Raw genomic sequence first — 141,613 nt, 5'->3', positions numbered from 1 at the left:
CGGCCTCGCTCACTAGCGGAGGAAACATTTCACCACCAATCACGCTGTACTTGAGTTTTCCGTCTTTGAGCATTCTGAGACCAGTTGTTCGCTCGATTGAATCTCCGTACACATGTGACAAGTCAACCTAAAGAAATTGAAGAAAAAAACACATGGACAAAAGTAAAACATGAGTTTTGTTCAAGAACAATAAACTCCTTCCACAGGTTGGGTGCAGAAGTAATTTCTAGGTAATAAATAAGAGGTACCATTTAATGTCATTGTGTACTGTAAAGCGAAATACCATACAGCAGTGGTTCCCAACCTATGGGTCGCGACCCAAAGTTGGGTCGCCTGAACATTCTGTTGGGTCGCTTGTTTTAGTGACAATTACAGCATCTACTTTTTGACGCCTCGTAGCGTTACTTTTATATTACCCAGGGCTTTAAATTGTTGCCCAATAATAACTTCATCACAACTTATCGTGATAATAGTTAAAACTGTTTGTGACGTCATAAAGTGATGTGTTAGCTCACAGTAGAGCGTTGTCTGGCAAATAATGCATCGATTCAGCTCCAAGTTCGGAATAAATGGAAATGTTTGGTCGTAAAAACAACAGCGTTTGTTCGTTATAAGGTTGTTGATTTGCTAAACTGGCGTAGTAATTTTCAAAAAACTTTCCTATCTTACAGACAAAAATATAAATAAAATAGCATATTCATGGGTCGCGAGAAACCACAAAACTAAATTTTGGTAAGTATTTGGGTCGCGTTAAAAAAAGGTTGGGAACCACTGCCATACAGTGTGCGCATCCAAGGTAGCATATTTTTTTGCTGCTTTACAAGCTCAAAAGACTGCAATGTCAATAGAAGACAATATTTCCTGAACACAACCGCTTCCTGGAAATCATTCACAAGAAATGAAACCAGAGTTTGTGGAACAATGAGGTTATCAATAGTGGAGTGTGTTGACGTAAAGCACAAGATATGAATCATATTGCCGGTGTATGACTAAAATAACTACGTCACAATTAGAGAAATGAAACGTTGTACACTTAGTTTCGTCTTACTGCTGAACCAAAGCGTTCTAAACAAATTGCCTAAGCTGCTGTTTTTTTCTTCTTGGGGTACCGTAAAATACTTTCGAAACTTTTTACCTCAAAAAGTACTTGAAATGCTTACCCCGTGGTTGCCATCTTGATGGGGCATACCTGCGGGAAATTTCGTCTTAAAAAACTGATGAGTAAAATGTTGGGCGAAGAGAGGAAACAGAACGTTCGTTCTCGCACTGCAAGGCTCGAATTTGTCGCGAGCAAACAGCTTTTTGGCAACGATTAAAGGATCGGGCAGCACTTTGGGACCTATAAAACAACAACAAAACATAATTTAAGAAACCACATACAATCCGACACATTTTCTGTCTCAGCACCAATTGAAATAATATTTTGTTGATAGATTGTATGTCTACTTTCGTTAAACTTAAAGTACGACAGTTAATTCAAATTGCCTGTTGAAAAATACATGTCTAGGATACAGCCTGCAGAAACAAAATGAAATTTTTGTATCTATTTAACAATATTAACCTTGGGTGCTCTACAGAAATCGAATTGCCCATTGGGGCATTCGGTTTCAGACCAGATACTTTCGTCTGAAACAGTAATGTTTCACCATTAAATAAACTTTTGGATAGGATTAAAATTAGGAAATGGTGGTGTAAGTAAATTAAGATCCACCTTTCACCCCCATCGGAGTGGGGCAATTCTCAGGTACTGGTGGCAACGTTCTTGCATAGACGCTTTTATTGGTGTAAGTGTTCCATGTGGTGTAACTGTCATAACCCACGTGAGGTGATGGTTCCGCAATCGGACCAATTTTTACTGCAAAATACAAAAAATATTAAAATTCACTTGACAAGCCGTTCTTATTTAATTAAAAAAGGAAATGTGCAAGGGTCGGAAAAATATAGTTCAAAAAAAATCATGTGAAAAATCTATCACATAAAATATAATAAAAAAACTTTTATAGAGGCAAAATACATTGCAAGGTAAAAACTACAGTAAGAACCCATCGATTATACCGTTTCAGATGCAAATGCAACAATATTTATTTTAAATCAAAAATTTTCCTCATTTCACGCGGTATGTGAAAAAGCGGAAACTTTACCTATCTCGTATATTCAGCCACACTGTTTTGACCTTAGACGACTGCGTCAGACCTAGGCTAACTCCCCCCCCCCTCGAATTTGTAATGCGTCATTACCATGGTTTTCGCTACCTCTTCCTTTTCGAAAGACATGAAAACTTAGTTAAAAAAACCGGATGTGTCCGCATTTAACTACAAATCCGTTATCATGGCATTTTGTATAGTAATCTAGTTGACCAGAGATGAACTTAAACGGACCTTTATTTTTATATGTTTCAAACCGCAACAAACATAGAAAACACACATCTACGATCATTTATCCTCATATTATTGAGGTGTCACAGGTGTTTTGGTCCAGGTTTGCGGTTTGAGTGACATGAGATCGTTACAAACAGGTCATAGGGGTTTCTTTACTTGGCAATATTGACAAACTTATTTTGTGTTGCCAAAAATAGAATATGCTTGTTGGCACGATTTCGTTGCAAGGTTTGAAAAAGCATCAAAATTAACAATACTTTTACTGGAATATAAAAATACGTAGATGTAATTAATAACCCGAGTTAAAAAAAGCGTAACTATTCTTTTTGCATTAACACACTTTTTTTAAAAAGGTATTTAAAACTTTAGTTTCTTACCGAACAAAACAGTTTTCATGAGAAACTTTCGTACTGATAAAAGGCTGTTGATAATATCCCAAAACCAATCGTAGTGAGTTAGAAAGTAAAATAAGAACTGCTTAGATGGTTTTAGAGATCGTTTGACACGCGTTGAAATGTAGGCTGCAAACAAAAACAGGTTTGTAAAGTTACTCTGGGGCCTATAAAACTTAGCGTTGTTACTACTACACATGATAAAAGTAAATTCTGTTTATAGGCCTACGATGTTACATTCGTTGTTAGAAAACATTACATAATACGTATATCATACGTGTTTGGCATTGGTCTCCGTAATATCCGGTCCCAGTGCAATCACATTCATATTTGTCGTCCTCTAATGCGGTACATACACCAATATTTTTACAGGGAAAGGAACAGCATGGATCGTCTGTAAAAATATATAAAATGACGTGAAGTATAAAACGTGTTTTTTTCCATTTTAAATCTATTATATTAAGCCTTTGCAAGCACTTTCGTCCGATTTTAGGGTCATGCGGTTTAATAAGTCAGACCTAAAACGTTAATCACCCAATGAGATTCGAACGTTAACTCATTGTAAATGCGAGTAATGCAACGTTGACGGGTATATCAAAGCGTAAAAGCAAACACACTATCACTTAAAGTCAGATACTTACAACTTTCTCCATATGATGAGTTGATGATTGTTAATAGCACCGAAAATAATAACGTCGGTTTGCAAGGCTTCATGGTAAACAAATCGTCAACGAATGCAGGCTTAAAAAGTTAATAAATCTATTAGGCAATGACCTGCGGATTAGACGTACACTTTCATATTATGTCAGTATGTCATTTGTGATCATCATGCAAAAGTAAAAATGCCAGTTTACTAATAAACACTGAACTCCTCAGAATACCAGTTTCAAAGCGCAAGGTATTGATTCTAATCTACACTAAACCATTGCCACCTTTAACCCACAAATGTCAGAGCATTCTAATTTCCTAAACAAAAACCCTCTATACTGCTTTTTTAACCGCAGGCCAATACATCAATGCTGGATACTTCGTACACAACACCCACTCCCATAAGCATTAATCATGTAACGCACAATGATCAAACCACCATTTGCTGTTTTCGTTCCTGCTGGAAAACCGGTTGCAGTTTGTAAGCTACATGTATGTTGTGTTGTTGATCATGCATCAGGCTTAAAATTGATACTGTACTATAAATCGTGTACAAGGGGCGCGCTTCTTTAACGCAGCGTATTGTGAAACGCAACATTCTGAAAAATATGTAATGAAACTGCTGACAAAGCGAATTTGCATTTTATTTCCCCTGATTTCCCCAAGTTAAATTCATTTTAACGGTCGTATACACTTTCATGCCTTCTTGCAGGCCCGCAAACTAAACACATTTGCGTATTACTCAAACTAACGTCACAGACACAACAACACATGACGTAACACTTCAGCAACGGCATAACATAAAGTTTTGTAGATTAAGTTAGGCACTATGAGCATATCAATATAACCTCGCATTTACTTTAAACCTCTTCGGTGTCGTAAGGTTGCGTCCAGTCCTTCTTAACTACACTTTATCAGAAGTATGTAGACAAGTTTGTTAGCAACAACTTACATTTTTTCTACCGGACATACACGACTGGCTAGTACATCCAGGGCACGTTTTGTGATGATTCCCTTAACGTTCACACCGAAAATTTAAAACGGTTTCCGACAAACACGACAAAGGATTTATAAACCGAGTTGGCATCGTTTCCTGTCCCTCACATTACCTTAAAATCCAGTATTGTTGTGTCATAATCCTCATGTAAACAAAGCGCGCCCACGTTATATTACATTCGCTTGCAGTACACATTTAAGCAAATTTAAACCACGTTTGTGTAGTCGTTGCCATAAACCAAATGACTCTATCCGAACAGTTTTTATTTGCAGTATTAATTGCTGAAGCAGACTTAAAAGAAGTGCTTTTGCTCATTGTTGATCTCAGATAACCTTACAAAGGTCGCTAAAATAAGCATTGTCGTACGTAGAAATGCACGTAACAAATTGACAGTCAATCGTGGTATTGCACCCTGAAACCTATGTTCACACATACTGCTTGCTAACAAACTTTTTAAGTTCACACAAACTTCTTAAGTAGAACATTTTAACAGTTTAGTCTAAACTTTAAACGGACAAACAAACAATTATTTTAAAGACACATAAGTCACAACTGCAAGGCATTATTTCTGGGCCTTGTTTGGTGTGCTACCTGCTCTTTCTGCTTGGTTTGACTATCGCTTTCCTTCGCTTTGGGCTTTTACCACAGACTGCAGGCAGTTTCTTTTTTCTCTCGACACGCTGCACACAGATTTTGCTACTTTTTTCAGTCACGTGTTAAAAAGCTTTCAAACAGCCGTTTCGCATTGGTGCGAAGATACCGATTGCAAACTGGTGGTTGGCGACATTGTGTAAATAATAGCTCAATTTGAAGTGACAAAGTTTCTCCGAATTTTCACCGAAAAAAACTTGGTGTCACCTCGAATTAAAGCAAAAGCGTTGCGAACAGTAAGGACGTAACAAACGCCCTGCACCGTTTTTTAAAGGTGATGAGTCGTGGTTAAAAATGGACAATGAATTTGTGTAAAAGGTTTCAATTAGGAGCTTTATCGCCAATATACAGTTAACTTGTGTAAAACTTTGGATGCTAACCAAGTCTTTTACGTAATCGGATGTTCACGAAGATATGTGTAAACAAATCCTATAGGACTAGCGGTATATTTTGTATGATTATGTCTTTTGTAATTTATAAGAAATTGAAACAAGCAAATACTTTTTTGAAAAATGACTAATGAGTTTACTTTTCGTTGAGGTCTTTGAAAATGAGGACACCTTTGATACAACGGTCATTGCTTTCATGGTTGACTTCATGAAGCGTGGTCGCTTTAAGCAGACAAATCTGGACTTGTTGTTTTAGTAGTTCTCCCAACTGGCCGCGAGTTTACCGTCACCTATGATTCAATTGTAGGGATTTCATGCTCGGCCAAGCATGGCTGTCGCTGGGAGTTCCCCACGGCATGTGACAGCAGTGATCAAAACGTTGCTATAAATATTTTATAAATGCAAACAGTTGCTTGTTGAAACTTTGAATCAATCCACGCTTTGGTCAATGTTGTTGTCATGCTCGTTAAATCTTGGCCGCATTGATTACTATACGAAATACTTCTAATTAGTTACAGATCCGTCGGCCACTACCCTGTTAAACAGGCTGATTTCTGTTGTCTGTTATGACATACTTCTACTTAGTTGCAAAATGTCATTGTCTTCCAGAAAGACGGAACATTAAATGAAATATTCATTATCGAAACCGCGACATAAAAACAGGTTAATAGTGGAAGCAAGCAAGTATCTTGCCTAATAGCGTGAAAACAATTTTGCGCTGAACACAAGCAAGGCAATATTCATTTGGATAAACTTGTAAGTAAACAAAAACATCCTACTCTGCGTTGTTCAAAAAACAACAGGACATCCTAACTTTTAACAGGATTCTGTTGGAACTCGATTAAACCTGAATGTTACAGTGTCTGCGATTTATTACTAATTCTGCTCTGGCTTACAGAAATCCTGCTCTGGCTTACGTACATCTGGTTTGTTACTTCCTCAATTTAATTGGGGCCAATAACGTTTTTGGGGTCTCACATTCCATTTTTGTGTACAACTTCTACATTAGCCATCAATTTAAGTGCCTTGTTTTTAGGCGTTAAGTATCAATAATTGAACTAGTTGCAATTGCGCAATGTCGTTGTCGTCGCATTTTATTTTTTGCATTCGTTTCTGTCAGACCTAAACTTAACCACAACGTCTCGGCCCAAATTGTGGGTGTTGCTATAACAGCTTAATCTTATTGTGCGCAAAACCACAGAATAGAAATCCTCCATCGTGCGTACAATCTGAAGTTTGAAAACCGCGACCAACTTTTGCTGCAAATGATGCTGCATGCCGCAATGTGCTTGGAACAGATAATTGAGTGCATGTCAAACGCTTGTGCGTCGTGAGAAGATGGACCAGATGACAGATTCCTTCACGCACTAACTTTGAAGTCTAGTGCCACAGCGACATTAATGTTAATGTGGCTTAGGATGTGTTCATTCTTTTTTAAATTATTCAAAACTGTTCTAATTAATTTGTGATGTATGTATGTTAACTTATTAATGACAAACTCCCATGTTGCTTAAAATAAACCGGTAAAAACACTTCAGGCTACTCCTGGAAACAAACTATCAGGTAAGCTTACAGCCAATCTCGCTGATAGACTGAGAAAACTTGCTTTTCGCTGCTTTTCGTCCACAGTTCCACAAGCCATTCACCAACTGGGCCTTGAAATCGAAGTCTGTATATTGCCTTGTTGTTCCAGAAAGACGCGCTTTTAAATCAACACAAGTACAAAACAGGCATAGTGCTTAAACTCTTTTCTCAAAGCACAACAATCGACAACTTTTTCAGTCAATTTTCCACAAAAACAACAAAGAGTTTCTCGTTTTTAGGAAGTGCTCCCACGTACAGTTCGAGTCATACACTGTTTGGGTAAATTTCTGACTTCCTTTTCTGAAATTGTATACCAGCGCAAAAATAGCGGTGCGGTGGACCGGTAACTATTCAATAGACGGGATAATTATCTCACAGGCCAACTGCATACGTGCGATAGACATCATCCGGGCTGTATTCAGTAGAAAACAATTCGCTCTTGTGACGTTGGTCTTGAATAAAAGGGTCGAGTAACTTCCTTATATGCGCATTGTATTGTCGTGTTTTATTCGTATCACCCAAAAAAGTCAAGCTATGATAAAAAAAAACGTTTGGGCTACTTCGGATTTGTATGTTTCACATCCATGATTTCCATTGAAATGGCTCTCAAAAGCAAACCGCACCCATTTTTTTCACAAATAGTTTAAAAAAAGCTAGTCTTATAGAGTCCGGAAATGCCATTTACCTTTTACTCGACCTTGCATTGTGCTTCAATGAGCCTGTAAGTAAATTCTACGAATTTCAGGAAAATTTCTTTCGCCCCCTCATATGCGCAGTTATTATGAACGAAGTGGCACGCGAGATCTTGTTGAAAACGCCATGTTGCGGAACTAACTCAACGATAAAGTGGTTAAAACTTGCTGTTTTAAGCAAAATTAGACCCAACCGGTTTTGTTCGGACTCCTAGACTGTCATATATACTATGGACCAGAGGTGCACATCTTTTTCTCTATGAACAAGCGCATTTTATGTCCTAATTTCACCAGTGGTCGCCAAATGTCTCCACGTTGTTTAAATATAAAAACCTGATGTTTTGCGACAATTTATTTTAAAATATCCTTAACTGATGGCTAAAAAGTCAAATTGATTTTTAACTTAAATCCCAATAAATTTGAACTAGACGATTAGGGCAGTGGTTCCCAACCTTTCGTGGACCATGGGCCCCTTAACGTAACTTTTTGGCCTCGTGGCCCCCTTCAAGTTACCATGTAGGACCTGTGGCCCCCTTAAAATGTAGATAGCAATCTCGCGTTGGAATGCGGTATTGATTTTGCCCATAAACAGGTCTAATAGAGTAAATGAGCGTGATAAACCGCACTATAAACAAATAGTATGTGAAATAGTCCATTAAACTCGGGTATAAAGTTAAAAGTGAAAATGACTTTTTAGTGGGTGTTTCTTGTAAATCTACGCCCGTGGCCCCCCGGAACACAGCTCGTGGCCCCCCTGGGGGGCCAAGGGCCCTGGTTGGGAACCACTGGATTAGGGTAAGGCGATCAAACTTAACTCTTTATGACATCACCATAGTATTGTTACGTTGTGCTTTTCCTGTCTATTTCGCTTTCAGACAAGCGACGTCACAAATAGGCTAAACTTTAGACTCAAAGTCTATAGTGGCTACTAAGCCAAAAATTTACCTTTTGTAAAACAACGATTTAAATTGAAAATCCAAAAACCTAAGCTACTGAAAAGTGAAAACATCCCTAACCCCACTGCTTTTTTTCCTACAGGCGGTCAATTTAGCTTTGTAAAGATATTTAAAAGGCAATGGGGTGTTTCCTTTTTTCCAGTTAAGCGCATGATTTCTTATGCAAGCACAATGTATACTGAGTACGCATCTTCACCCATTCGCGAGGGGAATTTTGAGCCTTTGTGTAACGCTTGGTTAACTCGAACAGTCCGTTCACCCTTCAAAGCTCTAGTTCATTTCACTTTTGAAAAGTACAAAGAAACGATCTGCGTTCACCACCAAGCTGTTCTATTTTTTGGTTAAACACCACGCTGCTACGCAATTCACGGGAAAGGTCATGCGCAGGTGTTTGTTTGCCCTCGTAAGAATTTTAAACTCGAATTCTTTGAAGACCAAGTTTGGTCAAAGTTTGACGTCTGAATCTAAGTTTTGCTCAACCGAAACATTTCGACTTCTTGGTCCGTTATGGTTGATGATTCAGCTTCCGTCAGGTGACAAACAACGTACAAAGTTATAACTGGTATAGCAAACTAATCTTTTAAAGAATGTTGCAAAATCACTAAAGGACTGGATTTTAGACAGTTTCCAATAAACTACCAGGGTATGTTGTGTCATGTATCTTGCCGTCAGTCATTAACATCCATTTTGCTTTCAGCAGTGAAGTGCAATATCTCCTACTTCAAAAAAACATTGCGAATATGCACTCAATTATATTGCGAAGTACGTGCCATCTGAATACAAATGTTATGTTTTTGTCAAATATTATATGAGGACACATCTATCATGTATTAATCATTGACGACGTTTTTTTAGAGGTGATAACAACAACTATCTGAATTTTAAATTAGTTATTCAGACTCACTTTCACACGACCTTTAGAGGTTTTAAATACACTTTGCCGTAAAGGGTATGGTCATTTTAGCTGAATAAGCCGTAACTGCCCTTCAAGATAGGTTTATACGACAGTTCACACAGTACCGCACATGACAGGTTTAAGTGTGTATTTGTTGTACTTCAAATTAATTCTGATTTGCATATTAGCACTGACATTGACGTGTTAGTTAGTGCAAAACCTGCATGAAGTAGTCAATTTTTAAACCGCATTATAAATAAGACTGACGAACAGTTGTATTTTACGCAGATTAATTAAGTATGTGTTGTTTTGAAATAGTACCGGGACCAAGTTATGCTAAGATTTTGCAAAGGAAAAACACAGTAGTTCAAATTGCAGAAGCTACTTGTTTTTGTAAAGATTCGCATTAAGCGTTTTTCTAACAAATGAGTCGCCTTTTTGCATAAAAAAGCTTCGAAGTTTGTAATGTCTTTTGTAGTCAGTTTAAAGCTTGTTGTGTAAAAAGGCTTTTACTGCAACTGACAGCGTTATCCATGCAGGAAAGAGATGGTGGAAAAGTTTCGTTCAGTCGGCCATGCAACACCACATGCTATAAGGGTGTGACAATCCAGGCCATATACAGGGTAATTGTGGTAAAAGCGGAAATCGGTTGTAAGATCGCGAGAGGAATCTGACGCAACCTCACTTAATGTAGCCTAGTCGCATTAGCCTCTCTGTGTTCATCTAACGACGCAAGTTCCGTCGTGCATGTATTTGCAACCGTAAAAGAACAATGGATTACCTACACAGTGGACACAGGCTCACCTCAAAGTTTAACGAGTTACGGTGTTCTAAAGAGACCACGGGTCCCGAATGACCGCATTAGCGGCCATGACTTTCTATTACCTCGCCAATGTGACATTCTGTACTATCAGATAGTATTTCTTGTTGGTGGAGCTTTTATGCCTTTCAGCTCTCGCCAAGTGTTCACCTGCAATCTTGTTTATGTCAATTGTGATCAAGTCAAAGCTACTGGATGCGAGAGTTATTTTGCTGCAGACATCTAAAACCATGATTGAAAGGGATTCACTCTTGCTGTTCCACAAATGGATCAAGGAGCCTACTGGTTGGGATACTGTGATGGCTTAATATCAAGGATGCCTATGATTCGGATGTCATTCACCGAGCTAATAGGAAACACAATAGTACAGATGATTGTTCCCGCATCTGGTGTCGGAACCGGAATTAAAATCACCTCAGAAAGCACGTCGGCATTATATGGTTCTCAGCAGAGTAGGTTATCCAAATGTCCGGTTCGGGATTCATATTGTTGTTCCCTTACCAGAATCTAGTTTGGGCAACAAATACATTCTTAGTATTTTAGACTATTTCACTAAATATGAAAAGTCCTGTGCAATTAAGGGCCGATGTGCCGAAACCGAATTTGCGAACATGATGTAGCCTAGCCTACCTGGCAGGCGTGTGCAAATTAAGACTCTCACAAGGCCAAAACATGCAGTTACCAACCTTAATCAGATGTGTTCTCGTGAAAGACAAAACTATTAGACGAATTATGTGTGGAGTATTTCCGCAATTCAACATGGTCTTGAGTTGGAATCTATCTTTTTATTTAACAATAATTCGCAAAATCTAAAACTTTTGAAAAATGAAGATGCGACGCTGGCAGTAGTTAAGCGGAGATGGGTGGTAGATTGAGTGCTACACAGTTTATTAATCACTATATGAGCAGTATACGCGGAGTGCTCGGTGTGTTCGCCCTTCGCAACAGTTGGGCGGTGGGGTTTATGGTATAACCGGGAGCATATTTCCAAAATGTTTCCGAATTCGAACCACAGGGCTTTTTCAGCCAATCACAGCAGCGGAAATCTGCGGGTTGTCGATACGTCACGTCCAGGTTGCTAAGCGGTTACTTTGACTTCAGTATTGTCGACGTTGCAAGTTTTATGTCAGTTTTGAATGAAAAAAACATTTTTACAAGTCGGAACATAGTAAAGACTGATGCATTTTGGATGTTTAAACTGAAGGTAATGTTTATTAGGTTAAGTATAGCAGTAAATTATACACACATAATTTTTATTGGGTGTAAAATCACTTTTGTGCAATATATGCTCCATTAATGTTAGATTATACACTGATACTTTTTATTAAGTCTGAAATAGCTTTTGTGCAAAATATTTTCTATTATTAATGCTATGTGTTTGTTTAGGATAGCAACGCAACCCCTTCAATCCATCAATGTCAAAATTTTACTTTGTATATGATGAGCACTGCATGCAGGAAAGTTTGCATGGCATAAAAACAGTGTATTATGCCTCATTGTCTCTAGTGCAAGCACCTATGATCAACGCAATTTAACACATGCATAGCATGCCATACCTTGGGATCAACAAACTGTTCCTAACCTACGGAGATGAATGGTTTATAATTGTACACAGTGCAGTTCTAACATAAGTGTACACTAGGCATGCCATTTGCATAGTTGTTCCAATTACTCCCCGTATTTTCAGTTTTGAATGTTGTTCTGTGCCACCAATGTATATGTTATTTTGATTGTGCATGCTGGAATTCTGTCGTAAGTTTACAATAAAACAGAAGCGATTTTAAATAGCAAATTGAAGTAGTGTGCTTGAGAACAAATGCAGGATTAAGAAAAACTACTACAGTATAAAGTAAGTTATGAGAAGATTTACTTGTGCTAGCAAATTTATTGTTTTTCTTGTGACATTGAAATGATAATAGTCCCAAAAAATGTTGTACAGAATAGCTGCCATCTAAAACTATGCAGCAGTGTCAGAAATTTATTTTCTTATCTCACCTGATGTGAGCAGCTTTTTCTCAGATATTTTATTTTTCTTGTTTACACCAGTTTTTTTTATTCATTTATAATCACATGTATAATACAAAACACCATTTTACTTACAATACTCTAAATTAGGGTAAGCAAGCTTGGGTAGTATTGACAGCACTCTATATTACCAGTCATATTTGTCAGCAAGTTAAATTAGTTTGTCTTGACCTTGCTACACAGGCTATTTATTTTCCTTCATGGTTTACATTAGTTTATTTAATTGCAACTCTTTTTTGGAACAAAACAGTTGTACCTAAATTAAAACACTATATCACTCATTTCAACAGTCATCCAAAAGTTTGTTTATTATTCATGCAGTAACCACAGTCAAAAATAATCAGTCAACAGTTCTATAAAGTAGATCCAATGATAATCTATTGGTATAATGCAGGTTCTGGAATAGCAAATAGGTAATAACACAAAAATACACGGAAAAGCTGCAGGAAAAGAGTAAAACACAAAAGGAAATGAATTTTTGTACCAACCATACCAAGAAAATATATCATTTTAATGTCAATACCAGAAATACAATGTATTTTGCTATTAAGCATTGCGGTTGCCAATTGAGTTTCTTCCAAATGAATGAAGTGCTGATCTTATTTGTGCAACAAAATGAGCAGAAGAGATAAAGTTCTTAAACCTTTCTACTGCTTCATTAGTTTTCTTTTAATGAAAGTCACTAGAGTGCTTGTAAGCTCAGAACGCTATCAAATTTAAGAAAAGTTCTCTGCAGTGTAGTCTGGACATTCAGTCACTGGTTTATGTTTATGAGGGTCCCGCAATGCCATCAGACAATGAAGTGGGTGGATTGATTTCCATGGCATTTGAACAGCCACCATGATCTTGTGTAGATGTGTGGTGGCCAAATCACTAATGAATTCCACAGATGGTGCCTGCTACTGACCAAAAGCAACTACTACATACATATGCTTCTGAGGTGCTGATCCCTGATACATCCCCAATTGGACTACCACATAACAGGACTGTAAGTGAGGCATTAGTCCGGTCCAGATTGGTTGTAGAAGCCACAAACACCATCTCAGAAGATTGTAACATCATTTTGTCGATTCTTTCCATGATCGGACTTACAATGGCACGAACATAAAATCCTTTAAACTGCTAAAGGCAGATCCTAGCCTCAGATTTATCGGCATACTTCTGTATAGCACAAAACAAATTTATACCACTTGATGCCCCAAAGTTATATTTACGCCACTGATCCCAGAGATAGTACATAGAGCAGGGTTTTGGATTATGGCAGTTGTTAGTGACTGCTGCACTTATTCCATCTGTAACAAGCAACTTGGTCTCATGGGTTTGAACTTTTTAATGCTTGAGACACTAACAATCATTGCCAAAAATTTTTTGTAGATTCACTGATCTTTAGCTAACCAAGGTTTCCGGCAGCTTTAAGCAAGTGATTGTCGTTAACTGGCATACACGGATGAGTAGAAACCAACTTATCTGATGTTTAGTTGACTTGGTGTAAAGTTTGATTTTAACATCCATAGACACAGGACACAAAGTGTTGAATTTGATGCACCAATTTTATGTTGGCAAAACTGATTAAGATGGCATTTAAAGGTTTCCCCAAAATACTTTAGGGTTGAAAAATGTTTGGCATACATTCCAGCTAGTACTAGAAACTACACAAAAAGACTCAAGCCACTCGTCCCAGTCTTTTGCTGATTGTGAGGTCAATCTAAAAACCATTTCTTCATTTCCTTTTGTTACTAATTTTCCTTCAAGTTTCACAATTTGCTGCATGCCTTCAAGTTCCGCAATTTGCTGCATGGAATCCACTTAACAATATCCGATAATTATTTATAAAAAAGCTTGTGATTAATTATTAAAAATGCCTTTTAAAATGCTTTTATTTTAGTAATACAATTATAAAACCACGCACATGTGCGTTGCAACCTTAACTTTCAAATATAGTAACTCAAGGCAGATTGACTGGTTACTACGCAAGCTGTCTTCTGATTGGTTCAATGAGTCGACTACGCTGATTTGTTAAAAAGTCACATGACCCGGGAAAACCCGCCTTTGTGATTGGCTTAAAAAGCCCTGTGGTTCGAATTCGGAAACATTTTGGAAATATGCTAACCGGGAATGCTCGTGCTTGCATATATGTAGCTTACTCTGTTGTTCTTGTTCGTTCTTCTGTGCCTCTATGTTATGATCGACTGTGTTTTCAGTTTGATGTTCGCAAATTTATTTTGGGAGAGCTCTATACCAATCAGAGCCACTACATTGTCAGTATATTGGCACTTTACTGTGCAGGGTACGTAACAGTTTTTTTATTTCTATGTTTAGTTTTGGGATCGAGATTTTGCACGATGTGTTGTCGTTTGATTTTGTGGGGAATCAGTAGCTGCTTCCTGCTTATAATATCAGTAGATATCGGATTCTAGTCTATATCGTTTGTGTATATTATTTGCGGCAGGACAAATGTCACATCTGTGCTGGTCGTTGTCAAGCAGGGCTGCCACTCCTTGGGATTTTTTCCCAGATCTTGGGATTTCAGTGCTGAGCTTCGGATCTTGGGAAAAACACTTCAAACCTTGGGATTTTTTGAAATTATTCGTCAAAGGTACGTGATGGCTGGGACCTGGGGCAACTATAAAGATTATGTCGCCTGCGACAGCTAGGATTTAAACTGTGTATTTTCCATTTTTTGGTTATCTTGGGATTTTTGGACAAATCTTGGGATTTTTAGTGAGGGAACCTTGGGATATCTTAAAATTCTCAGTGGCAGCCCTGGCATCACGTGCCAGACCATGTTAACGTAGTTGCTTGTAGTACAGTGGTTCTCAAAGTATGGGTCGCGACCCAAACATGGGTCGCGCAGGGTCAAAAAATGGGTCGCGCTGTAGTGATTCAATTCTGAACGAACTATTACTGCATTAGGTAAACACAAACGAATTTACCTTATGTAGAATAAGTCACCTCACTCGACCACGTTGTACAGTAAAATGAACCAATCATTGCCACATACAGAAGGCTTCCAACTTTACTGTTAAGCAAATGGCGATTGTAACGTCGTAGAATGGGAAATAATAGGACAAGTTAATCATGCGAAACTGAACTTGGAGATGTAACAGTTAGCATGGATGAGTAAGCATTCGTACAAGGAAACATTTTGAGATTTGGGATTCACTTGTATCAATGATCATGGTGCTGCAAAGCCACAATGTGTTGTATTATGCGGTGTTGTCGAACGATCGGCGTCGTTAAGCCTGCAGCCATTTTGACATGGGCAGCCTCCTATGGGGCGACGACGTGGCCTCACAATTGCAGTCCGCCTCGTTATCGAACAGCACAGTTAAAAGTCGAATCACAGACCTTTTACTGAACATAAAATATCAAGTGGTCTCTTGAATGAAAAATAGAGCCGTGCATTGAAAATTTATAAAAGAAAAGTTTCAATTTCAACAAACCCGCTAAAATCAATCAATCATTTGTTTATAATAAATAATTGTTTCATAGTACTGTGTACTACAAATGGCCGTCTGCGTCTTTTTTCATGCATATCAGAAAAAATACATTTTTTATGTTTGAGGCTTGGGTCGTGAGATGTTCATAAAACTCAGATTTGGGTCGAGGTCAAAAAAGTTTGAGAACCACTGTTGTAGTATGTTAAGAAACTAAACTAAAATATCCTAAGTTCAACAAAGCAAATATATATTGTTTGTTGCAAAACAATAAACAAACGTATATGTTATCAAACAATGAAAAAAAGCTATTAAGTTGATAATTTTTAATCATAATTACTGAACGCACATAGTGTGGTCAAGTTTAAACCAATGGGGAACACATTCGACCCACAGGCTGTTTTCCACGAATATGTTCAATCTCAATTTTATGGCAAATCTAATGCACTTACATTTCGTCAAATGTCAAGCAAACATTTTGCAGATGCTGTAGAACAGGCCTGTCAAACTCGGGCCGCATGCGGCCCACGAAGCCCTCCAATGCGGCCCACGAACAGTCAACAACAATTGTAGTATTTTGTCAGACTTTTATCTAATTACACTAAATTTGTCTTACTTTTCAAGTTGAAAGCTATTATTTAAACTGACGTTTACCGAAACTTAATTTATACATACAAATTCATATGTTATGAATAGAAACGATAGTAATTGAACCGTTCCTTAAAGTTTCAGTCAAGGGTGTACAACCCGCGGCCGTACGGCCACATTGAAATATATGTACTGGCAGGCGTGATGTAATTAAAACTTCTTTGCCAAAACTTTTGATTTTCAAACCGCCCTAAACAGATTTTGTGTTACCGAAAAGAGTATTACCAGCCTAGTAGCCATATGCGACAGACTTTTTGTAGGCGTATTGTGTGCAAACAATGCAAAAAACAGGTACAAAAAGCGTCACAATATAGATTATGACGTAATAATAGAGTTAAAACTGCGGGTCTTCACATTGTGGAGCTTAATCTGTACAATAAGTTGGAAATTAATCTGGGCTTTTTGGGCGTCAATAGATGGTATATATATATGATATAAACCTTTTTCTTGTAATTTTTAAACAAAAACAGCAGATAATTGGCTGCCGTTGGTGAAATAAGGATCTGCAATGCGGTCGTCGTAGCGAAAAGGTTGTTTAAGTGTATACAACTAGATCAAAAATCACATGCGGCCCACGGCATAATTCCCAAACTGCAATGTGGCCCGCGAACCCCACGAGTTTGACACCCCTGCTGTAGAACATTGGACATGAAGACATATTTCAAAATGTGCAAGGTACTTAAAACAAACAAGATTTTAAGAGACTTGTTTAGTCTGATTTAAATGCTTAAACTACTTGTTTTTGTTTATTCTGTCCCATGTGTGACATTACCTACTAACTTTAAAGTATCAACTGTCCCTTAGGGTTAGCTATAGCTTATATATTACCAAGTGAACATGTGGTATTTAAGCATTTTAAACTGGTACGATTACACTGGCCAACACAATTTTTGGTGTCTTTAATGTTAAAACTGATATTGACTAATTTTGGGGTGCTGATTTCAAAAATCATTACGGTTTTCTTCAATCAGATCAACTTTTTAAGTTATTTACAAAATCAAAATTTATGACCATATTGATTCAATGACTTTAAAATCATGCTTTTATGTGTTTGTTAAAGTTTTGTTACATTATACACATCATTTTTTTACAGTGCAGTCAGTTTTATAGCATGAATATGCGTTCTATGCTTATGGTCTGTCTAAAAATGGTCGGTGCAGGCTAGCGGTAACTTTAAACTATATATACGTGTTTTATGGAGTGATTTTCAGGCTAGTAAAGCAAGGTGGTAAAACTAAAATTAATAGTGGCTAGGTTATCTATAAGGTGCATGAATTACCAAGATGTTTTGGTGTACACCCATACAACACAACAAAAAAGAAAAAAAAAGGTCTGTATCAAATGTGCACATCTTGCACACTTCGATGTGGCCTTAGGAGTTTAGGACAAGCAATGGGCTCCACTTACCTAATGTTGGCTGGAATATTGCAGTAATGGGCAAAAACAGTAGAAAGGGACTGAAATTATTAGAAAGAGTACATAACTAAGTTATTAAGTGGTCTGAAACATTCGGTACAAAAATGAGTATAAAGCTACACTTCCCTTAAAACGTAGGTGATATAAATGATCAGAATTAAGCTGAAAGGTTCCAACAGGATATCAGTAAAACGAAATGTGTCAGGGAAGAGGGAATTATGTGGTCCTGGCTAACTGCTGTTGGTCAATTAAACGGGACAATATTGCTGCCACTCAGTTTCGAAAGTTACCAAAGTACATGTGTAGGGGTATACCTGATAACTTACAAATTTGAAACATTTTTTTGTTTTTTTGTGTTGAATTTTGTTAGTAAGAAGTGTCCACCTGTTACATTTAAAATTAAATTCGAAATTTTGTTCTTGCAATAACGTTAATTCCAAATAAAATACTCAAAACCAGTTTCACTATAGTGTATACATATATATAGATTGTTTTTCAAATGTGGATGTACCATAACAGGAAAACTAGACGTGATACAGATAAACTGATTGCATTTTTGAAATCAGGGCACTAGAATTAGTCAAAATCAGTTGAAACATTCTAGACACCAGTAAAAAAATATTTTTTGTTGCCCAGTGTTATCAATATATTTTGAACTAAAGTACAACCAGGAATACCGTAAAAAGCTTATAGTACAGTGTGGTGTTTATTATGTGATATATGTGTGTGTCAGTGCCACGCATGTAAAATGTTTTTCACAGTTGTCTCTGTATAAAAAATGTAAAATATTTTGACATTTAGTCTGTACATTTACCTGTGAATGTTTTTTCAGATCTTTTAGAGTATTTGAACAACTCTACGGGTCAGACTAACTACTTTAAAACTACTCTACCTCACACAATAAAATGTGATGAACATAAAAAAAGTAAGTGCTGCGTAGTTTTTAGAATATATTGTACGGTAGCATAATTGCCCCAGTCAAGATTGTTTGTGTACACAATACCTGTTTTTTTCTTACAAATGACAGCTTTCCTTCTGTAAAGTCTCATTGTTTTCGATGTTTTTTTTACTGTGTGGAGGGCAGGGTTGTTTCTTCATTATAGTCCACAAACAAAGCTTTGTTACAAAACAATCAGTTTATAGACAATACTTTGACAACAACATTGCGATCATAAAACACAAAGATTACAGTGTTGATTTGTTTCAAAATGCACATAATTCTTTTCATTAAATTACATGGGGACATGTTAAACAATGCCTAAATGATCAGTTGTTATTTTAACTATTGCCGCTCACAACTTTTGGAGGCACATGTTTTGGTCTTGTGTGCTAAACATGTGCAAGGCTGTAACCTAGTGTAGAGGTCCACAGCATATGCTGCTGTGCACTTGTATATTGGTGTTAATGTACACATGTAAATTAAAATGCTTGTATGTATTATATTGGCCTTTGGTTTTGGGAGCTGTAAAGGTATTTTCCAGCTAAATCGAGATATGACACTATTGTAGGCCCATTGTGTACAAAAAATTACAAGGCAAGGCAACACAAAGCATAACAATATAAACTACATCATAAACAGTTAAAAATGACCTATAAAATCATCAGTTCAACCTACAGACAAAGTTATGTGCGTTTTTGGCCACAATTATGCAAGTATATATTCATTTAAACTGAAGTAAATCTTATTTCTTTTTTACTGTACTTTACACACAGAAAACATGGGCCTAATGGTGGCTGTTATGAAAATAAGAACATGTGATGTGATGTCGATGGCAAAAGGTTGTGCACCCATGATCTGGTACCCAATGGGTAATCAAAATTAATGCAAACCCATTTTTTTCAAAATAAACTCTAATAAAATTGTTCCAACAATCTGAAATTAACACAGTGGTAGTTTTATAAGTTGAGACATTATGCAATGTTTGTACATCACCAACAAACAATTAAACAAACATTTTGAAATAAATAGTTATACGGAAAACACCTTTAGCGTTGCGTAAGATGCTCAAATGCAATGTAAGTCTGATGCTGATTGACACAAACCATCAACAAATGCTTAACTATTTTAGTCAGTTGATGTTGGCCATATTGATCAAGACAGACTTGAAATATTAAAGTATCTCCATGAAAGTTGGATGTTTGTTCATACCTTGTGATGAAAGTGGTAGTCATATCTAATATCTATAAAATATAAATGTTTAAAGTTTGTTTTAAACAGTTTCTGTGCAATGCAGTAGACCACTTGGTTCCTGTGGTCCATATCTTTTGTATTTGCCTTACAGGACAAAACAAATGATTTACTTTTCTTTGGATTGACTTACCAACTCTTTTCCGATTGTGGAGGGTGAAACTTTATGGTTTGCAACAGGTTTAGGAAAATGTAGACCAACTATCTTCATGTAGTTCGGGGGATCTTCAACTTAAAACTTGTCCTGGGCCACTTTTCAAATAAGCAAGGAGTCGCGGGCCACAGCGTCAACATACTTATTACCTAAGCAAAACAGCACCCAAAATAACAATGGAACTTCGGCGTAATTAATGAAAAATAAGCTGGAACAATACACAAAATGAAAAGCATATTTATGGTTATGCTGGATGTTTGACAACGTTTTGCAGCGACGAGAGAGTCAATGTTAGGCCTTATTTTTCGTTAATTTGTTATTCTTTAAACGGCATGCAAATGTTCATCTGTCAGTCGTGTGCAGAGGGCTGATTTATTTATATACATTGTGGAAAAAATACTGCTCGCTAACATACGTGCTGCCAAACATCGCAAGAATACGACGTGAGTGCGAGAGTAACATCGGAAATATTACTTCTGACACGTAACTTACTTGTAAAACTCGGGAACGTTCACTTCGTTCACGAGTACTTTTCTTATAACACGGTGTCGCACTGAAGATCTACCAAACTCCATCTGAAACCGAATGAACATTCACAGACATTGGAGTAGAAAAAAGCGTGAATTCTTTTTCCAACGCGAAAAAGTCTCTGTCATGATTTTATCTGCATGTTGCAGTGATGGGAAGACTTGAGTCAGTGACTCGACTCGAGTAAGAATCAAGACCCCCTTTTAAAAGACTTGACTTGACTCGAGTCTCAGTTGTGAAAAGACTCGACTTGACGGAGATTTTTAATAATGCATAACCTGTTCAGTTGGCTTCAACCTAACAACAGCAACATTTTACTGTTTGATGCGAAGTTATTTATGCTTAATTTTAACGTAACGAAATCGCTGCTTTGTGGGGGTTATAGGCGTTGTAAAGGTATTCGCTTTTAAGCGCTTATATTACTGTACAAACGCTATAGCGCAGTGGTTCCCAACCTTTTTTTGAAGCGACCTAAATACTTCCAAAAATTTTGTTTTGTGGTTTCTCGCGACCCATGGGCGCATGCGTTCTTACTATTTTTTTGTTGTATTTTTGTCTTCAAATATTACGCTAGTTTGAAAAATTTAAAAATCTGACTCAAAGCTTTATCAGCTAATATGACGTCACAAAAGAACTAACTATTATCACGTCAAGTTGTCTTAAAAACTATTTTTGGGGCAACAATTTAAACAGTTTGTTACATCATAGACAAAGAAATGTAACGATTATGCGCAAACAATACGGCATTACTGGGTAGAGGAGAATCCTATATTGAACATCAAATTACACTACATTTACCAAATTAAATGATAAAAATACTTCGCAGTTTTGGAAGCGCTATTAGGCCTATAGAAGTGTAAAAGCGAAACAAGTTCAACAATAAGCTCGTTACCGTTGTATTTAGAAAGTAACGCTACGAAACGAAGTCAAAGAGTTAATGCTCTTGTTGTCACAAAAACAGGCGACCCAACTTTGGGTCGCGACCCATAGGTTGGGAAACACTGCTCTAGCGCATGCAGTAAAATATGAATTTTGGGTTTTCAAAAACTCCTTTGAACAGATTGACGTTCTTGTCCAAGCTGTTTAATGAGTGTCATTGAACGTGTTTCATTAAAGTTGATCCTACTCTAAGAAAGGGACGCTGATGGGATAAGTTCCCTGTAATGATGCAAGCGGTGTCTTTTTTAGGTACAAAAGTCGCGTCTTGAGACTCGAACCCCTTCTGATTTGACTTGACTTGAGACTCGACTGATAGGACTCGTTACCCAACCCTGGCACATTGCTTCATGGCGCTATTCTCGATAATTTTCTATTATGGTCGCACCGTAAGTCCGTAAAAGCAAAAATATATGACTAAATAATTGCAAAAAAATTGCTTCGCGCCACATGTGGCCCACGGGCCGCGTGTTGGAGATTCCTGATGTAGTTTCTTCGATACATTAATGATGCTGTTGTTTAACGTTTGTTTAGTTAAAAAACAAACAATTTGCACATGTTACAGGACTAAGCTTTACACGCGACACACAACGTGGCTCAGCCATTGCTACACATTTAGGCAATGTAATTGATCCATCCTAGTATGAGCATAGAAAAAAGGGAACCTTTCATTAAAGTCCTTTTGTGTGATTAACCATGAAACAAATCAATTGGGGAACCTACTGTTGGGTTCATGTAGCCCAGTTTTAAATGCTTTTTAGATATTTTTCTTTAATTCTTTTGATTATTGTATTATGTGGCCATGCAGTAAAATATATGTGATAAATTACACACATATCTTTCTGTCAAGTAATTTTCTATTATCCCGTTTCCATGGCGGTCGGTCTGATCAGACTTGTTGCAAATTGTGGTCCGATCGGACCAGCAGCAGCCACGTTACTTTTGGGGAAAACCATAATTACATGCAATAACTTTATCCTACAATTCGCTTTAAAGGCATTGATGATAACTGCACCTTCACTTAACTGTTTAAAGCCAAACACCGGCAGTTTCAATCGGACCTCCTTGCGAGGAGGTTCACTAAAACGCTATTTTTGCGTTCGATCGGCGAAAAGAGTGGAAATGTCCGATTGGACCAGCGACCATGGAAACGGGATATATGAGAAGCTGTCACTCTATCACACAAGCAAGTTTATTCCAAGCAAAGAGTACATAATTTTATTTCCGGTTATAAAAGAAACACAATCGAACAAAACCGGCTTACAAACACCATGCGGCTTATAGAAAAAAATGTCATCATAATGCCGCAAATTTGGGTTTAACTTGTAACCTTACAAATAATTTAAATGGCAACACTGCTATGTTCGAAACCTGTTTTGTTTAAGTAGTACTGTACCAAATGGCAATTGATAGCGCAATTCGCACAGTAATGGCGTGATCGACTAAAGCTTTGTTGAGCACTGGGGATAATGGTATATGTTAAACTTTTTTTGTGTGTGAAATTATTTATAAGACGAAAATCATCAAACCAACATACCAAGAAATTACTGTAGCATTACTTTTTAACATTTGTTAGCCCCCCCCCCAAGTAAATTGAATTTTAAACCATGTCAACCGAATCACAACTCAGTCTTAATCTCAGCGGATTTTCCCATTTCCTTTTTCGCATCGTATTTTTCCTCGTATCCATGATCGGGGTTTTCTGATGTTTGTGCGTCGAACTGAAGTCCCATGAGAATCTTTGAAGTGTTATCTTTGGGGGAATTTCGGGGGTCGGTGTAATGCTTAGTGCCCGGTGGCACCACGAAGACACCTGTAGGACATCCAACCAAGTTGCGGCAAACGAGATCCTTAAAATGACAAGAATACAGTTTTACATTAGACCCTATCCACAACAGTATAAATAGCAACGGCAAAGAGCACGAAACCTGCGACGTTTTCTATGGATTTTGTTGTTAAAAAACTATTACCTTTAGGGTTGTGGTCTTGATAATATTGAAACCTCGCTCGCCACCGAATGTGCTGGGCTTCCACCATGGTGGGGACCCGATGGGATTAGCAAGAAGACCTGAAAAAAATGCCTTGTTAAAAAAGCTATATTGATGAGTCTACGGGTAATACCACCTCTGCTGATCATAAATCTATAGCGGCGTTTGGTTGTAAATATTGGTTTCGCGCGGTGGCGCAACGCGTCAAGTTTTAGCTTTGGTAATTTATTCCAGCGTTTGACGACATGTATGTTAATAAATTGGTTTGCTTGAATATATTTGGCATTTCTTGTTTCTGATGTGCGTTCTGCTTTTTTATGATCTTTACATGCTCCAAATTGCTTGTAAAAAGATCCTGTTAAACACCTTTCAATGAGTATGGCGCTCCAAGTTCTGTTAGAGTCGATCCAAACAGTTGTTTCTGTCGTTTCTTTTCCAACATGAATCCAACATACATTTCCAATGCATCAATATCTCCGTACATTTCCTTTAAACCTGCAGCCAACTCCTTATCATCTGCAAGGGACAGTGGATGAAAAAATACATATGTATTAGAAAACAAAAATATGTTTTATTTCTAGCATCTACTTTGTTAAACATTTGATTTATTTGTCGAAAATTGTCTTTTTATAATAACCTGTAAAGTCCTCGAATGAAGTGTAAGGTTTCAAACCAAGCTTTTTCCTGTAGTGATTAAATGGTTGAAGTCGCATTAATCGACTGTCCTTGAGTGTTTCTATAGCAACCTGCAAGGTGCCGTAGCCCTGTCCCGCCTGGACCTATAAATGAAAACACATCTTGTATCTGTAAACTCCGTGTTTATATTTTTGTGGTCAGTATACATGCATACATGATTTGCAAAGTTTCATCGCTTAGCATCCGACGTCATCTCCGAGCAATATGCATACATATTATCTTTAAATTAACACAACAAACAGGCTTAGTTAAAGAAGAATTGATTAAAACAAACAACATGTCCGTGTAAACTGACATAATCAACTGGAAAGCTTTGAGTATTTTGTTGCACCATTCCGTTCTGCCAAAAATTTAGATTCCTACCTTTCCAGCAAACTGATGTGAGGAACTTTCGACAACTTGTGACAAACCGCCTTCCACGAAAGGTTTTGGGTTGAACAAGAGGTTCCTCAGTTTGTATGCTTTGTCACCGACCTCAATGTAATCGGGTACAAGCGCGTGCCAATGGTAAAGCATGTCGAACTCGATGTGAATCTGGTTCATGTAGCTGATGTGTTCCCCGTGCATGAGGGTTGGGTCGTAGAGCAGTTTAAAAGTAAACCCACTGAGATGTTGGACGTAGTCTTCAATTACAATCTTGATTGTTTCTCCTGAAATAAGAATTATGTTGGCGCTTTTTTAAATTGAGATGTAAATCTCTATCAATATCACACTTGAAATAATCTACAGCTGACATGTTTTGTTTCATCCTAACATTGTTACTACTTAGAATTAACGTTTCTTTGAAGAAAAAGTCGTTTAAAGCGGTACAAGTGGCTTCTTTTCTCAGTCAAAAAACGCTTACCGATCAAAATAAGTCTAGCTGCTTGAAATATTCTTTCGTCGTCCCAAAGTGGATTTTCTTCCAAGAGTATGTCACAAACTCTGTTGTGCTCCCTGAAAACACATATTAGTGGGTTGAGGCAATGTTGTAAGCAGGGGTAAAAAAGAAATCTATTCGTTGTGGTTGAATTATATCAGCTACTGGGCATAGAAATGAAAATACGAAATGGAATTTTCTTGACGATGTTTTGCTGCAATTAAAGTGTTTCTTATTTCATTTTTTTGTATGTGGTAAGCAAAGGGTATCTTGTTGGGCCAGTGCTTGGTGACACAACTATTCCACTGACGGTTTAATTTATGTTTTTACATGTCATTAGTTAGTGACTTTTGCGGCTGAATTGACAACAAGATCTCTAGAAGGCCTACGGACACCTACTATGGATTCATTGGTTTAACTTATTTTCCTACAACTTACTGAAAAGGTAAATCAGACTTTATTTGACTTAGGGACGCTCAAATCTGTCGTACATCGACTTTTTTACCTGAGCCAAATTGTTGAAAACACCAGCAACGGTGGCAGCATTCCAAAAGTTGGATGACCCAATGCAAACCGGTATTTAGGATCGATGCGGTCAGAAGCACACATAGTCACATTAGCTTCTGTGATAAGTGGGGGCCAAACTTCGCCATTGATGACGCTGTACTTCAGTTTGCCGTCTTTATGACTACGAAGTTCGTGTTGTCGATCCAAGTCGTGTCCATATACCTGGGACATGTCCACCTGTGTGGGAAGGATGTGGTGATTTGTTATGAAGTGTACGCTTATATGTGATGTTACTTGTCGCAACCTGTTTGATGTTTGTTTGATAGAACAATATAGTGGGCGATTCGTTGATAAGTTTGTTTCGGGATAAGGCGTTGAAGTTTACTGCAGTTTATGGGTGTATTGCGTGATGTTTACACCTATGTCCCATATAAATACAACATACACGTCCTATACTTACCCCATGGTCACCCCACTGGAAAGGCATGCCTTTTACCCAGTCGGTTTTAAAAAACTGATGCGTGAAATGTTGTGCGAAATATGGAAACATCACACTGGTTCGTTCCTGGCATGGCACGAACTTTTTACGAGCGTAGAACTTCTCTACAAGCGCACGGGCATCAGGAAGCACTTTAGGACCTGGACAAATGTAGTGTTTGTGTTACATTTAATGTCTGTAAAGTTATTGCCTGGTGTTTAAAGAATTGTCAATACTATTCTGGTGACTTGCTCGGTATGACTGTCAGAATACCAAGCTATTTTCAGGAGTTGGCCACCATTTGCGCGACCCATACACAAATGACTTACACTGCGGCATAGGCAGTGCGCTTGACCTGCTTTTAACCCCTGTGAGGTCGATTTATTGGGGCGTAAAGTCTACCTGCATGTTTATTTTAGCCAGGACTCACTTTTTGTTGTTGTATAATTTGTTTTGTTCAGCTTTTACTCTTATGTGACGTATAAAAGCACCCCTTGACATTTTTCTTCATACAAAAGCACTTTTTGTTAAACCATTCGTCAAGTGACCGTGCGTCCCAACCCATTCAGTTTTGTACTTTTGTAACCCCAAGCAGTTATGTCAGAGTTCTTCAACCGGGGTTCCGTGAACTTTAAGGGTTGCACGGGGAGTAGCAATCCGAACACGAATGATTTATAGTATCACTGTTTCGAACAGCAATGCTCGCCTGTGCAATATTGTTAACCTTTGTTACACCATTGATCAATTGTGACGTAATAAATACAACCTTGTAACACTCTAGCTAAGTTGCGATATTAATGTAGAAACGACCGATCCAAATAACAGGGCAATGCGTTTCAGTTAACCGTTTAATTCAAGTCAACCTTTGTGGTGTGGTTTGGATGTGTATGCATCTTTTTTCTTTGATGTAGCCAACTTGTATTACATTCAAAAAAATTATTTTATGGGGGTCCCGCAAAGTTTGATACAAATGCTTTATCCTTAAGATTTTGATATATTTATTTCTGTCCTAACAGCATCATCTGTATCTTACTCAGTTACAATCAAGATTCCAATCCACATTCTAATTGAATAAGATACTGATGATGGTGTTAAGGCGAAATACATATACCTCAAAATCTTAAGGACGAATGACTTGTTTTTCATGAACTCTTTCTTTGGCTGCGATTTGGCATTACATCTGCAGTAGACATAATGAAAATGTTACCTTTAACGCCCATAGGAGTGGGGCAACCTTCAGGAACGGGAGGCAATGTTCTTACGTACTGACTGTTGTTATTGTAGGCTTCCCACGATGGGTAATGTCCCTTTCCTCTGTATGGAGAAGGGTCAGGTACGACACCAATACGCACTGTGTGAAAAGTAGTTGTTAGAAAGGATAAAAGTCCATTCCTTGAAACAAGGCCAACCTGGGGTATCATTCGTTTGTCGTGACTACCTGGACTCTGAAGCTATTTGCGTGGGTGCTAAAAAGCTGGCGTGTGTGTCTATCGGTATTTTCGTAAAATTACTTCACGTTAAAAAATTATGACGTAGCAAATGGGCACATTCACGTTTCAAGTCTAGCAAATAAAAAAATTATACGATACGTTGCAACGGTATTAATCGCAACCCAACGTGAACTACAATACAATTTCAAAAATCTCTTAGGATAAGTTTGCCTTGTTAACAAGCATAGCCTTTTTTCACATCAACCCACTTAACCCCCCATTTTCGACATGACGCATGAAAACGAATATAATTGCCTAGTTACACAACACGCAGATTAGTTTCAATGCTTGTGCGCGGACGTTAAACCAGCAAAACGATGTACATCCAGATAACCAGCGGTATCCGGGCTTTATGGTGTCGGACGTTTTTTGAGTGTCCGTCCGATTGTCGTTCAGCTTCCCGTCTGTTCGCACTGTTACGGAGTAAACACTGCGTTTTTGTCGCGCGGAACACGTTCTTGTGGTCGTTACTGATGCCGGTTGTTACGTACAGTGTTTTGAGAATCGTAAAGTTGGTTAAGCGTTTGACTATACTACAGCTTTTTTTGATATCTGTTTTGCCGAAAGAAGTGCAAATTTTCGTTTATTGCGGGGAACTGCGTTTGAAAGTTCTAGGGCTTAAGCTTTAAACATGCGAGCCCACTCCAACACGATTATTTCTTTAATGCCCAAATTTGGCAAGAAACTTTATTTACAAAATTCACCAATTTAGAATGTACCAAATCTATACGTAATATTTGATTGTATGGCAAAAATTGATACACACGACGTACACATGCACATTCGTGTAAAAAAGTTTACTTATGACGGTATAATGTAAAAGTGTTCAAAATCATGCCCGTTTCTGCCCGGTTTTGATTCCCAACTTTTAAACCCGAATCCGACTCGACTTACAAATCTGGATTAAACGCTTAATTACGTCTTTCCAATTCTTTACATCGCACTTTTTCGATGGGTTGAGAAAATCAACAATACATGTTCGGTCATCTTTGAGTCTTGTGTCATTTGTTTGTTATTTTTTTACTTTTACGTTCTTAAGACACAAGACTCACTTTTTAGTACAGTTTTCATGAACCACTTCCTTAGTGCCGGAATGTTGTTAAAAATTGCCCAGAACCACGGGTAGTTGATCGTCAGATGGAAAACGGTTTCTTTTGAAGGTTTGATCCAGTTTGTAATTCTCGTAGACATGTAAGCTGTCAATTTAAACAACAAAACATTTACCAATATTCCATAGTATACATACTTCAATATGATTACAAACAAATTTAATTGTGTTAAATCATTCTTAAAATGTGCCACATATCAACCTACGTGTTTGACAATTCTTTCCATAATAGCCGGTTCCTGTGCAATCACACTCATATTTTTCTGCCAGTTTCCATGAGCAAACTCCCAAGTTTTCACATGGATACGAACAGCACGGGTTGTCTAAAGACAAAAAGTTAATTTGTACAAAAATGCAAAACAAAACTATAACAGATTAATATGAAATAACAAATATGCAACAACGTTGCACATAAACATTAAAATGATTGTTAATGAAATGTATGTAAAAAGTAATACATCATTACTGCTACTTACACGACTCTGTTGAACCTGACAACCCAACAAAGCAGGCGAGGCCGAACAACAGAAGAGTTGTTTTCAGTGCTACAAGCATAACTGCGCCGTCGTTCCGGGGATACCCCTTTGTTTGTTATGTACAAAGCCACGTGAAAAATGTTAGGGATTGGTCCCTACAGTAACTGAAATGAACAAACTTTTTGTAAATCGTGTCGTCCCTAAGAAAAGATGTCACTGGATTTCAAATTAAAATTGTAACCGCTTGTCAATACCAACTTGAAGCACTCTCTTATCCACTACAACAGTTTAAAGGTGGAAGTTTTACTGCCAATTTAGTACTGCAGATCCTTTTCATACAAAAATACTGGCACAACTGCTAATAGCCTTCACATTTCATTTTTTAATTTCTTTCTCTCAATAACATTTAAATGTTATTATTGCGGTCTTTAAGTCTTATGTGCACACTGTAATGGTTTCAAATCTGCAAACTGTTTGTATGTCAAAAGCGAGTTTCAATTTGAAGCTTTTGTGACTGGGAATTGTACTGAAATGTCCGGTTTTATGTGGGAAATTCCTGTTTTTAGTAGTTTGTTTGCTACCTGAAAATAATGTGTTCAATACGAGAAGTCAGTGTTTACCATACGCCCTTCCTTCAGCGATGGGCCATTGTAAACCTAGGATGCAACAACAGACCAACAAGCACCTTCCTTTAATTGTAAACATTTTACACCAAAGCTACGTATTGTTAACTCGCTCTTAAACTTTTGTGTGCGATAATTTATTTTAGGTTTTGGATACATTTCGTTTTTTCGACACATGTCTGTTTACATTTGCGATACGCGAGATAAAATGAAAAATCTCGAAATTTGAAGTGGTTACCGATCTACATTCGTAATCTTTAGAATGTCATGCACTCGTTTCTAAGACATAAGCGCAACCGTTTTACATCACGGCAAAAAAAATGAAAAACAAATTCGACAAGTTTACCGTTTAGAGCTACATAACTGACAAAAACTCCTTAGATTCGTCAAAGCGTTGCGAAATTAACTGATCTAACTTATGTGTTTTTAGAAATCGCTCTGCAATTGTTACATGAAAACTGATTCTATTACAATCAAATTACTAAACAAGTAAGCGCTGTGATGCTAATTGTTTCTGGTCCAAATAGTCCGAACTGAGCTTTACTACGTCAACCTTCGCTGTTATGACAGAAGTTGAAGCCCCTAAAGATTTTTCCTTGTAAACGAGGTAATTGCGTCGCGGTTGCTTGCACAAGCCCGCAGAAAGTTGAAAAAAGTCTGACGTCCCTGGCACCAGATTTGTGGTTTCTGCCGAATTTTGGTCAACCCCTTTTGTGGCATGAGTAGGAGAACTGTTTAAGGGTAAAGACACCGTTTTTTAACACAAATAGAAGGGTTTAAAACAAACATTTACGCCCAATTGCAAGCGTTAAAAACTGAACAATTGTAGTGCAACAAACGAAGTAATTGTTTACAAACAGCTGTGTACTTCAACGCAGTCGCAAGTCGGTGGTAAAAATCGTTTGCAATGCTTTAGAATTAGATTTATACGTCGTTTAACTTTGAAATTAACCGGACATGGCCTGGTTGTAGCAGCTTGACTTCCTTCCGTGTGCAGTAGCATTGGGTTTTAAAAAGTGTTATGCTTCGAACTACTTTCTTGCACGACTTCAGCTTGTTATGCCCTGACACTTGTTTGCAAAATTATATCATATTGGCTGCACAACGTTGAATGATTCACTGCGTTTGACCAAAGCTAAATTTCGTTAATGGTATTGAAACTATATGATAACCTATTGTATTTGCATCGAAGCCTCATTGATGGCTACCTTGCCATAATAAACCTCCAGTTTGGTTTAAATCATTGACATGCATTTTTATTGTTCAACTCTTTGTTTTACGTGAGTGCTTGAAAATAACACTTCAATTCCGATCTCATCTCATCGTTAACTACAGCGAAGAAAAAAACGTGAAAAATAAGATTGAGAAAAGAAGCCTAACTTACGATAAACCAAAAAAACAAGATTAAAAAGTACCACACATTTTTATCAGTCTGCTTTGTTTCTGTTGTACACTAGTTCACCGCTGTTGCTTGTGGCCATGAAACTTGCAGAAACGGAGAATTTACAGCTTTCATCCACTCAACTCCTTTTTCTCACGTTTTACCCCCATGCAGTCAAGGTCTCACAAATTTGTTTAAACTTTCCACCCCAAAACAAGGTCGCCCCACTTTCTGTACGAGATGCTTTTAGTGTGGCTGTCTACTTGCGCCTTGGGTGCGTACTGTTGACCCTTCCTGTGCCCCCATCCTTCTTAAACCCACTTGTTTTGACGTCCAACGGGTAAACTATGGAATAGTAGCCAATTTTACATCTAGCTTTAACGTGTGTTTTTTACTTGATTTTTCGGCAGCCGTGTTCTTTGATTTCGAATTTTTTCTAATCGTTTTCTAACATATATGTTTCTAACATATTTTAACAGTGTTAAGGTCCGAATACGTTAAGTAACTAAGCATTTTTAAAATCAGTTTAAAGTTAACTGCGTAAAGCTACTAAAATTTGACAACTTGTATCTTCTGGGATACAAATTTGGCGCACAAAAGTCAATAGTACTAAAATCTATAATTTCTGAAACATCTTTCTTTGAAGTTAAAACAAGAAATAGACAATTAGGTACAGAAATTGCGAAGTTGATAGTTTGCGTCCCCTTTTTGACAACTTGACACCTTTTAGCAGCTGCTTGCGTCAGGATACGCGATACAGAGTGTTATCTAGTATTACTTCTCGAAGCCATTGTTTTGAAGTGTTTGCGTCAGAACGTCGGAAACTATTTGCGTGATAAATCGGAAAACGTACCAGTTTACGAAATGTGAGCCAAGTCTGATGTAGATAAACTTGCGAAATTATTACTAACAGGCTTCCCAGAGTTGTATGTCAAAGAAAAAGTTCTCAGCTGAACTACACAGCTGTAATTGACCCACTTCACTTCAATCTATTTTTAATTATAACCAACTTACAATAATAGGCCTATTTTGCGAGAATTTACTGTTAAATGTTTTGCGTTTTTTGTCGGTATGTCATTTCACCTCTCAGAAATAACAGTTGACAACGCGAAATAACACTCGGTTTGGATAATAAGCTAACTATTTTTGGATCAATAGTTTGTACATACCCCCAATAGCTGGGATCATTCGATACGTAAAAAACACACATGTTTTCCGTACAAACACAACAAAAACTATGTTAGTGAGTTACGTGATTCCGATGTTGCAAGAACTGTCAAAACAACCTTTTTTAAAACCATCTCAATCTGCTGGGTCATCTAGCACACGACCACCGGGCTTACAAACAAATCACGTTTGATGTGGATCAGACGTTATATCGAATTCTAGAACTTGCGACTTGGCACCTGCCGGGGGTCGTCACCTTAGCTTTAAAAAACTATCTCCTCTGCGATTAAGTTCACTGAAATTTCTGCCGAGTACCCGACGTTTTGTGTTTCGCCTCTTTTAACTTGGGATGTGGTTTTAGGTATTTGCTAACACTGCGGTTTTATTGTTGAATTTGCTTTTGTGGAAAGATTCCCTTTTTTGCGCAATGAGCGTTACATAGCGGTATAATATACGAGCTGAACCAAAGTGGAATGTCTCAATCTACAAACTGGAGTCCACCGAAACACTGGTGTGCAATACGAAAAAAATGAAGCGTTAAGGCAAACACAATCAATACAGTTTCATGCACATTATTTACTTCACTTGCTTTTTCTGAATTTTACCGTTGCAATTTTAACACCTACTATCTAACTGTCTGTCGAAAGTCCACCTAAACACCAATTTCATCACTAACTCCGCCCATGCATTAAAAAAACCTTATCGCAAAAGTCCAAGCTTACGTGGATTCAAATCAAATCAGGCGTAAGCAAAAACTGCTTGAAGTTGAGGTGATGCGACTTGATACGTGCTAGGGTGATTTGTGAAAGTTTTAAGTCGGCTCTAAATCCTCACGACCGAGGTACTTAGACCGAAAGCAGGTGTTACCGTAATGTGCTAATGGGTTATGGTGAGTCTTGTTAAAGTTATTCAATGTTGGCCACATACAAACTCTTGCGGAAATTTTTTGTTCAGTTCTAGTTTTTTGACTCAGGTCCATACGCTGGTCCGCTTGAAAAGACTATATTGTTTTAAACTCTTCTCCATTCCAAAACTCTCTGTTTAAATAAGCCTCCAAATATGCCCTTTAGTCTTTCGTCCTCGCAGCGCCTGTGGTATTGCGTAATGAACTTGGTAGTCAGTACGTTTTATATTCGCAGTACCAAAGCAAAATTTTGCTTTCCGTTTTTCATGGATTTTATTAACAACCGCCTTTTTCAACAAAACCAAAATCAAACATCATGAATCCTACAGTCGTGAGTCAACTAAGTGCAGCAAACGGCTCTCTTACGTGTCTGTTTATCTGTATTGTGAAGTCGTACAGGTTGGCTGATCTGCATTCTTAAACCTTACGTGTTTCAATTTGATGAAACTAAAAAAACAGCCGGATGTTGTGACTCGCATTTAACTAAGTCCTGACACAAAACTTAAGCGCACAAAACAATTGTTAATGCTGCATCACCGGTTAACGCACAGCAAACGATTGTGTTTAACAAGTGATATCATGTGATGATAAGATATGAATGTAGTTGTGGTTATTTCCGTAAACAAGCATTTTTTGCAGTTTTGTTTTTAAAACCATAAACATCGTCAAAAAACGTCGCCCAACAAATTGTGAAAATGCCATCAGAAAAATGGCCTGCCTAATATAGCGTGTCAGTTCTTGTCACACAGCGATCTCATTCGCTCACTGTAATAATCACTTTTTGTCAAAAGCTAAGAAACCGTTTTTTGCATCACTTTCATCTCTAAAGACATTTAAATTCATTTTCACGCTCGTGACACGGTTCTTGAAACTTACGGTTGCTGTTTGAATTTTACGATTTTTCATCAAACCGCCGGTTACACTTCACATGTAGGTGGTGACATCAGCTTCAGTAGCGCACACAAAGAATGTTCCTTATTCACAGTACAGCTCAATAAACTTTACCAAAACACGCAACATAAACATGACTATGTGGTCTTTTCACCGCATCGCTTTGGCCAAAGTCACCATGGTTGCCTCTGTCTTTTATTGTTTTTCCTCCGGTAGCAAATGCTGCCCCATCACCTCAGCACCTCATCCATCTCAGTCTTTCCCATGCTACGACCCAACTTCCCATTTAATCTAATCCTTCGACAAATAGAGCAAACCGCTCAACGCACGACTAACGGAAACAAGATCCCGCCTCTTTGCACTGTCCACCACTGATCGATTGTTTTTGTTTTCCTGTCCACCTCGCACTCTCTAACACTGGACGATGTTTTGTTATGGTTTCTTGTGGCCTGTGTTGCCAAACCTTTGCGACTGGCAAATGTTTGTTTTTTTGTTCATCAAGATTTTTTTCAAGTTTAAAATCAGAACATTTCATATTACGTTATGCGTTGATCTAAATTTCTGTTCTTTTGTTGTTGCCAACGATATTGCTAATTTTATTTACATTTTTATTATCTTAAACTAGTAGTCTGTTGCGTTAAGGACACCTGAGCATTCACGGCCACTGAGGCGAATGATTATTAAACTGCAGTTGACATTTAAATACTAAACAGAGTTACTCTTTGTCCGAAAATGCTTGTTTTTACGTTTGTGGTTTGAAATGACGAACATACGAAAAAGTGTCGAAGTGTTTACGTAATAATTTTATATTTCTATTCTGACATTTCCGTCTTAGTAGCAGAGATTTTCCTTCTTGGAACTTCTGAATGATAATTATATGTTTACTACTTTTTTGCGTTGTGCAAAAGTTTAAACAATTGCAAAAAAATCGCCTGAAACAATTTCATTAACCTCGCCATTCCTTCCACACTTCAACCGTGACGTGAAAAATGTTTAGGTCGTGTTTAGTCAAGCATAACGCCGGCGAGAATACTTGCTCGGTGGCAAATACTGCAATAGCTCGTTGATCACATACGAATCACTCAACGTTTAACCTTTCACCTGTCAATCACTCAAACATATAAATGTTAAATTTACTACTTAAAGCTTTTAAACTCGAGGGTGGTCTTGAGACTTTTTCTCCCCAAGTTAATTTCTGTTCCCAAATATCTGAAAACATATGCTTGTGATGTTTTCATAATCGCGTTGTTTTTTGCGTTTTTTGTTTTGGGGGGGATCACAACTTTTGGATCGAAATTTGTCAATGTGCAATTTTTTCACCGGATCCTATTTTTTCACATCTCGTCAGATAGTTACCCTCAGTGTACTCTCCATTTTTTGAACCAGTATTAACAGTGTTATACTTTTATGAGCAAAATAACGGCTTAAATAGACGAAAAAAGCGGCATGCTTTATTGTTCACGTTTGGGTCGTTATTTTTCTCCATACACTTATACACAGATCTGTGTATAGTGTTTCAAAGTGCTATGATTAATTGCTAATTTCAACAGGCAACTTTATCTGTCACATAAGCTGGTTACAACGTAGAATAGCATGTTTTAAGCTGACACATAAACCAGCGAATAAATGTTGCAAGAACGTAGGCAGATGACTGCAAATGATGCATACAAATGTGTCATGGAACCAGGCTTATACTAATACTGCACTAATAAGAAAACAATTTGCACAAACATGCATTTGCGCATAAAATTAAACTAAATTTCTGCAACATTCACATTCTGCAGGTTGTTGTTTTCATATAGGTTTACTCACTGCATAAACCTGTCTATAAGCCTTTAAGGGGATCTTCGATTACAACCTTGCGGTTTTGCATAATATCGTATTATTTTATAATGCCAAAAAAGCGTCGTTAGCTTCTATCGATATTCCTAACATCGATATTTAGGCACCTTAGCTGAACGTAACTTTTGTTTTTCGCTCTACGTCTGTCTGCATATAGGTGTTATAAGTGTTTTTTGTGGTTGCGGTAATCTCTTTTTTATGATAACCAGCCCATTATTGAAACTAGAAACGTATAATCCTGCGAGTTTGCCCAAGAATGCCCCTGAGCTATGAAACAATTCTTGCATGTTTTAACATTAACAAACAATTGATGTAGCGCTTATATCTTACTTTTTATTACAAATCGGCTAGTTGTATGTGCAAAGATTACTAAATCCACAGCATGTTTGTGCTGATGCACCCTTTATGTTAATGCTTATTCTGAAATCGCCCCAACCTAAAAAATGTCACAATCGCCGCCTTAAAGGACAAGAAACCTGATTTCAGACTATAGGCGAGTCTTAAAAACTCGACAGTCTTTATGACTGTTTACCTAGCAAACAAACAATTTTTGCGTTGCCTTCAGTAATTTTAACGTTTTTCTATAAATGAAAAAAATAACGTTGATCGCTTTTCAGCAAAAGTTTACCAATGCAAACAACAGCAGCAATATCCACAAAACATATTGAAGAGAATCTTGTATACCTTGCTCAATACCAATACGCCTTTGCCAGAAAACTTTTATTCAAAACATATAACTCTCTATTTGGATCTCTATTGGACTCGGTAAAGCAGAACATCATCAAACAAAAAAACTGTCAGGATCGCAAAACAAATAAATAAAAAAACGTGTTAAAACAGTGAGTTCATTCTTCCACGAGGTCTGTAGTACGTTTGTTTCCATCTATTTCTACCGATTCTAAAAAGACAGAAACGCAATGTTGAACATATTTAAGGATCTTAAGTGGATTTAAGAAGCCGAATTACCACAACAAAAAAGCGATATCGACCAATTACTTCTTATTTTTACTGTGTTTTGTAAAATAGGTTGAAAAACAATTACTTTCATTTTTGGGTAACCACCAAGTCCACTCACGAAACGCTTTTATCAAAATCTTCTTCGTTGTGACATCATTTGCAAGGAAGACAAGTCCCAAAAGGAGAGTGAAAATCTCCAGTTTATTCATCTGTAAAAAATGACAGGCGTCAAGACTTTTACATTTGTTTGTATACATTACGTAGATCTAAACGTTGCAAATTTTAAAAATTAGGCACGTACAAACTTACTTAAAGTTGTCATAATTGATGACAATTATACCGTTGCTATTTCAAGAGTGTTTGAAGTTGAACATAGCCCACATTTTTGTATTTTCTCTCTGTTAAACGGTTTCATTTATTTACCTTTCAAGTGCTGGGTTTAGGTCTCCAACAATAAATCTAGCCCTACAATCAACTGCAAATGCGTCTTCAAAAGCGAAAACTAATTGATGCTTTTACAATGAAAACTAATACCTTTACAAAAACTTTTTGTTCTTACTTGCTTTCTTGCTGTTTACTAGTTTTACAGTTGCAGCTGCTTTCATCGGGATGAGTTGTATAAGGCTCGCAAAAAACGTGACGAGTTGGAAAGCTACTAAAACTATGTCATGTCACGTAAAATACTATGGCAAATAAACAAGCGTATTACTTGTATATTGTGAATTTATATGATCGATAAAACAATTAATTTTTATTGTTTTTTTCACATTGTAAGTTGTGTAGTTATCAAGTGTAATTAAACAAAAAACTATAACTAAACCAGGATCAAAAATGAACAACACTTTAAACCAGTGGTTCTTAACCGTTTTGTGGTCACGGACCCCTTTTATGAATTTTGTAAGTTTGCGGACCCCCAACGCAATTTACCGCAAGTCTTTTTATGTTTCACATTTCTTGCATTATACCCTGTCATGCTTTAGTTTAGAAGCATTTAAATCCGCCTTCACAGTCCTTTAAAATCAATGACGTTTCTGTATTTTAGTGGCCAACGCATCAAATTGATAATATTTCTGGTATATATAACTTCACAAATCACTTGTCCTATAAAGTCTATTGTCCATGTGTGTTATGATGTCACAATAGCGAAAACAATTACAAAAGTATATGTTCTTGGCCCAATTAAGGTGCGATGAACAGCGTGCACTCGTATGCAGGATTGTAAAAACGGTTTAAGAAACTTAAAAATATTCTTCTGTTGGTTAATGATACTTAACATATTTCCCTCCGTGGACCCCCTGAAACCATCTCACGGACCCCTTGGGGGTCCGCGAACCCCAGGTTAAGAACCACTGCTTTAAACTAATAAAAATTACAATATAACATGCAAACATCCGTTTTACCTTATTTCGGCAACTAGCATTTTTCTTCGCAAAACAATTGATCGACTTTGCTTCATTCTCGTGCAATTCCGATCGGTTGAGCTAAACCGAAGTGACCAAAACCATAAAAATATCAACCATGCACAGATTTGCAATACAAGGGACAGTTGAACAGCGGATTTAGGGTAAGCATAATACATGCGGGAATTGTCCGCCCACCGAAGATAAAACTAAGTTTTAACAAACGAGAAAACAATCACGATGTGGTTTGTGTGTCTTTATTGCGGTGTATAAGTCGCCCTAGCTTCTGGTGAGCGCTTATTGTGCTCAAGGGTTCCACCTAGTGGCAGAAAAGAAACTTGTTTATTGACAATGTCTTTGCAAAGTAACTATACAATGTGCGTGTTTACGTCGAACGTTGCTGATCTGCGACAGTAAATCTTTGTGGATTTGTGCAATCCAATGTCCAACACGCTGTCATGCGGTAAAATTTATGAGAAGTTCCACCGCTGACCAGTTGAACGTTCCTGCTCCGCCTAAAACATTTGCCAACTGATTCTGTTTGTAGGCAATTGACATGAGTTTAACTTGTAACATTATTAAAGTTATTTATGGATGGCAGCCGGCTTGTAGTGCAAATTTATTCTGTAATATGAATTCGTTATTTTTATCACATTGAGTTTACTTGATTAGTTTTCTTGTTTCTCTCTCTCAATGTTTGTCTAACTCGTTTGCCATGAAACGTTTAATTGATTTGAATGAAACACAGATGGTAGATGTAGTCATGTAGATGAGCTATTTGCTATGTTTGACTTGAAAGCCCAAGTATTTACTGTGCTAGCCCCCTAAAATGGGTAAAATTTTAGGCAAAGTCTGATTTGGATGAAATTTTAACAGTTTGTTGAATTTGGCATTTATAGTTGTCCATTATTTCGTTTCACCGTGTAGCCCTAATATTTACCTTATCCGCTAAGAGGAGTAAATGTTTCAACAATATTTGAGTAAAATCACAATTTGACAGTTTGTATAATATGCCATTTTGAGCTGTCACTGTTTCACGATATTTAGGCCCAAAAACTTATAACAATGTCGGAATTGCATGAGATTTAGACAGTTCGTAATTTACATAACATGATTATTTAAGGCACACTACCAATCACTGTGTTTGCTTTATAACACTTAAGTTTATTATAGTTATTTGTTAAAACTTTGCGGTTTTGGGGACCCATGAGTTTCTGTCTGCAGAAGCAAATCAGGGTTATAAAACACGATGACTAATATGGGACCCTAAATAAAATAAGCATAGGGAATATTACCGTTGCAAAATAGATTGTGGTGTATGCGCTATAGCAAAGTGTGCCATGTCACCCTTCCAGTTTTTTATCATACTTTTTTATTTGGTTATTTTTATCAACTAAGAACACATGTTTTTACATTTAATACTACATTTCTGTCATTGGTTACATAGCTTAATATTTTCATCGTCATGCATTTTTAAATTTGTTTAAACGCTCTCAGTTCTTCCTAATTTGTTTCTAATTGCGTTGTTTCCTACCGCAAAGCTGTACGGTTTTTAGGTGATTTTACGTTTTGGCTGCTTATTGTTTGAAAAAGTAACTTTGCAAGTTGCATTACGAACATTATGCTTTTGTTCAATTTTTTTTGCTAAATTATCATTTGGGAAAAAATCATTGAACAGTATACACAGGAATAATTTTTTTTGTGATTTTATTGTCGAACAAAATTATAGCAAGAACAATGAAATTTCATGTTAGCCTATTTGCCGACATTGATGAGTTTCTGCAAACAAAACAGAATTTTATCAGACATGAACCAAAAGTTTTCACAATAAACTTCCACAATACAATGTCGCCTAAATCTATGAACAGTAGAGGAGCATAACAAACACCCAAAGATACCTGTGAATTTTTTTTTTTTCAAATTAACGTGTACGAACACTTTAAAGAAAAAGTTATCAAAGCTAAAGTGGTAGTTTTTATTAAACTTACATTTATTTACTCATCCATTTCTTCAAACTCTTCTGGCATGTCATCTTCAAACATTTCAGACGATTCTAAACGAAAACAAATCGGATTATAAATTCAACTGTTTGCTGTATACTTATGACGCATATCGGACAAAAACGTTAAGAAAGCCAGGATTTAACATATGTATCAGGTGAATTTAGTCAGTTCTTGACAAAATATAACTTTCGAGTACGCAGTGTCAATTTGGTAACTTCGTGAAGTTTTAAAATATTTCAGATGTAATTTTTTTTAAACTTTAATCTAATTACAAACCTTCATCTCCGCGGCGATAAAAGAATCGTCGCCTGAAGAAGCGTCGTCGTCTCCACCCCCAAAATCGCCTGTATCGTCTTCGGTATATGATTCGTTTCGCATCAGTGGTCTCGGATGCAAGGAGGACGAGTCCCAAGAGAAGAGTGAGGAGCAAGAGCTTGTTCATCTTAAAAAAAACATACAATGTTGACAATTCATGTCAAAATTTAGGTTAAAATCTACCACACAGAAACGACGACCCAAAGAGCTAAAAATGAAAACTACTTTAGCATCTGTAAACCCAATCAACACCTTTGAACCGAACCTTTCAACAATCCAGGCATTTATAATACTACCGACACAACATTTTGTTTTAACCGGAAAATATAGTAATATAACACAACACTCACCTTATTTCTTTGTGTGGTTTTACAAAGCAAATGATAACTTCGTGTATTTGCGTTGCCTCCTTTATAGCAAATGGAAACATATGTTTTGGGAATTTTAAAACTTAATAACATCCTATTTGCGTTAGCTCGTGCGCTCAGTTATTTTGCGGAGGAAAGAAAAGCAAATGAATCATACCTATGGACGGATGCAAAAACATCTGGTCCGAGTGTGGACCTATAATACCTCAACAAAAGCCATAAATTATTTTTTTACCAATAAACCATGATAGTATTTAGCCTACCTCATTATGGAAACGCCCGTCTACTAGTGCGACAAACATGCAGGGATTTGTACACCACACCCAGAGTTAACAACACAATGATGAAGAAATTAAGACATTGTAATGCATTCTAACTTTAAGCTAACCACTTTCTGTTTAAACATTAGCAAAATAAGTACTGTTGCGAAAATAATTAATTGCTCTAAGGCAGTGGTTCTTAACCGGGGTTCGATCGAACGCCAGGGGTTCGGCAACACCGAATCAGGGGTTCGACGAAGGTCTTTTTGAAGTGCAATGCAAATACTCGTTTTTGTCAAACTTTAGGGTCTATAGTTGAAAACGGCAATTTGTATTTGCCAAATATTAAAACACTGGAAGGTTAAACTTAGGCAGGGGTGTTTTAAACTGCTCTAAACAGTTTTTGTGTACTAAAAAGAGTATTACCAGACACCATATGTGTCAGACTTTTTGTACGCCTATTGTGTGCCAACAATGCGAACAAAACAGGTACCACAAGCATCACAATACAGATTATGACATCATATACACTTAAGACTGATCTCCTCGCTGTGCAGCTCAATCTGTGCACCAAGCTAGAAATTAATCTGGCCTTTATTGGCGCTATTAGATGGTAAATACATGATATAAACCAAGTATTTGAAACAAAAATCAGGTAAATGGCGACCGTTGATGAAATAAGAATCTTCGATGCGGCCGTCCTAGCAAAATGGTTGTGCACCCCTGCACTGAAATTTTTTTTTTCTTTTTTTAACGTAACAATAAGCATTGTTCGCGTTGTTTGTAAGCAGAAACACAAAATGGGTTAAAAACCTAGGATGTAACTTTGGGGTTCGACCAAAGGCTGAAGGATATCGTAGGGGTTCGGCCGTTATGAAAAGGTTAAGAACCACTGCTCTAAGGGCATTTTTTGATACACAATTCGTGACATAATCTACATTTATTTTGTAAACTTTTCTAACTTATAGACATGGACTTAAATGGGAACGTAAATCAGGCAATCACAAATGATTTCGCTGGTTGAAAATAACAACTGTGATAAAGTTTGGTTACTTAAACGCTTAGCCTACCCAGTTTATGTAAAGTGTGGCCAATGATTAAACCAAACACACTCTGTGATTGTAATTCTGGCTGTTGAAAAAATATTCAATAAGTGATTGTAATTTGCACGTTTAAATGTTTATTACACAATTTTTAAGGAAGCAAGTCAAGTTTTACGGGGTAATTGAATTGCTCTACTAGGCTAATAATACAACATATATGAATTGCCATTTAACAGGTTTTAAGTTACCAAGTTTTGACGCGACCCAAATGTCGTCAGCTTTAAACACGTGAGATGACTTTTTCATGCTTGCACAGCAGGCCTCTATGTGGTGATTACACAGTTTTCCGCTTTTAGGTACGCCGTCCATAAAACGTGACAACTCAGATTATCACAAAAAGGCAAAATTATTTTCCCGCTCTATCAATAAATCGTGACAAAAGTGTCACTATACTTTCAGACATGTGATTTTTGTGTGGCCTATAGCAGTGTTTCGCGACCCAAAGTTGGGTCGCCTGTAAATTCTGTTGGGTCGCCAGTTTTTATGAAAATTAGAGCATCTACGTTTCATAGCGTTATTTTGTTGTTTCCCAAGGCTATGAATTGTTTCCCAATAACAATTTCATGACTATTTAGCGTGATAATGAATTATTCTGTGTGTGACGTCATAATGTTTGTGTGAGATCACTGTTAAGCGTTGTCTGGCTCATAATGCCTTAAACCAGCTCTAAAGTTGGCGGAAAAACGTATAATTTTTGTTTGATGTTTTTTATTTTTCAAACTAGCGTAGTAATTTTCGAAAAACTTTCCTGATTTACAAACAAAAATACAACCCAAATAGTACGAATGCATATCCATGGGTCGCGAGAAGCCACAAAACAAAATTTTGGTAAGTATTTGGGTCGCGACAAAAAAGGTTTGGAACCACTGGCCTATAGTACACTGTCTTAATTAAGCGTCTTTCGGCCCCAATAAATAAGCTGTTGATTTTAAGCATATAGCATTTCTGGTTTGTGTGGTAAAATATCCGACGTTTTGGAGTTATTTAACAAAAGCAATAATAATTGTTAAAATTCTCAATAATTGTAATCATTTAACTATATAGAGCAGGGGTCGGCAACCTTTTTGGCACTGCGGACCGTTTTTGAAAGTAAAATTTTATCGCGGACCGGTCTTCAAAAAACTACACATATTTAGCAATAAAAACGCTTAAATTAGTTTATCATGATATAAACTACATGGTCAAAATGTTGTACAGCATTTAACCTGAAAAATTATACGGCCCGGTAACAAACTCCTCGCGGACCAGTACCGGGCCACGGACCGGCGGTTGCCGACCACTGATATAGAGAACATCAAAAACACTGGTTTACCAGCCTTTTTAAAGCAAGTCAAATACTCTTTTATTTTAAGTACTGCTTACCATTAGCTGCATGTTATTTTTTAAATTGGGACAGGCTTTTTAAACGAAAAGTTTCCATAAAATTTCAACCACTGTCAGCCAAAATTATGTTTCGACCGCTTTCGTTTCAGTCCCAAATATTATTCATACGAAGCATGCACAGTCACTGTCCTCACTGACGACCACACCACACTTTCCTTTATCAACGGCCACCCAGGGGTATCCATTTTTTTCGTTTATAGGTGACATGAAAATGATTAGTATGTAGCGGTTGCGACAGTTTGTGCAAACTTTGCAATAATTGTGTACCAAAGTAGCTCGTTTTTGACTCGCTAGCTCAAAGGCTGCGAGGAAGTTAAAATGTATAGCAACCAAATCCCACTGCATTGACAAATCATGTTCGGACTTTGTAATATTTCCTGTCGCAGTTAATTAGGATGCAGATGAAACTTTGTGATCTGGTGTTTATGTGCTTTAACCGTATGTTTTGTCTCATGCTGTGATTGGATGCTGCTTTGTGTGGGAATTTGTGCAAGAGCCAATCGCAAGAGCACATGTGTACGATTTAACGCCTTTATCCGGAGTATATATAAAACCGCACTCGTTCATTTCGATCCTTTTCTCTTGTCTCTTTTCTATCCCTTTCCCTTCTCCTGCAATAAACAAACGAACCAAAGTGCAAGACACGTGTGTGGAGTTTCCAGGACTCCGGTCCTGACAAGCTCAGGAGCTTGGGAGGTTAAGGACGGTGGTATACCTCTTTAATTTGTAGTGACGCGGTTGTAACCTTGAGACTCATCAGCGAACATTTGTAGTGACTCGGTTTATAGCTTGTACCGAAACAACTTATTGATCACTACAAGTATTTATCTCATAACATTTTTTAATGTTCGTGCCCGAAATTCCAGATCGATTTTTAATATTATCCATAGACTGAACGATTTTAGGTTTGGTCTTTTAATGACCCCTGCACTCATGTTTTGAACTGACTTTGGCGTATACGTTCTGTACTGTTTGGCGTACAAACGTCTGACCGTTCATGTTACTTTTAAAACAGCCATGAATCTTGTTACACTGTAGAGCAGGGGCTTCCAACCTGTGGTACGCGTACCACTAGTGGTACGCGAAAGTTTTTCAATTGGTACGCGAGTAGCTTTCGTTTTTTTTTCACAAAAAATGAATTCACAACTTTATGTTTTGTTCGACCAATTGATTGCCAGTAAACAAAAACAAAAATCTCATTGGGTTTAGTTGTGGTGCTTTAGTGTTATTTCAGTGGGCCAATGTTATTCTTCTGAACAAAATATGATTCGATTAAATTAGTTTTGGTGTAAGAAGTGGTACGCGTGGCCAGGGTTTTTTTAAGGTTTGGTTTGGGTGACCGCTAAGTAGTTTTAAGAGACCGCAAGTGTTTCATTTAAATACCAAAAATAGCCATATTTGCTTAAACGAATTATTTATTAGGCTACTGGCAAATTTTGGGAAACCGCTGGAGAAATTTGGGGGACCGAAACGGTCCACCTTAAAAAAAACACTGCGCGTGGCAATACAGAACATCCATGGATTTAATTATCAATGTTGTTCGGTAATGGTTTTAAATGTCCTAGCAAAATTTAAGGGTAATTTACGCGTAGTTTTCATTGAAAATCCAGTTCTCAAAAAATGATTGATTTGCTACCTATACTCCAAGCGTATATTCGCGAATTTTCTTTGAAACATCGGCGAAAAAGCCAAGACTCGATATCCAAACATAACCGGAAGATAACACAGACACTATCAAACTTGACACGGGGATAACACATTGAAAAAGTTTACCTGGGCAAGTGGTACGAGATTGTAAAAAGCTTGGGAACCCCTGCTGTGAAGCTACTAACAAAAGAACTCACAGTGATTTGCTAATTTCCGGCAGGTGGCGCACGCACATTTTTTAAATGCAATATGTATGGTCTAGCTAGCACACCAAAAAAGAAGTCTAGCTAGCACACCTGACTGGTCTAGCTAGCGCACCTGACTCATATACAGACATAAAAAACCTTAAACGGGATTCGTCCCCGGGAGTGTCCTGGGTTCGAACCCCGTAAAAACATGTTGACGGCTAGGACTATTAGAGTTGGTCTGAGGTGCCATAGTAATAATAACACTAAAATCAACCTAAAAAATAGTTATTTTTGTTTAATTTAGTCCCTAATCCAGGGGTGCACAACCTTCGGCCCCCGTTTACCTGTTTATTTTTGTTTTAAAATACTATTATAAAGAAATTGGTTTATACGATGTATATATATACCATCTAATAGCATAGGCCTACCATACGTCCTCTTTTTGGAGGACATGTCCTCCTTTTTAACAGAAAAAGTAAGTTGTCCCGTAAGGACAATAAAAAGTACCTAATTGTCCTACTTTTTGAATTTTCTGTATTTATTAGGTACCTATTAAGTTCTGTATTTATTAGGTACCTATTTGTATTTATTAGGTACCTATTAGGTATTTATTAGGTACCCATTACGAATTTCACGCAGTCGACTATTAGGTACCGTGAATTGTGGTCATTGTTAATTGAAATTGACAACTTATAGTAAGTTAAACTTCATCCAGATTGGACAATAATAGTCGACTGCGTGAAATTCGTCAAATATCTTATGCCTTCATTTTCTTTGGGCACAAAAGTGAGTGTTAATATTTTTCTTGGGTATGTGTCCTCCTTTTTGGTGATGAAAATATGGTAGGCCTATAATAGCGCCAATAAGGCCCAGAATTATTTGTAGCTTGGTGCACAGATTGAACTGCACACTATGAAGATTAGTCTTAAGTGCTTATGATGTCATAATCTATATCACTGCTCTTCAACCGGTGTGCACGGTGCACCCTAGGGTGTACCGAAATATGCATGGGCTGCACCAGTACGAAAAGGTATACAAGGGTGCATCACAAACTTTTAATAAACTATTAATATTTGACTTTCAGGATATTACAAAAAAGATGTAAGTTTCAAAACTGATATATAAATAAACCTCTGTACTTTTTGATGTTTAGACGTAATGATACTTGTTGATGTTTAGACGTAATAATATGCATAATGATTTTTTATATCGCCTTTAACTTCAGTTTATCTTTAAGTAAACAGGGTGCATGAGTTAGTCACAACAACTTTAAGGGTTCACCAAGCCAAAAAAGGTTTAAGAGTACTGATCTATATCGTGATGCTTGTGGTACTCGTTTTGATCGCATTGTTTACACACAATAGGCGTACAAAAAGTCTGACGCATATGGTTATTAGGCTGGTAATACTCTTTTCAGTACCACAAAAATTGCTTTAAGCAGTTTACAAATCAAAATATTTAGCAAAAGAGTTTTGTTTACGTCACGGCCGCCAATACACATATTTTAATAAACATGTTCACGACCGCAGGTTGTGCACCATTGAGCTAAACATATATTACACGGTAGGCCTAATGTAGATCGGTTCAAAAAGGAAAATACGTTCCTGTCGTACTCAGTAACTCGTGACAAACCAAAGAGTATGGTTTTTGAAGTAGAGTTGTCGGATTTTTTTGTACGCGGACTTTAACAAACTGAAATTAATTGTAAACCAGTGGTTCTTAACCGGGGTTCGATCGAACCCCAGGGGTTCGGCAACGCTGAATCAGGGGTTCGGCAACGCTAAATCAGGGGTTCGACGAAGATCTTTTTGAAGTACAATACAAATACTCTATTTTGTCCAACTTCCATAGTCGCTAAAACGGCAGGTTAAACTTAAACAGGGGTGTATCAAGCTGCTCTAAACAGTTTTTATGGTACTAAAAAGAGTATTATCAGCCTGAAAACCATATGTGTCAGACTTTTTGTACGCCTATTGTGTGCCAACAATGCGAACAAAACAGATACCACAAGCACCACAATATAGATTATGACATTATAAACACTTCAGACTGATCTCCTCGCTGTGCAGCTCAATCTGTGCACCGAGCTAGAAATTAATCTGGGCTTTTTTGGCGCTATTAGATGGTAAATACATGATATAAACCAAGTATGAAACAAGTTACTTGTACTATTATGTCAGAATTTAACAAAATGACAAACAGTAACTATTGCCACTTCGTTTGAAAAAAACTAATTATGACCCACCAAACAAAATGGGTTAAAAACCTAGGATGTAAATTTGGGGTTCGGCCAAAGGCTGAAGAATATCGTAGGGGTTCGGCCCTCATAAAAACGTTAAGAACCACTGTTGTAAACATATGATTTCTGGTATTAATGTCAAATGGTATTTTTCGTTAAGCAAGTCTTTCAAATATTTAACAAACGATATGTTCTGTAACCTTAAAATCGCTAACTTCCAAACTTGTGAAAATTAAGAGTTTGATCGAGATGTAATGAAAACAAAAGAAACTAGCGATGTGTTAACGAGAAAAAAGTACTTTTCAGCTGTTAAAATTTTAAAAAGGGATAAAGCATTTTTGGCTTTTTGTGCAAACTAAGGCATAGTTTTTTTTCAACAATTTTTTTTTTCAACAAAAAATGTGTTTGCTTGAAAATATTTTGCCACAAATAAACAGTATTTTTCATTTTCTTTTTAAAGATTCGTATTTGTAAGTTTCAAAAACCCACTAAAACAATCCACGACACATGATTTTTGTTTCGTTTTGTAATTTTATTGTCGATCAAATTACGCCAAGAACGATGTAATTTCTTGTAAATGTCGACTTTCGAGTATTCTGTAAACAAAACAACTTGTCAAACCAGAATAAAAAATCAAATCATAACACACTCAAATTCCAAACCATAGACAGTGTGGTAATTAAATTTTAAACATTATTACAAACAAAACGAATTAAAGTTGTATCTTTTGTTTAAAACTTGTTTATGTTTGCTTTGAAACCAGACTTTCATGCAAAAACAGTACAAGTATTACAAATTGTGATTGTTTTAATCAAACTTACATTTATTTACTCTTCCATGTCAAGCTCTTCATCTTCATCTGGAATCTCATCTTCAAACATTTCGGATTCTAAACAAAACGATCAATATAATACCCACATGTATAATTTAACGAAATTCTTGAACGGCTTTGAGTTTACATGGACGATTACCATGTGCATCAGACAACATTGGATATAAGATAGGTTTAAAGATTACAGAAACAAAAGTTTTTTTCATGCGTGTCGATAATGTATTTATATTATTCCATAAATTACTTAATTGCTTTACAAACCTTCATCTCCGCGGCGATAAAAGATTCGTCGCCTGACGAATCGTCGTCTGATTCGTCTCCACCACCAACGGCGGTGTCGCCTTCGGTAGACTATCGCATCGGTGGTTTCGGATGCAAGGAGGACGAGTCCTAAGAGAAGGGTGAGGAGCAAGAGCTTGTTCATCTATAAAAACATACAACGTTGACAACTTATGTCAAAATCTACCATACAGAAACCCAGAGCTAAAAATGACTTCACCACTTCAGCATCTGTAGGCTAAACCCAATCAACACCTTTGACCCGAACCTTTCAACAATCCAGGCATTTATAATACTACCGACACAACATTTTGTTTTAACCGGAAAATATAGTAATATAACACAACACTCACCTTATTTCTTTGTGTGGTTTTACAAAGCAAATGATAACTTCGTGTATTTGCGTTGCCTCCTTTATAGCAAATGGAAACATCTGTTTTGCAAATTTTAAAACTTAATAACTTCCTATGTGCTTTATCTCGTGCGGTCGCTTATTTTGCGGAGGAAAGGAAAGCAATTGAGTCATATTTATGGACGGATGCAAAAACATCTGGTCCGAATGTGGACTCATAATACCTCAGCAACTAAAGCCAAGGTACTGTTTTACCAATAAATCGTGATTGTTTTTAGCCTACTTCATTAGATAGAGAAGCTGTGTGCTATTGCGATAAACATGCAAGAATTTGTGTTCCACACCCAGAGTCAACACCACAATGATGTAAACATGAGGCATTGTAATGCATTCTAACATTAAGCTAAGCACTTTCTGTTCAAACATTAGCAATTTTTTTTGTGATCAAAATTGTTTCTAAAGTATTGTTGCGATAATAATTGCCGTAGGAGCAAAACTTGTTTGAAAACATAATTCGCCAAATAGTATTTAGGTGCGCACTCCATAAAACGTGACAACTCAGATTAGCACATCAACACAGAAAAACTATATATAAACCCGAAAGTCCAGATGGATTTTTAATATTATCCATAGACTTAACGAGTTTTGCGTTTGGTCTGTTATAATAACGCCTCCATCCATGTTTTAAACTGACTTCGGCGTTTATTTTCTGTGCTATTTGTAAGAAATCGGCGTACAAAAAGTCTGACCGTTCATGTTATTTTAAAAGTCGACGTGAATCTTGTTACAAACCTTTAAACAGGAACATCTCTTCATGACAGTTAAACTTAATCACGTCCCACTTTGTTGTTTCAAAGTCGTACGGACCTTTTTCATGGGGGCCAGGATGTGTTACTTCTATGCACAGCTTCTGTTGTATAAAGCATCTGATCCAGGTGATGCCCAATAACATCAAGACGCATGAAACCAAAAAACTACATCATTCGTCACCACTAAATGGTGAACGTATACTATGTATTAGTTACTAACAAATTTTACCAATAATTAAAGCACTTGCATGGACTTTAATAGTGATCAAATGGTCCTATCGAAACATTAAAATATCAGAATGTTACTTTATGTTCTGTGTTTGTGGGGTTTTAAAATGTTTGCCAGTTACTGGATACAATTTATTGACTAATTACTACGAACAATTTATAAACAGTCTCGGAAGTCAGCAACTCATTAGAAAATGTTTTGGTCGGTACGAAACAATCATCGACTTTCTTTTGGTTAAACACACCGAGTTGTATTAATGCAAAGCACTTTCACGTTAAACTTCATTCAGTAAAACAAGATACCGTTTTTTTTATAGATTTCCTGTACCGCCAAAAGTAGTACATTACATGTACGCCTATTTGTTATGTTTGGTGCTAAAAAGTGGGAAGACGACACTCTAACAAATTACACCCGCCATATTGTTCCTTCTGCTATTGTTGGTCGAGACTATAATTTTTACATACAGGATGTAAAAACCGGTTTACCCGCCAAATCGTGTCTATACGATTTTACGGTTGTTGTTATACGCTAACACACATATTGCACGATAAAAGAGATTGGTTTAAAAAGGAAAATTAATTTCCCGTCATATCCAGTAACTCGTGACAAACTAAACGTATGGTTTTTGAAATAGAGTTTTGGCCGTTTTTCTAAACGGATTAAACAAACTGACATTAATTGTAAACATATGATTGCCCTGGTTCTGGTGTTAACTGGGTTCTGGTGTGCGTAACAAGCAATGACTTTAAATATTTATGGGTCCCCTTCCCTGAAGGGGACACATATTGTTTTTGTCCGTATTTTTTTTCTTTTTTCTGTCTAACGCTGATTTGTGAGACGCGTTTGGTCAAGAAAGAGTGCTTCAAATTTATTCAAATTTACAGAGATGTTAGTTAATAATCCAAATTTGACCCTCCTGAAGTTTGACCCCGTTTGACCCAGCGGTTCACCCACAGGCCCCCGAAACGTAAAATTTTTAACGCTCGTTTGGTAAAGAAAAAGTGCTTCAAATTTATTCAAATTTGGACATATGTTAGTTATCGATCTGAACTTGATCCTTTAGAACAGTGGTTCTTAACCTTTTTTCCTTGCTGCACCCCTTTCAAATCACCAACCAATTTTCGCACCCCCTTTCAAATCACTAACCAATTTTCGCTTCCCCTTCTGTAATTGCTTGAATAGAATAGACCTAACCAACCTTAATAATTCAGCATCCCCGCACCCCCTAGGAACAGTTCTCGCACCCCTTGAGGGTGCGTGCACCCCAGGTTAAGAACCCCTGCTTTAGAAGTTTGACCCCGAATGACCCAGCGGTTCACCCACAGGCCCCCGAAACGTAAAATTTTTAACGCTGGTTTTTATCGCTCGTGTGGTAAAGAAGGAGTGCTTCAAATTTATTCAAATTTGGACATATGTTATAGTTATCAATCTGAACTTGATCCTTTAGAAGTTTGACCCCGAATGGCCCAGAGGTTCACCCACAGGCCCCCGAAACGTAAATGTGTCTAACGCTCGTTTGGTCAAGAAAGACACTGTAGGCCAGTGGTTCTTAACCAGTGGGAAATTTCCCAATAGTGGGGAATTTAATGTTTTTAGAGGGAAATTATGTGAGTCAGAAGTCATCAAACTCGGACCCGTGGGTTGAAATCAACCATTGAAAGTTAATTTAATACAATATTTTCCGCAACAACATGTAAGATTAACTTCACCTAGTTTTACAAGGCGCATAAAAATCTAAAAATCGTTTGTTACGTCACAGACATTACTAAAAGCATCAATGACTTTGTTATTGTTCGCGAATAAATGCATTTGGTTTGTTGATTGTGATGCGATAAATGACTATTGCAAGCACCTGAGATTTTTCAAAATCCCACACAATTTTACTTACCCACGAAATCACTAAATAAGATTTCAGTGTACCTTTAAGGTTTCGACCAAATCGCTTCACAAAATTATTTTGATTAAAGAATCATTTTTTGTTGGACACAAAACATCATTATAAAAATAACAGAGTGGGAAATTCGGACTTGGTGATTTACTTTAGTGGGAAACCACACCAAAAAGGTTAAGAACCACTGCTGTAGGCAGAAGTCCCAAGAGAGTAACTCACTGGTTTACGATAGCCGGAGGGCTCAGCTTGACGTCGTACAGACGTTTTACGAGACGTCGTTTCAGTGATTAGAAATCAGCTGTTTTGCACAGCAATGCTAAGTCGTTTTATTAAGTTATCACTCACATTTTTAGTTTTGGCGAAGGTTTTACACCTATGACGTGATTTAAACCTAATAACCGTGCTTCGGTTTTGTATATGTCAAGAAAAACTTTGTTAATCAAAGTAAAGATGAAAAAATAAACTTGACTTTTTTGCCAAATAAATGTTTTTTTAAATGCTCGTTGTCAGGTTGGCCGCCGCATGACCACGGGTTACTTAAGGTCAACTAGTCGGTATTACAAACACAGTTCAAAACTTTCTTCATAACGTAGCGTTTTTTTTGACAATCAATTTAGGAGTCAATACTCAAGGCATGCATAAATTAGGCTTAACAGTATTGTTGAATACTAAGGACGGCGTGCTAGCAAATTGCTTTTTAATTTAAAGTGTCTGTAACACAACTGTTACAGCTTTCTAAAAAAAATTGTGTTCAAAACCCGACCTTGGAGGACTATATCTGGGTCAAAGCAAGAGATTAGATTTAAGTCTTTGTTACGTTTTTTTAATGTTTTTGTAATTACATGACAATAATAGTGCAAAAAGAATACGAACAATTTTTTTTATTGTTGGGTTAATGCTTTCTAAAAATTTGTCCTTAAGAATTTAAAAATCACCGCAACATTTTTTAATGTAAATCCGCACAAACGCGCGTGTGGGGACCTATTTGTTTTTGTTTACAAAAACAATCATATGTGTAGATCAAATGATGTGTAGGTAAATTGGTAAATATCGTATAGAATATATAAAATGGAAGTATATCAGAAAGCCACTCTTCTAGTTTACAAACGATATGTTCTGTAACATTAATATCACTAACTACCAAACTTGTGAAAACAAAAACAATCAAGCGATGTGTAAACGAGAAAAAAGTGTAATTTTTTCCGGCTAAAGTTATAAATGTTGCATGTTAAAATTTTAGGGAAGGATAAAATATTTTTTTGGTGCAAATCATGTTTAGTTGAATTGTTTTTGATAGAAACTATTTTGCCACAAAAAACATCATTTGCCATTTTCCGTTAAGATTCGTAACTTATTTGTAAGTTTCAAAAACCTGTTAAATCAATCCACGACACATTGATTTTTGTTTCGTTTTGTAATTTTATTGTCGATCAAATCACGCCAAGAACGATGTAATTTCTTGTTTAGGTCGACTTTCGAGTATTCTGTAAACAAAACAACTTGTTAAATTAGAATAAAAAAAATCAACCCTAACACACTCAAATTCCAAACCAAAGACAGTGTGGTAATTAAATTTTAGACATTAATACAAAACAAAACGGATTAAAGTAGTATCTTGATTATGCTTGCTTCGAAACCAGATTTTTAGGTATAAACAGTACAAGCAGTGCAAACTGTCATAATTTTAATCAAACTCACATTTATTTACTCTTCCATGTCAAGCTCATTATCTTCATCTGGGATCTCATCTTCAAACATTTCGGATTCTAAACAAAACAATCTTTTTACAAGGACGATTACCAATGTGCATCACATAACATTAAATATAAGATAAGCTTAAAGCTTACAAAAAACAAAAGATTTTCATTGCGTGTCGATAATGGTTTTTTTCCCCCAAAATTTACTTAGTTGCTTTACAAACCTTCATCTCCGCGGCGATAAAAGATTCGTCGCCTGAATCGTCGTCTCCACCACCAACTGCGGTGTCGTCTTCGGTAATAGATTCTTCTTGCATCAGTGGTCTCGGTTGCAAGAAGGACAAGTCCCAAGAGAAGGGTGAGGAGCAAGAGCTTGTTCATCTATGAAAATAAACAACGTTTAAAACCGGCATTGATGTAAATAATTTGACACAGTGAATCGTCAGTCTAGTAAGCTCAAAATAAAAAACTTCTTGGCGTCCTTAAAACAATCAATTCTACTTGAACCAATAATGTCGAAAAACTGCTTCACTCGAAACCCTCTTCCAAGAAAAAACAAAATACCAATAAATAGCTCATACCAATAAAACAATCAACGCCTTCGACTTGTAAATAACAATCCCCAATGTTAGCGACACAATAATAAGTGCTTTATTTAGGTTTTTTTCGACAGCAACATAAAACAACACTCACCTTATTTCTTTGCGTGGTTTCACAAAGCAAATGATAACTTCATACATCTTTGTTGCTTTTTAAATAGCAAATTTCAACATATGTTTCATGGTGTACATCATTGAATCACATCCGTTTTGTTTAAGCCTGGTGCAATTTGTTTTGGGGATGGACGGAAATGACTAAAGTAAAGGGATAGCAGCAACAACATCTGGCATATATGAGCCACAATAAATTGCCCATAAAATCATTGAAACAGAATAAATCAGTAGCAACACAACAGTCCCGAAAAATTAACATTTATGTTTAATAATGTGTTTTGTAAAGACGAAAATTTTTTTTTAAAGTTAAAAGACACAACTTTTGTTGGGTAACTTTATTGTCGATCTTATTTTATCAAGAATTTCGTGACGCCTTGTTTGTGTCTACATTTTGGAGATTTCTGAAAAAACAAAGATTGTTTAAAAAAAACAAATAATGTTCTATACCAGTGCTCTTCAATCTTTTTAGAGGCACGGAACCCTTGAAGTATTTGTCAAATTTTGCGGAACCCCACAAAGAAAAATCTTAATAGGTCTAACCATGTAAAACAATAGGCTCCAGAAAATGTGTGCGTTTTTAACCAGTGGCGTGGCCAAAGGGGTCGGAGTATACGCATGTTAGTTATTAAATTGGCAAAAATGGAAATATTTCTTAAATTTTTAGGAAATAATTATTAAAAAGACACTTGTTTTTATTAGCTCTCTGAGCATAGCGTTTTTATTAGCTCTCTGAGCAAAGAAATTGTAAGACTTTAAGTAAATATTAAAGTAAACATCACCAGTCATTAGAGAAAACACCTTTTACACCTAGTAGGGATGGGCCGGGCCGGGCCGGGCCGAGTCGAGTCGAGCCAGAACCCTAGTACTCTGTACCGAGCATCGCTGTTTTTGATGCTCAACTGGCCCGAGCATTAAATTTGCATATCATGCCCTGCTAACAAAGGTAGCTGGTGTTCGAAAGGGTGTCTATAAACAAAATGAATGATTTTTCAAATGTATTAGATGGTGGAAAAACGCCCACTTCATGGGCATGCTACAGCGTAATACACCGCTGGTGACTTAAAAGACCTTGTAGAGCTGAAACTAATGTAGAATGGGGAGTTTTTGTGACGTCATAACGCACGGGGCGTGCTCGGCCCAGCACCGAGCATTAACTTGAGATGCTCGGTGCTCGACCAAACAGAACGTTTGCAGTTTTGGCACATCCCTAACACCTAGTGTTACTCAGGAAATAGGAATAGCAGATGATCTTGGATTTGTTATTCAACAAATTGTTAAAAGTCACAAAAAATTTGGCACCCCCAAAATGTTCTGTTGCCTATACGACACTGTTTTTAGTCAACACACCCTAAGCACATAATATAAGTTGACTTCAATAAAACGATTTACTGCAACGATTTGCCATGTTACTTGGATTTGTCGTTTCTGTATTTGTCTCACACTTCGGCCACAGAGTAGCAAAGCTTGGTTTATTACGTCACAATTGATCAATGGGTTAACTAGAATTGGTAAACTAGACAAGGTTAACTGGATTGTACAGGCGAGCGTTGCTATTCGCCACAATGATATTATGAATCCTTTTTTGAATTGGTACAAGAAAGGTCGGGGAATCCCTATGGAACCCCTGAGAGAGTTGTACGGAACCCTAGGGTTCCGCGGAACCCCGGTTGAGGAGCCCTGTTCTATACACCGAAAAGTACTAAAACTGCCGTATAGCCTAGGAGTACCAGACGTCCAGAATTTCGAAGACAAGTCCGGAATTCGGGCGTAAAATCTGTGTCCGAAAATAATATTTAAATGCACTCTCTATGTCCAGACTTGGTATTTCGTAGATTACAAGTTCTTAAAATGACCCGATAAGCCTTTCTAGGGTGATTCAAGCAAACGGCCATTTAATATTTATCACGGTAATACTCGTTAAAGACTGTATGTTTATTTTACCTTATTTCTGCTAACAAAGATGTTTAAAGCTGTTTAAGTTTATTGCTGTCTTTGCGGTTTTTGATACACGGTTCTATGAAACGTAATATGACACCAATTTGTGACTAGGTTCGCTAAATTCCGCCATGTGGCGCACGCAAACGTTTTCAAACGGAGGAACTACTAACACTGGAATTTGGCTTGCGCTCTGTTTGGTAGGTGGCGCAACGGAGCATAGGCGTTTATGGTGCTCACTCTGCAATCATTCTTAGCATGGACCCAAATTGCTGATTCAGCACCATAAACTCCACCTACCAGAAATTCTCAGACCGGACGCAAGCCAAAGTCCAGTGTTAGTAAACCAATTTGTTTGAAATTCGGACGTTTACTGCTATTAGGGTTGGTCTGAGGTTCCATAGTAATAATAACACTAAAATCAACCTAAAAGCGATTTTTATGCTAGATTTAGTTTTTATGAACAGCTTCTGTTGTCTAATTATTAGACCCTAATACATCTGGTGCAGGTAATGCCCAATAACATCACGGCACATGAAACCAAGAAACTACATCGTACGTCACCACCAAAAGTTGAACGTATGCAATTTATTAGTTAATTTATCAACAGACTATACCAGTGGCCCTTAAACTCTTTTTGATGCGACGTCCCTGGAAAAGTTTCTGGTTTTCTGGGCGACGCACCAGCAAATAAAAGTTAATGAGGAAACTTATTATTAAAGTTATGTTTATTGATGCAACAACAAAAAGTCACGAAACGCAACTATTCTGCGACGCCCTTGGAAAACTGAACGACGCACCAGGGCGTCGCGACGCACAGTTTGAGAACTACTGGACTATACCATTAACTGAAGCACTTGCAACTTTATTAGTGATCAAATGTTCCTCTAGAAGTAATAAAATATCAGAATGTTACTTTATATTCTGCGTCTGTGAGGCTTTTAAATTTTGGCCAATTACGGGATACAATTTTTGACTGATTGTTACGACTTTTATTTCAAAAACTCGCTTTAAGGCAAAATTTGTGTGCGTAAGCCACAATTAATAAACTGTCTCGAAAGCCAGCAACTCATTAGAAAGTAATGAACCAATGTACGTTATAGTGGATGTGTTTTTGACGGTACGAGACAATAAGGGACTTTTATTTGGTGAAACACACCGGGTACATATTGGTTCAAAGCAGTTTCACGGTAAACTTCGTCCGGGAAAACAAGATACGGGGGTGATTAGAAAAAATATCACACAAACCTTTAATACGACTGTTAAATCATGCGTATGTGCAACCGAAATGTATTCTGTTCTTCTTAGCATGAAAACAAAAACTGATTTTTAGATTTCGTGTATCACAAAAGGTGTGTGCAATGTATGTACGCCTATTTGTAATTTTTGGTACTGAAAAGTGGAAAGACGCCACTCTAACCAATTACACCCTCCATAGTCCATATTGTTCCTGTTACTATTGTTGGTTGAGGGTATTAATATTTTTATGTACAGGATGTAAAAGCCGGTTTAACCGCCAAATCCTGTCCGTATGATTTTCCGGTTGTTTTTATAGGCTAAACATATGTTGCACGGTAATTTTTATAGAGGGATAAAGCATTTTTTGTCTTTTTATGCAAACTATGTTTGGTTGAATTGTTTTTGGTTGAAAATATTTTGCAGTAAATATATATTATCATTTTTTCTTTAAAGATTCGTATTTGTAAGTTTCAAAACCCCGCTAAATCAATCCACGACACAATGATTTTTGTTTCGTTTTGTAATTTTATTGTCGATCAACTTACACCAAGAACGATGTAATTTCTTGTGTATGTCGACTTTCCAGTGTTCTGTAAACATAACAACTTGTTAAATAACAAAAAATCAAACCATTACACATTCAAATTACAAACCATAAACAGAGTGCTAATCAAGATTTTGCCAATATTACTAAGCAAAACGCATCAAAGTATTATTTTTTGTTTAAAACTTTTTAATGTTTGCTTTGAAACCAGATTTTCATGTATAAACAGTACAAGCAGTGAAAATTGTCATAATTTCAATCAAACTTACATTTATTTACTCTTCCATGTCCAGCTCATCATCTGGGATCTGGTCTTCAAACATTTCGGGTTCTAAACAAAACGATCATTAAAATACCCACATCTACAATTTAAGGAAAGCCTTAAACGGCTTTGAGTTTACATGAACGATTGCCAATGTGCATCAGATAACATTGGGTATAAGATAAGCGCAAAACTGACAGAAAACAAAAGTTTTTCATTGCGTGTCGATAATGTATTGATGTTATTCCAAAAGTTACTTAATTGCTTTACAAACCTTCATCCCCGCGGCGGTAATAGACTCGTCGCCTCCACCACCATCGGCGGTGTCGCCTTCGGTAATAGATTCTTCTTGCATCAGTGGTCTCTGTTGCAAGGAGGACGAGTCCCAAGAGAAGGGTGAGGAGCAAGAGCTTGTTCATCTATGAAAACAAACAACGTTTAAAACCGACATTGATGTAAATAATTTAACACAGGTAAGCGACAGTCTGGAAAGCTCAAAATAAAAACGTCTTTAAAACAATTAATTCTATTATGAACCAACAATGTCGAAACGTGCTTCACTCGAAACCCTCTTCCAAGAAAAAACAAAATACCAATAAATAGCTCATACCGATAAAACAATCAACGCCTTCGACTTGTAAATAACAATCCCCAATGTTAGCGACACAATAATAAGTGCTTTATTTAGGTTTTTTTCGACAGCAACATAAAACAACACTTACCTTATTTGTTTGCGTGGTTTCACAAAGCAAATGATAACTTCATACATCTTTGTTGCTTTTTAAATAGCAAATTTCAACATATGTTTCATGGTGTACATCCTTGAATCACATCCGTTTTTGCTTAAGCTTGGTGCAATTCGTTGAGATATGCGGAAATGACTAAAGTGAAGGGATAGCAGCAACAACATCTGGCATATACGAGCCACAGTAATTTGCCTGTAACCATTAAAAACAGAACAATCAGTAGTAAGAAAACAGTCCTTAAAAATAAACATCTTTGTTTAATAAAGTTTTTTTGTAAAGGCGATAACAATTTTTAAAGAAGGAAAAATGCACAACTTTTTATTTCGTTTTGGTAGATTTATTGTCGATCATATTTCATCAAGAATCTTGTAACGCTTACTTTGTGCAATTACCTGTCATGTCAATATTCAACAAAGACTGTATATTTTTTGCCTTATTTCTGCTAACAAAGATGTTTAAGTTTACTGTTGTCTTTGCAGTTTTTGATACACGGTTCTATAAAATGCACTATGCCGCCAATTTCGTTGAAATTGTCTCACAGTGGCAAATGTTTTAAAAGCATTTTGTGTAAAAGATGCTGACGGTTAGAGCTATTTGGGTTGATCTGAGATTCCAAAGTAATAGTAACACTAAAATCAACCTAAAACAGTTATTCATGTTAAATTTAGTCCCTAACGCTATCCAAGTCTCACTCTTATTTTACATAACAGCGCTCTTTACGTCATCTATCGGTATTAACTTAACTTTTCTAACAAGTAAACACGTGCCATATTGTTCCTGCTACTTTTGTTGTTGCGAACCAAACTTTTCTACTATGAGTTTTCTACTGTTTAGTAGCTCTACCGTACGGACCTTGTTTGTAGGGACAGGGATGTGTCATTTCCATATACAGCTTCAGCTGTCTAAAACGTCTCTTCCAGGTGATGCCTAATAACATCACGGCACATGAAACTAAGAAACTACATCATTCGTCAACACCAAATGTTAAACGGATACAATTTGTTAGTTTATTTATCAACAGACCATATCAATAATTAAAGTACTTTAATAGTAATCAAATGGTCCAATCAAAGTAATGAAATGTGAGAATGTCACTTTATGTGCTGTGTTTATTGGGCTTCAAGTTGGTTAATTACTGGATACAATTTTTTGACTGATTGTTACAATCTTTTTTTTTTCAAAAATCGCTGTGAGGCAAAATTTGTGTGCGTAGCCTACAATTAATAAACAATCTCGAAGACCAGCAACTCATTAAAAAGTAATGAACCGATGTAATTTATATCTAATATGTTTTTGGCGGCACGGAACAATCAGCAAATCAGCTTTTATTTGAATAAATACATCGAGTATTGTTGTGGTCAAGATGCAGTGAAGCGTGTCAATATCGATTTCTATTAGTTGTGGCGTGGTGATTGTCGTGTCTCGTGTCGTTTACCGTACGTTTTACACGAGGCAGCTTACAGTTATTGCGTAATTCCTTTTTGTGTCAGTTTTGCAGTGTATAGGACTGGTAATTAGCATTGTATAAGGTTTATTATTGTAAAAGTAGTTGTGTGTAAGGTAACTACAGTGGATTAGAGTGTACTAGTTGATGTATGGATAATTTAAATATGTGTGATAATCTGACCATGCTGGTCGTGTATACCTTTTATCTTTTTCTCGTGTTAGTAGCTTAACTAAACTCTCTATTTGTATTCTATTTGAATAAGACACTAAGCAATGTAAATCTGTGTGGGAGCTGCTAACGCAGAAATCCGTTCTGTCTCGTTTGGTCCTAGACTGCTCTGTTGTAGACTGTTCTGATCTGTTTCTGTCATCAATCTGTTCTGTACTGAATGTTTTGTACCAACTGATCTGACCTGACTGACTGTACTAATCTGTACTGTTATGAACTGTCCAGTTTCGTTGTACTGTGGTACTCGGTATTGGAATACAGCCTTCGTTTTATTGTTGCAACGTATCAGTGTGACAGACAGCATTTGGCGGTGCAAGTAACCCACACAGTGGCCAGTTAAAAAGCTAGCTGGGACGTGGAATCAGAACCAAAGGGTTTCGTATTCTACAAGTATGTATTGGTTCAAAGCACATTCACGTTAAACTTCGTTCAGGTAAAGAAGATACCGGGTTGATTGGGAAATAAATGTACACAAACCTTTAAATTTAAGATTGTTAAGTCATACGAATGTGCAACCAAAATGTATTCAGTTTTTCTTAGCATGAAAACAAACAGCGTTTTAGATTTCCCGTATCGCAAAAAGTGTTTGCATTGTATGTACGCACCCTGTTTGTTATGTTTGGCGCTGAAACGTGCAAACACGTCACTCTAACAAATTACACCCCCAATGTTGTTCCTTCTTCTATTGTTGGTCCTGGCTATTAATATTTTAATACAGGATGTAAAACCGGTATAACCGCCAAATCGTGTCTATACGATTTTCCAGGGTTGTTATACGCTAAACATATGTTGCACGGTATTGTAGATTGACTTGAAAAGGAAAATTAAATTCCCGCCATGCCCAGTAACTCGTGACAAGCTAAAGTGTATGGATTTTGAAATTGAGTTTTCGGTCATTTTTGTTCGCGGACTTAAACAAACCAACATTGATTGCAAACAAATGATTGCTGGTTCTTATGTCAAATGGGAAATTTCTTCAAGCAAGGACTTTAAATATTTTACAAACGATACATTAATATTACAAACGTTCAGACTGGTTAAAGTGCGGTCGAGTTGTAATGAAAACAAAACAACCAAGTCATGTGTTAACGAGAAAAAAAGTAGAAAGTTTTTGGCTAAAGTTATAAATGTTGCTTGCTAAAATTTTACAGAGGAATAAAGTGTTTTTGTCTTTTGTGCAAACTAGAGGCACTGTTTCTTTATCAACAATTGTTTTTGTTGAAAATATTTTGCCACAAATCACATTATTTTTCATTTTCTTGTCAAAGATTTGTGTTTGTAAGTTTCAAAACCCGTTAAATCAATCCACGACACATTCATTTTTGTTTCGTTTTGTAATTTTATTGTCGATCAAATTACGCCAAGAACGATGTAATTTCTTGTGTATGTCGACTTTCGAGTATTCTGTAAACAAAACAACTTGTCAAACGAGAATAAAAAAATCAAATCATTACACACTCATATTACAAACCAACAACAAAGTGGTAATTAAGATTTTGCCAATATTACAAAGCAAAACGGATTAAAGTAGTATTTTTTGTGTAAAACCTTTTTGTGACTTTCATGTATAAACAGTACAAGCAGTGCAAATTGTCATAATTTCAATCAAACTTACATTTATTTACTCTTCCATGTCAAGCTCATCATCTGGGATCTGGTCTTCAAACATTTCAGGTTCTAAACAAAACGATCATTAAAATACCCACATTTACAATTTAATGAACGGCTTTGAGTTTACATGAACGATTGCCAATGTGCATCAGATAACCTTGGGTATAAGATAAGCTCAAAACAGAAACAAAAGTTTTTCATTGCGTGTCGATAGTGTATTTATGTTATTCCAAAAGTTACTTAATTGCTTTACAAACCTTCATCTCCGCGGTAATAGATTCGTCGTCGCCTCCACCACCATCGGCGGTGTCGCCTTCGGTAATAGATTCTTTTAGCATCAGTGGTTTCAGATGCAAGGAGGACTAGTCCCAAGAGAAGGGTGAGGAGCAAGAGCTTGTTCATCTATAAAAACAAACAACATTTAAAAGCGACAATGTTGTAAATAATTTAACACAGTGAAGCGTCAGTCTAACAAGCTCAAAATAAAAACTTATTGGCGTCATTAAAACAGTTAATTCTATCTTGAACAAATAATGTCGAAAGGTCCTTCACTCGAAACCGTCTTTCAAGAAAACACAAAATACCAATAATTAGCTCGTACCCATCAAACAATCAACGCCTTTGACTTTTAAACAACAAAACCCCAATGTTAGCGACACAATAACAAGTCGTTCGTTTAGGTTTTCTTCGACAGCAACATAAAGCATCACTCACCTTATTTCTTTGCGTGGTTTCACAAAGCAAATGATAACTTCATGCATTTTTGTCGCTTCTTAAATAGCAAATTTCAACATATGTTTCATGGTGAACATCATTGAATCACATCCGTTTTGCTTAAGCTTGGTGTAATTCGTTTTTGAGATATGCGGAAATGACTAAACTGAAGGGGTAGCAGCAACAACATCTGGCATATACGAGCCACAGTAATTTGCTGAAACCATCAAAAACAGAACAAATCAGTAGTAACACAACAGTCCTTAAAAATAAACACCTTTGTTTAATAAAAAAAGAAAAAAATGACAACTTTTTATTTCGTTTTGGTAGTTTTATTGTCGATCATGTTTTATCAAGAATCTTGTTACGCCTTTTTTGTGCAATTACGTGTCATGTTAGTATTCAATGAAGACTGTATATTTTTTGCCTTATTTCTGCAAACAAAGATGCTTAAAGCTGTTTAAGTTTACTGTTTCTTTGCGGTTTTTGACACTTGGTTCTATGAAATGCAATTTGGCGCTAATTTGTTTAGAAAAAGGTATGTATTGAAGTGGCCTCACAGCGGCGAGGTTTGCTCATTTCCGGCAGGTGGCGCACGCAACCGATTTCAAAGCAATTTGTGCAAAAAAATGCTGACGGTGGGCAGGAACTTGGCCGAATGGTCTGCGCGCCTGACCCATGTACAGACATAAAACGTTGATCGGGATTCGTCCCCGAGTGAGTCCTGGGTTCGAACCCAGTGAAAAGAAAATTGCTGACGGTTAGTATTATTAGGGTTGGTCTAGCTGGGGTCGGCAACCTTTTAGGCGACGCGTGCCAATTTACTTGTTATTTCCATGTGTTAATGGCCTCGCGTGCCGACGTTTTTCTGAATAATAGTGGTTCGTGCCAGCAGATATCAATAATATAGAGAAAGCAGAGTGTTTTGTGCAATTAAGGCAGAATTTCACGACAATCACAAGATAAAAACTGAAAACAAGCAGTGTGATAAGTTAAATTCTTACGTCAATAAAAAACACGCAATTCGGTTGGCGTGCCAAGAAAAACCACCTCGCGTGCCAAACCGGGCACGCGTGCCAGGGGTTGCCGACCCCTAGAAAACCAATCTAAAAACAGTTATTTATGTTAAATTTAGTCCCTTACCCCAGGGGTCGGCAACCTTTTTTGCACTTCGGACCGTTTTTGAAAGTGAAATTTTATCGCGGACCGGTCTTCAAAAAACTACTAATATTTAGCAATAAAAACGCTTAAATAAGTTTATCATCCCCGGGATACATAGGCAAAATGTTACATACCATTTAACCTGAAAAAGTATACGGCCCGGTAACAAACTCCTCGCGGACCGGTACCGGGCCGCGGACCGGCGGTTGCCGACCACTGCCTTACTCTATCCCAGTCTCACTCTTATTTTAAGTAACAACGCTCTTTGCGTCATCTATCGGTATTTACCTAACTTTTCTGACAAAATACCCCCGCCATATTGTTCATGGTTCTTTTGTTGTTCGAGCCTATTAATATTTTTATACAAAATATAAAAACCGGTTTAACCGCCAAGTCGTGTCTATACGATTTTCCGGTTGTTGTTATACGCTAAAAACATATATTGCAAGGTAAAGTAGATTGGTTTAAAAAGGAAAATTAATTTCCCGTCATGCCCAGTAACTCGTGACAAACTAAAGCGTATGGATTTTGAAATAGAGTTTTCGGACTTTTTTGTTAGGGGATTTTAACAAAATGACATTGATTGTAAACAAATGATTGCTGGTTCTAATGTCAAATGGGACTTTAAATATTCATAAACGATATGTTCTTTAACATTAATGTTACTAACTTCCACATTTCTGAACATTGAAAGTTTGGTCGAGTTGTAATTAAAACAAAACAACCAAGCCATGTTTTAACGAGACTGAGAAGAAGTAGACAGTTTTTCGGCTAAAGTTATACAAGTTGCATGTTAAAATTTTAAAGAGGGAGACAGTATTATTGGTCTTTTTGTGCAAACTATGTTTGGTTAAATTGCTTTTAATTGAAAATATTTTGCCCCAAAAAACAGCATTTGCCATTTTCCCTTACATTCCTATTTGTAAGTTTTGAAACCCTCTCTAAATCAATCCACGACACATTGATTTTTGTTTCGTGTTGTAATTTTATTGGTCGATCAAATTACGCCAAGAACGATGTAATTTCTTGCACATGTCGACTTTCGAGTATTCTGTAAACAAAACAACAAATGAGAATAAAAGAAATCAAATCATAACACATTCAAATTACAAACCATAAACAAAGTGGTAATTGAGATTTTGCCAATATTACAAAGCAAAACGGATTAAAGTAGTATTTTTTGTGTGAAACCTTTTTGTGACTTTCATGTATAAACAGTACAAGCAGTGCAAATTGTCATAATTTCAATCAAACTTACATTTATTTACTCTTCCATGTCAAGCTCTTCATCTTCATCTGGGATCTCATCTTCAAACATTTCGGATTCTAAACAAAACAATCATTAAAATACCAACAAGCACACTCTATTTGAAAGACTTATACGACATTTAGTTTACATGGACGATTGCCAATTTGCATCACATAATACTGGGCTTTACAATGCTACTACAGAAAACAAAAGTTTTCCATTGCGTTCATGTATTTATGTTATTCAAAATTTACTTGATTGTTTTACAAACCTTCATCCCCGCGGCGATAATGGATTCGTCGGCGGAATCGTCGCCTCCACCACCATCGGCGGTGTCGCCTTCGGTAATAGATTCTTTTAGCATCAGTGGTCTCGGATGCAAGGAGGACAAGTCCCAAGAGAAGGGTGAGGAGCAAGAGCTTGTTCATCTATAAAACATACAAAGAACATTTAATCTATAAAAACAAATCCGACAATGATGTAAATAATTTAACACGTGAAGTGAAGCGTTATTTTGGGAAGCTAAAAATAAAAACTTCTTTAAAACAACTAATTCTATCTTGAACAAATAATGTCGAAACGTGCTTCACTCGAAACCCTGTTCCCATTTCCCTCATACCAATACAACAATCAACGCCTTCGACTCTTAAACATCAAAACCCAAGTGTTAGACACAATAATAAGTGCTTGGTTTAGGTTTTCTTCGACAGCAACATAAAACAACACTCACCTTATTTGTTTGCGTGGTTTCACGAAGCAAATGATAATTTTATACATTTTTGTTGCTTCTTAAATAGTAAATTTTAACGTGCGTTTCATGGTATACATCATATAATCACATCCGTTTGGTTTAAGCCTGGTGCAATTTGTTTTGGGGATCGGCTGCATGGAATGACTAAAGTGGTAGAGCTACTAACACCATAACGCAAATGATAACCAAAGTCGATTAGGGGGCGTAAAGAGCTCAATTTTTTATTTAGCGGCTATAAATGGGTTAGTTTGGGAAATAAGTTTTTAAATTTTTTACATTATTAACTAATTTTTTGGGTTAGTTTTATTGAATTTTAAGTGCTAATACCTTACCCCGACCCTAATAGCCCTAACCGTGAAAATTTTTGGAGATATAACCAAATCGACTTTGGTTGTCATTTGCGTTATGGCGTTAGTAGCTCTACCGACTAAAGTAGCAACAACATCTGCCGTACATGAATTTCAATAACTTGTGTGTAACAATTAAAAAAACTTAACAAGTGAGTAATGACACAACAGTCCTGAAAAATCAACATATTTTAACAAGTCGCATTCAGTGATATTTAACCTGATGAAGGCGACCTCTATAGGACGTCGAAACGTCGGAATAAAAATACATTTGCCAGAAGAGCTCTATAAACTTGATACTATGCCTGGCAGCAATAGCTGATATAAATCAACATATTTGTTGATGTTTTTGCGGTGTTGTGTGCAACTGTTAAAACTAGTATATTCCCAGGAACACAAAATTAACCTAAAATAAGGCTTTGAGATTATAACCATTTGAGTTTGGAAGCCGGAGATGTCGTGCTTATAACTTGTTGTTAAAATTGTTAGAAACCATTCAGTTGACATTAAAATCCTACCACCATACTAAGTAACCGATTAAGCCCAAATCAGCTCGTTTTTGACTTGCTAACAAACAGCTCGCGGGGATTTCAATTTGTGTAGCAATTTAATTCAATTGAACTTTTGAAAAAAAATCATGTTATGAACTTTAATATAAGTAGATGTGACTATGCAAACTCTTGATTATTAGCTTTAACTGTGTGATGTTTACTGTGCTCTAATTATGCGTTCATGAACGTTGTTTTCGTGCAATAAATGTGCGAGAGGCAATAGCAAGGGTACATGTTTACAAGTTTCGCTTTTATCCGAAGTGTATCTACAATCGCACTGTTACACCCTATTTTCTAAATCGTTTGTACATTAGCATGTCACTATCTTTTGCCGAAAGGTAATAAAAATGAACCAAAATGCAAGACACATCTCTATAGATTCCAGGACTCGGTTTTGACAAGATCAGGTGCTTTGGGAGTTGATGACGGTGGCATAATTTTTGATGACGCGGTTAATCTAGAGACCCATAGCTAAATTTGGACAGCCAAGCTGACAGTAACGGATTACGATTAAGGCCAGTTATATTGATATTAGATGCACGGACAAAACACGAAACAATCCTGTAAATGTTGAAGATTTATTCACCCGACGTACCTTAAGTTTGCATACCTCTACTATATGTTTTAGTGATTTACCTTACACAGATTTTTGTATGGCATCGAATTTTTTTTTCGCCTTAAACTGATGGAAGTTACTCATTGACTCGAAAAAACAGAAAGCCACAAATAATAACTTTTTTCAATTTTATTGTCGATCACATTTTTGATCAAGAATCTTGTAACTTCTTGTTTATGTCGACTTTCAGGAAACTTCTGCAAAAACGAAAAAATATGTTCCCACAAAAAAGCAATTTTCGATGTTTCATGAATATTGTAATAACAGTGCGAATATACTTACATAATAAAGTTCTATCAATATAATTTAAGTAAACTTACCGTCTCCTTTATTCCATGTCTTCCATCGTATCCTCATCTTCATCTGGCATGTCATCGTTAAACATTTCCTCAGGTTCTAAAAAATTACGAAAACAAATTCACCATTTTTAAAAATCTACAGACAAATACGTTTATGCAATTTACAAAACGTGCAAAAAAACTTGTTGACGGAAATATACAAAAGTCAAATCTTAGCGCTTTGGCGAGGTAGAGAATTTTTGTTAAGTTGAATAAATAGATGTAAATTGTTTGTCTGAAAAATCATTACAAAAGCCATGTTTTTTGACATTTGTGTCATAATTTTGGAAAGAGCTGCTGCAGCCGATATCAAAACTTGTTGAATTCGATATCTTTTCTAGATGCATTACAAACCTTCATCTCCATATCGCCTATGACGTCGCCTGTATCGTCTTCTCCAAACCCATGAGCGGCGTCTACTGTAACGCTTATAACTAAATGCTTCAGTGGTCTCGGATGCAAGGAGGACGAGTCCCAAGAGAAGAGTGAGTAGCAGGAGCTTGTTCATCTTAAAGTAAGAAACGTTTAAAAACAAACTTCACACGAGAACCACAAAGTGTTACTCACCTTATTTCTTTGCGAGGTTTTACAAAGCAAATGATAACTTCATGCATTGCTGTCGCTTCTTATAAAGCAACACGAAACATCTGTTTCAGAGCCATGGGGAAGTTCATTATCTCCGGTTAACGCTGACATCGTGCAAAACGTTTTTGCATGTTGTATGATTTCTATGGTCCTCTTGAGTTTGCAAAAACATGTGGTTTTCAAGAGAGCATCAATCACAACATCATGATTAAACGGCTTCCTGTTTTAGGAGGCGCAGCGTAAGCAACTGATCTTAAAAATCTATTGGCCTAAACTTGACAACCTACCAGTATACCTTGTAAGACATAATGCGAATTTGTGTACAGATTGTGCTTTGCATCTAAATTACCGTGTTATCAAACTTTACCACCTAAATCATCTTGCAGTCAACTATAGTTATTCAGCGGTTATTGCAGGGACAACCAACTCGCATTGGTACAGTGATGTGACAATGCAAATATTGTAGAAGCGAAGAAACACTAACAACAAAATTAACCACGACATACTCTTTTAAGGCGCTTGACCAGTCAATTATTATAGAACATACCAGGCCGGCCCCGCAATAAATGACTTTAAACCGTTGGTATAGTATAATATTATCGACAGTTAATTATGTTTTATTACTTTACGAGTTTACGTTTAACGCAGGTTCTCAACCTATTTAGCGAAATCGCCTTTTAGCAAAATTTTCTGCTTGCGCTTATGGCTCGAGATCACATAAGCACAAACAATCGCCAGCAAACACAATTATTCAAATAGCAGCATGTTTAAGCGAATGCGCCACTTGTGCCCAGTGTTGAGTCTCGCAGCTTTGAGATTGCAGCCTATTGAGTTTGGAAGTTTGGTGTTTAAAAAGTGTGTGACTTACGAAAATTTACGTTGGGGGTCCGCCGGCGTGCAAAATTTATAATAGGGGTCCGTGACTACAAAAAGGTTGGAACCCAATGCTTTAACTCTTTTTTGACATTATCTACATTTGCATTTCTGCCTTGATGTCTTCAAAACCGTATGGATCTTACAAAAACATTACATGAAATATTTTTAAACCCGCAAAATATAGTTAACACTATTCAAACAAATTGGCATTTTTTCTGCCAGCCTAAAAAAATTACCTATAAGTTACCATATTATTCGTCGGTTTTACTACCGGCGCGCATATACATATAGGCACTGTGCAACCACAGCACTCTCAATTTCATCATGATATAATCGATAAAATGTAATGTGATGGGTATATTTTTTATTTCTGCTTGTACATTGTAAAATCCCTATAACTTTAACAACCACCCACTTTAGACTTCCGCGGTCGTTTTGGCACTGCGGGAAGGAAGATACACTGTTGGCCCTGCAGTGCGGAAAAAACAGACATGGGACTGTGGTTGCACAAACTAACTAAAAAGCTAATTTTAACATGTGTTTTGAAAGTTAATTACTTCCGATTTCCATACTCCTTGCGTTTTTAAGCTAATCAGTCAGGTCTTACGAAGCAGAAAACCATGGTCTACATGAGCTCTACTAATACTTTAACAGCAGAACGGGTCGTATTTATTACCAAACTATGAAGTCGCGAATTTCCTGTTTTGAAGTTACTACTTTAAAAAAGGAAAACCATTGAAAATTCAAAAAATGCATCCCATGCTATACCAAACTAAGTTTTGTTTTAAATAATATCCCCTAGTGTTTTTCCTCTAGTGTAATAGTGTTCCCTTAGTGCAGTGGTTCTTAAACTTTTTTTGTTGCGACGCCCCTGGATAAGTTTTTCTGAACTTGCGACGCACCAGCAAATAAAAGTTAATGAGGAAACTTATTATTAAAGTTGTGTTCATTGATACGACAACAAAAAGCCACGAAACGAAACTATTCTGCGACGCCCTTGGAAAATTTAAACGACACACCAGGGCGTCGCGACGCACAGTTTGAGAACCACTGCCTTAGTGTATAATAGTGTTTTTGATTGTCACTGTCGTTAACATTGCAAATACTTGCAAATAAACACAGCTTATTTGCATTTTTAGTGACAAAGCAAACAACACAACGTAAACTAAACCGTATACGGTATTTATTATTTTAACTAAACCATATTTAATATATTAAATCTTCATATTGGTCGCTAAAACACTTTTCCGGAAAACGTTCATAAGAGCCTGTGAGGAGGATTAGGATGAATCGCAACCACATTTTATCTTGTGCGAACTCAATCCACATCACATCACGTTAGATATCGGCATAGATTTATGTGACAATTCGATCTACGATAACATTTTGCTTTAACTAGTTAATCATTTTGAAACAAAGCGTCACTGTTCGTGAATGGCGAATGCAAAATAAGTACCAGCAATATTTAAATGATTGCCACCATATATGAGATGTTCAATTTCTATATCCAAGTAATGAGTGTTCCATCACAATGCTTTTATACTAAAAACGTTTTAATGTTTCCCTACAGCTTTAGTTACTGCTAGCATTTTTCCTACAATTTGATTATATAGCCCCTTATTTAAGGTAGGTAGGTAGGTAGTTTGTATTTGCACGTAAATGAGGAAAAAATGACAACGAAAATATCCATGAAAAACGCAAAGTGCAGGGCAGCGAAGGACCGTACGGTCAACGTGTCAGCCACCCCTTCAAAGCAGTAGTATTAGGCGAAAAATAAGATAATAAACAAGAGAGAGAAAAAATTAGGCAGTAAATGAATAAACAGTTAATCGAATAATGACAAGCATAAAGTCAGTAACCAATTTACCGAGAGAATAAACGAACATAGTACGTGAGCGCACAATAGGTGGATAGTGAATCAAGTAAGTGAACGGAAGTGTAATACAACGAACGAATAAGTAAACAGCGACAAAAACAAGTGCATAAACAAGAAACAAATAAACGTTTAGATTAAAGAAAATGAGGCAGTAAATGGATAAACAGTTAATCGAATAATGACAAGCATAAAGTCAGTAACCAATTTACCGAGAGAATAAACGAACATAGTACGTAAGCACACAATCGGTGAATAATGAATCAAGAAAGTGAACGGAACTGTAATACTACGAGCGAAAAAATAAATAAATAGCAACAAAAACAAATGAAAAAAGCAGTACACAAATACTGACAACTTTGTTTGCGAATTAATATTTTAAAGCAATGGATTTTTTCATCTGCAACACGTGCGCGAAGAGCGTTGCCATGGCACCGAAGTATTTGTGGAATGTTGATTGTCATTTGTTTTGAATTGAGATTAAAGCATTTCATTAAGCAGACGGGTTGTGATGAATGATGTGAATTTGTTGTACGAGTATTTCTTGGCAGAATTTGGAATTGTGCTCCAGAGTTTTACTGCAAAAAATTGAAGGCGTTTTTTACCAGAATTTGTGTATATGCGGGGATGGAAATAGTTTTTGTTATGACAAAGTCGCGTGTTGTGGCTGTGGATGTTGGAGATGGGGGTGAAATATGATTCAAACACTAAAGACCCAACAAAAAGGCTGAAACTCAATAATGAACCAGAAAATCAGTTTTTTTTCCAAATTGCATTTTACCACAATTGAGTTTTTTTTGTTTACATTCGAGTTATTGTTACTTTAAAACTGCAGTTAAACGGTAAATCTGATAGCTACCCTCTGCGTATTTATACCAGTCATGTCAGTATTATACCGTCGACATCAAACACGGGCACAACGGTCTCATCCCCAAAGATTAACATTTCTACTAAATTTCCGGCATTTTTGATTATGTTGAATTTGCAATGCTAGTATTTTTTAATCAAATGTATTCACAATCCATTTACATCAAACATTGTTTTTTGACCCTCGAATTAAGTTATAAAAACACAATATTGATTTGGTTTTGATAATTTTATTGTCGTTCATAGTTTGTCAAGAATCTTGTAACTTCTTTATGTCGACACTGTAGAGATCTGAAAAAAGAAAAAAAATCGTTTACAAATACAAATAATATTCCATACACCGAAAACCACTGAAGCTGGCGTACCCTAACACAGAACATGCCTGCGGCCAAATAAAAAAATCCAATATAATCAACCAGTATTACTTGATAAATAAAACTTGATTTATGTTTTATGTGGCTTTACAGTTGAAAAAACCAAAAAGGTGTTTACAGATCTGGTGACATTTTCAAAAGTGGGTAATGTTGATATAATTTGAGCAAACTTACAGTCTTCTTTATTCTTACTCTTCCAACATACCCTCATCCTCATCTGGCATCTCATCATCAAACATTTCATCAGATTCTAAAAAACAAAACAATACATAGTTTTTTTAAGGTTTGGTTTGGGTGACCGCTAAGTAGTTTTAAGAGACCGCAAGTGTTTCATTTAAATACCAAAAAATAGCCATATTTGCTTAAACGAATTGCAAGTCCAAATTTTGGGAAACCGCTGGAGAAATTTGGACCGTTTCGGTCCCCCAAAACACCTTAAAAAAACACTGCATACAACTACCCACGTATTTAAAAACCAATTCCAGCTTTGTATGAGATTTTACACTTTTTTTGACCTTTTTACAATAGGTAATTTAAATTTATTGGATTTCATTACAAACCTTCATCTCCACGGCGATAATGGATTCGTCGTCGGAATCGTCGCCTGATGATTCGTCGTCTCCACCACCACTTGCGGCGCGTTCCGTAAGATCTTGCTTCAGTGGTCTCTGATGCAAGAAGGACGAGTCCCAAGAGAAGAGTGAGGAGTAGAAGTTTATTTATCTAAAAAAACACTTAAAGTTATTCACTTTTTATGTCAGATAATTCAGACAAGAAAACCTGCCAAAACACATGCACACACATTAAAAGTAATAAACAGATCCAAGCAGAAATATATTTGTGAAATTCCAGATATGTTGCGATCATATATGATCTATAGATTCCAGCAACAATAATGTACACTTGTTAATTTTTTGTCCGAATGCTAACGTCTGATGAAAGCACATTATCTTCATCAGCCGCACAAGTATTACGTACCTTATTTCTTTGCGTGGTTTCACAAAGCAAATGATAACTTTGTGCATTGTTGTTGCTTCTTATGTAGCAAATCGCAAAATCTGCTTTAGGCTTAAGGGAGGTTCATCACCTCCGGTTGATCCTAGCATCATGCAGGGCAGCAAGTAGGATGTTTATAGTGATGCTGTGTTTAAACACATCTGGTCGGCAAGAGGGCTAATATTCCAAAAATATACTGCACAGGAAGCCAACAACTGGTTTAATCACAATTTCATGATCATACAATTTTTTTTAAGGAGAAACAGTGTACACGAAGCGAAAATTAGTTAATCAAAGAACTGGGTACAGTCAACCGGTTTGATGTGTTACTGCAAAATCAGCAATAGCTTTTGTGCCCTAATTTTTCGGTTTAAACACGTACAACAAATCAAATACATTTACTATTTAATACAGGGGTTCCCAACATTTTTACGATCTCGTACCACTTGGACGCTCTGTACTGCCACGCGTACCACTTCTGGCAGAACAACTAATTTGATCGAATCATATTTTATTCAGAAGAATAATATTGGCCTACTAAAATAACACTGACTCACCACAATTAAATTTAATGAGATTTTGCTTTTGTTTACTGTCCACGAATTGGTCGATACGCGGTGTAAATTTGCTAACAGCGCATCTAAACTCATTTTTTTGTAAACAAAACAGATAAACAAAATATAAAGTTGTGAATTTTTGTAACAAAAACGGAAGCTTCTCGCGTACCACCAGAAAAACCTTCGCGTACCTCAGGTTGGGAAACCCTGATTGAATAACTTAATTGTTAGTTGGTGAATTTTGTCCCATTGCGTTCTTATGTTTTGGCTTTGCATATAATTATGCATTCGAAGTTGAAATAAAAAGAGTACCACAGGGCGTTTTTCAGGGCAGTATTTTGTGCCGACAATACAATGTACTTAAGCTGGATTTGGCAATTAGTGAAGCTTAATATATGCCTAAAGGTTTATCCTCTTTTTTTCTTTTTGCAACAATCATAATTATACAAAATTTATGATTGGTGATTGTTTAAATTGCAATTTGATTTTCTTTCACCAAGCAAAATAAACTCAACTCAGATCAAGTTCCATTTTTCGCCTCACAACAGAAAATTCTGCTTTTCAGTAAGTCATTTTTTTCGCTTATTTGACTACTGACAAACCTAAGGCTTCCACGTCATGGCCGTAAACCTTTTTTACTCCATTTTTCGTGTCGATTTGGAAATTTTTGTTTAAAGCTATGTTCTGCTGCCCTTGTGTTGCGCAAAAACGAAAACAGCTGAATAAGAAGTTCTGGTAGAATTTTTCCTACAGCATGTTTATAGCACTTAATTAAGAACCACCAAACTGACCGAAACCCAACACTGAATTTAAATAGCAGTTTTGCCCAAGTTTCATTTTACAACGAATGTGTTTTTTGTAGATATGAATCAAGTTGTTGCAAGAGTTTCGTGCCATTTCTGTAGCGATTGCGATAATAGTTTGTAAAAATGTTGCATTAGTTGTTCATCAAACCAGCTCGTTTTCGACTTGCTAGCAAACAGCTCGCGAGGATTTCAATTTGTGTAGCAATTTAATTCAATTGTGTTGCCAAATCATGTTATGAACTTTAATATAGGATGTGGATGTGACTATGCGAAATTTTTGATCTTGATTATTTGCTTTAACTGTGTGATGTTTAATGTTCTCTGATTATGAACGCTGTCTCCGTGCAATAATTGTGCGAGAGGCAATAGCCAGAGAACATGTTTACAAATTTCGCCTGTGATGACGCGGTTGATCTAGAAACCCATAGCTAAATTTGGACAGCCAAGCTGACAGTAACGGATTACGATTAAGGCCAGTTATATTGATATTAGATGCACGGACAAAACACGAAACAATCCTGTAAATGTTGAAGATTTATTCACCCGACGTACCCTAAGCTTGCATACCTCTACTATATGTTTTAGTGGTTTACCTTAAACAGATTTTTGTATGGTATCGAATTTTTTTTTCGCCTTAAACTGATGGAAGTTACTCATTGACTCGAAAAAATATAAAGTCACAAATAATAACTTTTTTCAATTTTATTGTCGATCACATTTTTGATCAAGAATCTTGTAACTTCTTGTTTATGTCGACTTTCAGGAAACTTCTGCAAAAACGAAAAAATATGTTCCCACAAAAAAGCAATTTTCGAAGTTTCATGAATATTGTAATAACAGTGCGAATATACTTACATAATAAAGTTCTATCAATATAATTTAAGTAAACTTACCGTCTCCTTTATTCCATGTCTTCCATCGTATCCTCATCTTCATCTGGCATGTCATCGTTAAACATTTCCTCAGGTTCTAAAAAATTACGAAAACAAATTCACCATTTTTAAAAATCTACAGACAAATACGTTTATGCAATTTACAAAACGTGCAAAAAAACTTGTTGACGGAAATATACAAAAGTCAAATCTTAGCGCTTTGGCGAGGTAGAGAATTTTTGTTAAGTTGAATAAATAGATGTAAATTGTTTGTCTGAAAAATCATTACAAAAGCCATGTTTTTTGACATTTGTGTCATAATTTTGGAAAGAGCTGCTGCAGCCGATATCAAAACTTGTTGAATTCGATATCTTTTCTAGATGCATTACAAACCTTCATCTCCATATCGCCTATGACGTCGCCTGTATCGTCTTCTCCAAACCCATGAGCGGCGTCTACTGTAACGCTTATAACTAAATGCTTCAGTGGTCTCGGATGCAAGGAGGACGAGTCCCAAGAGAAGAGTGAGTAGCAGGAGCTTGTTCATCTTAAAGTAAGAAACGTTTAAAAACAAACTTCACACGAGAACCACAAAGTGTTACTCACCTTATTTCTTTGCGAGGTTTTACAAAGCAAATGATAACTTCATGCATTGCTGTCGCTTCTTATAAAGCAACACGAAACATCTGTTTCAGAGCCATGGGGAAGTTCATTATCTCCGGTTAACGCTGACATCGTGCAAAACGTTTTTGCATGTTGTATGATTTCTATGGTCCTCTTGAGTTTGCAAAAACATGTGGTTTTCAAGAGAGCATCAATCACAACATCATGATTAAACGGCTTCCTGTTTTAGGAGGCGCAGCGTAAGCAACTGATCTTAAAAATCTATTGGCCTAAACTTGACAACCTACCAGTATACCTTGTAAGACATAATGCGAATTTGTGTACAGATTGTGCTTTGCATCTAAATTACCGTGTTATCAAACTTTACCACCTAAATCATCTTGCAGTCAACTATAGTTATTCAGCGGTTATTGCAGGGACAACCAACTCGCATTGGTACAGTGATGTGACAATGCAAATATTGTAGAAGCGAAGAAACACTAACAACAAAATTAACCACGACATACTCTTTTAAGGCGCTTGACCAGTCAATTATTATAGAACATACCAGGCCGGCCCCGCAATAAATGACTTTAAACCGTTGGTATAGTATAATATTATCGACAGTTAATTATGTTTTATTACTTTACGAGTTTACGTTTAACGCAGGTTCTCAACCTATTTAGCGAAATCGCCTTTTAGCAAAATTTTCTGCTTGCGCTTATGGCTCGAGATCACATAAGCACAAACAATCGCCAGCAAACACAATTATTCAAATAGCAGCATGTTTAAGCGAATGCGCCACTTGTGCCCAGTGTTGAGTCTCGCAGCTTTGAGATTGCAGCCTATTGAGTTTGGAAGTTTGGTGTTTAAAAAGTGTGTGACTTACGAAAAATTACGTTGGGGGTCCGCCGGCGTGCAAAATTTATAATAGGGGTCCGTGACTACAAAAAGGTTGGAACCCAATGCTTTAACTCTTTTTTGACATTATCTACATTTGCATTTCTGCCTTGATGTCTTCAAAACCGTATGGATCTTACAAAAACATTACATGAAATATTTTTAAACCCGCAAAATATAGTTAACACTATTCAAACAAATTGGCATTTTTTCTGCCAGCCTAAAAAAATTACCTATAAGTTACCATATTATTCGTCGGTTTTACTACCGGCGCGCATATACATATAGGCACTGTGCAACCACAGCACTCTCAATTTCATCATGATATAATCGATAAAATGTAATGTGATGGGTATATTTTTTATTTCTGCTTGTACATTGTAAAATCCCTATAACTTTAACAACCACCCACTTTAGACTTCCGCGGTCGTTTTGGCACTGCGGGAAGGAAGATACACTGTTGGCCCTGCAGTGCGGAAAAAACAGACATGGGACTGTGGTTGCACAAACTAACTAAAAAGCTAATTTTAACATGTGTTTTGAAAGTTAATTACTTCCGATTTCCATACTCCTTGCGTTTTTAAGCTAATCAGTCAGGTCTTACGAAGCAGAAAACCATGGTCTACATGAGCTCTACTAATACTTTAACAGCAGAACGGGTCGTATTTATTACCAAACTATGAAGTCGCGAATTTCCTGTTTTGAAGTTACTACTTTAAAAAAGGAAAACCATTGAAAATTCAAAAAATGCATCCCATGCTATACCAAACTAAGTTTTGTTTTAAATAATATCCCCTAGTGTTTTTCCTCTAGTGTAATAGTGTTCCCTTAGTGCAGTGGTTCTTAAACTTTTTTTGTTGCGACGCCCCTGGATAAGTTTTTCTGAACTTGCGACGCACCAGCAAATAAAAGTTAATGAGGAAACTTATTATTAAAGTTGTGTTCATTGATACGACAACAAAAAGCCACGAAACGAAACTATTCTGCGACGCCCTTGGAAAATTTAAACGACACACCAGGGCGTCGCGACGCACAGTTTGAGAACCACTGCCTTAGTGTATAATAGTGTTTTTGATTGTCACTGTCGTTAACATTGCAAATACTTGCAAATAAACACAGCTTATTTGCATTTTTAGTGACAAAGCAAACAACACAACGTAAACTAAACCGTATACGGTATTTATTATTTTAACTAAACCATATTTAATATATTAAATCTTCATATTGGTCGCTAAAACACTTTTCCGGAAAACGTTCATAAGAGCCTGTGAGGAGGATTAGGATGAATCGCAACCACATTTTATCTTGTGCGAACTCAATCCACATCACATCACGTTAGATATCGGCATAGATTTATGTGACAATTCGATCTACGATAACATTTTGCTTTAACTAGTTAATCATTTTGAAACAAAGCGTCACTGTTCGTGAATGGCGAATGCAAAATAAGTACCAGCAATATTTAAATGATTGCCACCATATATGAGATGTTCAATTTCTATATCCAAGTAATGAGTGTTCCATCACAATGCTTTTATACTAAAAACGTTTTAATGTTTCCCTACAGCTTTAGTTACTGCTAGCATTTTTCCTACAATTTGATTATATAGCCCCTTATTTAAGGTAGGTAGGTAGGTAGTTTGTATTTGCACGTAAATGAGGAAAAAATGACAACGAAAATATCCATGAAAAACGCAAAGTGCAGGGCAGCGAAGGACCGTACGGTCAACGTGTCAGCCACCCCTTCAAAGCAGTAGTATTAGGCGAAAAATAAGATAATAAACAAGAGAGAGAAAAAATTAGGCAGTAAATGAATAAACAGTTAATCGAATAATGACAAGCATAAAGTCAGTAACCAATTTACCGAGAGAATAAACGAACATAGTACGTGAGCGCACAATAGGTGGATAGTGAATCAAGTAAGTGAACGGAAGTGTAATACAACGAACGAATAAGTAAACAGCGACAAAAACAAGTGCATAAACAAGAAACAAATAAACGTTTAGATTAAAGAAAATGAGGCAGTAAATGGATAAACAGTTAATCGAATAATGACAAGCATAAAGTCAGTAACCAATTTACCGAGAGAATAAACGAACATAGTACGTAAGCACACAATCGGTGAATAATGAATCAAGAAAGTGAACGGAACTGTAATACTACGAGCGAAAAAATAAATAAATAGCAACAAAAACAAATGAAAAAAGCAGTACACAAATACTGACAACTTTGTTTGCGAATTAATATTTTAAAGCAATGGATTTTTTCATCTGCAACACGTGCGCGAAGAGCGTTGCCATGGCACCGAAGTATTTGTGGAATGTTGATTGTCATTTGTTTTGAATTGAGATTAAAGCATTTCATTAAGCAGACGGGTTGTGATGAATGATGTGAATTTGTTGTACGAGTATTTCTTGGCAGAATTTGGAATTGTGCTCCAGAGTTTTACTGCAAAAAATTGAAGGCGTTTTTTACCAGAATTTGTGTATATGCGGGGATGGAAATAGTTTTTGTTATGACAAAGTCGCGTGTTGTGGCTGTGGATGTTGGAGATGGGGGTGAAATATGATTCAAACACTAAAGACCCAACAAAAAGGCTGAAACTCAATAATGAACCAGAAAATCAGTTTTTTTTCCAAATTGCATTTTACCACAATTGAGTTTTTTTTGTTTACATTCGAGTTATTGTTACTTTAAAACTGCAGTTAAACGGTAAATCTGATAGCTACCCTCTGCGTATTTATACCAGTCATGTCAGTATTATACCGTCGACATCAAACACGGGCACAACGGTCTCATCCCCAAAGATTAACATTTCTACTAAATTTCCGGCATTTTTGATTATGTTGAATTTGCAATGCTAGTATTTTTTAATCAAATGTATTCACAATCCATTTACATCAAACATTGTTTTTTGACCCTCGAATTAAGTTATAAAAACACAATATTGATTTGGTTTTGATAATTTTATTGTCGTTCATAGTTTGTCAAGAATCTTGTAACTTCTTTATGTCGACACTGTAGAGATCTGAAAAAAGAAAAAAAATCGTTTACAAATACAAATAATATTCCATACACCGAAAACCACTGAAGCTGGCGTACCCTAACACAGAACATGCCTGCGGCCAAATAAAAAAATCCAATATAATCAACCAGTATTACTTGATAAATAAAACTTGATTTATGTTTTATGTGGCTTTACAGTTGAAAAAACCAAAAAGGTGTTTACAGATCTGGTGACATTTTCAAAAGTGGGTAATGTTGATATAATTTGAGCAAACTTACAGTCTTCTTTATTCTTACTCTTCCAACATACCCTCATCCTCATCTGGCATCTCATCATCAAACATTTCATCAGATTCTAAAAAACAAAACAATACATAGTTTTTTTAAGGTTTGGTTTGGGTGACCGCTAAGTAGTTTTAAGAGACCGCAAGTGTTTCATTTAAATACCAAAAAATAGCCATATTTGCTTAAACGAATTGCAAGTCCAAATTTTGGGAAACCGCTGGAGAAATTTGGACCGTTTCGGTCCCCCAAAACACCTTAAAAAAACACTGCATACAACTACCCACGTATTTAAAAACCAATTCCAGCTTTGTATGAGATTTTACACTTTTTTTGACCTTTTTACAATAGGTAATTTAAATTTATTGGATTTCATTACAAACCTTCATCTCCACGGCGATAATGGATTCGTCGTCGGAATCGTCGCCTGATGATTCGTCGTCTCCACCACCACTTGCGGCGCGTTCCGTAAGATCTTGCTTCAGTGGTCTCTGATGCAAGAAGGACGAGTCCCAAGAGAAGAGTGAGGAGTAGAAGTTTATTTATCTAAAAAAACACTTAAAGTTATTCACTTTTTATGTCAGATAATTCAGACAAGAAAACCTGCCAAAACACATGCACACACATTAAAAGTAATAAACAGATCCAAGCAGAAATATATTTGTGAAATTCCAGATATGTTGCGATCATATATGATCTATAGATTCCAGCAACAATAATGTACACTTGTTAATTTTTTGTCCGAATGCTAACGTCTGATGAAAGCACATTATCTTCATCAGCCGCACAAGTATTACGTACCTTATTTCTTTGCGTGGTTTCACAAAGCAAATGATAACTTTGTGCATTGTTGTTGCTTCTTATGTAGCAAATCGCAAAATCTGCTTTAGGCTTAAGGGAGGTTCATCACCTCCGGTTGATCCTAGCATCATGCAGGGCAGCAAGTAGGATGTTTATAGTGATGCTGTGTTTAAACACATCTGGTCGGCAAGAGGGCTAATATTCCAAAAATATACTGCACAGGAAGCCAACAACTGGTTTAATCACAATTTCATGATCATACAATTTTTTTTAAGGAGAAACAGTGTACACGAAGCGAAAATTAGTTAATCAAAGAACTGGGTACAGTCAACCGGTTTGATGTGTTACTGCAAAATCAGCAATAGCTTTTGTGCCCTAATTTTTCGGTTTAAACACGTACAACAAATCAAATACATTTACTATTTAATACAGGGGTTCCCAACATTTTTACGATCTCGTACCACTTGGACGCTCTGTACTGCCACGCGTACCACTTCTGGCAGAACAACTAATTTGATCGAATCATATTTTATTCAGAAGAATAATATTGGCCTACTAAAATAACACTGACTCACCACAATTAAATTTAATGAGATTTTGCTTTTGTTTACTGTCCACGAATTGGTCGATACGCGGTGTAAATTTGCTAACAGCGCATCTAAACTCATTTTTTTGTAAACAAAACAGATAAACAAAATATAAAGTTGTGAATTTTTGTAACAAAAACGGAAGCTTCTCGCGTACCACCAGAAAAACCTTCGCGTACCTCAGGTTGGGAAACCCTGATTGAATAACTTAATTGTTAGTTGGTGAATTTTGTCCCATTGCGTTCTTATGTTTTGGCTTTGCATATAATTATGCATTCGAAGTTGAAATAAAAAGAGTACCACAGGGCGTTTTTCAGGGCAGTATTTTGTGCCGACAATACAATGTACTTAAGCTGGATTTGGCAATTAGTGAAGCTTAATATATGCCTAAAGGTTTATCCTCTTTTTTTCTTTTTGCAACAATCATAATTATACAAAATTTATGATTGGTGATTGTTTAAATTGCAATTTGATTTTCTTTCACCAAGCAAAATAAACTCAACTCAGATCAAGTTCCATTTTTCGCCTCACAACAGAAAATTCTGCTTTTCAGTAAGTCATTTTTTTCGCTTATTTGACTACTGACAAACCTAAGGCTTCCACGTCATGGCCGTAAACCTTTTTTACTCCATTTTTCGTGTCGATTTGGAAATTTTTGTTTAAAGCTATGTTCTGCTGCCCTTGTGTTGCGCAAAAACGAAAACAGCTGAATAAGAAGTTCTGGTAGAATTTTTCCTACAGCATGTTTATAGCACTTAATTAAGAACCACCAAACTGACCGAAACCCAACACTGAATTTAAATAGCAGTTTTGCCCAAGTTTCATTTTACAACGAATGTGTTTTTTGTAGATATGAATCAAGTTGTTGCAAGAGTTTCGTGCCATTTCTGTAGCGATTGCGATAATAGTTTGTAAAAATGTTGCATTAGTTGTTCATCAAACCAGCTCGTTTTCGACTTGCTAGCAAACAGCTCGCGAGGATTTCAATTTGTGTAGCAATTTAATTCAATTGTGTTGCCAAATCATGTTATGAACTTTAATATAGGATGTGGATGTGACTATGCGAAATTTTTGATCTTGATTATTTGCTTTAACTGTGTGATGTTTAATGTTCTCTGATTATGAACGCTGTCTCCGTGCAATAATTGTGCGAGAGGCAATAGCCAGAGAACATGTTTACAAATTTCGCCTGTGATGACGCGGTTGATCTAGAAACCCATAGCTAAATTTGGACAGCCAAGCTGACAGTAACGGATTACGATTAAGGCCAGTTATATTGATATTAGATGCACGGACAAAACACGAAACAATCCTGTAAATGTTGAAGATTTATTCACCCGACGTACCCTAAGCTTGCATACCTCTACTATATGTTTTAGTGGTTTACCTTAAACAGATTTTTGTATGGTATCGAATTTTTTTTTCGCCTTAAACTGATGGAAGTTACTCATTGACTCGAAAAAATATAAAGTCACAAATAATAACTTTTTTCAATTTTATTGTCGATCACATTTTTGATCAAGAATCTTGTAACTTCTTGTTTATGTCGACTTTCAGGAAACTTCTGCAAAAACGAAAAAATATGTTCCCACAAAAAAGCAATTTTCGAAGTTTCATGAATATTGTAATAACAGTGCGAATATACTTACATAATAAAGTTCTATCAATATAATTTAAGTAAACTTACCGTCTCCTTTATTCCATGTCTTCCATCGTATCCTCATCTTCATCTGGCATGTCATCGTTAAACATTTCCTCAGGTTCTAAAAAATTACGAAAACAAATTCACCATTTTGAAAAATCTACAGACAAATACGTTTATGCAATTTACAAAACGTGCAAAAAAACTTGATGAAGGAAATATACAAAAGTCAAATCTTAGCGCTTTGGCGAGGTAGAGAATTTTTGTTAAGTTGAATAAATAGATGTAAATTGTTTGTCTAAAAAATCATTACAAAAGCCATGTTTTTTGAAATTTGTGTCATAATTTTGGAAAGAGCTGCTGCAGCCGATATCAAAACTTGTTGAATTCGATATCTTTTCTAGATGCATTACAAACCTTCATCTCCATATCGACGTCGCCTGTGTCGTCTTCTCCAAGCCCACGAGCGGCGTCGCTTATAACCATATGCTTCAGTGGTCTCGGATGCAAGGAGGACGAGTCCCAAGAGAAGAGTGAGTAGCAGGAGCTTGTTCATCTTAAAGTAAGAAACGTTTAAAAACAAACTTCACACGAGAACCACAAAGTGTTACTCACCTTATTTCTTTGCGAGGTTTTACAAAGCAAATGATAACTTCATGCATTGCTGTCGCTTCTTATAAAGCAACACGAAACATCTGTTTAAGAGCCATGGCAAAGTTCATTATCTCCGGCTAACGCTGACATCGTGCAAAACGTTTTTGCATGTTGTATGATTTCTATGGTCCTCTTGAGTTTGCAAAAACATATGGTTTTCAAGAGAGCATCAATCACAACATCATGATTAAACGGCTTCCTGTTTTAGGAGGCGCAGCGTAAGTAACTGATCTTAAAAATCTATTGGCCTAAACTTGACGACCTACCAGTATACCTTGTAAGACATAATGCGGATTTGTGTACAGATTGTGCTTTGCATCTAAATTACCGTGTTATCAAACTTTACCACCTAAATCATCTTGCAGTCAACTATAGTTATTCAGCGGTTATTGCAGGGACAACCAACTCGCATTGGTACAGTGGTATGACAATGCAAATATTGTAGAAGCGAATTTGTGGAAGAAACACTAACAACAAAGTTAGCCACGGCATACTCTTTTAAGGCGCTTGACCAGTCAATTATTATAGAACATACCGGCCCGGCCCCGCAATAAATGACTTTGAAGCGTTGGTATAGTATAAAATTATCGACAGTTAATTATGTCTGATTACTTTACGAGTTTACGTTTAACGCAGGTTCTCAACCTCTTTAGCGAAGTCGCATTTAGGCAAAATTTTCTGCTTGCGCTTATGGCTCGAGATCACAAAAAGCACAAACAATCGCCAGCAAACACAATTATTCAAATAGCAGCATGTTTAAGCGAATGCGCCCCTTGTGCCCAGTGTTAAGTCTCGCAGCTTTTGTAACTTATATTTTTGTACTATCAGGATATTTGGAATCGCACCTTCGTGGAAGTAAAATCGCCCCCAACTGCGAAAGTTTTCACAATCGTCCCCGCTAAAGAACACTGGTTTAACATAACTTTGACATTTTTAAGCAATACATAAACAACCATAGTAATAAAGTTTGTGAAATACATGCAACACAGCAGACGCCAATCCCGGAAGAAGAGGGTGTCCCACTAAACTTGGTGCTTTTCGGTTCCATGAGCCAACATTTTGTAAACCAGTGGTTTCCAACCTAAAGGTTCAAACACCCAAACTCCTAGCGGTATGTAAGACGGTTTCAAAGAGTCCGTGAACATAAAAATTTCTAAAGAGAAATAACTTTTGTTTCGTGGTCCGAAACCCGAATATAATCATAAAATATGTTGCTACCACAAGGTTGTGGACCAATGCTTGAAATGTTGTGCCTCCAGCAGCAGGGTTATGGCACAGTAGCGTACCCAAGTGACAATGTACGTTTTCCGTAACAATTAACATAAAACTCTCGTTAAATCGTGTCTGTAATATAACTGCTTTTGCAGTTATTTTATCCGGCCCTCGTCGTAATTTTATCCGGTCTGCGAAGGTAGTTTTTGTTTGACAAAACTTATGGCAGATTTTGTAACCTAATGCGTTAAAACTTGCGCAAACCTGTAGAATGAAATTTAGTAATAATTTACCTTGTCCAAAAGTTGTACAAAGCATAGGTTTGATTCAAATGCGTTGGCTTAAATTGTTACTTACAATGGTATAAAGAAGTATTAGTTGTTAGATGAGACACTTATACAAAACATTCTTCGTAATTTTGCAATAAAACAACGGTACCATAAGTGCCGGATTAACCATCACGCAAAGTAGGCACGTGCCTACAGGCCAGTCAAAAACCCAGGCCACTTTAAAATCATTAGAAATTTAGTCATGTTTTCAAAATAATTATCTTGTGTATTGAAAGCGATCTACTCTGTAAGATTAACCTCCGAAAACTAGTTAACGCGTTTTTCACTCGCAAAAACGCGCAAAGTTGCAACAACGATCTTTGTGACAATGATTTGGCAACACCGATAATTCTAATTTTTCAGTTGGCAACCCTGATTTTCGGGACACTTATAAAATGTGCCTACAGGCCAGCAGACCCTTAATCCGGCACTGGGTACCATCTGAATACAAATAAGATTGTGGAATGACATAAGCCCTTGTTCGTCCCGCCAAAACTGCTTCCCGAGTTCCAGTTGGTAAAAGGCTGCGTTAGGGCTGGTATGCCATTGGGCCCTCGCGCGTCATTAATCAAACTGTTCGGTCCGTTTTGAATTTTGTTGACCCCCAATTTAAATAGACGTTTGGAAAAGAATCATGTAGGTTAAGAGAGAAATTTGTAGCCTATACGACAATAAGGCTAGAAGAATTGTTTTTGTTTTTCCAACCTATAGAGTTGGACAAAATAACGGAGAGGTCGTCCAAAATCAAACAAACCAATGTTTGAAACCAATGATAGAATTTATCGAGGGTTAGAAAATGAAGTTACAAAACAAATGTGACATAATTTGTTTCCGATCGTTTCACGTGCAATGTGCAACTGGTTTTCATGAGCTTGCAATCAAGAAACTATCCCTATTTTCTACTATTATTTGCCAATTATGCCGTCATTATGTTGTTGTTTTTTTAAATGTTGTTGTGTCATCAACAAAAATATTTCAATAAGGTCAATAAGCCTTTCTTGTATTTGCAATGGATTTGCGCCCCTGACAAGCAGAGTAAACGCTTAATTGTTGTAGTTTTGAACAGGTTAAAATTGATTGTGTCGTCTTTCGGACTCGTTTTTTGCCCTAAAATAAATTGCTTTTCAGTCTACAATAACGTTGACTCCAAAAATCCTGATCAACGGAGTAAACCACTTGATAAACAGAGCTTGCTCTTTGTGGTAACACCGCCATACTGTTTTTAATGATGTTACTCAATTACATCCTATTATGTAAGCGTCTAACCACGAAATCGTGCTCTTATAGATTTTCCTGTTTTTCGAAAGATTATCTACATGCTGTGAAATTACTCAATCGACAAAACTTGGCTCTTTCCAACCATATTGTACAAAAATATTTTTGATGTTGTTTCATTCAAGTTAATAAACACAAAAATATTTTTCCGCGCGTAACACACAGATAAACAAAACATTGATGATTTCCTGTTGATTCTTGGGCTGCTGTGTTTTCTTTTTAGTTGAGTATTATGGGGCGCGTAAACATGAGCAAGGTCCGAAGTTGTATTATGCGAACAAAACAACCCCAGATCAGCCAAAGAAAGTGCTGTTATGTGGTAAATTGTTCAGTAGGCAACTATAACAGAAAAATCGTTATTTATGTCCTCATAATGCATCGCTAACAGCATTGACATAAGTTATAAAACAAATCTTAATTATCAATGTCGCTTTGAAAGTTTATTTCCGTCTGGTCCTCATGCATTTTGTTAGAACATATTTCATTAGGTGTACTGAATTTGGGAAGCCGTTGATTCTATTTTGCTTGTTGGATTATAACGGAGCAGTACCTTTCAGTTTAAATTGCCGCAAAACGAAAGCTTGCAGATAAGCAATGGAAGGTTGCAAGAAACTACAAGCACGACCTCATCATGATTCAAAGCATATACAACGACACGATAATATCCAGTCAAAAGAAGCCCAGACCCCGACGCCCGATAGCACGTGTATTAGCAAGTTTCCTGTTCTTCAGGAAAAATATGTCTCGACTGACTCAATGAACGGAGCGTTTTATGCGTTAACTCCCGCCATACTGTACATTCTATGCTGTTACTCAAAGCTAATATATCCTTTCAACGGAAGATAAAAAATCCTGTTAAAACGCCAAATCGTGCTCAAAAAGGTTTTCCTGTTTTTCGAAAATTTTGCTGCAACTAAAATGACTCAGTGAGTGGAGTCACTTTTTTTCAAAAACGTGTAGCAAATGTTGTTGCTCACAGCTATATTACCTCCTGTTATTGCTTTGGGTGTTTTTACTTACAATGCTACAGAACAGCTGCTGTTCTTGTTGCAGCAATGCATTTTGCAAGTTATAATCTGCTGCTGCAACATCAACATTTCTGCAATATACACTATTAGGGTTCTAATTAAAATTATTCGCTCATCAATCATTCGATGCTTTATTTGGAGCTAAACCGAATTCAAAAGCATTTTCGACATTTCGCAAAAAAAATGAACACAAAATGTACAGTAGTTCTCAATAAATAGATACGTAAATACCTATATAAAAACGCTATAGGTGTTTTTCAAATTTAACAACCAAAACATGGCGATAGACTAGTTAAATTCTTTGTGTTTCATGTGCATTGTTCATCGGCCTATGGATACTGTGCGTGCAGAGGTGTAAGATGGATGACATCCACATCTCCAATGTACAGCAAGCATGTTGTGGAAAATGATAACAAAACTTTTCAATATGTTCCTTTATTCTGGAAAATTATTATTACATATTTCAGAGCTGTAATCCTGTTGTTTGTGCATAGATTGGACTAGTGCTGGTTTCCAACAAAACATCGCAAAAGATTTTTTTTACAAATTGGCGGCACCTAGCGGAAAACTAAAAGCGTCCGCGTTGACGCTAAACCACTAGTCAGGCGTAAACAACAAGTCTACATAGAGCACTCTCCAGAAGACTTTTGGAGCCTTGTACGTCTCAAAATTTGCTAAGGAAAGTGAAATTGCCACGCAAATGTAACAGAGTGTAAATTTGGGCACGAATTAGTACCGTATTTACACTTCGGATCTGATTTGAAGCCAAACCTAAACACTTGTCAATGGGACACGCCTGTCTGTCATGGCCGTAATTCCAATATCTCTTTCTTGTGTGTTGATTTGGGCCCACTTAGTAAGTTTTATGTATAACCAAACCATTAACTACAAACTACAAGAGGAAAGTGGTGTGTTTGGTACTTAGCCTATGTCAGTGCCTTCTGAACAAAATTCGTGCATAGCAGGGTTCTAGGTTCGAAACCCGGAAAGAAAACGAGTTCTGACTGTAAGCGACCTTTACCAAAACAAGCTTTCAAGTAAACTCTCCCGATCATAGACTATTTTTGTTTTAACTGAATTAATAATGTATTAAAACGCTACAGCGTCAGCACATTGACTATGCATGTTGTCTATGTTGGTTAAGCATGATTTTCACGCAATAAACGTAGAAGACTATTTAACTCGCTTGAAAAATTAGGTCTGATGTCTGATTACGGCGTAAATTAAATTTGTTATGCTAACCAGTACAGATATTTTGTTGTGGCGTTAACACTTATGTGTAGTGTGGACGTAATCTTAGTGAGAAACGTGCAATTAAGTAGCCTACAAGCCAAAATCGTATAAAAACGTATCTTTATCACATAAACATTGATGACAGTTTGGGCCCAAAACAAATAATTACTTTAAAACAGGGAATCGAACCGCTTGTCATATGGATTCAGGGTTCAGTTTGCTTTGATTTTAGGGGTTCGGGTTCGGTTTTCAAAAATGTATATTTTCGGGTTCGGTTTTGTGGCGGTTTGAGTTGAGTTGAGTTGAGTTTATTTCGTCGGTGATACAAATCGTAGCAGCACAATTGCGCTAAAATATTCACCAAGCCGGAAATAGCTGCGCAACGTTGGGACGTCATAAAGCGCGACAAAAGTTTGGTTAAATTATCCGGTCCGAACCGGTTTGCGGTTTTTAAACCGGTTTCAACTTTCATTCGTTTCAATTTTATTCTACCCATCATCTACCTGGCGATCAAACATCAAAACAATTTCGACCGTGAACTGTTATTTTTGTCACGCCTTATAAGTTAGGGTTGCCATGCGTCAGGATTTTCCCTGACATGTCAGGGAATTTAGTGTTTAAATCTGCGTCAGGGAGAAATGTTAAAATGTACTTAAAAGTCAGGAATTTAAGAAAAAAATATAGATATACTATGAAATTAATGTACCAACGGAGAAAATTTCTAGTAGTTAGCTGCAACCGCGTCTATACCATGAAACCATAGAGCCCTAGTATTAGTGCTCTACAGACATGGGGCAATTCGTATTCGTCATTCGTATTCGAATGCATTCGAATACAGGTTTTGCCACCTTCATGCTGTATTCGAATGATTTTGGCTTTCGTTCGATGGTGCATAAATACAATTCGAATAGTTAAAGTTATCTTTTGAACCAACAATTCTTGAATACAAAAGCTTGGGTAAATTTATTCGAATACAATTAGAATTGTTGTAGGTTTTTGCCAACCTAAGAATTTGCAAATTCGAATACACGATATTTTTTACGAATACAATTCGAATTGTTGTCGGCCTTTGACAAGGTAACAAATCGTAAAATCGAATACATGACTACATTTTTACGAATACAATTCGAATTGTTGTCAGCCTGTGGTTACGTAACAATTTGCAAAATCGAATACATGACTACATTTTTACGAATACAGTTCGAATTGTTGTCAGCCTTTGGCAACGTAAGATACGTAAATTCGAATACATGACTACATTTTTACGAATACAATTCGAATTGTCGATTACCTCCAGACTAGGGGTAGTCGAGAATATTTTGCTACATATTTTTGCCAAATAGATTCGAATACAATTCAAATTGGCAGTGAATATGACCTGTTTTTGACAAGTTTTTGTTAATGTGACGAAACAATGACACATAGAAGTTTAATTGTGACGTTACATAAATGGAATTGTGTTACAAAGCTTGCAACATTGGGTTGTTCTCAGCACATGACAGGTGTAGCGTGCTCATGAAACAAACATCTCATGTAAATTTTGGGAAATTTATATAACGGAGACTTAAATCGGTCAAGCTAATGTGACAACAAAAAGCTCGTTGGTTTACATTTTTACCAATAAATTTGCAATTCATAAACTCATGTTACATTTTGATCGAATACCTTTTAAGTTTCGGGGCGCTTTTATTTCTTTTATTTTCCGCAACTACAGATATCCGAATCGGTGCATTCGAATGCTATTCGAATTGTTTGCTTCTTACAACAACTGAACAATTCGTGAATACAAATAATTAGAACTATTGATTCGAATGCAATTCGAACTGCTACATCTCACAAAGGACGAAGTATTCATGAATACGAATACGTGCTTGGGGTTTATCCGAATAGTATTCGAATTACACGTTGTTGTTTTTTGGTCAACTATTCATGAATACTAATACTTGACACGTTTTATTCGAATACAATTCGAATTGCTGCCACCTTAACATTTCGAAACAATTCGTGAATACGAATATTTGACTCGCATTATTCGAATACAATTCGAATTGCCGAACTTTAAAAAGTGGGTAGAATTCATGAATACGAATACATGCCTTGGTTTATTCGAATAGTATTCGAATTACTTGTCATTGTAGTTTGGTCAACAATTGATGAATACAAATACTTGACTCGTTTTATTCGAATACCATTCGAATTGCTGTCACTCAAAAATTTCCAAAGTATTCATGAATTCGAATACAGTTATGCAAGTATTCGTAAAGTATTCGAATACAGGACGCGTGTATTCGACCCCATGTCTGGTGCTCTATGATGAAACGTGAACAATACCTGTTTGTTACTAGTTGTCTAATAATACCCGTTAAATACAGACATTAAAAATCCGCGTCTCAAGAAAACACAGCGTTCGATGCTACGTGGGAAGTTTCATTGGCCTTAACTGTGTACCTAATCTGCAAGGAATTAACTAACAACAAAAAGTCGAATGTCGTGAGATATAAAAACGTTTTTACAGTGGCATTTTATTTCAAATTTCAAAAGGTCTTTAAAAGGGCTGCTCCCAGTTTTTTTTTCTGTGACAATTTGAAATTGGTCCGAATATTTTTTAGGGTGGCAAAGGTTGGCGACCTGTGATATATGTGCTCAGGGTTTTTTTAAGGTTTGGTTTGGGTGACCGCTAAGTAGTTTTAAGAGACCGCAAGTGTTTCATTTAAATACCAAAAAATAGCCATATTTTATTAGGCTACTGGCAAATTTTGGGAAACCGCTGGAGAAATTTGGGGGACCGTTTCGGTCCCCCAAAGCACCTTAAAAAAACACTGTATGTGCTCATTGTTTTAAGGTTAGTGAGAGTAGTAAGCTTAGCCTAATAAACTTGACTAAACAGAAGTCAACGCAGAAAGTTCATTAACAAGGATCAAAGTATCGTATCTAACGTTTTCTAGTGTCACTGTCCGTGTGACTTCCGAATATTCTAAATTTATTCCGCAATAGAAGTAATTGGATCGCAAAAAGGTTAACCCAAACTGGGGTCCGCGGCCCTTTAGGGCTCTGTGAGGCAATTTTGCGGGGACCGCAAAAAGCTGGAAGTAATTCTATATTCTAATTTAGCGTCAGTTTGTAGAACTAAATATGTTTAAATCAAAGTGAAATTGAGAATCGACCGACTCCATAGGCTTTATTGCATGCCAACTAACAAAAATGCAATTGTTCGCGCACAATGATAATGTTTTTGTCTTGTCTGTAATGTCAGATTTGAATCATTGTTATGCAGAAGTTTACATAACTAGCTAAGATCTTGCAATCAATTTTCCTTTTTCTGAAAAACACATTCAGTCTTAGGCTAGATCCACACACACGCTCGCGCGCCAGCGCATAGGTTGTTCAGCGTAATGTTGCGTTTCGTGACTTTATTAAGAAAAATAATTTGACGAGAAATTTTCGCTTAAAAATTAAAATTAAAAAATAATAAAAACCGCTACATTTAGTTGTTTTCGGTTGATACGGTGTGAATCCAAGCAGAGCAAAGTAGATTTACAATACAGGCGGTTGCAAACAAATTTTAATGGAAGTTCGATTTTAAATACAGTTGTAGCTTTGCAGAACTAAAACACAAATACCTAAAGATGTAAAAATGACTTTATTGTGTTAACTTGTAAAATAGTGAAAAAATTTAATATCTGTTTGCAAAAATAGCCTCTTTCGGCTGATACGCCAGAAAGTCTTTAAAAGGTCATTGTTGCAAAGCCACATGGCACATGTTACTATTTGCAGAAATTATTCACCTAAAATATCTATGACCTTAATACTTTTTGTAATTATTGCTAAATTATCTGATAACATTTAACAGGTGACAGTGACAGGCCATGTTGTTATCTGTCTCATACTCTCATGTCTGTAGTCGATTTTAAGTTTTTAACTTATTATCATCTTAAATCTTGTTTGTGTTTTAAAGCAAACAGAACTGTACAAGTAGCTTAAAGTGATGCCTGTCAGGTTCAAAGGTGTAAGTGAGTATTCAAACTCATTTAAATGGTCCCCATCTTTTCGCTCAGCCAAGTTTGAGCCCACTGATGAGCAAATAGCTCCAGAAGCTGGCTTAAGGTCAGACCAAATGAATTTGTTACTTGAACCCACATTTGCAAGAAAGCGGCAAGTTCCACATCGAAAACCTGAAGCACCTAGCCTTATGTGGTGGGAGGACCATGATATGATTCCATGTGTTGAGGAAATAAAGGCTGATGTTGGACATAATGTAAAGGATAAGACATATGTCGTAATGAAGAAAAGTCCTCCAAGGAAAGCAAAAGATGTAAAAACCTCAAGTAAGAAAGTGAAAAAAAGTGATTTGGATTATAAAAAGGAAAATGTGGAAAAACAGAGGAATGCTGTAACAAAGGAAAGGAGGAGTAAAAAGGAACATGAAAAAAAACTGGATGATGCTAAAGTGTTGGAAATTTCGACACAAACTGAAAGTTTACAGAAGCTTAAAAACAGAAAGATTCAAACCGAACATAAGCAAACAAAAATTTCAGTTGTCAACAAAAAGAAACCACCACCCAAACCTGAAAGTCCATCCAAAAAAATTCCACTGAAATACAGACCACGAAAAGCTCGGTATTTGTCAGCACACCAATCAGAATATCAGCAAATGTATCAAAAACCATCCAGGTTTGTACCAAGCTCACCATTGATATCAGCATTGGATGTTGTGCACAACTCATCTCATGCCATTCCACCTCATAAAAGTCCAAGAATGCCAATGAAGTCTGAGTATGAATCTAAATTTCAAAATATGTCACCTCTATCTAAATCGTTGCCTGCATATTCATCACCACCATCTCCTTCACTTAGATTAAAGGTCAAAAATTTGCCAACATCTCCGCTACAAGTACACCGGTCTCCCAAAAAAGTTGTGTCTGAGTATGCTGTACAGTTTCCAGGTAAAACTTTCCCAGTAGAGTGCCTGGAAAAAGTATGGGATGATGCAAATCATAATAAGCTGAATCGGGATGCATGTAACTTTGACAAAACACATGCTATACAACTGTTATCACCAAAGAATAAATACTGGGACCTTTCCTCCCATGGAAGTCGCTCTGTTACAGACACAGAGTTTTTGGAGGATCAGGAGATAAAAAGCACAGAAAGCATTGCTGGATCTGATATTGACCATGAGTCAGTAGAAAGTGTCATAAGCATGGAGCAAGACTCATTGGCTACCCTAAGTGCTAATGAAGAAACAAGTATTGGTGATAAACCTGTCGCTCGTAAACTAGCCTGGGGTGAAGGAAGTGAAACAGTGTCAAATGTATCCACAGCACATGATGATACGCTTATTGCAGAAGATGATAATGAAGAAGGCCCATTTGAAGGAAGGTTGCCAACTCCGCAACTGAAACAGATTGGTGGAGCATTGCGTACTCATCATGACTTAACAACACCTAGTGCTGGTGGTGCTCTGTTGTCATCCCCACCAGTATCTCCAAGGGCTAAAACCTTTCCACAACCAGTGATGAGAAATAGCTTACAATCGCATGTTAAGTCTGAGAAAGCGGGAAAGTTTGAAAATGATGGTAAAAACAAAATCACAAATTTCGGAACTCAAACTGAAAAGAAGCCTAAAAAGCCAAGTAACATCCAAAAGTCACCTACTGAATTAAAAGTAGAAGAGACAAAGTGTGAGATTGTAAAGAAATCTAGAGATGAAATGCCAAAGCCCACTCCCAGTAAGAAAGCTCCTCTGCCGAGACGCATGCAAAGGTCTCCAAGAGCCCCAATTCAAGGCTCACTAAGAAACCGAGAATTCCAGCATTTTGGGCAAAACACGCGGCCTATTGCTTTTGATCAGGTATCACTTGCATCATCAAGATCCAGTGCATCTGCTGTGGAGCTTTTGGAAAAATCTCGGCAAAGAAAGGACTTTTGGCAGAAGTAGAAACTGTGGGCTTAGGATAGCAACAATGAGGAGTTTTATAGTTTCTAAAGCAATGGTAGCTTTTGTTGACCATTAGTTCATTGTTTCACAAATGTAGAGTGTAATTTAAACTATCTAATTTTTGTATAGTGTACTTAGTGCATATATGTGAATATGCTTATATACCATACATGTAAATGTAAGCTTTTTAGTACTTAACTTTTGCAGAGTCAACTTACAACGTGGGATGCTAAATAGAGTATGTTGCATTTTTAACTTTTTAAATGTATTATTTTTGTTGAAGACATTTTACTTCACATAATTATTACTAATCTTTAATTGTACATTTTAAAATTATTATTCGCACAAACTATATCCAATTAGTTTTGTATCATGTATTGTGACTTTTTATTATCAGGGTTTTTGTACTGATGCCACGCACATATTTTTAAATTTGTTGTTTATTGTCTTGACCACTTTGACCAAATTTCTAAAAAATCGTACAACTGTGAAAGTTTATCTGATGCAAATTTCTGTAAACTTTATTGTCATCAAGACACTCTAATATATGTGATATTTTTTTAGAACAATTAGAGTTTTAACATTAAAACTGTTTTGTTAACAATGGCTGATGACTCAGGAACTGCATCCGGCGAAGGGACACCATCAAGATCAGGAACATCCAGTGATGATAAGAAGAAGAAACTGTTTGGCAAAGAGATAAAATGCATGATGTATGGATTTGGTGACGATCAAAATCCTTACACGGAATCAGTGGAACTCTTAGAAGAACTTGTAATTGAATTTATTACTGATTTAACCCACAAAGCATCCCAAGTGGGTCGGACCGGGAGAGTTCAAGTAGAAGACATTGTTTATTTGATTCAGAAAGACCCACAAAAATATTCTCGTGTTAAAGACTTGCTGACAATGAATGAGGAATTAAAGAAAGCCAGAAGGGCATTTGATGAAGCTAAATTTTGAACAACATGCATCAAGTTCACCCTTATCAGTTTTTTGACCACAACAGCTTTTAAAAAAATCTGTTAATCTTCACAATGGTTTTGAATTTTCCAAAATGCATATCAAAGTGTCGGTGTAATGTAACACAAGTTTTTTGGTTTTGTTTAAACTATGCTGTTTTTATTTGTTTAGGACTTACTAAAAAATTGTGTTCTTTGATGGTTACAGTGCAATTTTTATGTCATATTCAGCAAAATTGTTTTTGTCCTACATTTTTATTACTGCCTTTTGCCCGTTTCAGACCTTTAGCAAAATGTCTGGTGATTCTGTAATTACCAATGGTCATAGCAACACGACTGATGCATGTCGAAAGCAAATTCAGCGCCATGTCAACTGTCTCGGCGATGATTCAAAAATCACCCGAAAACGTGGTTTAATCGATCTTCGAAAAGAGACAATAGGAAAACAGCTTGGGGCTACTCTTCTTCAAGACTTGGCAAGCACTTTTCTTAAACCAACTTTGAAGTGTTTAGCTGATTCTTCAGAAATTAACAGAGAATTAGCAGTTACATTTATTGCTGATTTCATTTCCATAATACCATCACCTGAAGAGACACTCCAATATATTATTCCTACCTTAGTTCAGAGGTTAGGACAACAAGAAATTGTAGAAACATCCGAGGAACTAAGACTTAGCGTCTTAGAATCGGTTTTACTTCCTTGCGTTGAACTAAGTGGGAAAAGGATTGCTGGATTTTTGGATGAACTTATACAGATACTTCAACGCACTATTGTTGACCCATTTGCTGAGGTTCGGAAGTGCAGTTGTAAAATTGCTGCAAAAGTTGCACGCACCATCCCAGAGTATTTTCACATGCAGTCAGAGTCGCTGATTAATCCATTGATGCTTACCATCACCCATCAGCACTCCAAGGTAAAGGAAGAAATTAAACGCTGGTTTTGTGAAGCTGATTTTAAGTCACAGTGTATGCATATTTTTGGAAGAAGAGTCCTACAGATTTAAAAAAACAGACCCAGCCTATGAAAGTATAATCATATTCTATCTGTTTTAACCACTGTTTACATCTGTGCTTTTTTAACTAAGCTTGTTTTTGGTGATCAGGTTACTTTTGCCATTGCTTTGCACTGTTTATGGTAAAGCACTTGGCCTGGTATGCATACCTTTAGTACCATAATCTAGAAATATAGTGGTGCTGTATGTGGCATCAAAGCCACAGTTCTTAAATTTAATTAAAATACTGAAATATCTCAAGCTTGTAAACAAAATCACCTTGCAAATTTAGGCAATATAATTTATATTTATTTCGTGTCCAGGTTAGAATAGCCGTCATTGAGGCAACTGCAGATGTGATACAATTTGGAAATGGTAAAAGTGTGGATGATGTTATTGCCCACGTGGCCCAAAGGTTTTTTGATCCATCTGCTCAGGTAAGTGCCTCTTTTTGTTTTCTTGTTTTATAGTGGTTGTAAAGGATTTTTTGCATGGATATAGTGGATATCATTGTTTTTCTAACAATATGCTTGTGCTTAAATAGATTTTCTTTACAAATTAGCAACACTATATATTAATTATGTTTTAGGTTCGAATGTGTGTAACTCGCATGATTGGACGATGGCTTTTGGAACTACCAGATCGATACTCATTTTTCTACAAATTTATTCCACTTATATTGACAAGTTTCAATGATGAGATGCCTGATATAAGGTATGCAAATTTGAACTGGTTGTCTCTCTATTTTCTACATTCACATTAGAAACAAAAATGTATCTTTACAGAAGATCACAATTAAAGATTTTACAAAATATGTGGAAGTCAACATTAAGTTGATATTCCGGTTCATTTGGGTGGATTATAATTTTTATGTCATTATCAGAAAAGAAGCAAGAAGACTATGGAATGAAGCTGGACTTTTGTATCAACAAGAAAATGAACAAGATTTGAAGGATAAACTAGATTTTAGCCAACCATTGCCAGTTCTTTATCCTCAAAATGGTATGATGCTAAGTTTCTTTGTTACTAAGCAGACAAAAAATGCCTATAGAATGAAAAATGTCACAGCTATATACCTTTTATCTTCAAAAGTAATTATTAAGTTAAAATACATTGGTTATTTTTCCTCATATGCATCATTTGCATTTTCTATATTTCATAAAGTAAATGTTAAACTGGGTATGGGTAATAACTCTGCAGTACTGTTTCATCTAAGTCTTTCAGAAGGAGATAAATAATCCAGTGTTCTCTTTTAATCTTATGGATATAACATAATCCTTTTGTTATTATTGATTTTTCAACAGAGGAACGACCTTGGCTGGGTTGTCGTGAGCTTGTACAGCGAAACCTCAGTAAGCTCATGCCTGCTATAATCAATGATTTAAGTGATTGGGTATCTGAGACAAGAGTTGCCACCTCCCAACTTCTTTATGAGTTATTACTTCACGCTGAGGACTACACTACTCAGCACATGCAGCCATTGGTGCAAGCACTTATGAAAGCATGTGCAGATGAACAAGTGGTAGTTGTCAAAAGTGTGAGTTTTTTTTCTTTTTTTACTCCCTATTGCTTGGTTTCTTAGTTGTGGATTATTGGTAAAGTTTTAAATTCATATTGATTTTACAAAAGAACATGAAAAATCATGTAGTACCTAGACATGATCTCACTAATAAAATTATGTGTATTTTTTTAAATCCAAATTTTAAAATTTGTTTTTATTTTTATGTTTAAGAACATTGATTGTTGCAAGAAGTTACAAAACATATTTTTAGGCATTAAGATGTTGCAACTTGATTGGAGCATTTGTGAAACCAGAAATATTTTGCAAACTTCTTCTACAAAATGTCCAACTGCATTTGGGTTCAGCTCCCCCATTACAAGTGAGTTAATTCGTCGTCTGCTATCAAACAACTTAACTTGCAGATTTAAAAACAAACCTATAATTAAAAAAATATGAGAACTATTTTGTGAACAAAAACAATTGCAGTTACAGACCTAATAATCCAATTGCAGATTCTTGGAGCCACAGTTCGTGGATGTAGCAATGATGTTTTGGGCGACAAACTACCTGATATTGTTCATATTTTAAGTAGTCCTGATGTTTGTCAAGCATCTGAAAAGGTTTGTCAAATGTATTTTAAATGAAAACAGCCTTTCACTGACTTTAAGAGTCTTTTCCACCTATTGTACCTTGCTTTGCTTACATTTCCATGTGGTATTTTTCCTTGTTATGAATCGAGGCCAGCAAGAAATTGTAGCTAGTATTATAAATTTTAAAATCATTGAACTTTTTGCTTTTTAGAGTGGCATTCATCACTCTTTGCTTGACTGTGTGGAGGCAATATTGACAACCTGCATTGAAAGAGCGGAGTTGTTCAGTTTGCAATTATTTACTGTCATTATCACTGTGATGGCTCTGGCAAATGAAGAACCTGTATTTATAAAGGTAAGCAGAAATTGTTTGCTTCTAAAATCCAAAATATAAATTATATGGTAAGGAAAGAAATACTGAAAAGTAGTGTATTTTGTGGTAAACTGTTTTATTAATTTTGCATTTTTTTGAAAAGTTGTATGAAACTTTCTTTTATGTATGAAATTTTTTTCTAAAGTTGTAAAATATGCCAGTTAACTAATCTTTGACAAGCCTACAAATTATGCATTTTTAAATAGCGATGTTCATTGAAAAATAACAATAATTTTTTGGTCAACAACCAATCTATTTCTAGTGTGATGAATTACTTGGAAAACTTTCAACCACTTTAAAAATCAGTGAAGAAGAACTGTATGCTTGTCACACCAAGCAAGTCCTTGATTCTATGCAGGGTTCTTATGAATCATGGAATACTTATTCTGTAGAGCAGCGTGTTTTTGATGCTCTTTTATCACGAGCAGGTTTGATAGAAAAACAAAGATATTTGATTTATGCAAAAATGTTGGTCAGAAAAGGTTGGCTTAAAAAAGTTTTATAAATTTTGTGTATTTGTTCTATTTTCATCTGTGCAGGGTTTGCATGCATTTTTATCTGCAATGGTCAGCACAGGGCAGATTTTGTTTCCAATTGTCCATACAAAGAGTTGTCCTTGGCAACAGTAGCTTTTGAATAATGCAATGCTTGTTGTGAATATCATAATTCAAAAAAATACAGCTTACATTTCCTCAAAAAACATACGTAGTAAGAATGAAATATGGGTTATTGTTTGTTGCAGGTTCAGTGGTTGGAGAGGTGCTAAATGAAATTATACCAATGTTGAAAGCAAATTTACAACCTGAGAAGGATCCAGAATTAAAACTCTCATTTTTCAAACTGTTAACAAAGCTTTTATTAAATGCTGACAAAACCTTTGATTCAACTCAGTAAGTAAAAATGCTGTAACTTAAATGATTTTGACAGTGACTTGTTTTGTTGTAAGCAAGGATGCTATTGAAAGCAGACTATTTTTTCATTTAAAAACTTGTTGTGAAAACATTATGTGTTGTTATATGGCATTCTTAAAAACCTGTTCTTTTTGCTACTAGTCACATCTAAATGTGTCAATTTCTGCTTTAGGAAATTTTCCCCTGAATTTGTTGAAGGAATGATTCGTGATATGATTGTTCCCAACCTAGTTTGGAAGGCTGGTCGAACTACTGCAGCAGTCCGAACTATTGCCATGGCAACATTCTGGTCATTGCTGCGTAGTGGACTGGTCATCAAAGCAACAGCTTGTTCTGTGTTACCTTCAATTTTGCCACAGATATGTTCATGTTTGGATGATGATGTCAAAACCACTCGACTCACTACAGCAAAAGTTATAACAAGGTTCGTTACAAGTGGTGTGTTCTATTTGGAGGGAACAAAATTAATAACAGTATAGTTAGCAACAAATATTTGCTGTTAAATACACATCATGTTAAGTTTGGAGGATAAGTTAACAATAAAATGTTAGTGTCCCCTGTGTTAATAATATTGCTGAAAAATGGGATCTGCTGAAAATGGGATCTGCTGAACCAAGTTAATGCCACTTTGGTCAAGCAAACAAAGTCAATCTTATAATACAAAAAACGTTTTTTTGTTTGTTTTTTGTGTGATAACAAAAAAACATTTCTCCACAAAATGTGTTCAGTTAAAGATTCAAAATAAAAGCAAACATAAAGTTGTTTGTGGAAAGGATGAAAACAAAATATTTATTGCAAAGTTGAATATGTAGTGCTTGTATTAGTTTTATAGATTATGAACAAAAACATCTTTTGCGAGTACTGTTGATCTGAGTAGTTTGAACCTGACAGTCATGAAAATTTTATAAAAGGCACTGGTTAAGATTCCAATGCTGTTGCACATCTTTCAGGCTTCTTTACATTTGTGAACAAGATCTTGGTCTTGATGAAGTGCTTCACAAACTTTACATGGAGTTGTTGAAAAGGATGGATGATTCAAGTGATGAGATTCGTGTCACTATCACTAAAACATGGGGACAATTCTTCAAAGTATGAAACCTTGAATTTTATATCAATTGTTCCTGGGATGGGCTTTGACAAACTTATTTACAATAGTATTACAATGTGCAAGTAATTGACAAATACGCTATTATGAGCTGAAGTGGTTATGAATTGGCCTATAATTATTGCTTATTTTTGCTCAAAATATTGTTGCAAACTAGTGATGCACCGAACCCGCCTAAAAAGGTTCGGGGGGAAACCGAATATTTGGCCGGGAGCCCAAACAATTTTGGCCGAATCAGGCTGAACCTAAAATCCCCTTTCTTATGGACGTTTTCAACTGAACCTTGTGTTGTTGATGGAAGTAAACTCAATTATGACAAACCAAAATCACTTTCACATTGCGGAAGCTTTACTAAACTTGTAATATTTTGCAGACAACATGGCTTGTATTTTATAGATACCACAAATAGTTAATTTAAGATGTTTCGTATGGGTGAAAATAAAATTTAGGTGTTATTTCCATGCTATCAAAAAGTTCGGTTTCGGCCGAATTTTCAAAAAAGTTCGGGCCGAAACCGATACATTGGAAAACAGCATATTTGGCCGAAATGTTTCGGCCAACCGAAACTTCGGTGCATCACTATTACAAACACTAGATGTTCAAATTATATGTGATTGCATTTTTGCCTTGCAAGTCGCCCGTTTTGCTACATTACTTGCATTTGTTTGGAATTTAAGTTGAGGTTTTTGTGTAAAAGTTACTGGGATAAATATTACTTGAAAAGAGCAATATGGGCCCATTAAATGAGTTTGTAATCAACTAAACGCTATGTTTGCCTTTTAGTTGAATACTTTATCTGTTCCTAATTTCTAACAACTTGACAATAAATCCACACCTAAAACTGTATTTCAATATTTACTTGGCCTTTTTAGAGTTTTAAACCTGGTTATGATGAGCAACTTTACAAGGCACATTTAGAAGCAATGTATGGTGGATTGCTAGTTCATATGGATGACCCAGAAACTAACATACAAATTGCTGTGCAAGGTAAACTTGGCAAGATCCCATGTCTGATAAAGGCTGGCATGTAATGTATGTGTCTTTAAAATCAGTTAGTGTGTATCAGTATGTGTCTTTAAAATACCAACACAAAATAATATTTTGGAACCTATTCTTTACCTATAAAATATTATGCCAATTTTAAACACGTTTATTTTTCAGAGGTTTGAGGTCTTACAGCTTGAACAGTGACAAAATAGAACTTGTTCAAATATAGACTATTTTTGTGAGTTGTTGGATATTTAGAAACACATTTCTATGACAATTAATTTGTTTTTAGATGTACTAAAAGTTGGTGGTGTCCTGTCTCCAACAATCCTGTGCAGAGAAATTGAGAAAGTAAAGCATAAACACCGAACACAAGCTTATTGTAATCAACTTATTGAACATTTCACCAATTCCTAACTTTTAGCATCATTTAACATTGTAATGATTTGTATGACATTTTAAAAACTGTAGCAATTTTATGTGCTGCTATTTCAAATTTCTGCTATATTGTGCTTGATGTTTAAACTATACAAGTGTGCAAATTTTGTAGTTTTGTATCAATCTCAGTTTGGTACATTGGTTGAACTGTCTGTGGCGTTATTACCATTGCATTAAATCATTTCCAAAACTGTATTTTGTTTTCAATTCAAAGTTTATACACACTAAAGTTTGAATAGTTAAATATTGGTCTAATGTCAGTCATTCAAAAGCCCTTCATACTCAACAACAATAATAATGGTGCTCGAAGGGGAATACTCTATGCCAATCTCATGTTGCAGTGGTTGTCATGTAGCAAAACAGTTGTATGGTTAGTGCGAATTTTAGGTTGTTTTTACCAAGCGTTTTGTTGCGAATTTTCCACTGTTTTTGTGCCTTTACTTTTGATATTAAATGCATTTTACTGTGAAAGGAATGCAGTCGATTACAATGTACGAACAAGGATTGTTTTGGTGAAATTCACGGAGGTGAAAACGAAACAAGACCTGCTATTTCTGAGCAAAACTTTTGTTCAGATTAAGGTTTTCAAATATTTCAGATTGATCAACGCAGGAAGAATTATGTTTGGGTTATGTACTAATAATAAGATACCAACACGTTTCAACTTTGTATGAATGTTAACAAACGAAAACAAATGAGCCGTTGGTACAGGTGATAAAATAATTTAACCACAGTATACCATGATTTAACTGAACATTTTCGACAAACAGTTTTAATTTGGTCAATATTTTTAAAAAAGTTAGAGGTGTTTACATTGCATGATTTGAAAATAGGAAAAGTTGGTCTAAATTTTAAAAGTTGCTACAAAAAAATTTCGGTTACTGTGCGAGTCCGGATTGGAACGAATTGTTGCTTGTGTTTGTTTTGGTTCGTAATTAACAAATCGTGGTAATTTATCAACGGATGGTAACAGTGTCTAGGGACGCCGTCCTACCGTTTTTAAATACCCGTTGTTTATAAAAACGTGCGCAACTGAAAAGTGCAACTTCTGTAGCCTTACTTGACTAAACAGACTAAGTTTGTTAAAGTTTTTAGATTGCCCACGAAACAACGTTAATTCCGAATGACAACATTGATTTTAAATTCAGGTGTTTGCCTTTTAAAGGTTTCTACCTAAACTTTATTCATACTAGAAGGTGGTTTAGTGTCATATATTAAATGATAGATCGACTTTTAAACCAAAACAGAAGTCTGTTCCACAATTTTTAACCAAAGGAAATATTTTAATCAGGATTATTTGTAAATAAAACTTAAGTTCGAAAAGATTGTTAACTGCTATTATGTTTGTTGGGTAATTTTGGTACTTACAGTATAATATAAAATAATGCAATAAATAAAACGAAATACAATAAAAAATGACTGAAATGGTGATTAAATTGGTTTAATGTGAGACACTCAACTCAAGATGTTCAAGAACGAATTTCAGGGTGGTACCCACGTTGATGTGTTCAGTGCAAATGGAAAGGATCCTCTGAATAAATGGAAAAACCCTGCATTAAAAAGGGACTTTGAAAAGGATGTCAAGGGATATATTTACATTCTTGAAGGCAGCACAACCACAGCAAAGTTACAACTCCCTGGAAAAGATAGCAAGCAGTCACTTTCCTTAATTCAAAGGTTTGTTAATGCAGTCAAACAATTATAGGTCTAATGTTTTACAGAATTAAAGATATTATGTTGTGTAATTGTGTTGTAGCTTGAATTTGCGTTTGGTTATTTAGAATACAACATTTTATTGCTTTCACAAAACTGTATTTGTTCATTTTTGAAAGTTTCTTTTCTCTGACATTCATGGTTACAGTTTTACAACATTAATAAGCACTCAAAATAGCAATGTTTTCCACAGATTTCACTCAATAATTATGGATGTTTACTTTTGTTTTTAATATGTGTAACATGTCATTTGAAAGCATGAACCATGGGTCCACTCCTAATCCTTATCACTCTCGCTGAATATGCTGCCTGATACAAAGACATCGTTATTAAATTATTTTAGCAACAACTCTTTTTTGTCATTTGATTTCAATGTTGCAGTGTGTAACATATGATAACCATAATGGAACAAAATGTTTACCTTTGTGTATTTGTTTTCTTTTTTACATAGGTTTTTTGTGGCACAAGTGCTGATTCCACTATCCAAAGATTTTGCTGTGGAGCTTATGATGACAGACATCAAGAATGGAAAGCGCAGAGTCGTGCTTTCAACTTCAGTAAAAGACATTGCACCAACACCTCTTCATGCAAAACTACCTCTATCGTTTGTGAAAAGAGATGTTTGGCTTAACCTCTGCTTTGACCTGGTTTCTCTGATATCTGATGTTTTTCCCAGTCAAACATTCAAATCCTTGGAGTCTGTAGCACTGTCAGGTACATTATATATAAGTATTTTTGAAGTATATTGTTTTTGAAACAAGAATACAAGGGACATTTGGTACAGCATTGGGTAAAAAAATGTTTTTAACCAGCATTTAGTTTCAGATTTAATGTTATATAATATGTCCTTATTTTTGTCCTGTAGCAGCAGGGTTGGAAAATCTGTTTATTAACAATTTTGTTCTTGTGTTAAAATGTGAAAGTCATTGGCCACTAATTTACATTACCTTAATTTTTTTTTTTTTATAATAGGAAATTGCAAAGTACGAAGAGCTTTTACAATGAAAAATCAGCCCTTCGACTCATCTGGTTTGCCGGATGACCCAACAAACACAGGACCATGTGAAAGTATCCCCAATTCTCTTCAATTTTCATCCACTGTGCAATTTGTTACTCAGGTAAGAATATAAATCAAGTTTTAAAATTCCAACCAGCCTCCTTATACATAAAAGTATATGTTGGTGGGTCTGCTTGATTATGATATGTCCACATTTCGCGAGGCAAAAAATGTGTAAACTGAATTCATTTGAAACTTACAAGAAATGACCAAACAGACACAATAGGGGTGGACTTAAATAAAATGAGCAACATTTATGAAACTAATGGTTATCAGGTTTAAAAGTTAAGATGTATTAATATCTTCATATTTACAATCAGTGGTATGAACTAGTGATGCACCGAAGTTTCGGTTGGCCGAAACATTTCGGCCGAATCCGCTGTTTTGCAATGTTTCGGTTTCGGCCCGAACTTTTTGAAATTTTTTTTGAAAATTCGGCCGAAACCGAACTTTTTTATTGCATGGAATTAAGGCCTTAAATTTCATTTACGCCCATACGAAACATTATTAATTAACTTTTTGTTGTATCTATGAAATACCAGCCACGTTGTCTGCAAAATATTAGATGTTTAGCAAAGTTTACCACGTGTGAAAGCGATTTTAGTTTGTCAAAATTGAGTTCACTCGCATCAACAATACAAGGTTCAGTTGAAACCATCCAAAAAACGGGGATTTTAGGTTCGGCCTGATTCGGCCGAAATTATTCGGCCTCATGGCCGAATATTCGGTTTCGGCCCGAACCTTTTTAGGCGGGTTCGGTGCATCACTAGTATGAACTCCTTGGTGCAAGAAATATTTGTAGAATTCATTTTTGCACTTAGGTTATTTCTGTGCCAAAAATTAAACTTCATGTTGGTCCCAAACTATCTCGTGGTGATGCAAGGGAACCATCAGGGTATTGGTCATCTTCTAGTGATGATCTATCTAGCAGTCGAAGACTTTCTGCACGCGATCCTACACCGACTCATATTGCCTTTGGAACAAAGGTATTTTGAACAATGTATGGCTAGTTTTTATTGTTCCATGTAAAACATATATGGCCTAAGCCCATCTACTTACCTAAGCCCAATACCCTTATGTACACCCTTTTTGGCAAATGGTAATGTTGTCTGTAAAGTGTGTGTCCACATACAAATACCATGCAGGTATAAACAGATCCAAATATTAATAGGTCCCAGTAAACTCAAGGACAAGAAACAAGTCCTTATCATCCTCAATTAAAGATAGATTGACTGCAAGTAACAACTCTATTGGCAACCAAACCAGTCGTTCAACATCTCGTAAAGTCCGATCAAGTATTGCAAGACTTGCATCCCCGGCATCAGATAAAGAAAATGCTGATTTAAACTCAAGCATACGAGTTGCAGCTCCAGCACTGCTTGCCAGAGATTCAAAGCACAAATTGGAGACGATAAACCAAGATAGAAACTTGGATGAGTTGCCATCAATGTTAGCAAATCTTGTTGATGAACTGGATGTGTCAACAGAAGGATTCAAGAATGGACTAAATGCTGATGTCAGCAATTCTACTGTGTTCAAATTTTCCTCTCAACCTCATTCTGTACCTCGCTCACGAACCGAATCCGGCTCAACTCAAAATGAGCAACACCTTGAGGAAGATTTTTTACGATCCCCTGCATCTTCAGATTCTGATGACAGCAATGACATTCAGGAGTCAATTCTCCGACATACCCCTAGCCCGCGTAATGTTGTCTGTGTGAATCCTTTAAACAAGGTTTCACAGGATTTCTCTAAAATCAGTTCCCCAGTTAGAAACATTAACCAACCTCAAGCCTCATTATCACCTGACATCTCTCGTTTACATTCTCCCAATTCACAACTTTATGACAGCAAAAAATATAGCGATAAATTCGCATCGAGGTCGAGTTTGGTTACACGGAAGCCTCCGATTGCACAAATGTCATTAAGAAGCTCTGATGCAACATTAACAGCATCTGTTGACACATTGGTACAAACAATCACAAGAGAATCCAGTGAAGGTTTAGGTGACAGTCTTGATGACCGGGATATGCAAAAGCACACACCTCTGGAAAGTGATGTTAGTCCACCAAGAAAAGACCCTCAGGTATATTCTAGGTTCTAAGCTAAAAACATTTGCAAAAGCACACGCCCAAATTCCCAAAGAAGTAAAGCCATAGTCACTGCTTATTTATTCATTCACTGACTTTTATGCACTGCATTTAAAGCGTTTTGATTTATTACATGAGGTGTTTATTTCAGAAAGAATTTACTGTTCATTCTGTATCGAAAATACTGTGCTGGTATAACTTTTCTGAATGTATTGTCTTTATATTCTGCAGAAAAGTTTTAATGGAAGTCAGGGTCCATACACAGTTCATCGAAAAAGTTTTCGTGAAATTGAAAAGGCTCAAACTATCCATGAGAATCCAACACTGCCATCAAGTCAATACCAGGTTAGTAGATCAAAAATATGTTGCAATTGTTACCAATTCACTAAAAAGTAGTGATGGGACAATACCAGGTTTTGAAGCGAGTACCGATACCAAGTACGAGTACCACTTGTATATACCTTCGATGCCGAGTACGATTACCGAGTACTTAAGTCTAGTGTTGTACTTAGTTGTATATCACTGGCTAATTTATCTGCCATGGTCAGGGTACAGGCGTGCGCTCACACATGCCGAAAAATGTAATCACCATGTGATAGCAAAAAAGATACACGTAAACTGGCAGAACTTTTTTACACTTTTGTGCTGTCCAAAGCAAATATTGGCATAAAGTTGCCTGTATTCTTATGGTGTAAATCGGCCTTCGGTACTCGCACGTTGGTATCGAAAACTGAGACAAAATATTTCGATAATGAGTACGAGTATCGATGCCACTGAAATCGTTCGATACCGAGTACCAGGTACTCATCCCATCACTACTTTAAAGGCACTGAAGAAATAGTGGAATGGTTGACATAATGGACGTAGACCAGTCTCAGCAATCACATTTTTTTAATAAACATTGAACTAAAATGCAATATCTATAGGTTGTCCAAGATCTTGTAAAGGCAAATTTGTAAACTGACCTAATGCCAATATAACTCTTTAAAAACCCTACATCTTAAATCAGGTTGCATCATTAAGCGACTCATTTGAGGCCAACATGCTTGCGAGTATGATGCAGGAAACTGAAAAAGGGATGATGTTGGATGACGAACCAATACGTGGAAGGGAAAATGTGAGCTTCCATGATGATCCACTAGATGAAAGCTTTGGTGCCAGTTGGAGCACTTACCGCAATCCTCCACCTATGCAACCGGATGTAAGTGTAATTGCATAAGTTAGCTCCATAATACTCAACACTGAGCAAGCATCTGCTGAATGTTATTTAATTACAAGCAAAAGTAACAAAGAAAGTCAACATTCCCAAATGTCATATGGTTTATTCTTGTATAGCCACAAACAGGCCACTCAAGAAATGTGTTAGGCCTTAGTTTGAATTTTTTAAGTAAATACAGGCTTTGAAAAGGTAACAACGTGTTTTGTAGAAATGCACATTTATACCAGGAAAGCAAACTGAAAAAGTTTTGAAAAAGTTTATTTTAATCTGTCAAAAAGCCATTATGTTTACCATGTAATGATATTGGTAGCTGTCTAAATTTCTTTCTTTTTCAGGCTTATGAATCTGAAATGAAAAATAACAATCCCTCCATTAATAACAACACATTAAATGGATTCACTCTTGCACAATCAAATCCTAGAGATTGGGGAAATCTGTTAAGTCCACCAACAGTTATGCCGAATATTCGAATGCAGCAGGTTTGTGTTGTAAATTGGTATTTGTGTGTAAAAGTATAAGGTTGATTTATGAAATTTACTTGAAACATTTTTTAAAATACAATAATTTATTATGTGGTTTGTCCTGAACTTTTTTAAACTTTTGTCAAAGCAAAATCTTTCAACACTGGTTTGACCTAAAGATTATTTGTGCAGCTGGTGAAGAGACATTGGCCACATAGACTTGTTTTATTGTATGAGATCCAAACCATTGTGAACTGACCAGTTTAAATCCAAAACAAAATACAATGATTTTGCAGAAAAAAGACAGTTTATCGGATGTCGAATCAGTGGGCAATGATTCAATGGGACTGTCCAATGGAAGCAGTTGTGCAAGTGTGAAAAGTTCTACAACTGGTGGGGAAACAGATGAAGAGGAAATGTTAGAACTGCTTTATGATCCCTGTCTCAATTGCTATTTTGACCCTAAGACTGGAAAGTATTATGAGTTAAAAACTTAGATATAGCACAGAACTTATACAGACATACACTGTGCAAGAATTGATACATGATTGAAAGCTGTAATTCAAGCATAAACTTTTTCAAGATGTTCACCAAATGATAAGGAAGACAATTTGGGGCAAGCAATACTGTTTTTTTCTGATATGAAATGCTAGCTACAGTTCAATAAATCTTTTTTTGATCACAAGTGCAAAGAGTTAGTGTATTCAGAATAACTTTCAGAATGGTACAAACCTACAATCCTCTGTTTCTGTTGTTTTAAACAGTATCAATAGCGTTTAAGGTGCTGAATTAAAGTGGTATTATGATGTTGTGTTTATATAATGCACACCTTGAGCTTAGTTCCATATTTCTAGTGCCTTTGCTACAAATTCTATTGTGCCTTTGTAAAGATGTGTTTTGTTGGGTCACAGGACAGTAGGTCCATAATATGTGTTGTCTCCATATAAAATGTGTAGTTGACATTAACCATAATGCAATTTAAAAGAATGAAGATTTGGCCAGTATGTATTGTATGGTACACCAGTTTTTACAAAATGTGTTATCGGCTATTAGTTAAGATTTGACATAGTGAAATACTGTTTTGTAAAAAAATGCTTAGACTGATATGATGTGGACCTGGTTGGCTTCATGTCAAACTGTTTTGAGCAACATGTTGTTCTGTTGACGCTGTTCGTTGTAAACCTATTTAACTTAACCTTGGCATTTGAAAAACCTTGCAAAAGTGTTTAAACAGTAGACAAGGATCTGTTCATCAAATGAAGCTAAAAATATGGAATATAACTTTGTACAAGCTTTGATTCAGGCACTGGCTATTTTCAGGATTTAATGACAGAAAATTGCATGTATCATTTCAATTATGTCAAGTGTGTCTCTTCTGTCTCGTTAGAAATGTTTTTTCTGTTACTTTGTGTCCAGCAATTTTTGGTACTACTAATAGAGCATATTAATGTTGCCCGAAGCAGCAAAGCACTTTATACTGTGGAGTTCATTGTGATTTAAATAAAATTATTTTTTGTACTTATTATTTCAACCTTGTTTTTGCTTGAACTTTATTTTATGGAAGCTTGAAATCATTATTTGCATAGGCAATTATGGCGCTTACATAAACTTGAGTAGTTGGTTATTACAGTACAAGGGAAATGTGCTCATTTGAGTCTTTAATCGTCCAACAAAAACCGTCTGATGAAATGTTACTACTGCTACTATTAAATCAAATGTTGATAAACTTGTGTCAGTAATCATCTTCAACCAATATTGTTTTTTTTTATATAACAAGTGGCACGTTTTGAAACTGACATGCTCAAGCTGTATCGGCAGTGTTGGGATTTAGCCGGTTCGCAGTTCGCACCAGTTCTATAGAACCATCTCACGACATTTTATGACATAAGCGAACCGGTATTGCTGGTTACTGTCAATGGACTTTTTGTGACAAAACCGGCTGAAAAATATGGCTTTTGTGATTGAACCGACTGACAAAAAAAAATGAATCCCACCATTGTGCACAGGAGGGATTGAAAAATGTGCAATCGCCGTTGTATACTTGTAGTAATATTTTTTTGCAAATTATTATTTACCTTAATCATTAACCACAACGTTTAAGCAGCAGAAGTATCAAATGATTGATGACAAACATTACAAAATTTATTTTGTTGTCTGAAAACTTACAAAGGATTTGTTAAAGTGCTAACAGTTACAAACTTGCTACGTGTTTTCATTGTGTGGCGTCGCGTGCAGTGAAACGTAATAAAGCTGACGTAGTGACGTTGTATAACTTATTTCAGACAGAGTTCCCCATAAAATGCAGTATGCATTAGCAAAATTATCTGGCAACAACTTACCTTCGTAACACACCTTGTTTTCTTCAGAATCGTGTTTAGTTTACATGTCAGTTTTTGATGAAATCGTGACAACTGACAACACATTGTGCACTGGTTTAAAGTTTAGATAAAAGATGGAGTCCGCCGTGATGGCCAAAGTTCTGCAATTTATTTTACTTGGAATGGTAAGTTACAAACTGTATTCAAATTTGCAAACCTAACGTTGCTGTTATTGTTGTTTATTGAGCGGTTTAGGTGTGTTAGTTTGTGTGAAGAAATATAGTTTCAAAATTTCAGTCTTACTGTTTGCACAAAACTTAATGTGGAATCTCCTTCACTTTAATAACTTGGCATTTTTGATTTACCTACACCTTCACTCTGGTTCATGTGAACATCTTGGCTCACATAAAGATTTGCTGCATTGCATTACAATGATAACTGTTACGAAAGTTGGTGTCAAAGAACATTTTGTACAATAATTAAAATGGCCGCATGCCAAACTTTTCACCCTTTTTGTTACAAAATATTTTTTGTAAATTTAGGCTCAGAGTTTTGCAAGTGGTGGCCTGTCTCCTGAACAATGTTCTGAAGCTGGTTTTGGATCTCAGTTGATGTGCAGTTCATGTGATCTGTTAGATCAATTTGATCTTAAATCACTGAAAGAAACTTGTCTCAATTGCTGCCAAGTTGAAGCCGATGACACTGGTTTAAAGGTAAAATAATTGGCTGTGTGACTTGAATGTTTTTTTATAATCACTATGTTAGTAGTTTTGCAGTATATTTATTTATTTTTTCCTGCAACTTTTATAAGACCTAAACTTGACCTGTTGAAAACAGTATCACCATGCAGTACTGGAAATCTGCATTTGATATTTACCCAATTACCCCCAAATCCAAGGTACTATACTGTACAACAACTGGTGGTTAATGCTTAGAGCTCAAGTAGAAGTTGGTTGTGGACTTTTTAGTTGGTTTAGTTGTTAGGTGTTATAGTAGTTGTATAGTCACAAACAATAGCTGTGGTGTGTTTTTGTACTTACTTAACACCGGTTTTGTAGAAATTTCCTAAAGCAGTTTTAGAGGTGTGTGGATGAAAAATTGGACGCTACCCCCAAGTCCAAGGTGTGAAATAGTGTTTGTCACTTTTCATGTAAATTATGTTGTTACATAACCTCATATTTTATTTTAAATCTTTTTTTCTTTTTTTTTAAGTTTTATATTACTTTTTGTAGTGATGGTTTCAATCTGTTTTAAGAACAGAGATTGCAATTTGTTGCATTAAACACAAAAATATATGTGTTATAAGAGCTTCTGCATTAACAGGCCATTTGACCCTGGTTATAAATATAAATCATTGCTTTAGATTATTTGATTATAAAAAAGTAATTTACTTTAAAGCATCAAAATTTGTCCATGTTAGGCTTTTTGGATGTTACTGATAAAATACTGTGTTTCAGCTTTCGTAAAAGGAAATAAGGCCAAAACATTTTCCAATTTAAAAATCAAGGTAAGTGCTCTGATTTGCATTAATTGATTTCTGTACGAAGCTTGTGTTTAGTGTACCCTTTGTTTCAGTTTTTAAAAGACTAGCTGTAGACTTAGACTCCCAACCATTATTGCTGTACTCGTGCTTCATTTAATGAAAATAAAATATTTACAAAAAAACTGAACCCAGGCACAGTAATAGTTTAGCTTGCTTTAAACAGCATAGGAATGTAAACTTACTATTTACTAGGCACCATGGACAACCTTGGTCCAAAAAAATTAATTAAAACAAACTGGCCAGGGTAAACAGATCAGCACAATAATGTGAATGTATATTACTTTAAGATTATGAATCGGGTTTGTAGAATAGCATGAGCAATATGATTAAATTTGCTGAGCTAGTTTTAACACATGTTCAACCTTTTCAGTATGTTCGTGGTCAAGATCCAATCATCAAACTTCATGATGAAAATGATGATGTAAAAGAAACACTTAGCATCAATAACTGGAACACAGAAAGTGTGGAGGAATTTCTCCGAGAAAAATTAATAGTTGTGTAAAATTTTCAAAACCTACTTCTTTGATAAATTTTAAGATAAGCTTTCTGTTCCAAAAAAGTTCTCTTAAATATTATTAAATTCCATTTCAGAAATACTTGATTACATTGTTTATTTTGTGTTTTCTTTATTTCTTTTCTCTCTTGTGCTGTACTTTTTCGCCAATATGCAGTAGTTATATTGTGTTTATCTGTTGTGTCTCTGTCCGTCATTTAATCCATGCAGTTTGACAATTGGGGGATTGTCTTTCTGCCTTCTATTTCTGAGATGCCTTTCTCTTCATGCCGAGCCAATGAAGGACTTTTCGCAAACCTTCTTAGGGTGAAATTTCTGGATGTTTTTGGTGTGTGACATTGAAATGATGATGGACTTTTTGATGCATAAATAAACGCTTAGCTACATTGTATATAGTTTGCAGAATTGTTAGCCGAATGTAGCGGTCATGATATTAATGTGCACAAAGTTTATGTTTAACGTTAGCATGTTGTTTGCAATAATGTTGCACAGCATGTAGCGGAAGTGTTTAACCTCTTTATAACTGGATGTAAGTGTTGGTATTTCCGTTCTCATGCAAGTCATAAGATATTTTGAGTCATTTGGTTATTCTAGAATGTTCTGCACAAACATAAGGTGTTTGTTCATCATTACGCATACTTCCTCTTGTTTATACTGTCGTTTCAAGTTTAAAGTAGAACACAGCCGCTCGTACTTGAGAAGAAGCATAGCAGCTCGGTCGAAGGCGCTATGACTTTATAAATCGCACCTTTGCCATAAAATAAATTCTATAACTTAAAGGAAAAAAGGTTTCACGCAATAGCCAATATTTTGCTCTACTATATATAGCTTATTTTCGACTTTGTCGGCCGGGGAATTCTGGGTGAATTCTGGCTTTTTTCTGGGTCTATTTTTGGTCTATTCTGGGTCTTTCGTGGGTGAATTCTGGCTCTTTTCTGGGTCTATTTTTGGTCTATTCTTAGACTATTTTTGAGTCTTCTAGTTTTATCCCATGTGGATGTGTAGCTGATTTGAACGTTCGCCTTTAACGTTATTCAAGAATACAAAGAAAGAAGAGACATATGTGTGGCTGTTAATCAGTCAGCTGTTATTGAGATGCAAAGATCAGACTCACCAAACAATTTGCAATGAACATCACAGTTCACACCGTAGCGGTCCTTCACAGGCCGCCATTGAGGCAGGCGTGCCCACAAAGTGGTGCCCACGAGTTGCTACCTTCCGAACTCGCTTCCAGCGCAGGCAGATGTCATTTCAAATTGTTACTTTACGAGCAAGGTTCGGACAGCACGTTCAAAGTGATGCCCCGAACGGTTCGAACAAGTCGTCATTTGGACAAGGGTTACTCACAGATTGCCCTGACGCTCGACCGAACTTTCTAGAGACTTTTCGAGCACAACCAGACATTTTAGTTATGTGCAACGCCACTGACATCCCAATGGAATCAGAAACAAAAGAGGAGGAAGAAATCGACTGCCAAGGTCACGGAAATGAAATTCACGCGGTCGCTCCGACTGACATCTTTTCATGTGTTAAGTAAGTTCGTGTGAAATCTGCACTTGACAATTTTCTGTGTTGTAAAATATATATTTTATTCGCTTAGTAACACTTTTCAAGATAAATTAGTTATGTTTATTCATCGATGTATGTTGCATGTTAAGCTGCGTGCGTGTATATAACTTATAATTCAGTAAAAAATTGATATAATTTTTGCTTGTGTCAAACTGTAAACGTGTGCTTCGGTGTTTTTCACCGTCAATTTATGTTTCACGTTTCATGTCAACGGTTTTGTCAAGCCGGAAACGTTCTTGTTTTGCTACTCACGCTGAATGATATGTATTGACTCCCTGGTTTGAGCTGTTTAATAAGATCACACATTTGCCACACACAAATTTCACATGTAAACGACCAACTTGTCAAAAACAAGTGAGCTCAGTTACGCTGGGGACAATTTCCCAAACCCAAGAAAACAAGCATCCTAACCGAAACACGACGTCGTTCTACGCCATATTTGTCTGCATGGTGCATACCACTTTGAGCATCGAGCTCCATCTGTTCACAAGTCTACAAACAAACATTTCGAGCCACGAGCTCCAACTATTCACAAGTCTACAAACAGACATTTCGAGCCACGAGCTCCAACTATTCACAAGTCTACAAACAGACATTTCGAGCCACGAGCTCCTACTATTTACAAGCCTACAAAATTATGAGCCAGCACGAGCGAACGATACTTTCTCTCAAGTGGGTAACAACGTGCAACAATTGGAACCAACTTAATTATTTGCAATCGTCATATCCATGACTAGTTTTGCAGTGCTATTAACCACTTTTTTTACTGGCCACGTCATCACACACGTGACAGTACAAAAACAGATGAACTCAGACGTCAAACAACAACAAGATCAACAGAAAGCAATTTGCCGACAATCAGCTAACTGAGCTTTTCACACGGCGTTAACATTTCAGCCAGCCCTTTACTCGTAAATAGATTAACGCCAACATTACCCTTGTTCACATATAATCTTACTTCACTTCATACATCGTTCCTGTTAAAATTAGCTTCCAAAGTTTATAGGAAAGAGTCAATATATATCTTATTGCATGTCACTAACTTTTTACATCAAACAATTAAATTATTTTGCATGTTGTTTGTGAACCATTTCGCCATTGTTAGTCAAGTGCAGAATTTTCCCTATCTCGCTACCCAAAATATGTATATATTGTATCATACTTTTTGAACGTAATGTTAATGTAAACTTTCAATTTGAAAATTCGTGGTTGAGGCAATAGCGCAACTTACATTTTTGTATATTGTCATATTTACGTTGTATATATACATACAAAAAAAAAGAAGAGAAAAAAAAGTAATAGTGTCCCTGTTTTTAACCATTTTTGCTAGTCCATATTTGCATACGTTGTGATTGTCGACATATTCACTGTTATATTGATTGCTGTTTCGCTCATGCTACCATATCTACTACAAGAATTGCAGAGTCAATACCCATATTTGACAAGAATTTATGACATTATTTATCATTGCAACGCAAAGTAATTGTTTCATTCCATCGTCAGCACCCAGCGTTTTAGTATGTTTTTTTTGTCGCTTGTAAAGTGTCGCACGCAAATTTTGTAGGATTTCGAAATGTGTTTTTCATTCAAACACATTTAACACCCTTTTGGGGGGGAGCTTTTGTAGCGGTCATGATATTAATGTGCACAAAGTTTATGTTTAACGTTAGCATGTTGTTTGCAATAATGTTGCACAGCATGTAGCGGAAGTGTTTAACCTCTTTATAACTGGATGTAAGTGTTGGTATTTCCGTTCTCATGCAAGTCATAAGATATTTTGAGTCATTTGGTTATTCTAGAATGTTCTGCACAAACATAAGGTGTTTGTTCATCATTACGCATACTTCCTCTTGTTTATACTGTCGTTTCCGTTTCAAGTTTAAAGTAGAACACAGCCGCTCGTACTTGAGAAGAAGCATAGCAACTCGGTCGAAGGCGCTATGACTTTATAAATCGCACCTTTGCCATAAAATAAATTCTATAACTTAAAGGAAAAAAGGTTTCACGCAATAGCCAATATTTTGCTCTACTATATATAGCTTATTTTCGACTTTGTCGGCCGGGGAATTCTGGGTGAATTCTGGCTTTTTTCTGGGTCTATTTTTGGTCTATTCTGGGTCTTTCGTGGGTGAATTCTGGCTCTTTTCTGGGTCTATTTTTGGTCTATTCTTAGACTATTTTTGAGTCTTCTAGTTTTATCCCATGTGGATGTGTAGCTGATTTGAACGTTCGCCTTTAACGTTATTCAAGAATACAAAGAAAGAAGAGACATATGTGTGGCTGTTAATCAGTCGGCTGTTATTGAGATGCAAAGATCAGACTCACCAAACAATTTGCAATGAACATCATAGTTTACATTGTAGCCGCCTTTAACAAGTCGTCATCGAGGCAGGTGCTGCTACACGAACAACATGCAAAATTATTTATTGCTATGATAGCCAATCTGATACCAGTACGTAATATTTTACATGAGATATACAGCGACCCGACCTGATACTCAATACTTTAGTATGACAAAAATACATTATTTACTCTAGAATTTAAATTTTTGATCAGTTAACTTTTTGATGAGGGCTTGTCAATATTGTATATGCACAAAACAAAAGTGTATTCAAAATATTGTGATTTGACTCTTGAGCATAAACATTCCTTGGCCTACTAAACCAACGTTAGAAAATCTAAGCTGTGTTACTTGCTGCCACTTATACGTTTTAGATCAGCACTTTTCAGCAGTGTTTCATACCGGAACGGAACGAAACCAAATAACGTTATTCGTTCTGAGCAAATTATTTATTTCGTTCTGGACCGATATTTTCATTTCGTTCCGGTCTGACCGAAATAAATTTATAACGGTATTTTTTGGTATTTCGGTCTTAACAAACGAACATTTCTTTGTGGTCTTTGCAACTATTAAGCGAAAAAGGAAGAAAGTTGCAACACACAAGATTTATTGTCGGTAGTTGTTACGTCACATAACATTTGTCAATGATGGTCAAACGGATGTAAATTGTAGGAGCTTCAATTTTTATTATGGCTTAACGGCGCGAAATTTTCAGCAATTGTTTCATGTCAAATGTCCACAACGAAATACCGGAATAAAAAATAACGGTATTTCGTTCCGTTCCGGTATTTTGAATATTTTTTATTTCGGTAATTTCGTTCCGGTATTTGAGCCAAAAATTATTTATTTCGTTCCGGTGTAACGTTCCGTTCCGGTATGAAACATTGCTTTTCAGCCTGGGTCGCGACCTAAAAGTCCACCGTTTGAATCAGGGAGTCGAACCGGAACTGAACCCGAACCCGCGAATCAGTTTGAGCGGTTAATTTAAAAAAAAAACGAATCTGAGTTAAGCCCCATATTTTGTTTGGCGTCGGACCGGAACCGAACCAACAGCACACGAAAGAATAGGCTACGCGAGATATAACACCTCTAATAGTTTACGGTCTAAATTCTTTTGAAGTTTGAAGGCCAGGTAGATGATGGGGAAAATTAAATTTAAACTAATGACAATTTAAACCGGTTTAAAAACCGCAAACGGGTTCGGATCGGATAGTTTTCGACTCCCTGGTTCAAAATGCGTGGGTCGTCGAACACAAGAGTTTTCGATAACCATAATTGTTCAGCGTTTCTGACTCACGAACACTTGCAACGCGAAGTTCCTACTTGAGTCTTGACGATCAATCTCTCTTGCAATACTTTTGGTTTTACATTTGAAACGATGTCAACCGTGTGCTGAGCAGTGCTTAAAAAACTTGGGTCGCCTGGGTTACCTGAAAAAATATTGAGAAGCACTGTTTTACATGTCATAGCGCTGAAGTCTACATTAACCATCCCAATGCAGTGTCTCGTTTTTAAATCGTTTTTAATCGTCGTGAATCGTTTTTACATTCATACTTTAATCAAATTTACAACTGCTGTAAATGTCATTTGACATTTTGAAGAATATTTTGGCAGTTACCATGACAATGTCGAGCACTTTTCGTCCGTTTATAACGGTATTGGTATTTGGCCCCAACCCTCCGTTCCCGAAGTATCCGTTACCATGCATAGCACACAAGATATTGGCGCCGATACAGTTTTATCGGGCCAACCCTAGTAATCAAATCAAAATTGTGGTCCAAAAATACTGTAAACATATGTGTGCAAAGTGGGCAGCTGAGTTTTATCAAACTTATATTTTCAATGACAAGAAAAAAGTGCTTCGTTTATTTATTTATTTTTTTTTTTTTTACGCTTCGCTGAGTTTAATTCCAACTTGTAAACAGTAAAGTGAGTAAACACACGTGTTTCCAAACCGCCTATTGAGTATTGACCGAAGTGTTTTATATAGACTTTGGTATTGACTAGTCACTATAAATAGGCTTCGGTAACTACCGTGTGATCCGATCAGAGGCATTTAAGTAATATTTTTTTTAATGTGTAGATTTAATGAGCACAATAACAACATACTTGTTTGTTTATTGATTTTACAGATCCTCATTTATACTGCCTAATAATAATATATTTTTCCAATATTTAATATTTGATAATGTTGAAAAAAAAAAAGCCTTTTTTATTAACCCTACTCTGGAACGTTTGTGTATTTAGTGGTCAGTTTTGTCACCAGTTTTAACTCCATATTTATTTTAGGGATGTTTTTTTAACAGTCATGGGTTTTCTTAATGTACTTCATATAAAGTTGAGACAACAAACTGTGGTAAAACTGCAAGCTTGCATTAGACTACTGAAAAAATTGGAGGACATTTGTTTAAGTTCTCCATTACAACCAGCACAATCGAATTTGTATGAAGGAAAAGTTATTTTGGCTCCAATGGTAAAACTTGGACGACTTCCAATGCGACTTCTCGCTTTAAAGTATGGTGCTGACTTGGTTTATACAGATGTAAGTGTTATGTTGATTTGTTTGTTTGTAATTAGTGTATTGAAATAACATTTGGACTAATAAAAGTATACTTATAAAATTTATGAAATGTTTGCAAATGTTGATGATTAAGGCTTTTCAGTTAGGATGTTTTTGCATTCTGTCTTTAACAATTCTGCACATTCATCACCTTTATCGTTCACATTTGGAAATGTATTATTCTTTGCATTAATGTATTGTTTTATAATATTAATGTTTAGGAGATTTTTAGTCAACAACTGAAGCACTGCACAAGGACTAAAGATGGTACATAATATTTTTGTTTGTTTGTTTAATCATCAACATTAGCTTTGGTATAAAAGTAAATATAACTGTCCATACCAGCTGTATGTTTCACTAGAGCATTTGATCAGAAGTAAAATCTGTAACAACCTGATATATACCATTGTAATGTATGTGTTTATTTTTAGATAGACTTGGACTGGTCAATTTTACTTGTGGAGACTTCCATTTGTTTCAAACATGTGCAGCAGAACGAAAAAAAGTTATTTTACAAATGGTACATTTGGATTGAACCAACTTCTGATTAGTTTAAAAAAACATGTATTTTGTGGTGTTATTGATAAAAATATGCATACATGTTTTAGGGAACCAATGATCCAGATGAAGCTTTAGAAGCTGCCAAGTTAGTGTAAGTACAGTGGTGTTAATTTACAATGTGCCTCTTTTGACTATAAAATCAAATACAATTATATGTTGTTTAAGGCAGAATGATGTCCTTGGTATCGATGTAAACTTTGGCTGCCCAACTCCAAATGCAGAACTGGTAAACATGATGCATTTTGATCCTTCAACATGTCATTCATTGTCAAAAGCAGAGCTCAACAACTACTTGTTTTACAAGAAGTCATAAACTCTTTCATACTTTTAACGACATGATTTTGTTTAGTCACAAACGGGGGCTTTTCTTCTCAATAGGCCTGACTTGGTTGTGCAGATTTTGAGGAAATTGGTAAATAACCTGTCAGTTCCAGTCACATGCAAGATTAGAGTCCTTCCAGATGTAAGTATGACAAATTTTCCTGCATTTTGTACCCAAAAATAGCAAGCAACATAAAATCTTCAGAAAGAGTATTTGTTATTTGGACAAATGTTGCCCTGGTTACGACAAGATATAGACAAGCCAATATATTTGTAAAAGACATGATTTTTGACAATTCTTATGTCTTTCTCAGATAAAATGTAAATTCTGGCTATCTATTCAATGACGCTGATTAGTATTATAAAATTTTAAACCAATGCATGAAGTTGCAATCCTAATTGATGGTCTTTGCAGTTAAGTGTAGCATACGTTGGTTGTAGATAAAAGAAACCTTGGAGTTGGTAAGAAGGATTGAAAGCACTGGAGTTTCTGCTCTTGGAGTGCATGGTAGATTGAGAGTCGAGAGACGAAATGTAGCAGTTCGTGTTAATGAAATAAAGGCCATCACTGAAGCAGTATCTATACCTGTCATAGCTAAGTAAATGCTTTTGTATAGGCTGTTAAACTGGTTTACGTTTGTTAGATAGCTTTGAAAGCTCTGTTCAGCCACATTGCTTATTTTGCTGTTTTTAACATTGCCAATTTTTGGTGAAATTTATTGTCTAAAACTAATTTGGCCATCACTAAAAATCCAAAAAGTGTACATGCACAGTATTAATGATTATATTTTGTAATGACAATTTTGGCAATATTATGATTAAAATTGTTTTTTTGCAGTGGTGGGTCTTTAGAGTACATTAACACTTTTGACGATATTATTCACTTTCGTGAAAAAACAAATTCTTTATCAGTAATGGTGGCACAGTCTGCAATTAAAAACACATCAGTGTTTCGTAAGAATGGTGTTTTACCCATTCATAAAGTAATTCAAGATTATGTTACTTTGGTAAGTTAAATGTAATATTTTTTTGCTTCATAAGGAACCCAGAATAGTTTTGCTCTGTTCTCCTGTTTGGGTTGAGACAAAGTTTAAAGTCACATTAGAAGATAGTACCTTTGGAATTTTGTGTCAACATATACATTAGAGATTACAGATTTTCAAATTTCAGTTTTGACTAAGCCACTCTTTTGTATTATTACTAAGTGTATATGTTTGTGTTTAGTCCTAGTTTTAATAATCCTAGTTATAATAACCCGCAATTTATTTATGTTTTAGGCAATGCAGTATGAATATAGTCTCATCTGTCTTACACATGAACTACAGGAAATTATTGCTCGAAATTTTAAACCTAAATATATACCCCCAACCTATGAAAATCTGCACAGATGTGAAACATATGCAGAACTAAGGTACAATTTACTGCATGTGAATATCAGTTTAAATCCTGAAAACCACACTCACTTGTCAAGAGAATTGTCCTCTCATTAATAACCTGGATTACCTAGCTTACACCATACATCCTACAGCATATATATATTATACAAGCAGCTATCCGCGATCTCAACCAGTTTAAGTAACCCTGGTGTAAATAAACCTGCAGTCAGGCCATTGGTTAAAAACCAATGTGTTTTAACTTTCCACAGCATTTTTTTTCACAAGTCGTTTTTAGGAATCCATTGCTAAATTTTAAATCTTATTATTTCCAAATACCAATTACTTGTTAACTTTAAGATGTTGCCGTTACAGTAAATTACTGCAGTTGGATGAAATTACCCCTAAACCAATTTTAGAAGAGCAGAAACCAGTTGATGAGAATTACATAGCAATGAATCTGCCTTTTAAACGGTAAAATGATTTTGTTCTTACAAAACCCTACAAAAAATATATTATTTGAACAGTAAAAAGTTACTATTTTGTCAATTTTTGCAGTGGAAACTATACCATTAAGAGCAACAGTCCCAAATCCATATTGATGACATGGGCAATGCAAAACAAGCAACCTAATCCCAAATTTGAAATTGTAAGTGATTTGAATGCTTTTTGTCGATCATGTTTATTCTTTAGGAATAGGTGTTTTGTAGATAAGACACAATATGATTGGGAGATATACCTGTAAGATTCATTTTGATGGAAAGATTTATCATGCAGTTACATCGTAAGTCATGGATTTCTGGGCCCTTTATGAATGTGTTACCTTTTGTTGTTATCACTTATTAAAAAAATTGTTTGTGGTTGCTTTTTCCAGGCAGCGAGATAAACGCTTAGCAGAGCATGCTTCATGTGTAGTTTGTCTTCGTCATTTAGGATTGCCTGATGGAAAAAAGTCACAAGAAGACTCATCATATCCACATGAAAGTCTGGGGTAACTTGTTTTCAAAATTGTTTGTTTACAGGTTGTGTGATAAAAGAGTTAAGAAATATGATGCTTACTATTTGGCATGTGACTTTTACACTAAACCACCCAATTTGGCATTTTTTCGTTTCAGGAATTACCGAAGGGCTGAAATGTAAATGACATTTTTTACCTCATTGATCAATAAAAAAGAAAAAAAGTATTGCTGCGTACTTGTTTTTATTTCTTACTAGAGTCTTTTTGTTTGGCAAATTTTCCATAAAATGTTGAACAATTAGGGTGGAAGTTTAACTGTAAGTGGATTTTATTTATCTGTTTTTTTGACTGTTTAAACCAGTGGTTCCCAACCTTTCGTGGACCATGGCCCCCTTAAAGTAACTTTTTGGCCTCGTGGCCCCCTTCAAGTGACCATGTAGGACCTGTGCCCCCTTAAAATGTAGATAGCAAACTCGCGTTGGAATGCGGTATTAATTTTGGCCTTAAACAGGTCTAATAGAGTAAATGAGCGTGATAAACCTCACTATAAACAAATATTATGTGAAATTGTCAATTAAATTCGGGAATAAAGTTAAAGTGAAAATGACTTTTAGTGGGTGTTTCTTGTGAATCTATGCCCGTGCCCCCCCCCCCGGAACACAGCTCGTGGCCCCCCTGGGGGGCCATGGGCCCTGGTTGGGAACCACTGGTTTAAACTTTCAGCCTATTACTAGCCTCATCATTCAGGACAAATTGATAATACCCTGATGGAAAATAAACTGTTCACCTATTTAAAAATATGTCAGTACACATTAAGGTGTATCAAACAGCAAAATAGAAACTGCTAATGTACTTCCAAATATATAATACAAAAATCAACAAAGTTTTTGTATTTCTAGATTCTAGCAAGGGATTTAAAAACATTACAACAAGCAATATAATATCAATGGTTTCACTGTCAGTCCAAAGCTTCACAATAACAACATACAATGCTAAAACAAAATGCATAACTGCCCTTGTGGTGTATAAAAGTGCTGAAATTGTTCATAAAATTACAAATCTGCTATTAAAACAATTCAGAAACCTGATGTCTGGTATCTTCAGGGGACACCACAGTGTGACCAATTGTTCTATCTGCAGTAAAAATTTCATAGTCATTTCCTCCTGGTGAGGTCTTGTCCCCAAAAAAGTGGATTTCTTTGTATTCATCTTTCCCAATATGCCCCAAGCAAAACCTCTTGTCCCAACCACGGGGAAAGACATCTATGCTTATTTGACCACCAATAGAGAAAGTCAGGTTTTGATCTGAAAATTCCTTTTTCAAGGCATTTACAAAGTTTGTGCGAATATTGTGCTTTTTATCATACTCATGAAATTCTTCTCTCTCTTGTTGTGAGCAACTTCTTCCTACAGGACACACATTTAGCATGCCTTTTCGGAACTCAATAAAGGTACCTCGTTTTCGTGGCAGTGTCAACTTCGACATGTACTCCAGACAAAAGTTAATAAGTCGTTGCAACAATTCATCTCCAAGGTGATTTTGGATGCTTTCTTCACCAATAAGTTTACCATTCTTGTACGCCACCAAGCCATTTTCAGAAAACACATATTCATATGATTGAACTAACTCTTCTGTGGTACATCCTAGTTGTTCAACAATTTTTTTCAAATCTGATCCACCAACAATACCACATACAACTTTTTGCTGTAAATCAGTCATAAACTCATCCATTTCTGAAGTAATCTTTTGCCTTGGCAATGTTAAAGTTCCATCGACATCAAAAAGACACAATGTTGAGGTATTTTTAGACGGCATTTTGGTAAAACTTGCTTATTGGCAATAAAACTTTACTCTATGTAATGCTAGAAGACAAAACAGTTTTTAGAAACACAAAGAGAAAAGCAGCAAAAATATTTCATAGGCAAAGTAATTACAGCTAGCCTAATACCAACTAATCATGATCAATTTTTACAACCATTCACAAACGAATCCGAACAATTACCCCAATTTAGAAATGTACGACTGGAGTTTAATCTAAGAACATCGCTGGTTATATATATCCAGCTTGCCTATTCATTGTTGTAAATCTAAAACATACGTAGGTAAACTCACCGAACAAGTATTACCGCTTCAAGAAAAACGTCAACGTTTACAACATCCCGCTTTCCACGTTTACAAATATTGCGGCTCTTCGGCACGCTTAAGTGCGTTTAGCTACGCTCCGATGCGTTGCTTTATATTATTTTTGTGTCCAAGAGGTCTGCCACTGAGAATTTTACGATATTCCAAGGTATACTTGCGAAAAATCCAAAGATGATAAAATTAAATTCACATACATTTTCTATCTCGCTTTGTTGTAATTGTTTACATAAACACGTGTGTGGACAAATAAGAGTAGGTCTTTTACCGTATCACGGAACGCCCGTATTAGTCGTACAGACTTGGTAGTCTTTAGAGCAAAATGGTGGTAATTCTGGTTCTAATCTAATTTATAATGATCGAGTAAGCTCTAATTCTAATTTAATTCACAGTTTTCCCATAAACGCTAGTTTGTCCAACGGCATTTTGAGGCATGTGATACGAGTATGTGTTTTATATTCATTGCGCACAAAACCACGTAATTAACATGACCAAACTACATCACTGAAATACGTTTTTCAGTTAAATTGGCACTGTGACTAACAATACGATAAGCAGTATCTCATTGGGTCTTGCGGCATAATAGAATCTGGCAATAAAAAGGAATGCAGTTTGTATGTCAGATGAAAGAGGATTATGCAAATAAGTTCACTAAATTAGCATCATCAGATTATGAAAACCAGTAGTTTCTATGAAAAAACAGTTATGCGAAAACTGAGGTAGCTGCCTCTCTGGTCCAAATAATGGACTATTTTTGAATTAATGCTGCTAAACCGCTTGACATGACGGCTACATCAGCTCCGATTGAATACGTATTAGACACGCCAAATTATACAGTTTAAAATGTGCGAATCTTTAAGTTGAAATTTGAAACAAACTGAAGTTGGTTGGTTTAAATTTAATTCTAGTTTGAAATCTACTTTAATTTATATTTTTGGATAAAATGGTAATTCTAATTCTAATCTAATTCGTAAAACAATAAGTTGCTCTATAGTTTTAATTCTAATCAAATTTGAAAAACCAAAAAAAATCTGGTTGTCCGAGTCTGGATAGGCCACAATTGGAAAGCTTTATATATGATATGGTTATCTAACGTCCGCAATTCTCGGACACTACTTTTGGTAAAGTCCATTAAAGTTTTGTTCGTATTGTCAATTTATCCAATTGTCATTGTTAAACGATTTCGTAAAACATAAAGGGCACCGAAAAATCATGGTCATCGAATCAAGTAAAGTTATAATAACTAAAAGATAGTTAATTTAACAACATTATACATTTGCCGAAACAACAATGCTACCCTTTCCACGTAGTGCTAGAGTCTTGATCCTGTCTTTTTTTTCTTTATTGTAGACACTGCTGCTGCAGTCAAGACGTTATTCCCTTCCTCCTGAATCTGTAGTGGTGGATGGCAACTAAAATTTATTGGGTGTACTTTACAACGTAAAACGAAAATGAATAATTTTGGATATTTTGGTCAATATCACGTGGAAAGGTGGTCGTGGCTCTATTAAAGGTGCCAAACAATCAGACAAAGAACTGTAGCCATATAACGTTTATTTATCAAGCTTTTGGGAAGTTTAATATGATAAAAGTTTTTCCAATAGGAATGCACAAATCGGTCGGCCTATGTCATATAATGCCGCACGTTACGAACAAGATTAATTGCTGCGCGAAGTTTAGTTAACCCAGCATGCATTCCTCGTACAGAAAAGAGCTTGATTCCAAGTAAAGTGCTGTCATAACGAAGGCCTTAGATTCTAAACAATGAAGTCATGCATTCAACGTATAGTATTGACTCGCTTATGAAACGTTCTCTTATATTATACGTAATACACTTAAATGGCTGACCGCGGTCAGCTTCCGGCCTTTTGGGATGGAGAGGTGGAACTGCAGTCTTTGTGTCAAACGTGGACCACTAAGCAATTGCGAGGAGCTTGAAAAGTAACAAAGAGAAGCGAATGTTTCAGTGATGCAACGCATTATATGAATCATTCCTAAGTGCGATGCAATTCCACGAATCTAGATGATCTTTTCCTGCGTTTCGTTGTGGCAATTGTTTGCAGTATTCACTTTCAACACAAGAAGTATTTACTTAAGCTTCTTAGCTAACGCTCTTGTTTGGCTAAGATGAAATTTTAAGCTTCAGCAATGAATTTACATTAAATTGCAAGTAAACTGCGTATAGAAATCCGTATGATATAAAACAAAATAGGTTGGGAACCACTGCTATTTGTCACGGTTTAGGAAACGCAAATTTTTCGATTTACTGTCTTAGACATGTGATATTTGCATTACTGACGGATTACTGATAGTGTTTGCCGGTATCAGGCAATTTTTACCTTTTTGTAATGTGTACAAAAAATAGTTTATATAGCTAAATACTAGATCGCTTAAAAATGTGTTAAACTGCCAGAAAATGGCTTTGGTCAGCGGCGTTCAAAAACTCTACAAAAAAGCGCTGTGACATTAGGCTATACCAGCGGTTCCTAACCCAGAGTTCACGCAGATTGTGTCTCTCGGGGTTAATTGTATGTAGGAGCTCAACCAGACAAGATTAAACAAAATATTGCTAAAAAACGTTGTGGGAACTGTATATAATCGAACAAACTGTAAAACATGGGGAAAAACTAGAAATAATTAATTGTTGATTTTAAATTTGTTCACTTCGTGCGTGCAGGGATTGAATTTATACCTTTCACAAAGAAATAGTTCATTTTACATTTGTCTGTCCTACATCTTGATTTTTACAAGGAAATTCGTCATGAATTACAGCAGGTATGTGCAGTCTAGCAATAAACCATTTTTTATCATACTATATGCAAAAGTTTTGGTCTAAGCGTTATTATGTTACAAACAGGTTAATTGAAGGTAATCTAGGACGATTGAAAATCGAAAAATTTAATCTAGATCAGTGGTCGGCAACCGCCGGCCCGCGGCCCGCGGCCCGGTGCCGGTCTGCTATCAGTTTGTTACCGGGCCGTATACTTTTTCAGGTTAAACGCTTCGAAACATTTTGCCAGTGCCTCCCGGAACTGACAAACTGAATTATGCGTTTTTATTGCTAAATATTTGCAGTTTTTTTGAAGGCCGGTCCGCGATATAATTTTAGGTTCAAAACCGGTCCGCAGTGTAAAAACGGTTGCCGACCTCTGTGATCTAGAATTCTAGATGCTGAGTTAAATTTTGTGATCTTAATGTAAGGTATACTTTAAATAACTTATGTTAGGTTTTAGTGTCCTTGTTAAAGGTAGAAGTTTCACAACTGGAAGTGTCGCAAAGTAGGCTACGCATTGTTTGTAATTTCTTATGCAGCTTTGAAATGATTGCATTATAGCGTGTAATGAACTTTTGTTTCGGTTGACATTGTATGTTTCTTTTCAAAACTTTTAATGTGTAGCTTTTTTGTGCTGCGAAAATTGCCTATGTTTTGCGATTTACTAAATTATGTGATGTACTAAAAACTGAAAACGAACAAGCATATGACGAATAACTTTGCTGCATAAATGCAGCTCAGTTAAAGTTTATCCTCGTGTATCTAACTTAATATATGAATACCATAGAAACGCAAACGACACTCAACCATTGGGAATTCCTAAACCTACGCCTATTGTCATTAACGGTATCCTGTTTGCATCCAATCTATGGATTATTGTTTCGCTCATCCACTATGGACAGAAACATCGAAAGTGGTCGGGATTTTCTTCTACCAACAGCGAAAAACTAAGTCATGGGATGATATACGTAGCGGCGGTTGCTTGTTTTTTATTCAGTCAGATTCGGTATACTCTGTCATTCGTCGAACTAAGTGTTTATCGTATTCCAAACGCAAACAACCATTTTTGTGAGATTCTCGGCGACTGTTCATACTGCGTAAAAAACTGTGCATTTATCGTCACTCAGCTTGTGTTCTGGTTGCGTCAGCGAGTTTTCTATTCAAACAAGATGCTTTCTTGCGACTACAATCGCTTTCTGCTTTTCGTAAGCCGGTACTCAATGCTTTACATTTTAATTTTTACTTTTAGTAGCCTCATCCTACATACAGCACTTTACCCTGCATATTTTTACGAGCACGTTAGTTGTGTACATAAAATCAACAGCACCCTACATACCGTGTCGATAGTAATGAGCTCTTTCACATACGCAACTGGTGAACTTTTGTTGATTGTTTTATTTATTTACCCGATGCGCAAACGACTCCGTGAATCTTCACTCGCTCGTGTCTTCGCAAGCAAAAACAGAGACGTTCCAGTCACCTTATCCCCTTCATTTCAAAACCCATCGACTGATATTCGCAACAGTAGCGACAAAATTGAATCTAATGACGCACTTACCACGCTGCGCAGCAGAGTGACGTCATCGTTCCACGAAGAAATCAAAGGAATAATGACTCGATCAACAGTTTTGTTGCTGGTGTCTGTCCTGTCAGGTGTTGCACTGACCGTTGTTGGTAACTACATTGTAAAACGCTCTGATTTGCGAGATGAGGCGATTATTTATAGTAATTTGTTTCTGTTTGCGCACGGCCTTTACATTGTCTTCTCATTTTCCGCGTTTAAGTCTATGTTGACTTCACCTTTGGAAATTTTTAAATAGTGTATGTCAGGGGTTTCCCAACAGAATAGTAATCAAGTTTAAATGAAAACAATTCCCACAAAATTGTGTGTTTTTTGGGTTAACTGTTTCCTTTTTTTCGCAGCCGCTTTTTGCTAGTCTTAAACAAAGCGTTGACAAGTAGTGGCTCATGTATATGCACGGCGGGGCTGCAGATCCATTCGACTTGATAATAACGATGATATTATATTTTTATACTTGTGCTTGTATAATCCTTACAATAATCCAAATATCTGCAGTAACCCTTCACTACCATGCAGTTTTGGAAATGAAACTGGCGCGTTAATGCGCTGACAAAGAAGGAAGTACAAAAACAAAATAAATAGGCCGCAGCTCTTATACACTACGAACAAAAACGTCATGTACGTCATTCATACACTGCGAACAAAACGCAAGTACAAAATATAGTAGCAATACCGAAAGTCATGACAGCGAAAAAAAAATGATTGGCCCGTTTGGCTTTACCAGACTGTTTTATCACAGATTATATTTAACTACACGTATTTGTGAACTGATATTTCAAAAATTATCCTTACGTTAGTTAACTTTTCATAAAATACAGTTTAAAACGTGCTTACATAAAGAACAAGCCGTATTCAACGTATTCAACCATATTCAACAACCATGTCTCCACTTTTAGTGCTTTTTGTAATCTCCTACGTTATGTGTCAATACCTGTCACAAAACATTGCACAAATTTCTGTCTACATCGCTATATTCAGGTTAATGGACAATATCCAGGGTTACATTAAACATGTTTTAAGACCCTAGACCCCAATCAATTGCCTGAGGCGTAGAGCACCTCATAGCCTAGCAAACCGCAACAAAAAGTGACACACAGTATCTTCGATAGATTACAACAATCATGCATTAAAGCTCATGATGTGTGAAACCGCAATTAAGACCATGACACACACTGAAGACAATGTAACAGAAGGACGACCCACTAAATGAATCATCACCGTAATATCCTTATTACTACTTCGGTATTTCACATCGTGTGATGAGGTAACTTTACCCCTCACACCCTAAAGAACTGGGGATAACACGGCAATCACACGAGTTAGTACAACATGACATTAAAATCCTGTCGGAAGCCAACATTCACGATTAAGGAACGTCATGGTTTGGTAAATCTGAAACTTGTTGTCCAAAATTGAGCTTTAAACTATTTAAAATTTTTGGCTTTTAATCTCCAATAGAGCTTTAAACTATTTAATTTTTTGGCGTGGGTTTCAGAAATTTGACAGCCATTTTTAAAGTTAAGTCACCTGGTTATTAACTCAACGCAGGTAACGGTCGTTTATGGGTTAAAAAGATTCAGGACGGGATAAGTAAGTGGAATGAGCGCGTTTAGAGCAGGGGTCACCAAACTACGGCCCGCGGGCCGGATCCAGCCGTCATTTCATCCGGCCCGCGACAACATTTTTTGGTTTGCTAAATCGTATTGATAACTTTGTTACATTCAAAAATTATTCTACTCCTTACGAAAGTTGTCCTGTCGCGATATGTAGAATTGATATTACCTAGTTTAATAGGATTACAACCCAGGATTGATCCAAAGCTGGTTTGTTACGTTACAAACAAGACTACAAGTGTTAATTGTGCGCAAGCAATTGCTTATTTTGTTACGTGTGACGTAATATACAAGTATTCCTCGTAAGATGAGACCAACTGTATAATTCAACAGTCGCAACATCAGATTTTAAATGGGTTTATAGAAAGACCGTCCCTTGGCGCCACTACAAAAATCGCCTCGAGGGCTAAGTTTGGAAGGACTGCGCTAGGGCATGTAAACCATGCGGCCCACGCGAATCATTATTACGCTTATCCGGCCCGCAGTGAAAAAAGTTTGGTGACCCCTGGTTTAGGGAAATCCTCCCGCCAAATCTACTTTTATACGTTAATCAGCGGGTAGGTGAGCTGTTAACCTCAATACAATAAAAACAACTTTCCACAAAACGCATCTACAAAAGGGTATTGCATGTAGCCTCGTGAGTTCAAAAGTTTGTGGAGGAACTGGTTGTAAACACGGACTACTCCACAATTTTCTAACCAACTAGGTTACATAAAATATCCTAATTTTAGGTTATAAACAAAACCGTAATAAACACATTACAAAATCATCATAGTTTTTTCCTTGCGTATTATTATCCCGTGAAAAGTATTTATATTTGTTATTCCATGGTTTATGTAAATAAACATTTATGTAAATATTTATGGTTTATGTAAATAAACATGGTTTATGTTTATGTAATATTTGATGATAGTTTATGTAATGGTTTATTCAAACGGAAACAACCAGTTTTGTAATATTCTCGGCGATTTTTCTTACAGTGTCGAAAATTGTTCATTTGTTTTCAGTCAACTTATCCACACAGGGTATCAATAGTAACTTGACCAAGGTTATTCAAAAGAGCGATATCACCCTCCAGGGGGCGATTTTGTCAACCGACAGGGCGATTGTGACAATTATTGGAGTTGGGTGGTAATTTCATTTGAAAGTGGGCGATTTCATATTTAATAATTGTCCAAAAAAATATGCAAGAACTATTTTAAATGAATTAGCTAACTAACTTATAACTTACAACCAGCTTTCATTAGTCTTGCAAACCAGGGTCGCATTTAGCTTAATTAAACAAGCTGCTATTTCAATGAATAGTGTATGCTTTTGTTTTCATGATCACGGAGGCAGGGCTGGGCAATTAACTTGCCTCTGCAGACAATGGATTAAAGCTTAATTCATTGTCTTCTCTATAGATAGGAACGATACTTATACATCGTCAACGAGTTTATCTTCATACTTGTTCGCTTTCACACCTCCTTTATAATCTCTTTCCAAACTACAATGTATTTGTAACTAATTTGGTAAATCTAGTGTTACTTCTAGTGTTAAAATATACTCACACCAAACCTCACGGCTCACCCACATTTAGCTAATTTTCTATAGGTGGCGCAAAGAGCATTTTAGCCATTTTAAACGATACAATATATTTCTTAAACTGTTTCTGGTTAGGTTTATTATGGTCGGGGTAAGGTATTAGCACTATAAAAAAATTCAAAAAACATTTAAAAATTTAATAAAATTAGCTATAGCACTTAATTTCTAACGCAAAATTTTCATAAACCCACATCCTATTCCTACCGCTCTTCAGCTGCTAACTAAATAATTCGGCTCTTATCGAAAAATTAGCTAAATGCGCCACCTATCGAAAATTAGCTAATGGTTGGTCTTTCGTGAAGTATGGTTTTAGTGTCTCTACCGTGTTACTTTTCTACTCTGCCTGGAATATCACTTTGTTTCCAACCAAGATAACAGAGGGCGTTTGTTCGCGCATATTGACAGTGTTGTCTTGTGTATATGATGTAATAAACTTTCTTTAGCTCACTGAACTGCAGTTTTGCGGAACATTGCGGCGCACAGATGCGCTCTACAGCTTTTTGCTACGGTTAGTTACGAAATGTATTTTCTAAAAACTCTCACAACAAATCATATTTTTTAGCTTTTTGCATGGTATTACTGTGGTTAAACTATGTAACAAAGTGTTTTGTGTTTTTATATGGTTAAATTTTACTCGAGTTATTCTTTTAAACCACTGGAATAGATTCAGAAATGTTGTACCTTTTTTTCTCCAAAATAACCACAGAAAAATTATAACGAGTTGGTAATGTCCAATAGACTCGAATTACTGAGTTCATTTGGTTCCGACCCCGATGTGTTTATCAAGGTTTTACACCAGCTGCTCCACAAACCTTCGAACCAACGAGGTTGTAGAGTCTTTTTCGTGTAATTTTTGTCTCACGTTTTTGATTTAAACACTCAATACGAAAATGCCGCTCTAGTTTCTGCTAATTACGGAACAATCGTATACAGCAGTGGTTCTGAAACCTTTTTTGAGCTCGGCCCAAATCTGAGTTTTATGAACATCTTACGACCCAAGCCCCAAACCACCAAAAAATGTTTTTTTTTCCTTGTACGAATATTTACTCATCCTTGAACGCTAACTGTACCATCTCCAACTTCAATTACGCAAGATTAACTTGTCCTATTACTTCCCGTGCTATGACGTTACAGTCGCCATGTGCGAAACAGTATAGTGGGAAGGTTATTGTTTGCGCGACCCATGTTTGGCTCTAGGATGTGGGTTTATGAAAATTTTGCGTTAGAAATTAAGTGCTATAGCTAATTTTATTAATTTTTTAAATGTTTTTTGAATTTTTTTATAAGCTTAGTGCTAATACCTTACCCCGACCATAATAGCCCTAACCAGAAACAGTTTAAGAAATATATTGTATCGTTTAAAATGGCTAAAATGCTCTTTGCGCCACCTATAGAAAATTAGCTAAATGTGGGTGAGCCGTGAGGTTTGGTGTGAGTATATTTCCCAAGTAACACTAGATTTACCAAATTAAAGTTACAAATACATTGTAGTTTGGAAAGAGATTATAAAGGAGGTGTGAAAGCGAACAAGTATGAAGATAAACTCGTTGACGATGTATAAGTATGGTTCCTATCTATAGAGAAGACAATGAATTAAGCTTTAATCCATTGTCTGCAGAGGCAAGTTAATTGCCCAGCCCTGCCTCCGTGATCATGAAAACAAAAGCATACACTATTCATTGAAATAGCAGCTTGTTTAATTAAGGTAAATGCGACCCTGGTTTGCAAGACTAATGAAAGCTGGTTGTAAGTTATAGTTAGCTAATTCATTTTAAATAGTTCTTGCATATTTTTTTGGACAATCATTAAATGTGAAATCGCCCACTTTCAAATGAAATTACCACCCAACTCCATTAATTGTCACAATCGCCCTGTCGGTTGACAAAATCGCCCCCTGGAGGGTGATATCGCTCTTTTGAATAACCTTGGTCAAGTTACTATTGATACCCTGTGTGGATAAGTTGACTGAAAACAAATGAACAATTTTCGACACTGTAAGAAAAATCGCCGAGAATATCACAAAACTGGTTGTTTCCGTTTGCAATATGATAAACACTTTACTGGGCTCAGTGCCGGTACTGCACCAGGTTTTAACAAAACCTATCAACCTTAGCAGCTGTTTATTTTGTATCCACTATGGGAGCCCAAGAATTTGCGAAATCGACGCAAAAAAGTAAAGATCTTAAAAACACAAGATGATATTTACACTATTTGAAAAATTCCAATGGTGAAGTCAACATAGCCTTAAACGCGGAAAATGACAAGACAATGTAAAGGTCGTGTGCAAACAGAAACAAATTACTGAAAATAATCGCCTCATCTCGCAAATCAGACCGGTTTACAAAATAATTAACAACAACGGTCAGCGCAACACCTGTTAATACAGACACCAGTAACATAACTATTGATCGAGTCATTATTACTTTTATTTCATCATGCAGTGATGACGTCACTCTGGTACGCTGCGTGGTGTGTTCGTGGTCAGATTCAATTCTATCGTTAATATTGCTAATATCAGTCGATGGCTTTTGAATTGAGGTGGATAAGGTGGCTGGAACGTCGCTCTTTTTGCTTGCGAAGACACGAGCGAATGAAGATTCACGAAGCCGTTTGCGCATCGGGTAAATAAATAAAACAATCAGCAAAAGTTCACCACTCACGTATGTGAAACTGCTCATTGCTATTGATATCGTGTGTGGGATGGTGCTAATTTTATGCACACATTCGAGGTTCTGGTAAAAATATGCAGGGTAAAGTGCTGTATGTAGGATCATGCCACTGAAACTGAAAATTACAATGTAAAGCATTGAGTACCGACTTACAAAAAGCAGAAAGCGACTGTAGTCACAAGAAAGCATCTTGTTTGAATAGAAAACTCGCTGTCGCAACCAGAACACAAGCTGAGTGACGAAAAATGCACAATTTTCAAAACAGAAAGAAAAATCGCCGAGAATCTCACAGAACTGGTCGTTTGCGTTTGCAATTCGATAAACACTCAGTTCTACGAATGACAGGATATACCGAAGTTGACTGAAGACAAAACAAGAAACCGCCGCAACATATATCATCCCTTGACTTAGTTTCTCGCTGTTGGTAGAAGAAAATCCCGACCACTTTCGATGTTTCTGTCCGTAGTAGATGAGTGAAACAATAATCCATAGATTGGATGCAAACAGGATACCGTTAATAGTGATGTTCAGCGATTTAGGGATTCCAATGGGTACAGTGTTAGTCGCGTTGCTGTGGTTATTCACAATTAAAATTAAGCTGCGTTTATACACAAAAATTGTCTTTCCCAAGCTTGCTTGTAACGAATGTTGAAAACATTTTTGTAAAGTTGTAACCCAACCACACTCTAGCTGCTCGAAACACAAATTATCTTGCAGATAACATGGCTCGAACCAACCTTTTGACCCATTTTAATTCGGGCCGGGTTTATAGGGTCGGATTTAGACTTGATTAAATAAAAGAGACGTGACTCGGACCTGTCTTCACTCCTGCACTCATTTGTGTCAACAACTTTCAGGGGTACAATTCAGGCCTTGTTTTTAAAACAATTTGGGCTCCAATTTTATATTCCGCTTCAACTCTATTGAGACGACTCATAAACTTAAAGTATGAATTTATAAAGAGTACGATTTATAGGACGTTTAGCCAATACGTTTAAATTTGTTGAAAATGTCCAGACAGATGTCAAAACATTGCAAAACAATCATTTTTGGCTAGAATGTTTCTCGAAAACTTTGGTGCATGACTATTTCAATCGTCCAAGATTTACGTTCAACTATTTTTTTGTTTAAAAACGTTTTTCACATTTAAACTAAAACCGTTTTATTAAAATTATGGTTTTATGCTATAGGTAACACATACCTGCTGTAATTCATGGTGAACTTTCTTGTAAAAATCTAGATGTTTGCTCGGATTAACTAAACAAACCAGCTGGTTCGAAGTGGGAAGAAGGTAAACCGAATCCTTGTTTGTAACAATTAAGTGAAGGATTTATAAAGCGAAAGTTATTTTATTTTTTACTAAATTTTTATTTCTGTTGAAAGTTTGTTCGATTAAAAATTATACATTGCTAAAATTATTCCTTTCATAATCTCTTCTCACAAACCCATGGCAAACGCCATTTACCAAACCTAAGACATTGCTGTTACGTGAAAAAGTCCTTTTCCTGAAGTACAACGCACTTCCAAGCGGTATACTATTATATACAGACGTATAGGCTATGGCGTATATAGGACTATCGATTGCGGGACTGCATTGTTTTTTTCGAAGGCCTACATTATGGCACTGTTTTACTTTGATTTTGAAACACGTTTTCTGTGGGACAACGCCTGTGAAGCAGAAAACCTCAAGATGTGATATTTCAGAATAGTAATCAAGTTTAAATGAAAACAATTCCCACAAAATTGTGTGTTTTTTGGGTTAACTGATCCTTTTTTTCGCAGCCGCTTAAAACCAAATTGTAAAACTTTTTATCACCTAGATCCTAGAACTTTCCAACGACTGAGAAAAATACACAAATAAAACACATAGCATTGTACATGATACAGCAATGCTAAGCTATAATCACAACGAATACAGTTCCGTTTTTGCTAGTCTTAAACAAAGCGTTGACAAGTAGTGGCTCATGTATATGCACAGCGGGGCTGCAGATCCATTCGACTTGATAATAACGATGATATTATATTTTTATGCTTGTGCTTGTATAATCCTTACAATAATCCAAATGTCTGCAGTAACCCTTCACTACCATGCAGTTTAGGAAATGAAACTGGCGCGTTAATGCGCTGACAAAGAAGGAAGTACAAAAACAAAATAAATAGGCCGCAGCTCTTATACACTACGAACAAAAACGTCATGTACGTCATTCATACACTGCGAACAAAACGCAAGTACAAAATATAGTAGCAATACCGAAAGTCATGACAGCGAAAAAAAATGATTGGCCCGTTTGGCTTTACCAGACTGTTTTATCACAGATTATATTTAACTACACGTATTTGTGAACTGATATTTCAAAAATTATCCTTACGTTAGTTAACTTTTCATAAAATACAGTTTAAAACGTGCTTACATAAAGAACAAGCCGTATTCAACGTATTCCACCATATTCAACAACCATGTCTCCACTTTCAGTGCTTTTTGTAATCTCCTACGTTATGTGTCAATACCTGTCACAAAACATTGCACAAATTTCTGTCTACATCGCTATATTCAGGTTAATGGACAATATCCAGGGTTACATTAAACATGTTTTAAGACCCTAGACCCCAATCAATTGCCTGAGGCGTAGAGCACCTCATAGTCTAGCAAACCGCAACAAAAAGTGACACACAGTATCTTCGATAGATTACAACAATCATGCATTAAAGCTCATGATGTGTGAAACCGCAATTAAGACCATGACACACACTGAAGACAATGTAACAGAAGGACGACCCACTAAATGAATCATCACCGTAATATCCTTATTACTACTTCGGTATTTCACATCGTGTGATGAGGTAACTTTACCCCTCACACCCTAAAGAACTGGGGATAACACGGCAATCACACGAGTTAGTACAACATGACATTAAAATCCTGTCGGAAGCCAACATTCACGATTAAGGAACGTCATGGTTTGGTAAATCTGAAACTTGTTGTCCAAAATTGAGCTTTAAACTATTTAAAATTTTTGACTTTTAATCTCCAATAGAGCTTTAAACTATTTAATTTTTTGGCGTGGGTTTCAGAAATTTGACAGCCATTTTTAAAGTTAAGTCACCTGGTTATTAACTCAACGCAGGTAACGGTCGTTTATGGGTTAAAAAGATTCAGGACGGGATAAGTAAGTGGAATGAGCGCGTTTAGAGCAGGGGTCACCAAACTACGGCCCGCGGGCCGGATCCAGCCGTCATTTCATCCGTCCCGCGACAACATTTTTTGGTTTGCTAAATCGTATTGATAACTTTGTTACATTCAAAAATTATTCTACTCCTTACGAAAGTTGTCCTGTCGCGATATGTAGAATTGATTTTACCTAGTTTAATAGGATTACAACCCAGGATTGATCCAAAGCTGGTTTGTTACGTTACAAACAAGACTACAAGTGTTAATTGTGCGCAAGCAATTGCTTATTTTGTTACGTGTGACGTAATATACAAGTATTCCTCGTAAGATGAGACCAACTGTATAATTCAACAGTCGCAACATCAGATTTTAAATGGGTTTATAGAAAGACCGTCCCTTGGTGCCACTACAAAAATCGCCTCGAGGGCTAAGTTTGGAAGGACTGCGCTAGGGCATGTAAACCATGCGGCCCACGCGAATCATTATTACGCTTATCCGGCCCGCAGTGAAAAAAGTTTGGTGACCCCTGGTTTAGGGAAATCCTCCCGCCAAATTTACTTTTATACGTTAATCAGCGGGTAGGTGAGCTGTTAACCTCAATACAATAAAAACAACTTTCCACAAAACGCATCTACAAAAGGGTATTGCATGTAGCCTCGTTAGTTCAAAAGTTTGTGGAGGAACTGGTTGTAAACACGGACTACTCCACAATTTTCTAACCAACTAGGTTACATAAAATATCCTAATTTTAGGTTATAAACAAAACCGTAATAAACACATTACAAAATCATCATAGTTTTTTCCTTGCGTATTATTATCCCGTGAAAAGTATTTATATTTGTTATTCCATGGTTTATGTACAGTAATATTTATAACAAGCTTATAAATATATGTTGTAACAGTTGTTTTCAGAACATAAAATACGCAACAAAGCGTAGCAAAATGCAGTAGGGCGCATTGAAGCGACGCAATATTTGAAAGGTTGATGCATAGTCCACGTTGATAGGCCTATATAGATTATTATCAGACTAGTTTGGCATATGAAAACAGAAATGGTTTCTAGATTCAGTCAAGTCGCTTGCGTCAACGTGATATAATTTGGCCAAAACTGGGTTACCCAGTGTCATTATTTTTTTCTTGGCATAAACTTCGCATGCAAAAAAAAAACGAAGCAAGACTATAACATACACCAGGGGTTCCCAACCTTTTTAGCTGCCCGTACCCCCTTGCCAGGTCAGAGCATTCTTCGTACCCCCAAAAAAGTATGATGGAAATATTTATACTAGGGAGTCGAACCGCTTTTTATAAAGGGTTCAGGTTCGGTTCGGGTTCTCTTGGTTTTGTTTTTAAGGGTTCGGGTTCGGTTTAGGTTTTTAAAAATGTATATTTTTGGGTTCGGGTTTTGTTCCGGTTTGGGCAATTATCCCCGGGCCGAACCGGTTCAAATTATTATTTATTTTAATTTAATTCTACCCATCATCTGCTTGGCCTTATCAAACTTCAAAAGAATTTCACTGGTACACTGTTATTTTTGACACGCCCTATATCTCGCGTATTCTTCAGTGTTTTGAAAAAAAATCACAAATTATAAAACAGACTGCATTATTTAATGGTTTGGTTCCGGTTCCGGTCCAACGCCAAACAAAATATGGGGTTCAACTCCGGTTCAGGTTTTTAGAAAATCGTAATTAGCGGTTCGGGTTCGGTTCGGGTTTAATGAAATTAACCTTTTAAACCGGTTCACTGGTTCGGGTTCAGTTCCGGTTCGACTCCCTGATTTAT

The 141,613-nt window shown here is 36.3% G+C and overlaps 14 protein-coding genes and 8 long non-coding RNA genes across 27 annotated transcripts in view; 9 read left to right on the top strand and 13 right to left on the bottom strand.

The window, feature by feature from the left end:
- The window catches only part of LOC145209468 (prostaglandin G/H synthase 2-like), an 8,834-nt gene extending 5,262 nt beyond the window's left edge, over positions 1–3,572 (bottom strand). The window contains exons 1-6 of the mRNA XM_080079750.1: positions 3,412–3,572; positions 3,048–3,164; positions 2,756–2,899; positions 1,712–1,855; positions 1,161–1,339; positions 1–127 (exon numbers count right to left, since the gene is read on the bottom strand). The exon at positions 1–127 is cut by the window's left edge and continues 112 nt beyond it. Of these exons, the coding sequence (XP_079935876.1) occupies positions 1–127; positions 1,161–1,339; positions 1,712–1,855; positions 2,756–2,899; positions 3,048–3,164; positions 3,412–3,484 (784 nt within the window). The 5' untranslated portion in view covers positions 3,485–3,572. The remainder of the gene's footprint in view (positions 128–1,160; positions 1,340–1,711; positions 1,856–2,755; positions 2,900–3,047; positions 3,165–3,411) is intronic.
- Positions 3,573–14,802: 11,230 nt separating this feature from the next.
- Positions 14,803–20,276, top strand: LOC145223311 (uncharacterized). Of its 2 annotated transcripts, XM_080089721.1 has the most exons (4): positions 14,803–15,023; positions 18,761–18,853; positions 19,642–19,737; positions 20,211–20,276. In XM_080089721.1, the coding sequence occupies exons 1-4, from the start codon at positions 14,882–14,884 to the stop codon at positions 20,222–20,224; spliced, it is 345 nt and encodes a 114-aa protein (XP_079945847.1). In that variant the 5' UTR covers positions 14,803–14,881; the 3' UTR covers positions 20,225–20,276. The 2 variants fall into 2 exon arrangements, 1 of the variants encoding a protein (XP_079945847.1); XR_013859444.1 differs by lacking the exons at positions 19,642–19,737; positions 20,211–20,276 and adding an exon at positions 16,983–17,187 and having other exon boundaries at positions 18,761–18,874.
- LOC145223319 (uncharacterized) lies at positions 20,047–20,819 on the bottom strand. Its single transcript, XR_013859445.1, has 3 exons — positions 20,763–20,819; positions 20,250–20,419; positions 20,047–20,109 (listed from the first exon to the last, which is right to left on the bottom strand). It is a non-coding gene; the product is annotated as an uncharacterized LOC145223319 (long non-coding RNA).
- Positions 20,820–22,936: 2,117 nt separating this feature from the next.
- LOC145223303 (prostaglandin G/H synthase 2-like) lies at positions 22,937–29,609 on the bottom strand. Its single transcript, XM_080089711.1, has 12 exons — positions 29,337–29,609; positions 29,067–29,183; positions 28,805–28,948; positions 27,470–27,613; positions 26,245–26,423; positions 25,783–26,021; positions 25,263–25,354; positions 24,782–25,068; positions 24,360–24,501; positions 24,089–24,238; positions 23,705–23,802; positions 22,937–23,584 (listed from the first exon to the last, which is right to left on the bottom strand). Exons 1-12 carry the CDS (start codon positions 29,413–29,415, stop codon positions 23,354–23,356), a joined length of 1,902 nt encoding a protein of 633 aa, XP_079945837.1. The 5' UTR covers positions 29,416–29,609; the 3' UTR covers positions 22,937–23,353.
- Positions 29,610–36,847: 7,238 nt separating this feature from the next.
- LOC145234727 (uncharacterized) lies at positions 36,848–37,719 on the bottom strand. The gene is made up of 3 exons (XR_013861323.1): positions 37,525–37,719; positions 37,187–37,310; positions 36,848–37,042 (listed from the first exon to the last, which is right to left on the bottom strand). It is a non-coding gene; the product is annotated as an uncharacterized LOC145234727 (long non-coding RNA).
- A 2,472-nt stretch (positions 37,720–40,191) lies between these two features.
- On the bottom strand, positions 40,192–41,295 carry LOC145209253 (uncharacterized). The gene is made up of 4 exons (XM_080079519.1): positions 41,170–41,295; positions 40,781–40,946; positions 40,490–40,554; positions 40,192–40,280 (listed from the first exon to the last, which is right to left on the bottom strand). Exons 1-3 carry the CDS (start codon positions 41,278–41,280, stop codon positions 40,496–40,498), a joined length of 336 nt encoding a protein of 111 aa, XP_079935645.1. The 5' UTR covers positions 41,281–41,295; the 3' UTR covers positions 40,192–40,280; positions 40,490–40,495.
- A 7,223-nt stretch (positions 41,296–48,518) lies between these two features.
- LOC145209339 (uncharacterized) lies at positions 48,519–50,836 on the bottom strand. Of its 2 annotated transcripts, none has more exons than XM_080079612.1 (5): positions 50,263–50,836; positions 49,472–49,551; positions 49,101–49,263; positions 48,829–48,896; positions 48,519–48,603 (listed from the first exon to the last, which is right to left on the bottom strand). In XM_080079612.1, exons 1-4 carry the CDS (start codon positions 50,420–50,422, stop codon positions 48,835–48,837), a joined length of 465 nt encoding a protein of 154 aa, XP_079935738.1. In that variant the 5' UTR covers positions 50,423–50,836; the 3' UTR covers positions 48,519–48,603; positions 48,829–48,834. The 2 variants fall into 2 exon arrangements, with proteins under 2 accessions (XP_079935738.1, XP_079935739.1); XM_080079613.1 differs by having other exon boundaries at positions 49,472–49,530; positions 50,263–50,835.
- A 1,133-nt stretch (positions 50,837–51,969) lies between these two features.
- LOC145209371 (uncharacterized) lies at positions 51,970–52,808 on the top strand. The gene is made up of 2 exons (XR_013855081.1): positions 51,970–52,050; positions 52,597–52,808. It is a non-coding gene; the product is annotated as an uncharacterized LOC145209371 (long non-coding RNA).
- A 990-nt stretch (positions 52,809–53,798) lies between these two features.
- LOC145209370 (uncharacterized) lies at positions 53,799–54,859 on the bottom strand. Its single transcript, XR_013855080.1, has 4 exons — positions 54,790–54,859; positions 54,321–54,477; positions 54,098–54,165; positions 53,799–53,883 (listed from the first exon to the last, which is right to left on the bottom strand). It is a non-coding gene; the product is annotated as an uncharacterized LOC145209370 (long non-coding RNA).
- A 3,629-nt stretch (positions 54,860–58,488) lies between these two features.
- LOC145230236 (uncharacterized) lies at positions 58,489–59,583 on the bottom strand. Its single transcript, XR_013860612.1, has 4 exons — positions 59,512–59,583; positions 59,064–59,208; positions 58,797–58,858; positions 58,489–58,573 (listed from the first exon to the last, which is right to left on the bottom strand). It is a non-coding gene; the product is annotated as an uncharacterized LOC145230236 (long non-coding RNA).
- Positions 59,584–62,529: 2,946 nt separating this feature from the next.
- Positions 62,530–63,611, bottom strand: LOC145209395 (uncharacterized). The gene is made up of 4 exons (XR_013855092.1): positions 63,536–63,611; positions 63,079–63,223; positions 62,826–62,887; positions 62,530–62,614 (listed from the first exon to the last, which is right to left on the bottom strand). It is a non-coding gene; the product is annotated as an uncharacterized LOC145209395 (long non-coding RNA).
- Positions 63,612–65,661: 2,050 nt separating this feature from the next.
- LOC145230225 (uncharacterized) lies at positions 65,662–74,119 on the bottom strand. Its single transcript, XR_013860606.1, has 4 exons — positions 74,102–74,119; positions 66,217–66,373; positions 65,955–66,022; positions 65,662–65,747 (listed from the first exon to the last, which is right to left on the bottom strand). It is a non-coding gene; the product is annotated as an uncharacterized LOC145230225 (long non-coding RNA).
- Positions 74,120–84,226: 10,107 nt separating this feature from the next.
- Positions 84,227–84,731, bottom strand: LOC145209317 (uncharacterized). The gene is made up of 2 exons (XR_013855063.1): positions 84,593–84,731; positions 84,227–84,296 (listed from the first exon to the last, which is right to left on the bottom strand). It is a non-coding gene; the product is annotated as an uncharacterized LOC145209317 (long non-coding RNA).
- A 9,006-nt stretch (positions 84,732–93,737) lies between these two features.
- Positions 93,738–96,413, top strand: LOC145231767 (nuclear protein MDM1-like). The gene has a single exon (XM_080096360.1). The coding sequence runs from the start codon at positions 93,892–93,894 to the stop codon at positions 95,842–95,844; it is 1,953 nt and encodes a 650-aa protein (XP_079952486.1). The 5' UTR covers positions 93,738–93,891; the 3' UTR covers positions 95,845–96,413.
- Positions 96,414–96,440: 27 nt separating this feature from the next.
- Positions 96,441–97,088, top strand: LOC145231783 (transcription initiation factor TFIID subunit 13-like). Its single transcript, XM_080096362.1, has one exon. The coding sequence runs from the start codon at positions 96,448–96,450 to the stop codon at positions 96,805–96,807; it is 360 nt and encodes a 119-aa protein (XP_079952488.1). The 5' UTR covers positions 96,441–96,447; the 3' UTR covers positions 96,808–97,088.
- On the top strand, positions 97,025–104,174 carry LOC145231741 (dynein axonemal assembly factor 5-like). Of its 2 annotated transcripts, none has more exons than XM_080096359.1 (14): positions 97,025–97,720; positions 98,122–98,235; positions 98,388–98,512; positions 98,682–98,800; positions 99,103–99,335; positions 99,571–99,678; positions 99,812–99,919; positions 100,101–100,244; positions 100,525–100,690; positions 101,005–101,152; positions 101,346–101,597; positions 102,124–102,262; positions 103,151–103,265; positions 103,558–104,174. In XM_080096359.1, the coding sequence occupies exons 1-14, from the start codon at positions 97,025–97,027 to the stop codon at positions 103,680–103,682; spliced, it is 2,592 nt and encodes an 863-aa protein (XP_079952485.1). In that variant the 3' UTR covers positions 103,683–104,174. The 2 variants fall into 2 exon arrangements, with proteins under 2 accessions (XP_079952485.1, XP_079952484.1); XM_080096358.1 differs by having other exon boundaries at positions 100,525–100,744.
- Positions 104,175–104,673: 499 nt separating this feature from the next.
- Positions 104,674–111,570, top strand: LOC145227589 (protein CFAP20DC-like). Its single transcript, XM_080092455.1, has 9 exons — positions 104,674–105,380; positions 105,868–106,130; positions 106,389–106,534; positions 107,295–107,459; positions 107,645–108,559; positions 108,795–108,908; positions 109,573–109,764; positions 110,118–110,261; positions 110,540–111,570. Exons 1-9 carry the CDS (start codon positions 105,169–105,171, stop codon positions 110,738–110,740), a joined length of 2,352 nt encoding a protein of 783 aa, XP_079948581.1. The 5' UTR covers positions 104,674–105,168; the 3' UTR covers positions 110,741–111,570.
- A 1,009-nt stretch (positions 111,571–112,579) lies between these two features.
- LOC145227597 (selenoprotein F-like) lies at positions 112,580–115,009 on the top strand. Its single transcript, XM_080092466.1, has 5 exons — positions 112,580–112,746; positions 113,104–113,274; positions 113,620–113,683; positions 114,019–114,068; positions 114,475–115,009. The coding sequence occupies exons 1-5, from the start codon at positions 112,696–112,698 to the stop codon at positions 114,604–114,606; spliced, it is 468 nt and encodes a 155-aa protein (XP_079948592.1). The 5' UTR covers positions 112,580–112,695; the 3' UTR covers positions 114,607–115,009.
- A 5,736-nt stretch (positions 115,010–120,745) lies between these two features.
- Positions 120,746–124,527, top strand: LOC145238297 (tRNA-dihydrouridine(20) synthase [NAD(P)+]-like). Of its 3 annotated transcripts, none has more exons than XM_080101436.1 (14): positions 120,746–121,070; positions 121,310–121,355; positions 121,520–121,608; positions 121,697–121,740; positions 121,815–121,875; positions 121,999–122,112; positions 122,412–122,569; positions 122,809–122,977; positions 123,248–123,381; positions 123,719–123,817; positions 123,902–123,992; positions 124,054–124,127; positions 124,218–124,334; positions 124,459–124,527. In XM_080101436.1, exons 1-14 carry the CDS (start codon positions 120,837–120,839, stop codon positions 124,481–124,483), a joined length of 1,455 nt encoding a protein of 484 aa, XP_079957562.1. In that variant the 5' UTR covers positions 120,746–120,836; the 3' UTR covers positions 124,484–124,527. The 3 variants fall into 3 exon arrangements, with proteins under 3 accessions (XP_079957562.1, XP_079957555.1, XP_079957570.1); XM_080101429.1 differs by having other exon boundaries at positions 123,704–123,817; XM_080101444.1 differs by lacking the exons at positions 124,054–124,127; positions 124,459–124,527 and having other exon boundaries at positions 123,704–123,817; positions 124,218–124,289.
- A 649-nt stretch (positions 124,528–125,176) lies between these two features.
- On the bottom strand, positions 125,177–126,189 carry LOC145238319 (phosphomannomutase 2-like). The gene has a single exon (XM_080101456.1). It carries the CDS (start codon positions 126,115–126,117, stop codon positions 125,368–125,370), a length of 750 nt encoding a protein of 249 aa, XP_079957582.1. The 5' UTR covers positions 126,118–126,189; the 3' UTR covers positions 125,177–125,367.
- A 2,363-nt stretch (positions 126,190–128,552) lies between these two features.
- Positions 128,553–131,050, top strand: LOC145230220 (uncharacterized). The gene is made up of 2 exons (XM_080095609.1): positions 128,553–129,216; positions 130,002–131,050. Exons 1-2 carry the CDS (start codon positions 129,203–129,205, stop codon positions 131,032–131,034), a joined length of 1,047 nt encoding a protein of 348 aa, XP_079951735.1. The 5' UTR covers positions 128,553–129,202; the 3' UTR covers positions 131,035–131,050.
- Positions 131,051–136,096: 5,046 nt separating this feature from the next.
- On the bottom strand, positions 136,097–138,473 carry LOC145231065 (uncharacterized). The gene is made up of 2 exons (XM_080096319.1): positions 137,864–138,473; positions 136,097–137,233 (listed from the first exon to the last, which is right to left on the bottom strand). Exons 1-2 carry the CDS (start codon positions 137,875–137,877, stop codon positions 136,201–136,203), a joined length of 1,047 nt encoding a protein of 348 aa, XP_079952445.1. The 5' UTR covers positions 137,878–138,473; the 3' UTR covers positions 136,097–136,200.
- Between the last annotated feature and the right edge of the window lie 3,140 nt (positions 138,474–141,613).

The sequence above is a fragment of the Phallusia mammillata genome, chromosome 1 (genome assembly GCF_965637545.1).
Source record: "Phallusia mammillata chromosome 1, kaPhaMamm4.hap1.1, whole genome shotgun sequence".
Classification (NCBI taxonomy): domain Eukaryota; kingdom Metazoa; phylum Chordata; class Ascidiacea; order Phlebobranchia; family Ascidiidae; genus Phallusia; species Phallusia mammillata.
Note: the sequence above shows the minus strand (reverse complement) of the source record. Positions and strands in the feature narration are given on the sequence as shown.

Bases quoted from the DNA above. Each gene is read 5' to 3' on its own strand.
- LOC145209339 (XM_080079612.1), bottom strand. From the start codon at position 50,422: ATGTTATTGGGCATCACCTGGATCAGATGCTTTATACAACAGAAGCTG. The intron at 49,264-49,471 runs GTGAGTGTTGTG...ATGTTTTTATAG, and splicing joins AAACCACACAAAGAAATAAG to ATGAACAAGCTCTTGCTCCT. The intron at 48,897-49,100 runs GTTTGTAAAGCA...CGTTTTGTTTAG, and splicing joins TTATCGCCGCGGAGATGAAG to AATCCGAAATGTTTGAAGAT.
- LOC145223303 (XM_080089711.1), bottom strand. From the start codon at position 29,415: ATGCTTGTAGCACTGAAAACAACTCTTCTGTTGTTCGGCCTCGCCTGC. The intron at 25,069-25,262 runs GTAAGCGTTTTT...TTCTTATTTCAG, and splicing joins AGCTAGACTTATTTTGATCG to GAGAAACAATCAAGATTGTA. The intron at 24,502-24,781 runs GTAGGAATCTAA...TTTCATTTATAG, and splicing joins CACATCAGTTTGCTGGAAAG to GTCCAGGCGGGACAGGGCTA.
- LOC145227589 (XM_080092455.1), top strand. From the start codon at position 105,169: ATGTTCAAGAACGAATTTCAGGGTGGTACCCACGTTGATGTGTTCAGT. The intron at 105,381-105,867 runs GTTTGTTAATGC...TTTTTTACATAG, and splicing joins TCACTTTCCTTAATTCAAAG to GTTTTTTGTGGCACAAGTGC. The intron at 107,460-107,644 runs GTATTTTGAACA...AAATATTAATAG, and splicing joins ATATTGCCTTTGGAACAAAG to GTCCCAGTAAACTCAAGGAC.
- LOC145238297 (XM_080101429.1), top strand. From the start codon at position 120,837: ATGGGTTTTCTTAATGTACTTCATATAAAGTTGAGACAACAAACTGTG. The intron at 121,071-121,309 runs GTAAGTGTTATG...ATTAATGTTTAG, and splicing joins CTGACTTGGTTTATACAGAT to GAGATTTTTAGTCAACAACT. The intron at 123,993-124,053 runs GTAAGTGATTTG...GGTGTTTTGTAG, and splicing joins CTAATCCCAAATTTGAAATT to ATAAGACACAATATGATTGG.
- LOC145238319 (XM_080101456.1), bottom strand. From the start codon at position 126,117: ATGCCGTCTAAAAATACCTCAACATTGTGTCTTTTTGATGTCGATGGA.
- LOC145231783 (XM_080096362.1), top strand. From the start codon at position 96,448: ATGGCTGATGACTCAGGAACTGCATCCGGCGAAGGGACACCATCAAGA.
- LOC145231767 (XM_080096360.1), top strand. From the start codon at position 93,892: ATGCCTGTCAGGTTCAAAGGTGTAAGTGAGTATTCAAACTCATTTAAA.
- LOC145223311 (XM_080089721.1), top strand. From the start codon at position 14,882: ATGTCACATCTGTGCTGGTCGTTGTCAAGCAGGGCTGCCACTCCTTGG. The intron at 15,024-18,760 runs GTACGTGATGGC...ATGTTTTTTCAG, and splicing joins TTTGAAATTATTCGTCAAAG to ATCTTTTAGAGTATTTGAAC. The intron at 18,854-19,641 runs GTAAGTGCTGCG...CTTTACACACAG, and splicing joins ATGTGATGAACATAAAAAAA to AAAACATGGGCCTAATGGTG.
- LOC145209253 (XM_080079519.1), bottom strand. From the start codon at position 41,280: ATGTTATTAAGTTTTAAAATTCCCAAAACATATGTTTCCATTTGCTAT. The intron at 40,947-41,169 runs GTGAGTGTTGTG...GTTTTTTTTAAG, and splicing joins AAACCACACAAAGAAATAAG to ATGAACAAGCTCTTGCTCCT. The intron at 40,555-40,780 runs GTTTGTAATTAG...GTTTTCGTTTAG, and splicing joins TTATCGCCGCGGAGATGAAG to AATCGTCTGAAATGTTTGAA.
- LOC145231741 (XM_080096358.1), top strand. From the start codon at position 97,025: ATGTCATATTCAGCAAAATTGTTTTTGTCCTACATTTTTATTACTGCC. The intron at 100,245-100,524 runs GTAAGCAGAAAT...ATCTATTTCTAG, and splicing joins AAGAACCTGTATTTATAAAG to TGTGATGAATTACTTGGAAA. The intron at 101,598-102,123 runs GTTCGTTACAAG...CACATCTTTCAG, and splicing joins ACAGCAAAAGTTATAACAAG to GCTTCTTTACATTTGTGAAC.